The sequence below is a fragment of the Clarias gariepinus genome, chromosome 6 (assembly GCF_024256425.1).
Source record: "Clarias gariepinus isolate MV-2021 ecotype Netherlands chromosome 6, CGAR_prim_01v2, whole genome shotgun sequence".
In the NCBI taxonomy this organism is placed as follows: domain Eukaryota; kingdom Metazoa; phylum Chordata; class Actinopteri; order Siluriformes; family Clariidae; genus Clarias; species Clarias gariepinus.
This window is the reverse complement of record NC_071105.1, coordinates 35,115,535-35,259,713: the sequence shown is the minus strand read 5'-3', so window position 1 is coordinate 35,259,713 and position 144,179 is coordinate 35,115,535. Positions and strand designations below refer to the sequence as shown.

The following is a 144,179-nucleotide window of genomic DNA, read 5'->3' as shown; positions in this document are numbered from 1 at the left end:
TTTCACTATTAGGTTAAGGCATCTTAAGGCTGAACCATTAGAGATATCAAAAATAACTGATTTTTTTTTTAAATCTCATAAATCAGAAATATAATATAAATTAGTTTACATCACTTAGATTTTATTACATCATAAAATGTAAAAGCCAATCCTGTTCCAGTATGCAAATGTGACTCATTGATTACACTTAAACTTGCACAGCTTAAAACAATAAGAGATTTTTTTTTTTTTTTAATTAGATTCATCCACAGTGGTGTAAAATAAAACAACCTCTTTTATAATATGCTGCCATGGCATGACAATCCACTTAACACTTTTAATCAATACAAATAAATCCGTCTTATGTTGTGGTTTATTGTGTTTTACTGGTTGGGTAAATGTTCTGCGTTAAACACTGAAAGGAAATCTCCAAGGTCTACACTGAACAGTAACCCATCTATAACCGTTCATGCAGTTGTGGTTTTACATTTCAACACCGCTACACACAAACACACACAATCTCCGTTCATGTCTGGCACAGGTGTACGTTTACTCTTTTTCCTCTCCTTCAGCGTTAAACCTGTCGCAGCGTGATATGCCATGGTCAAGGTTACTCAACCTCCGTTTCCTGTTAACCTTTCTTGCTGAATCACTAAACCTCTGGAGGGTCTCTCATTCAATCTCTCGCTCCCTCCCTCCCTCTTCCCTAAGCTTTCAAACTAGACTTTTTTTTTTCCCGTCCAGTGTAACACTGACACAAACTTGGCCTTCCTTTTGGTTGGTCTATAAGTTCTATTACTTTATTCCTCCCATCCCAGAGAGCGTTATTATATCAGGGCTTTTTCTTTTTCTTTTTTATCCCCTCTCAGCCGAGTCATAGATAAACTGACCCTGCGTTAACTGTGACCATATTTCAAAGGTGTGTCCTTTTCTGTCCAGTTATTTTAGGACTCATCAAGGCCATGGTTTGTGCTCGGATGTGTGAACCCTTCCTAATGTTAAAAGCTTTAGGCCCCTTCTTTTTGGCAACTGGGCTGGGGTTGAGATGGGTTCTCTTCTCTGCTGCATCTCTGCTTTTTATCAGAAAAAAGAAATTTTCCAAAAAAAAGCCAATCATGACGTTTATTTTCCACACTTAACACAAGACTGCGTCCATGTCCCAGATGTGCACAATAAAAGGGGTCTCTGAATCTATTACAGGTTTACGCCCTCTAAAGGGAGAGAGCCTCTACTGTTTTAGAGTTGTACAGTCATAAGTAGGGACAAACTCATGAGCCTTTAAGGGGGCTACAGGAATTTGAATTTATGGAACTTCTAAAATGACTCTTTTCTACACCTATTGTACACTGTAAAAAAGTTATATCAAGTGAAATTATCTTCAACCTAGTCGGATTTATCGACAATTTTTTATATAAGATTACTAGAAACCAAATTTAAGATTTTTAAACCTATTTCTAGATTTCTTTTATTTTTATTTTTAAGCGTTAAAATTCTAAATAGTAAATTTCTTCTTCTGTTGGCAAGTAATATTGCTTAAAAAAATGTGTACTTTAAAAATAATGCTAGAAAATACTAGAAATAATCCTAAAAATCTTATATTTTGTTTGTAATAATCTTATATTGAGGAATTGTAGATAAATTTGACTGGATACGGTATAAAATACAACTATTTGCAGTGCAAGTTAAAATCCCAAATATAGTCAGTATTTATCTATGTTTGTTGGCAGAAAATTTTGCTAGTTTTCGGAATATATTTCTTGAAATTTCAAATCAAACAAAAAAGTTTTTAATAAATTTACTTAAAGTATATTTGACGTCATAAAGATCATCCAGCATAAAACCTGTGCTAAGCTTGTATGTGTACTGTAGACCCAATGGTCTGCTTTGGTGACCCCTTGAAGAGAGCAGCTGAAAGGCCACCACCACCACCTTCTTAGATTACTCATTACTCATTACAGCAGCGCTGATAGACCAGAGCCTTTAAAAAGTTAGCTAATCAATGTATAGGGCAGAACGGTTCCTTAGTGCTTTAGTACTGTCACCTCACATCACACCACCAGGGCTGGGGGTTTAAATCTTACCCATGTCCGTGAAGTTTGCATGCTCTTTATGTTTCCTCCAACATTCCAAAGACATGGATTATAGGGTAATTCATGTTTCTATATTGCCTGCACTGTATAATTGGATGTATAAGTGGGTGTGTCTGTGTCCTGTAACAACCTGGTACCCGTATCCAAGCTGTACCCTGCCTTGTGCCTCGAGTTTCCTGGGATAGGCTAGAAGCCCCTGAAGCCCTACATAGATTAAGTGGTGTAGATAGTCTATATCAAATTTATATACCGTTTATTATTTTTTTGCACAAATGGCCTCCTTGTTCCTTGCTACAACTGATATATGTTACAAAAAGGTACTTCACCCTTTGGAAAATTGAAAAGATGTGATACATGATTCGGACTGAATAGTAATTTGTTAAGTGCGTTTCTTCCTGCAGCCAAGTTGTGAGCTGGTAAGGTGACACAAAACATCTAAATAGACACATATTCTGTCCTATAAATAGCGGAATGGATTATACAGTAACACCAGAAACATGCTGGCGGAAAAGCATCTTGGGACAGTCTTGATCTCGTTTTACTGTACAGGGATGCATTACCTTTGGAAATCATATGTATCTGAGGTACTTACGCTATTAGCCCGTTGTAGCGCACATACACATGTCTTTCTCTTGCTCTCTCTCCTGTAGCACATTGACTTTTACTAGTCTCTTCTCTGTGGGACTCAGTAGTGGCTCCACTGGCCTCTGAATTAAAAGGTCTGAATTGATCTGCACCTGTAGAGAACGGGCCGATAATTGCGCCTGTGAACGATCTTCCCTACTTTTTTCTAGCGGGCTTCCTTGTCAGACCGTCTCCTGTCTGACTGGGTCCAAAAAGGTGTCCCACAGAAGCTTGATGGAGTCCATGCTGAGAGGGAGGAACACAGGAGAGCAGTCACTCTGCATGAAGGCAGACCTGATGCTCATCAGCAGCCAGAAAACTTCACACTCTCCAGCGAGGCACTAAGATATCCAGACGCACATTTGTGACCGAAATGCAAAGATTTTCACATTGTTTTAGAAAAAAAAAAAAAAACTGGGTAGTTGTAACTGAAAAACATATGAACAAAAGAATCAGAAAACACAACAGCAAACCTAAAAACAAAGGAGCAAAGCATCACACCCAAGTTTTAAACTTTAAAAACACACTAAAAATAAAAAATTAAAAACAAAACAGCAGTGTAAAGGACAAAAGCAAATCCAAGAAAATGCAAAATTACAGGAAAATAGCAAGAGCAAATATAAAAGCCAAACATTAAATCTAAAAACACAGCATCAAACATAAACACATCATAAAAACTACTACACACTATCAAAGGTAAAAAAAAATATTTTACAAAATGAAAAATTGACACGAAAATTTAACACGCCCTCAAAAGTAAAAAAAAAACAGCAGCAAAAGTTAAAACACCAAATACAGAAATACCATCAATTCTACTACTCACCATCAAACACAAAGTTAAAACTGAAAACACAACAAATATAATTTACACTGTCAAAAGTAAAAACAAAACAGCAAAACTAATACACCATTAAAAGTCAAAATATAACATTAAATCTACTACTCATTATCAAAACTCAAAACAGGAAAAAAAAATGTGAACACAAAAGCAAATCTAATGCACGACATCAAAAGTCAAAACATAAAAAATAAAACATAAAATTAAACATAAAATTGAAACAAACAAACAAAAAAACACAACAGCAAATTTAATACACATCAAAAGGTAAAAATACACAACTAAAAACACAACTTTAAAAAAATACAATTTTTGCAAAATCTAGATACAATACATTTGTTCATATGTCTTAAAGATTATGCTTTAGGTTGTGCTTTCTGGTTTGCTTTTATATTTTTGTTTGTTTTTTGTTTAGTATTTATAAACCATTGTACATTAAATAGCATGGCGAGCTCCAATCATTTTAGCCTTTCGGTAACTGAGTCATCTTGGAATCAAAGCTGCATGGGTTAAGGGTATATCTGTAAATTGTTAGCATCTGAAAAGTGACAGGGTAAAATGCTGAAAAATGAGGTTTTGAATGTTAACGACTGCTGAACTTCTTCACACGTTGTTTCCAATTGCATTAGTTTATTAAGCCATCAGAGAGACACAATAAACCCTCACACATAAATCCACCATCGTTTGCCCTGTGAAATTCCACAGAGGCCAAACTGGTGCCAAAAAAAAAAAAAAAAAAAAAACCCACATGCAAAGAGGCATTTCCACCTAGCGTCTGCTCTAGCCGAGCTCCTGGCACAGCGGGCCCCTGTACCTCTGGTGCCATTCATCTCTAATCATCATTTGATGACAGAAATCTGTGCGCTTCGCTTCAGCAGGAGCGGCAGCGCTGTTTCTTAGCAACGCTCTGGCGATATTCAAACAATTTCATTAAAGTGTGACACCTCTTAGCAGGTGGGTGCGTGCTGGGGGAGATAAACACAGAGCGCCAGATCCGCCAGCGCTATTTGCTAACATCACAATTGATAACATCAATTCGAGGATTGTGTTTACAAGGCCCCTGAAATTAACCGTGTGTGTAAGAGTCAGCTCAAAGAGTAAAAAAAGAAAAAGAAAAAAAGAAGGAGGAAAAAAAAAAAACCCCACCAGTACTTGCACCTTGAATGCAAGTTGGAAAAACACTCAGGTAGACGGCTGGAAATGAGGGAGAAACGCTCTATTCAAGTTTAAATACCTGCAAATTTTAGGGTTGAAATGGTTCTTAGGAAATTGGATGATTTCTAGTTTCTTTGCTTAGCTAAGCACATACAGAGTAAACACAAATATAAAGATCTCAATAAGCTTTTCTAATCCAGGTGTTTTTTTGTTGGGGTTTTTTTTCAGACAAGATGATCAACGATTTCGCTGGTGGAAAATAATTAACGGCGCACGACGAGTGGAAAACGCGTGACTCGGATCCCAGGTGCGGAACCTGTACGAGCTGGTGACTGATCAATCCGGATGTTTCCACCTGAAGCATCTAATATGTAACTGAATACCTAGAAAGAGCACACGTTTCAAAGGAGTGTCTAGGTAAAGTGTGACGAAAAAAAAAGGTATGTCAACCCAAAGACATACTGTACGCAGCTCTCTCTCGTATACAAGAGTTACTATATACTATAGTTGTCCGACCAGGCCTTCATATCCTGAATAAAGCCAACATGTTCAAAATATGTTATACCGCATCGACATATTATATGCGTTAAGGCATTAAACAGGTACTGCAGATCGACAAGCCAAGTTAGACAGGTAGGGTGTACTTATTTACAGCTGATCAGCCAGGTGTGTAAATTACTGACAAATCAGAACACTCTCTCAGGTCAGAGTCTCAAATTCATTCACCTGGACAGGTTTGAGTCACCAGTTTATCAAACGCCACGTTTTTCTGTTACGGTGTCAAAAGTATTGGTGCACTTTACCTCTAAAGTATATAACCACCACTGATATAGACCTTTAGACCCCAAAGAACAGTAGTGACAATCAGTACATTTGCATGCACGGGTTAAGTTTATAGCTTGAATAAGCCCTTTATAATTGAACTGCTGTCCTTGTCCCATATATAATCGATTTATCGATCGAAGTATGTCCGACTTGAGTACATTAAATGCCGATATGCCCCCTTTCAGCTTGTAAGTATTGTTTATTTAGGTGACCAAATCGACAAATTAGCAGCAAACTGGTAGAATGAGCGGTGAAAGTATGGACAACTTTACAGTGCTGTACATTTCATACATGCTGTAGGTTTCATGTTTTTTTTTATTACATTTTACATCCACAAATGAGATGCTTAATCACTTGTGTGTATACAGATGACCCCACTGTATTGTTAGCAGCTTCTTCCGCCATTATTCATTTTGTTCAACTTTTTGCACCGGGGCAGAAACTGCAGAGCATGTGCAGAGCACCCAGGCCGATTCCAGTGTCCAGTTGAAGTGTGACTTCATACTACGTTATCTTTGTGTAATATAGTCTGACTATGAGAATTAAGTTTATGTACAAATTAGGTTAAATGTTTACCTTTATTTTAAAACTCAGGTTCGAATTAACACAATGTTATGTTGTTGTTGGTCTTTAGGCTACTTCCGGCATCCGGTCCGCTCATACAAGCTTGGCACAGGTTTTACGTCGGATGTCCTTCCTGACGCAACCCTCCCATTTTACCCGGGCTTGGGACTGGCACTGCATCCAGTGGCTGGGGTTTGGGCACTGGCTGGGAATCGAACCCGGGCCTTTCACATGGCAGGAACAACACCTACCACTGAGCCATCAGTCCAACACAATGTTATGTAAATTTACTTAATATATAATATAATAGTGTTTATGGTGCAGGTACAAGTTTCAGGACTGTATGTGTGAGGGCTGGAGGTAGTCACTAAAAATAGATCACTAATTTTACACTATATTTAGAGAAAATTTTGAAGAGTAGCAGTACTTTTACTTGGTGTACAATTAATGGCTACATCTCATCTTTATTTGATATTTTTCTCTACATTACTATCAGTTTCTGAACACAGGACCCACTTGGCTGGTACTGTACTGTGGCATGTTGGTGTGTCACTAATGATGATCCAACACTAATAATATATCTGATCGGTGGTTTACCATTGATACGACTGCCAAACTGTTCACAGCATAGCATAACAGATGGGCGACAAAATGTCCGATTATGGTTAATGTACCTGATAAACTGCCAACTCAATGTATTACTTAACAATCATTTTTTTTCTAACCCATGTGTCATAATACGATTAGTCTTTCATTGATTAAAGATGTCTCTATTTTAAGTGTAGCCGCTCGCATAAAAGTGTAAACACACAGCACGAGAAGCATGTTTTAAGTAGGAGTAAGCTTACTTTGAATGTACAATAGCCTCTCAGAGATAAAAAAGCAGATACAGTCAGAGTTGTGAAGTGTGTGTATGTGTGTGTTGGATGTAATTGGCAGGCCTTGGTGTGGTAAACAGGTGGCTCATTGGAAAGCAGTCTCCGCTTGAGAAAAAAACGAGTGTCGCGCAGAAGCCGCCCGTCCTGTGCGTTCGCTTTACATGTGTGTGTTTGTGTGTTCTCTAACTAACAACAACAACAACAACAACAACCACCACCGCTGTTCCTCCTGCTCGCGTGCAGACTAGAATAGAACACGTCCTATGCTCCAGTGGGGCGAAGCCACAGACACATGCGCTGCTCTGAGCGGCACAGATTGCAAGGACAGGCTTCTCCACCTTGAACGAAAAAAAAACAAAAAAACAGTTGCTCCTGCCAACGAGGAAAGCAGAATTTTGCCATGCGTGCACACACACAAGAAAGAAAAATGGAGGCAACTCATTTTCTGGGTTGCTGCAAGCTTGGATGCTTAGAGGGCGGGAGCAGATGTCAACCTGTTGGAGACACTTGGCTGGGCAAAAGGAGTTTGGCTTCAGAAGTTTGTTTAAAAAAAAAGGAGCCGTAAGTCACAAGGCCAGATTCAGAGCCGGGTTATGAGTGAGTAGTACGGAGTTGTGCTCAGACCTCGAACATAATTACAGACTTAAGTGCTATTCTGAGAGTTCCACAAGTGGGGCAGAAACAGAGCGTGTCTCCGTTACGCTGGATTCTGACCTTACATTTACGGCATTCGGCAGACGCCCTCATCCAAAGGGCCTAAGTTTTTTATTTTATTATACATCTAAGCAATTAAGGGGTAAGGGCCCTGCTCAAGGGCCCAACAGTGGCAACATGGTGGTGGTTGGGTTTGAACCCCTAAGGGCCAGGGGTAGCTCAGTGGTTAAGGCATTGGATTACGGTTCGGAAGATCCCAGGTTCAAACCCCACAACCACCAAGTTGCCACTGTTGGGCCCTTGAGCAAGGCCCTTAACCCTCAACTGCTCAGATGTATAATGAGATAAAAATGTAAGTCGCTCTGGATAAGAGCGTCTGCTAAATGTAAACCTCAGGATCAGTAGTCCAACACCTTAACTGTTAAACCACCTGACCCCAAAATATCGATTCATTTACATTACACTTACGTCATTTGACAGACACCCTTATCGAGAGCGACTTACTTTATATATATATATTTATATATATATATATATCTTTCCAATTTAGTCATATCCAATTCCTTCCTATTACTAGGGGGCTCCACATTAAGGCTACTATGACCACTCGGTCAGGAGGGCTGCAGACTATCACGTGTTTCCTCCGAACCACGTGACATCCCCTACCGCATCTTAACGAACTGCTCATTCACGCATCATTCGGGGCGGTGTCAAATCATTTAAACTAAAGTTTCCTACCAAAGAGAATATCAAAGGAGACAGCATTTTAGCCTAAGATATGATTTATCAGAAGGAATGAAAATGATCCTTAAGGGCTTGGTTAGCTTAACTTTCCAACATGTTTTCCTTACAGCAAAGCAAAATGAAGGACAATGGTGGCTTGAGTGGTTCTGGCTCTAGATTGTTGAGGGATTCGAACCCTGGGTTCCCATTGATGGTCCCTTGGGCATGGCTCTTGGCTCTATGCCCATACAAAATCACTCTGACCGTTTCCAGGCCAAAGAAGAATAAACGAATGAATTGGGTCTTGGGCTAGCAACCCAGCCCTGTTAAAAAAAAGCATCATTCCTATAGAAACAACAGAACAACAACAAAAAAACTGATGATACATAAAATAAACACATTTTTTACAAAGACTGGAAGGTAAATTAAACCAAATTTGCAGCAGTGAGTAATGTGATAATTACAACTACAACTTTTCATGTAGCAACACCTTTCTTTGCATTAAAAAAAAAAAAAAAACTAATCTGCTTCTTTAGGGAGCATTTTTCATCCTTGAGATTCCAAGCTCAAAAAAAAAAAAATTCTTGCAAGACAAGATCTTGACAATCAGACAAGATAGACACTGTTGAAAAACCACATTAGTCTCGACACCTCTGCCAACCTTGGGAGGTGTTAACTATGCGCAGGTGATTTGGATATCCTGAACGGGAGCCCAGAATATCAGCTCCTTTCAAGCATGTGTGTAACCCAACTCTGAATACACCTAACTTTCATTGCGTAAATATTGACATAGCTTTCGACTCTGAATAAAAAATACTGGCTTCACTGCCAACTCTGTTATAAAAATACACACTCGCTGTAGTAATGTTTTTTTGAGAAGACCCCGGGTGACCCCTGGGTCAAAACTAAATTTAATTCATCTGTTCGATAAGACGTTTATTGCTCCAAAAAGCACAACTGCCTTGCTTTTTTCCTGCCAGCTGATAGGACTGACTCGGCAAGAAAGCCTGGTTAAATTGCAATCTGCATAGAGATATTTCCATAAGATTCATGTCAAGCCTATCACGCGGGTATTCAGTAGATCAAGGGGTACCAGGGCAATATCGGAATGTGTCCGTTCAATCGAAGTTTGTATATGGAAGAGATCTTATCAAAGGGTGCTTAGGCATGGAGTCGAAGCTGCTGAACAGTGCTGAATCGGAAAGTCGTATAACTCTTCTCTTGTGTGGGAAAGAGAAATAGATAAAGACGGCATAGATAGAGAGAGATCACAAGGGAGTTACGTTATATTTTTTTCCCCTTTCTCCACCTTCCTTCTTCTGAAAAACGAGTGATACGTGTAAGAGAGAGAGAGAGAGAGTGAAAGAGAGATTGAAAAGGAGATAAAGACAGGGGGAACAGAAGAGACAGAATTAAATAGTCATTACTGTCATACGTATTGATTGACTGCATAAGAGGAAAGAATAAACGGTTTAAACGGTGTCCTGAGGGGCGAGGCGAGGAGCGTCCGCAATTTCATACCATAAATGAAATATCTCCGAACAGGCGTGCCGGGGCATTTTAGCAGCCATTTCTGCTATTGCATTACATTAATCAAGGCACTTCCTGTCCACTCATCTGAAGCCAGTATGGTGCATTCAGGAGAGAGAGAAAGAGGGAGAGACCTTGTCTTAGAGACGAGGCCTGATTTATGACTACCTCTCTCCCAGGCTCGCTCTCCTCCAGCTGACTCACCCAAACAAATAATTGAATTGGTTCAAGTACATAAAGCATCCCAATGGCTTCTGTAACGGTGGCTAACTGGTTTAACTAAGACAAGAGCATGCACATTTGAGAGGTGATAAAATTCCTTCTGCAATTCGCTCTCTCTCTCACTCACCCGCTACTAACCACAAGGCTGTCTGCACTTCTCGCATGTCGCAAAAGCGCTGTTCTTGCATCATAGCTCTGGGGAAAAGAGAAAAACGAACGCACTTGGATGCGGAACGGCAAAGAAAATATGACGTCCGAAGCCTCAACCCACATTAAGGTTGGTAATGGATAAAGCCAGAAAAATGTTCCTTGTACACACACACTTATAAATTATTAAAGGTGTCTGACCTGTAAATTACATCCCATAACGTTCACGTATTTCGGATATATAGGGTGTATTGTATTGGATCATCCATCAGTCAAATAATCATACAGGATATACAGTAATATACTTCCTCACACTACCGCATTGTGAAAGTAATATAGCGGCGGAAGGGGGGAAAAATGTCTGAAATAACCTTTCAATGTGAAAGTTCATCCGTCTTGTGAATTTCTGATGTCTTTTTTTCATTTTGGATTCTTTCTTGTTTTGCTTCACATTCTTTCTTTCACAGACGGACTATACACCACACCAAAAGTTGTACCAAGCTTTAGGAATAATAATAATAAAAAAAAACAGACCCCAAATCTCTGACGGTCATTATATAAAATAGGGTGCGCAGACCTCAATAAACATCAGCTGTGTAAATTACAGAGTTGGTTTTCTGCAGTACTTTCTGGCACTCCCCAGCTTTGATGAAAACTTCAGGGTTAAAAAACTGCAAGATAACAAGAGACTTAAGAAAGGGTAGGCAGAAGGAGAAAGGGATACAGAGAGAGAGAGAGAAAGAGAGAGACTTGTTTTGACACTGAAATTAATTTACAAGTTTCTTTTCCTGGGAAAAAAAAAAAGAAGCAGAAGAAGAAGCTGACGAAAGGGAAGAGGGAATGAAAAGGAGCGAGATGAGAGAAGCGTTTGATATGTATCAGACGTCTGCAGTCTCTCAGGACTGTAGCTGGGACAATTACAGTACACCAGGTTGGACTCTGCCTCTGTTTCTGTAGGCAAGTGGCCGAAGTCTATCTCCAGTCAAAATATCCATGCGAGCTAACAAGCTTGTTCCACAGCGCTCGCAGCCTAGAAGAAAGACATCCAAAGCCTTGAGACACAAACGAATGCAGGCAGGGAGGGAGGGAGGGGAGAAAAAAAAAAGAAAAAGAAAAGAAAGAAAGAAAGCAGCTGAGGCCCCAAAACAAGGCCGGCGGAGTTCGGCGAAAGAAGCGATGTGAAAGACGTGGCTTGATCAAGGTGTGATGGAGAACAGAGTAGAAGAAATGACCCGAAGGCACGAAGGTTCTCTCATTCTCTTTTTGTCCCTTTGTCCCTCGGTAATGACCTGCTTCGAGTTGTTTAGCACCTTTTTTTCTCTTCAAGGCCTCGGTCATGTCGGCATGCCGTCCCTCACTGCATTCACTTGTTTTGTTTTTTTTATCCCCCAATCGCTGTTGTCTTCCACTGCCGGTGACCGGCACAATAGCCATCTAAACTCATTAAGTAAATTCTAAGAGGGCCATTAATGGAAGCCTTTTACTTCAGCTCCCCCGAAACCTCATGCTTAATTAGGTGAGCTCTTTTGACGGGGTGCAAAAACAAAAAAAGGGTGCTGCGACGCTCAAATGGCCTAGGTCCCACGAAGGGCCTCACGTCTCCGCAACAGCTAATGACTGAGTCTTTTTTCTTTTTTTGTGGAAGGAAGTGGGAGAGGAATGGGGGGGGGGGCAGCGTTAGAGTTCGAACCCCACGCAAAAAAGCCGCCACTCCGGAGGGGGGACGGGGGGACGTTGCTGTGCTCGTCCTTAACTGGCGACTCTCCGCTCTCACTAAACAATTATAGTCGGACAGACAGTACAGCGTCAAAATGCTATTTAAACCACTGTGCTTTTACATCGTTATTCATGACACAAATAGGCTTCTACCTTTATAATAACATGTCTGGAAGGTATCTTTACACCAGTACTAATGTGATAAATTTGCACTGATGCTGATTTCAGTACACTGTTATATAGTTACCCTATCCTAAACTTCCTAAATTACAATAAACTACCCCTGCATTAGCACTTTTCTTGTAACCTACACTAAACACGAGTACCTGTGAGGCCTACTAATTAGCAGCTTTACGTCTTTGCTTCTTGCTTTTACGGAGAAAAAGAAAAAGAAAAAAGACACCACAGCTTTTGTTTTAGTAAAGAGACACCCATTGTTTCATGATCAAATTAATCCACCAAAATCTATTGTGGTTATCACGATGAATATTTGTGCCATACAAGTCCATTATTTTGTTCTGACAATATGAACCCACATTGCTGTAACTGTCCCAAACATTGCGTGCACAATTTTACTAGCTTGTTTTCAAATACACTAGAGCTCATGCTGTATTTTTTTTTTTTTTTTTTCAAAATCCACAGTGACACTGATCTGGATCTGTGGCTGAAAGTGTCAAACACACAAACACACACATACTGAGACCTTAGACCAGTCAAACTTAGCCCCACATTGAGAGCTGACCCGAGAGAGCTCTTAAAACCAACTCTGTGTCTGTACAGTGTGTGTGTGTGTGTGTGTGTGTGCACACGCATACCGAGCTGGACTCACACAAAACGGAATAATCCTGTGAGATCACTGCCACAAAACCAAAACTGTAATCCCTCAAAACACACACACACACACACACACACACACACACACACACACGCCTGCTGGGTATAAACAGGTGCCAGGTGGCCCCTGTGGTCTGGATTTCCGCTCTTTCTCTCTCAGGTTAGTGGGGGTGAGCTGTTGTTGTAAGCTGCTATGCTACATTCAGGCATATCTAATACCTCGAAGTCCTTGTGTGTTTCTGTGTGTGTGTGTGTTTCTCTCTTTGCCTCAGAGACCTAGCTCTGGGTAATTACCAACAGGCGGGGAGCTCGATCTCCACTGTGCAGCTTTCAAATGCACATCAGGAAAATTTGGCCCCACACACACACATATACACACACGCACACACATACTGTATACTGGTATTCATGCTGTGTGGGTTATAAACAATGTGGTGCCTATAACATGTGCTCATTTTATTGTGATAATTTCAAATTGATTTGCATTTAAAAATTCCATTGTTGTTCGGTTTTTATTCAACGTCTACATTTCATACTCGCTTTCTGATTTACAAACCATAATAATAATAATAATATCATTTTAGCATTTCCTCTTAGGCTATTTTTAGGCCTCAGCTCAAATGCTGTACACTTAGAATTGATTTTGGATCTGTGTGTGTTCACTATCGTTAATCGAACATTGGATCTTTGCCAATTAATTGAAAAAAAGTAAGTAAAATCTGTTGCTTTTTTCATGCAGTCATGGAATAAACCACTGATTAATGGACCAGCAATTGGTGGACTGAGGATAAGTGAGCCAGAAGTAATATGGACCTGGAATTGGTTGAATAATGATCACTGGACCATTGATCTGACAGCCAGTATACCAGGGATCTGTGGAACCGAGGATTGATGGATCATGGACTGGTGGTCCTGGGATCAGGGGACCATAAACTGTCAGATCCAGTATGCAATGAACCAAGAACTGGTGTACCAGGGATTGGCAGACTAAGGATAAGTAGATGAGGAATAATGTGGATCTGGGATCGGCTGAATAATGATTTGTAGACCAGAGATCAGTGGGCAAAAGTTTGGTGAAGTAGAGGTCAGTGGATCAGGATTTGGCAGACAATGGATAAGTGTGGCAGGAATAACATGGACCTGGGATTGGTTGAATAATGATAATTAGACCAGTAGAGAAGTGAGTGCAATCAGAGTGGAATGGGTGGAGAAGAGTAGCAGAAGTGATCATTGACAGAGAGGTTTCAGCAAGAATGAAATGGAAAGTTTCCAGGATGGTAGTGAGACCAGCAATTTTTGTACGGTTTGGAGATGTTGCAGCTGACAAATAGACAAAATATTTGCTCACAGCCTTCACATGCATAAGAATTTGAGTAACATCTTATTCTTAATCCATAGGGTTTAATTTGATGTTGGTTATCCTTATTGCAGCTACTGTATAACAAACTACAACTCTTCTGGGAAGGCTTGAGATGAGGGTATAAGAAGGAGAATGTTAGAGCTGCTAGGCAGGAGGAAAGGAAAAAGGGTCAAGAGAAAGTTTATGAATGTGGTGAGGAAGGACATGCAAGAGGTTGGAATGACAAAGGAAGAAGTGGTAGACACAGTTAGATGGAGACAAATGGTCCGTTGTGGCAATGCCTAATGGAAGCAGCCAAAAGAACAAGACAACCAAAGATCAATGGAAAAGAGCGTGGTAAAGCAGAGATCACTGGAACATAGATATATACCATTGATCTGGGATTTCTGTAGAAAAGGGAATGGAGGACAAGGAATCGGAGGACTGTAAATTGGCAGATCCAGAACCCAGTGGATTAGAGATTAATGGGGCAGAGATTTGTGAACCAAAAGTTGGTCTACGAAACTATGGACTGAGGATTTTTGTTTAACACACTGGCTGATCAAAGATCACAGATCAATGGAGCAAGGTTTGGTGGTACTGGAAATAGGTAGACTAGAAATTTTTGGAGCCAGAATCAGTGGACTAGGGTTACTGGGCCAAGGAGTCAATCAATTTTGAAAATGGTAACCACAGGTGACTAGACCTTCCACACTGTTGGAAAGGATGACCACACATCCACCTAAATGGTGCATGTGTGATAACTATCCATTTTAAACTTCTTTTAAATAGCCAGTCTATCTGGGTATCCTCAGATCACCTCAAAGTTCAAACGACCCAGTGTTACACAAATAGCAGTGGGTCCAACCTTACTGCTTCTGTTGGCTCTGATTTAAGACTGTGTATGCTGCAATAGTGCTCGAGCTACTGAGCCATCATAACCTGTCTCTTCTTATTCATTTTAACCTACAGGCCAACCACTCACCACTCTCTATCATAGTCCGTCTGTGTGTCAGGATGTACATGTGTGTGTATGTGTGTGTGTGTGTGTGGCAGCCCTACTACCATTTATTACCCCACTCCACTCCTGAAACTCTGTTTGCAATTTAAGGCCACAAATTAGAAGCGTAAGTCATCTGTTTTCTATAATCCTCTGTCGGAGAGTGCACACTTGGGCCTGCTCAGGAGCAAAAAACAAGAGAGAGAGAGAGAGAGAGAGAGAGAGACTTAGAAGAGCATTGGATTTATATGTGTTTTGGGTTGCTCTTGCATTAATGGAGTGAACCATTTGGGACTGGTCCTAGCAGGTCCAACATTGTGTCCACTTTAACAACTTTAGTATGTAAGATGGTTTTAACTTACTATAGGTCATGTTTAGTGACTTGTAGTTGTAAAAAAAAATGTTATTGGTCTCATATTATTTGATTAAAAATAAAATATTCATAGTTGATCTTCTAAACAGAATGGTTTCGCCAAACATAGAACTGGCTGATTGGAGAGACATGAATGAATTTAGGATGCTGGTTAGATGGACCTACAAAGTATGGATTCAGAGTCCTACCAGAGTCTAAATCAAATTAGACAAAACATACATATAGTATTCATTAATTTATTAGTTTGTTTTTTTATTGAAAAACATTTTTATTTTTGATTTATACTGTACACATTCACATGCATAGAAACTTAAATAATTCTTTTGACTGTCTAGCGACAATGTCAATTGTTAAAAGCGCTTTACAAATAAAATAAAATTGAATTGAATTGGCAAGCACAAAAAGTATCAGTCAAACCTTCGGACAAAACAATAATGGACTTTTTTTATTAACTATGACATTAGGTAAGTAAATAACAAAACAACAAAAACAGTCAATTATTTTACACCATAAATACACAGGTCAGCTGTTCTGGAACAGTTCTTGCAAGAACAGTATTGTGTCAAGTGCATTTGCAAAACCCATCAAGCACCATGATGAAACTATCTCTCAAGCAAGACCAAAACCTAGCCCTAATGCAGAGTTCAATTAGAGCCACCAGCCTCAAGAATCACCAATTAATGAACAGCACCTCAGATTAGAGGCGTTCAGAAGGATTTACAGAGCAGAAGTAACAGACACGTCTCAATATCAACTGTTTAAAGGAGATTACTGCATATTTTGGATAAACAACTTCAATTAGGTGATTAAGTGGCCGATCTTCACATGCAAACTACAAACCATGAGCGTTCCCCTAATGTTGAACTTCGTATGTAAGATTATTCAGCTTCACGTGTCCTCCGTTCACATAGTCGACCTGGACCGAACCAGGAGAATAAACAAGCTAAATGTGTCCTTTTATTCACGTTGGTTATAAAACCTCACATAGACAACTCTCTCTGTCTCTTTTGCTTGCCTTTTCTCTCTCTCTCTCTTCCTCATGTGTGTGATATACACAGATTAAGCTTTGGTAAAACCCCACAGAGTGAGATTTAGGTGAGTTGTCAGTGAATAGAGAGAGAGTAAGCGAGAAAGAGAGAGAAAGAACATTATCCCTCTGCAGGAGTCCTTGTCTGTGTCGTATTTTATATCAGCCTGCTGCCAACACGGCTGTCAATACCACACAGGAATAGGAATAAAGGGCAGATTATTCAGCAGGAGAATAAAATACATTCATTTTCACCAACATTTCACCCAAACGTTCGGCAAAGGCGTTGCATGACGGCTCCCGTCGGTGCATAAATACCTGCATCAGCTGAAACTGCTGAAAGGGTTTTTACACCTTCTACCTTGCGTTCCTTCTCATGAATATTGTACGGAAATTCATTTTAGCTCTGTTTCTTTTCACAAAGACATTTGCAGATAATCCCTTAACCAACCGTTATCCTAAACTTCACTCAAACCCCTAATTGGGCCAGGGGTAGCTCAGTGGTTAAGGCATTGGACGGTTCAGAAGATCCCAGATTCAAACCCCACAACCACCAAGTTGCCACTGTTGGGCCCTTGAGCAAGGCCCTTAACCCTCAACTGCTCAGATGTGTAATGAGATAAAAAAATATATAAAATGTTAGTCGCTCTGGATAAGAGCGTCTGCCAAATGCCTTAATGTAAATGTATATGTAATTGTATATCTCTGATCCCTACCTCTATCCTTAACCCCAAAAACAAACATTAGCACTAACCCTTATCCCTAAATTTTAGCCATAACCATGAACCTTATCACTCTAAACATCCAAAGCCATAAACCCAAAGTCGATACTAAACTCTAACAACCATATAAAACCTTATTCCTAAATACTAGAACATTTTGTCTTACCCGTAACACACTCCTGTTTCACTCCTCCTCCAAATGTGCCGTTTTACTATTTATGTAAGCTCATTCTAAGCCACACCCCTCCAGAGCATATGAGAGCTCCAGAGGTGGTTGTTCTCTTATGAGGTCACAGTAGGGAAAGAAAAGAATTGGATTGTTGAAGCCCTAATGAATACAAAAAAAGGGAAGAAAAAAAAAAAGTTAGACATGTTTTTTTTCCCAGGGTTTTTTTTTTGTGCACGCTCACTGGAGACCCATCGAAATGTCGAAAATGATGAATTTTTCATAATAGGTTCCCTTTAACACATAAATCCTTGTTACTATGTACAATTCAAAATAGAGTTTTCAGGACTTACTTGGAAACAGATTTTGTGTGTTTTTATTTATGCACGTGTATACATTACGTATATAAAAAATCCTGGATTCATGTGAACGAGTATGAAATGCAATAAAAATAAAAATAAAATGCTAAAGCCCCATGTACAGCAGTAAACGCTCAGTGTTTTTAAATATAGTATCCGAATAATACCATAAACCCTGATCATATCAGAGCATGCCAGGTTCATATATGCCGTGTATCATGAGGCATCGTGCGAAATTCCAGAAGCGCAGTGTTTATTTTGGGTTGATGAGGGTGTTAAAGGGTCCATTGGTTTGCCAGCAAGTCTCCAGCTTTTGCCAACGTGAAACAGAAACTTGCACAAATCCCAGGCAGGGGAACGAGCAGCGCCATGACACGCTTCCTTGCCGTGCACCCAACCGAATCCAAATATTCCCTTCTCCAGCGTTCTTCTGCTCATTTATGTTGGAAACGGCACGCTGCGTTGCACTTTGCAGCAATAGGCGTCGTTTTCTGATATATGTGCCCGTGCTGATCTCTCAGTAGGACATGAGGGAGTATCTAGTTGCATTATATCACGGTCTCCAAAGCAAAACTCCAAACAACACTATAAGTCATGCTCAAATGAAGAAGACTAATAAAGTAAGTGGAGGGGAAAATCTGGAACATGATAACAGAAGCGTAGACTGCTTAACTATGATACAAGTCGTTTCTTTGGTATTATAGCACCTGACCAATGTCTCAGGGTGTTTCTATAAAATTCATGCCAACTCAATTTAATTTTTTTTTCATTGTAGTTTACGTTGATGTGCTCAAGTAGTTTTAGCAGATGATTTTAGGGTGCAAAATATAATATAATATTTAAATATTTTATTGCAGATACAATAAAAAAAATTCTTTAGTGAGTGGTTTTATTTTATAATTTATTAAAAATGCATTTAAGTTCAGCAAATTATATTTGAATCAAAATATTAATTACTACTGCTAATAATAATAATAATAATAATAATAATAATAATAATTAATGTTGCTGCTAAATTATTTATTGGTTGTTTGAGTTATAAAGTGCTTATACTCTATAATATATTACATTTTTATAATTCCTCTCAAACTCACTCATTTCTTATTCTCTACACAGGGTTGCGTTAGGCCTGGAGCCTATCCCAGGGGACTCGGGGCACAAGATGGGGTACACCCTGGACGGGGTGCCAATCCGTCGCAGGTCACATAAGCACACACACTCGCACACTACTTGCAATTTGGGAGCGCCACTGAGAATATTTCTCATATCTTTGGAATGTGGGAGGAAAGCCGAGTACCCAGAGGAAACACACGACACACTGGGAGAACATGCAATCTCCACACACAAAAGACCACGAACCATCAACCCTCAACGTACTGAATAAAATGAAATTAATATATATAAAAAAAAAATTTTTTAAATCAACAAACCTCTGATTTGGAGGATCGCTCACTTAAAATTTGTATCAGTTATTGATTCCTAAAAGAAAAAAAGGCTTTTGGACCTTATAATACAGTGCAATGCGCTGACAGTACTGTATAAATAGTTTATTTAGTCATGAATGTAATCTTCAAAACCAGACAGAAACTTTTGAACTAATCCGGAGAACATAGTACATTATTATAAACTGGTTCTCATTATAGCAGGTTCCTCGAGCTGATCGTACAAGTCACCTTCCTTTACAAGACAGGGGTCCTGGGAGCTCACCGTATGTGTATGTGTGTGTGTGTGTGTGTGTGTGTGTGAGCTTGGTTTCTTAACCGGTGTGTGACCATGGCAAAGTTGGTGGCGCCTACATGCATGCCGACAGCTTTATGGCCTTAGGGCCACTGCAAGAGGAAAAGAGGTTTCTGGGAAAAAAGATGTTTTGGATTGTAGCCCAGATAGGCAGGTACACTGCGTCTTGGCTTGGACTTGTAGTACTGCTCACATCTACTAAATATATGACCAAAGCTTAATTACTACGGCTCAAGTAAAAACAACAACAGCCTCCTAACCAGACTAACTGATTGTCCAGCTTTATTTGTACACTTGAGAAATTAAAGATACATTTACGCATCTCATGGCAGGAAAGACAGTCCTGGTGATTTAAAATCATACAAGCTGTACAGTAAAATTTGTAAACGTTTAACGTCTTTGAACTGAGAATTTAAACTCATTAATGATCTAATCTTAAATGATTTTGTGTGTGTGTGTGTGTGTGTGTGTGTATTATGTTCATCAAGTGTGTGTACATTGTGGATAATTTACACATGGTACACTATTTATACAACTTACCAAAGGTGTTTATTTTTCTATGCAGGCATGTCCTGAACGGTTTTATTCCTTATGCAACACAGGAAATTGCCAAAGATTCCAGTTTGGTGCCAAAGTTTTGATCTGGTTATAGTTACATACAAAAAAAAAAACATTTAAGTAATGTAGCTCGGCGTGTTTGTGAAAAACACCAAGCCTTCCTCATGTATTAAAGTCACTTAAAAGTTACAAACTGGAACCTCCTTCTATTGTAAATAAATAAATCACACATTTATAGATATAGTGGTACCTCAGCATACAAATTTAATTCGTTCCGGAAGCAAGTTCTTAATGCAAAATTTTGTATTGTAAAACGCATCTTACCATAGGAAATGGCGTAAATGCCAATAATCAATTCCAGCCACCCAAATATATTACCAATATTACCATTTTCCAACACTGATCATATTTTTGCAATTAAAAACAATCAAAACTTTCATAAAAAGACATGTAAATCAAATATAAAATAAATAGACATTTAACCTTAATTAACCTTAATTTATGATTAAAACCTGCTTTAAAAGCGAAACTGAAAGTGACTCCCTTTTCTTCTTGCTGCTGTGTTTGCTAACATTCTTGGCGCGATGGTTCAATGTCTTCACTAAATCTGAAAAAAAAACAAAAACCATCTAAACTCACTTAACTCGGCTTTTTACTAATGCAAACAGGTTTTGAACAGCTCCTGAACTTACACGCAATTTTTCCGTTCGGGTGATTTTAATCCGAGGCAAAGATTTTTTTAATCTGGGCATTTGTATGCCTAGGTACTATTGCCACTCACTCACTCATCTTCTATACCACTTTATTCTGTATTCAGGGTCGTGGGAACCTGGAGCCTATCCCAGAAGGGTTAGGGCATGAGGCAGGGTACACCCTGGACAGGGTGCCAATCCATCGCAGGGCACACACACCCAGACACACAATTTGGGCAATTTGGGAATGCCAGTTAGCCGAACCTACATATATTTGGACTGTGGGAGGTAACCGGAGTCATTCCACCATCAAGCATGGAGAGAACATGCAAACTCCATTCACATAGAGATGGGAATCGAGCCTGGCGGAGAATTGAACCCAGACCCTGGAGGTGCAAGGTGACAGTGCTAACCACTACACCACCGTGCGGTCCTAGGTACTATTGTAAAATTTTAATACTTATTTTTTATATATATAAAAACAGTAACAAGGCACTAATTTAAACACATCAGAAGCAGGAATTGCATAAATGGACTATTCAAAGAACCTTAGATCCCTTTTTTCCAGGTACTTAATAAATAAATAGAAACAGTCTCATAAGCCCACACCTGGGTTCTAAAACAGCTTCCAGGCTAGGTGAAAAGTACCAAGCTTTTGAGCAAACCTAAATTTCTGAAATCTGAAATAAATAAGAAGGTGCTCCAAACTTTTGGTGAGCTTTTAATAAATTATGCCGTTTTACCTCGTATAACTAATGGAGATTAATCAGGCAGACGTTTAAAGGAAATCTGATGTAAATGAAAGGTCCTTAACACCCCTGAAAAGCATAAGCCGGAAAAGTGGAGGACAAAGATTCTATTTTTTTTATTTAAAAAAAGTCTTTTCTTCCTATGATGAACTTTTAGCGTTCGTACCTCTTACATCAGAATCAAACAGGAGATAAACACTTCACATCGGCATTTTCAGAACAATAGAGACATCAGGGGCCATTTGCCTCGACAGCAGCGATAGTGATCAAACCGAGCTGCGGAGAAATGCAGGCAGGCTTTTTTACTGGAGAGCGGAGAACAGGTGACAGTTTATAGACTCGTAATCTGCATTTCAAAGGCCTTTCAGAAACGCAGCTCTTCACGAGAGCTCTTTAGCTTCTGCGCTCTTTCATACAGCCGACTGCTGATGATATACCTCTCGCGCTGCCTCTTTCTCTGTTATGTAATCATTTACAAGGTGTCTGCGGGTGTATAGGTGGAGAAGAAGAGCTTCTTCCCTTTCATCTCATCTTTCTCACTCACACTTAAACACGCTTTTCCTGCCCGGCTGTCATGTTCCGGTCCTCCTCCCCTTTCCACGGTGCAGGATTCGGGCTGTCATGTCGGCTCCCATGCCATTTTGTTCTCGCTGACACATAACTGTGCCTGCAGGGGAATCAGTTTAGTCAGGAGCTTCTACCTGAAAATGAAGAGAAAATCATTTGGTAGATTTCGGGAAATACGTTAGGATTCTCTGTTCTGCTTTTTGCCCTAAATTCATTTAGATTACGGACAGAAAGTTAGAAGAGCCGCAATTTTAGGACTCATGCAATTGCTAAAACAAGGGTTCCTAACACTGGTCCTTGAGTACCCTTTGCTCCGCACATTTTAGTGTGTCTCTATGCTAACACACCCATTTTAACTAGGGGTACGATTAGGGGTAGGGAACACGTGGTCTACTGTAAATATTTGCTTTAACATTGAGAGATCATTGGGAATTTAAGTATTGATCATGCTACAGGAATTCCTAGCCAGGATTCCAAAAGCAGATTTGTCTTTGCAAATACCGCTAACATGAAAGCCCTGGTGGCAAAAGGAAGAATAAAAATAAAAATTTTACAAAATCCTAGCGTATGCTGCAGATTCCACCATGCAAACCATCAATCCAGTGAACAGCACATTCTACCCAGTGCTTTTACCAACCAGCGCTCATTGCCCCATTCCCTTGTTTTCTTATCACCCACAAAGCCGAATTGATGATAACCAGGAGCAAATGTGTATCATTCACCACTGCCAAACTTTCTCATTTATTAAGTTCATTTTACCACCAGGGGAATTTTCTTTGTTTTTGGATACCCCAGCCAACCTCTTGTGTCAGGCTGTTCAACCTCATTAGTTAACCCAGCATGCTGTATTAGTGGCAGTTTGAACGGATTCAGTGATGCCACTACATGTCATGAAGGACCCCTTGCTAGAAGAATAACCCTAGAATAATCCTTGTAAGTTTATAAATGAAATATTTACAGGGGAAAAGGGTTCTTTTGATGGTTGAGGTTTGCAACTTTCTTGAAGTAGCTTTTCCAGAATGGGTAACCCTCTGTTGTAGGGTTCACATGAAATATTTAAGGGCCAAAAGGATTCCTTGGGGGTCCTTCTTTGGATGGTTGAGAACTTTTAGCTTCTTGAGGATAGTTTTCCTGTAATGGCCAAGCACTGTTGTAGGCTTCTACATAAAAAATTAAGCATGTATATGGGCTTCCTCAAGGGTTGCCAACCTTTCCTGAAAATTTTGCCCTTTGTTATAGGGGTCTTTATAATTCATTTATTGGGAAAAGGAACCCTCAGGTAATCTTTGGATGGTGAAGGAGCTTAACTTCCAGAAAAGAAAAAAAAAGCAGTGGGTAGCACAGTCATCTTGTATCTCCAGGGTTTGAATCTTATTCTGGTCTGTGGAAATTGAGTTTGCATGTTCCTCTTTCTGAAAGTGGTGGGTATCCCTTCACAGTCTAAAGATGTATGTTGTAAACTAATTGTCTTTCCTAAATGGCTGGTATTTTTTAAGTGTGTGTGCTAGTGTCCTGCAGTGGGTGTCCCCAGAGTTCCATGGGATAGGATCAAAACCTCTTAGTGACCATACATAGGATAGGCAGATAGGTGAATGGATAGGTTCAAGTGTTTCTTGGGTGGTTAAAAAATAACTATCCAGACAAATTGATGATGACCATATCTAGTGGTCCCTTACTCACTCGCTTACCGTCCATACTACTTTAGCCTGTATACAGGGTGGTGAGTGCCTGGAGCTTATCCAAGTACTGTAGACTTAGGGCATGAGGCAGGGTGCCAATCCATTGCAGGGTCAAGCATATCTTCATTATGCATATTGTGTACTAGACATGGTCTCTGGTCTGATGTGGTTACATGGAACATCTGCATAATGATGGATATTTTCCATTTGTTTTACTATGTTTTAACCTTTTTCCCCCAACCACCACAAATCAAACCTGAGTACTCCTCCCACCTAATTAAGCTATGCCTTCACTTTAAACAGAGTCCCACCATGTCAACAGCCAGGAGTATATATACATATATATGTGCAAGTATGTGTGTGTGGGTGGGTGTGTGTGTTGAGCCATAGCCGTCAGCTTCCTGGCCTGGGCTACCTCTGTGGAGCTTAATTCTGTCCAAGGGAAACAGATTTAGTCAGGGCTTTTGCAACCATGCGGTACAGCAGTTTTATGCATTGGGAACATATGTAAACATTATCTATTACTGCGCTAAGGGAGGAAGGGTGGACTTTGATGCATTTTATAGCAGTGGCTGTTTTCTCTAGAGAGGGGAATGGTGAGAGCACACGAAGACATGATTATGGGGAATGCCAGTATACCTGTATATACTCAACTTTTGTTTTAGAATATTAGTCTTAATATTAACACACAGTATGTTTCTTTTCCTCAGCATACTTTTTAATTCTTAATGGACCTTTTCCTGACTTAAAAGGAATCAAAATACCTATTAGCATCTTTTCCCAGACAAACTCGTAGCCTACTTGTGTTTTTAACCGTAACTGAAGAACAGTCTGAGGTTTATGTTGGACTCTGAACCTAATTAGAATTTTAGCCACCTGAGCTTTGTAATGTAAACCGTCCCACCTGTTACAAGCGGCAGTGAAAGTATAGTGCAGTAATTGGTGATATGGCTTAGCTGATGTGGTTAAACATTTCCTGGAGACGGTGGAATTGTATGAATTTGGATTCAACAGGTTATGGCAGGTTAGCTAACATTTCTTATGGCCTGAAAAAATCTTCCTGAGATAAACATTAAATTGAGTACACATGACGCAAATTTACACCTAAATGCCAAACTAACTAGAAAAGTAAAAGTACAGTTCTACATATTCACTGCCTTCTCTTCTTTCCCATATTCCCACCTTTTTTAGTGTTAGGTATGCTCTAGAGTGACAGCAATAACATGGCACATGGGAATACTCTTTACGGGGCACATCTAAAATGTTGCAAACTGATGTTTTCAATTAGGACTGGGGCCTCCCATCCTCAGCAGTCTAAAACAAGCATGAGGCCCTTCTAAAGTACGGCAGAGAAACCCTAATGAGTTGTCAGCAGGCCGTTACTCAGGTGTTATATGAGGGAGGACAGTTTACAAGGCCAAGCGTGTGGAATATGAAGAGGTGGGATTCAAGAAACCAAAGCAGTTCTTAAACCAACACCCAGGAATGTAGGGCAGTCACAGAAACTGGTGGGGAAAAGACAAGTTGGACTATACTATGGCATGCTATGCCAAGTTGCCAAGTTGGTGTTTAATTGCAAGGCTTGAAATTGCGCTACACTTTTAGAAAAGGTTCAACCACCAAGCACATCAAATGGTTCTTGCCTTGGAGAAGGAATGCATAAAGGTTGAATGTTTGGATCCTTTTTTTTCAAGTTGTAAAAACTCTTCATTTTTTTGTAAAAGTCTTAATTTTCACCTTTATAGTCTTAATTTTTACCTTTATGTTTATAAAGGGGATGCACAAAAAAATAAAAACACTTTCTGGAGGAGCCTTTCTATACCAAAACCTGCAAGCGTAAGCATACCTTTTAAACTTTTAAATGCTCCAAATACACTTGCTCCAGGATCCCCTGAAGAACCATTTTCGGAATAGAAGGAGGAAGTATAGTCTGCTACAGTGATTCCCTCCCAAGGTTCTGCTATACTCTTGCATTAGGACACAAATTTTAACTGAAGATAATTACAAGGATGTTATTGTGTCAATGTAACCAATGGGATGTCCTAGAAGCAGGGTTGGGAACCACTCATTTGTTAGAATACACTAAATTATGTGAACAGTGCCTCTCAAATGATTATCTAGGGACTGCCAGGGATTCGTAAGGCATAACCAAGATGTTCCAAGATGAATTTCCTATTGAGTTCTTTTTGATCTGTAACTTAAATCACATGAGTTCAGTTTAAATGTCCAGGAATTAAAAACAAGTAACATGGACCTAATGTGGTCTGGTGGTGTAAAGTTCAGGAATAAAACTATTTATTACCAATAAATAGGGAAGATATTATGAGTATACCAATTATGTTTAGTGGATTTTATTTGACAAGTAAATCAGTCCCCAATCCCCCCCCCCCCCCAAACTGTGTGGAGGTGTGTACTTAAAGGACATTTTTACTTAAACTGTAACACACACACACACACACACACACACATTGTTTTTATCCTAGTAGAGAACAGCAGCTGTTTTGAACTCTATCCGGACATCCCTTTCTTTTTGTCTTCCTCCCTTTCTCTTTCTTTCAGTTTTCGTAAACACAGGAAGTCCACATTACGTATAAATCAAACCTTGGTGAGCGAGATAGAGCGAGAAGACGGTATGTACAGTGTTGCCACTCTTTTGGCCTTTTCCAATAAACATGTTAGTGTGACTTCGGGCTTTAAAAATAAAGAACTGTGCTTTTCATTGTGGCCAAGCATAAAAAGTCTCAGTTGGAAGGTTTTTGGTGCTTGCTCAAGATTGGGAACAAATGCTTAGTTTATTGTTTTTAGATGAATTAATATTCAGATCCTGTACTTGGTTGAATCTATAAAATTAGCCGTATTCTCGGGTGCAGTATAGAGAAAATTCCAAGGGCCTTAAGAATGCTATGGCAATTGAAAAGGGCTGGCTTCAAGGTTGGTGCCCAGTATGTTAGGTTATCGAGGGGTCTCTCTCTCTATGGAGAATTTCTAGTGGCACCCCTGGCCATACTAGTCAACATTTACCATTGTATTCATCAACATTAGAGCTTTCATCAATGTTAGCCAGCTAGCTTGTTCTAGCTGTTGTCCACTGTTGTTGCTTTAATTCAATTTCAGTCTAAAATACTATGTGTTTGCTTTACGTTCACTATAGTACTAATAGCCACTCTAGGTTATAGCTTTAAAATGCAGATGATGTAGATTTTTATGAGCTTAACATGCTCTGTCAGAGAAAACAAAACTCTTTCTTGTGACCCATCTATGCCTGCAGGGACAGCCTACACGGGCCGATCTTGAAGAAAAGCCAATGCAGCACAAACTGCCAAAAAGGTCAATGCTGGGGTTAGGGTTAGGGTTAGGGTTAGCATACCCCTTAAGCTCTTGTGGAGTCATGCCCTAAGGAGCCAGATCCCAACAAAGTTACTGTATATGTATTACAATTTTCATACACACAGTTCATTAATAAATGTCCTTATAGCTGTGCATGGGACTGAAAAGTCAATCCATTGCAGGGCACCACAAACACACTCATAACCAGTCCATCCATAGATATGTTGATGATGGAGACCATAAAGGAAACCCTCAGAGACACAGGTAGAACATGCAAAACTACGCTCAAACAGTAAACTATGCTCAGGATCAAGACTGAGACCATGAAGATGGCATTATGGCCCTCCGTGTATATCATTTTAACATTGTTACCTGGTCAGCGAAAAAAATCATCTAGAATTTTATTTGATAGTTATCCTTTTAGCCTTTACAATTTAAATATTCAATTCTATATGCATCGTTATATGAATACTTGGATAGGTTGCTAAACCGTGAGTTATGTTAAAAAGTGAAACTATAGTCGGAAACTGTGACCCCAATCAGACTCAAATACCACCAACAGAGAGATGGAAAGAAAGAAAGTCAGGAAGCTCCAAAAAATGAAACTCATCCGACATTGATGGGATACCTCCCATCATGCTTCCTTAGATTTTTCATCCCTTCTCCTCCCTTTTCAGTCTTATCACTCCGTGTGTGCATGTGTCTGACAGGTCTGCTCAGGTGTTGTTAATCCCGGGGTTTAATTCTGTTGTGCGCCTGGCAGGAGGTCCCCTCCTTCTGCTGTAGGATCAGCCCTGATCCTGTCGCTTTCTTTCTAACTCTGATCCCCTCCCTTTCTCCCTCCCTCCCTCCCTGCAGCCCCCTCTCTGCTAACTGTTAACAAAGCCCAAATCCACCATTTTGATTCTCTTTCATAAGACGATCAGTTAGAAATAAATGTGTCTATGATATCTCCTGCAAAAAAAATTTTTTTTAAATGAGTTGTGAGTAATACCGGCAATAGAATGCTATCAGAAGATTACTTTTAAATGGCAAGCCAGTGCTTTTGTGTGGGTTAAACTGGGCAAAAGTTGAGCACAGATAAAGGTCCTTTGCTTAAACAGGAACTGCAAAGATGCTCAGTATAAGCTTCTCTTGCTTCCTGCTTAAAGAGAGAAGTATAGCTTGCTTGGATGGGAGTGCCTGTGAGAGCATCGACCTATAAAATGCATATAATTTTTGCTTTTGTTTTTATTAGGCACTAGGTGTGAGCACAGGTCCTAAGAACTTTATCATTCATACATACTTAAAATACCTTATTTATACCAATGTATATATATGTTTTTTTTTTGTGCCAGTAGGCATTTCACTTGTACTATACTGTAGCTCTCTCAGAGACCTCTCTGACTTTTACCCTTACCAGCCTTAGACAAACTAAAATCAATCAACTTGTACAGCATTTTAGTTTCAGTAGAGCTTTGGGGCTACAATACAACATTATTCCCCTGATTTGCCCCTTTGCAGCCAATTGAAATTGGATGTACAAATCTGGGGCTCCCCAGGAGCAGAGGTTTGCAGATCTGTTGGTATGAGCAGAGGAAATGACATGACCTTAAGGGTTCTGATCTTGATCCAGAATTATGCTGATATTTCAGAGCATATGGTAATGGCAGCTTAGCACTGTTGGCTTGCACCTTCAGGGTTGCGGGGTCGAATCTCCCTCTGATCTGTGTGCATGGAGTTTCCAAAGACATGTGGTGTATGCTGATTGGCATTTCCATATTGCCATACTGTACTATTGGGTGTGTAAGTGGTTAGGGCTTGTTTCCCGGTGATGGGTTGTAGTCCCCTGCCTTGTGCAATGAGATCCCTGGAATAGGCTCCAGGCCCTTACGATGAATGATATAAAACAAAAAGAGATCGGTTGATGGAATGCAAAAAAGCCTCATCATAGACCAAATGCTAACATCCATCAACTACCTTAAGTTGTCCACTGTAATCTTTTGCAGCCTTCTCTATTTTTCAGTCACTGATATCTTAAAAGTCAAGATGGCAAAAGAAGGCAAACAGCACCATTTCTTTCCCTCCCCCCTCAATCCGTCCTCACTATTGCCATTTGAGCTAGTGACATTGTGTATCCGTATGGACTGCATTTGGGAATAAAGACAAAACTCAGCCAGCCTGTACTCAGCTCTTCTCAGGTTTATGGTGCATGCTTGCAAATGAGCTCATCAAGATCGTATGCAGCCGTGTGTCCAAACACCAGGATTGGCTCAAGACTGAAACCCAAATCACAACCAAGAACTTTCTTACTTGTATAGCTCAACTTCATACTTTGTGAAATTGGTACTTTTCCCTTTTTCCAGATTGACTTAACATCATCAGATCTTTGTAGTTGGATCATTGTTAGGTGGATTTTTGTTCTTCATAAATAGAAGACGAACAAAAAGTCCAAACAAGAACAATCAACACCACAAACCAAAGTGCTAGCACAACATGGCATAGAAACAAATCCTTGAAATGGGCAAAATCATGAACTTAAATAATGATGCTAATCAGGGGAAATCCAACACAAGTGTGAGTGATTATGAAGTCACATTGCTGTGAGTCATGTGACTGCTGAGGCTGATGGGAAATTGAGTTCACCATGGTTACCGGCGCTGACTTTAACATTTTCACGATCAAATTTAGCAAGAAACGACAAAAACAAAATGTGATGTTTGGGGTGAGAAACATAAAATGAATTATAAAACAAAAAGGACAGAACATGTGAACTAACAAGGAGACCTAATGTGGAAATCATTGGCCATGGACAACATTGTCAAAGAGACAAAATTAATAAATTCTTCTTTAAATCTTCCAGATCAAATCAAATCCAATGGTCTCAGATCATCTCTCTTTCTCGGCTCTAGAGTGTGACTGCTATGTTCAGACTTTTCCAAGTGAGCAGCTGACGATGCATAAGGGGTTCAATTCAAAAATTCTAAATACTGAATAAATGGGAAAACCTTAGGGTGAGGCTCACCTCAAGAACACTAAAGCAGAGTTGTTTCTTGGCGAGACTAGCATTATCATACATCTTGTAAACTCCCAGAACATCGACATCAGAAAGAATTAGGCAAAGGACAACCCAGTGGCCATGTATTAAGTCAGCTATCATGCCACTGACTTCCATAAAGAAGCGACATCGCTCCCCTGGGCGCTCAAGGCCATCTCTGTGCAAACAAATTCCCAAGTCAGGGCTCAGTCAAGGGAATTGGTCAAAATAAGGGCCATGGAAATGGACATGAAGCGTGACATCGCAGAAGCAGAGACGACAGACGTTTCTACCTATCCCGTCCTCTGCATTACTTTGTTCCAAAGCACTGCTTCGGTAAATGAATGCTGTGCCCTCGTGTGACACGTTCGGATACCTCTGACGCGACCTTAATGCGATGAGCTTCTGTGCAGTGGTGCGGCCCCTGCGCTTTGCACCTCCACACCCAAAGAACCGTAACACACATTACTTAAGATGCTCTTACACTCTCGCAGCTGACTTAATGACTTCTGGTAGGCCGGGGAAGCCACAAAGGTTCTTGCTTAGAGTTCTGCTTTGATTTTAGACGGAAGAATGGTCCATCTTGTATTTCAGTCATCTGTTAGGTAAAGTGTGTAAACATTTGGGGAGGGTGCTTTCCCAGGAAAATAATCAACGGCAGGTCGCATGACATGTGACGCATTAAGGGTGACCTATTATGCTAATTTTACTTTGTAGTCATTTTTTTGTTTACAAACAAAAAAAGGTGAAAAGATCTCCCTGTGCGTTTTCCTTTTTTGTTTCCTATTTGAATTGGCTCGGGTTTTAAACAAGTCAACTACGAGGGTGAGTCAAAAATTATCCACACTCTTTTTATGTTGAAACCTCTCTTGGCCGATCCTGTCTTATATCAGAGTGTTTTCTGTTCAAGGTTACTGTCTCCCCAGTCGCTACAGTGCAGGTGTGAACGAAAATTGTGCAGCCTAAGCAAAAATTTATGCACCACTTATGTTTTGCATGGAAGAAGAGCAGTGTGCAGTGATTTGTTTTGGGTTCTCCTGGTCTGGGTTGCACTGAATCTGGAGTCTACCCCAGGAGCACTGGGTATGAATCTGGACATCACACTCACACACACATGAACACACACACACACACACACACACACATACTGTACACATTCCCACACTCTAGTTCATACTAGACACAACCTGGTCATACACTGGAATGTTTGCGAAGTGGAAGAAAACTGAAAACTCCTTTCTGGAGGGTTTTTCCTAACATTGTTCGACTTGATTAAAAAATATTACAGCATATAAATGATTTCTCAAGTGTTTTGCATAATATGTGTGTGTTTGTGTCCATGTGTGTGTGAGAAAGAGAGATAATGGCACTGTGGGAGGAAATCCAAGGGTGAGTTGGGGGGAGAAAGTGGGGTGAGTGACAGGGACAGGCGCTCAAAAGACACACACACACACACACACACACACACACACACACACACACACACACGGGGCCCAGACAGAAACTACGGAGAAATACAGAGAAAAGGAGGGAAAGAGACGCCGGCAGTCTGCCATCAGATGACATCACACACACCACAACTCTGGGTCCCCCGATTCTGGCTCGGTATGTAAACACTCTCATTGGCTCAAATCTGATTCCCGCCCTCCGGAACGTCTTCTGCCCCTCCTCCTGCATGCCACGCCCCTTTCTTAGTGGAGCATTTCACATGGTGTGATTTTGTGTGACTGTTCATTCAGAAATAAGAAAATTATTCTTATCATTTATCCATAAAATTCATAGTCTGTCTATCTATCTATCTATCTATCTATCTATGGGTGAATGCAAAAGAGTTTGCACCCTATCCCATGGTTGTATGTCTATTTTTACAGTATATTTTTTTTTTACAAATTGGAACAGTTTGGAGGGTATACAAACTTTTGCAAGCTTTCTTTCTCTTACAAAATGCAACGATTCTGAGCAGCGGCTCTCAGACTGAGGTCATGTTCACACTGAAGAGAAGGAAAAAAATGAAGGAAATGCTGAAACTTGAACTTCTGCACCTGTCAGGCTTACTGTATGTGTGTGTGTGTGTGTGTGTGTTTGTGTGTGTGTGTGGGTTGGGTGATGAGTACAGTATCTGTACCTGTGCACCTGTTCCTTTCCATCAGGTTACGGAGCTCTGCCAAGAGAACCAGGTGTGTTAATGCCATAACATCCTGTCTCGATGGACACACACACACACACACACACACACACATACTGAGTGAGGCTGAGAGATAACACCATCTCTCTCTCACACACACATGCACACACACCTAAATCCAGACAAAAACAGACAGACAGCACACATACTTGCACATGGACACACATGTATATACAGACACACACACACACACACACACACACGTATATACACACACACATACTGTATATGGATGTATGGAAGGGGTGGAAGTAGTTCACAGGCTCAGTTTAGTGTGTGTGTGTGTGTGTGTGTGTGTGTGTGTGTGTAAGAGGTGGCAGTAGTACACAGGCTCAGATTCAATCATGTGTGTTTGGGTGTGTGTATGTATACGCATGCGCATACATGTGCATGTGTGTGTGTGTGTTCACATGTGTGTATATGCTTGTGTGTGTGTGTGCGTGTTTGTTTGTGTGTATTCATGTGTGTATACAGTGTGTGTGTCTGTTTCTCTGTGTGTATATGCGTGTGTGTGTGTGTGTGTGTGTGTTTGTGTGTATGGGAGAGGTGGTAGACGTCCACAGATTTAGTTTTGTGTGGTGTGTGTGCATGTGTGTGTGTGTGTGTGTATTTGTGTATGGGTGTGTGTGTGTTAATTTACAGGCACAGTTCTGTGTGTGTGTGTGTGTGTGTGTGTGTGTATGTGTTTGTTTTTGTATGCATGGGTGTGTGTGTGTGTATTTATATCTGCGTGTGTATGCCTGTGTGTGTGTGTGTGTGTGTGTGTATGTATGCATGTGTGTATATATATCTGTGTGTGTGTATGTGTTTGTGTCTGTATGCAATGCATGTGTGTATTCATATCTGTGTGTGTGTGTGTGTGTGTATTTATATCTGTGTGTGAGTGTGTGTGTGTGTGTGTGCGCGCATGTATGTGTGTGTGTGTGAGAGAGAGAGGGAGCGAGAGAGAGAGAGAGAGAGCGTCCACATGCATGGCCTGTCCCTCTTTTCAGCCTTCAGGTTTGCACTGATTTTGGTGAAGCGAGCTGAACTGTAAATCGGCGTGATTACGCGTCTCCCTCTTTCCTCTCTCTCTCTCTCTCTCTCTCTGGCGGCTCCCAATCAGACGGGCCGCTGACAATATGGCCTGATGAATCAAACATCTCCGGCATTAGTTCCACCTACAGCCCATTTTTCCCATAAGGCCCGGCGGCGCACCGAGCTGGCCTTTTCTCAGACCTGCGGTGATGTGCAAACACCTGCTGATGCAGCTGTGTGTAACGAGGGTTCGATTTAGAGATTTTCATAAGAAGTATATCAGAAACAGAGAAACGGGAAAGTGCTGTCGGCTGTTCGATTCCGACTGGGCATCTTCTTCATAAGATGAGATGTTTATTTATGTTTCATGGAAGGAGACGTCAGTGTCAACACTTTGATCCTTGAAAAGTGACGGAGAATTCTTTCGCCAACAACAAGAGATACACACACTCTTATACACACTCTTACATATTCGTCTCATTCTTATATATACTGTATTTTTATATGTTCAGTGCCATGAAAAAGTATTTGCTGGTTTCCTGATTTTTTTTCTGCATATTTGTGACACTTTAATTGTTCCCAGATAATCTAACAAATTTTAATAATGCACAAGTTTAATCCAAGTAAATACTAAGTGAAAATCTGGTTAATCACGGGTTATTCATGATTTCGCGAGGGGGCCATTACTTTTGTACATAACGTTAAACAGGTTTCAACAGCTTTTTTTTCTGTAATAAATTAAATTGTAATTTAAAAAGTGCATTTTGTATTTACTTGGTTTATCTTCGTGTAACATTAACTTACTTATGTTGCATGGGTCATTTCCCACATGTACTATTTTTTAGATAATTGCAATTGCAACTACTGTACATGCCTGTTAAATTACTATGCTTACTACTGGATGTTAGAAATTATCTATCCATCTGAATGTTGACCGGCGGTTGTACCACGGCCAGAAAAATGGAAATAAATACAATGGTTCACATTGGCCTCCATGGTTCCTAAATAGATGGATAAATGAAGAGATCTATCTATCTATCTATCTATCTATCTATCTATCTATCTATCTATCTATCTAACTACACTTTACGCCACTTGCACATTAGAGAAACTTGGCTGGGAGATATTGCCACATCCCCCATACAGTCCTGATTTCCACATGTTTTGGCCATTAAAGGAGTTCCTGGGAGGCCAGTGTAGCCGAGGATTATATATAGAAATAAAGGGTGTTGTTACTCTCAAGGCTACGTCCTGTTATTCTGCACAATCAAAAGTTTGACTTAAACGTCTTATATCTTCCGCAGTAATGCGAATGCTATAAGATAACAACAATCTTGGTCTTTGATTGCTGGATTTGGAAAATACTGAAAGCTGATTGGCTGTTGAAGTATTCCTAAATAAGTGTTTTGTTTTTTTTTCTAAGAGGGTAGAGTAGTCCTAGATCTTTAAAGGTATAAAGCAGCTGATTGTTTACCATGTGCAGTTTTTGACTCCGCCCCTGTCTATTGATTCATTGGTCCATTCTCTGATGCTTACTCCTTGTTCAGTAGTGTGTTTATGCTCCAGCTGTAAAGTATCGTAATTTTTGTGCATGTCCTGCTTCCTGTGTTTTCAGGTTACTTCCTGGTTTTTGACCCTGTGTTTGCATTCGTGCTCACGGATTATCCTGGTTTCTTGTTGTCTGCCTGTGTTTTGGCCCCTGACGATGATGATGATTGGATTCCCTTCAATAAAACACCACGCTGATTTTACACCCTTTATACGATTGTGTATAAATTGTGTTGTCCAGACAAATGCATATGCACTAATGACTTGAACAAATGCATATGCACTCTCCAGTTTGGTCACGCCCATCATCCTTTTTAGATCTCTCCATCTCTCCATCTCTCTCTCTCCCTCCGAGGATCAGCAGTCTCTCTGGACAATAGACTCAGCAGTGGTCCCCTGATTGCTTCCTTTCACATGGTAATGCACATCTCTGCTCCTCTCCATGCGCTTTCTTAACTCCCCACAAATTACAGTTTACCAGCCACATAGGAAATAAAGAGGGAAAAAAATCTACTGCTGCATATCTCTATCTCTCTTTCTCCATCGCTCTCTCTCTCTTTTTAAAGAACACTGACATGTTGATGCAGCGCTAAGTGCAGTTTGCCAGGCCTCTGATCATCCCTTAATTGTAGCAGTCAATTGTAGCCAAACGCTCTCTTCAAGCCCCTTCTCTCTTACAACAAGTATCGCGATCAAAGGAGGAATCAGCTCGCTTCAATTCGGACTGTTTAAGAACCAGCCACATGAAGAGAGAGAGAGAGAGAGAGAGAGAGATAGGGAGGGATGCTGACGTGATGACGGAGTTTGTTGTTCTACGTTTAATCCGAAATTATGTATCTTGCTCTCCCTCGCTCTCTCTCTCTCTCTTTTTTTCTTGTCAAACTACAAAACAGATGTTGCTGCTCTTGATTTCGTATATTTTATTCCAAATTGCTGTCTGAACCAGGATCAGGATCTGAATCTGATTAGTAACATTAATGCTCTCGTTCTAACATGTCATCATTTCTATTTATACACCGTACACGGGGATTTGTACGTCAAACGAACTATTAACGCATTTATTAATGCCAATTAGAATAATCAATATTATTGTTGATATTATGATGTTTTCTGTGAAGAGATGTTGATGAAATTTACGACAAGTAACATCTACAGTATGTTAATGGGTTTTTATTGTTGTTGTTTTTTAACATCGACAAGCTGCTGTTTCACCAACATTCCACAAGGTTGGCCGTAAACGGACAAAAAGTCCATTCCACATGTCAGTCTCGTAATAATAAACTGATTTTAACTGATCTTGGATAAGAGGAATAAAAGACAATGATGACTTCAGAGTGGTAACATGAACTTTTGAGCCGGAACTTTGGGTTGTCAGATCTTTGCAGCAACGATAATAAGGCAATAACGTTAGAGACATTGACACACTATTGGTTATGGGGTAAGTAAGAATGACGTTCCTTAAGTTAAAACGACATTATGTGGTGGTTAGCACTGTCACCTTGCACCTTCAGGGTCCAGGTTCGATTCCCAGTCTGGTTCAATTCCCGTCTCAGTGTGCATGGAGTTTGCATGTTCTCCCCGTGCCTGGAGGGTTTACTCCAGGTACTCCAGTTTCCTCCCACAGTCCAAAGACATGCAGATTAAGCTAATCGGCGTCCCCAAATTGCCTGTAGTGTGTTGATGAGTGTGTGTATGGATTGGCACCCTGTTCAGAGTGTACCCCGCCTCATGCCCTAAGTCTCCTGGGACAGGCTCCAGGACCCCCACGACCCTGAATACAGGATAAAGTTGTATAGACGATGATTAAGTGAGTAAGTGAGTAGAACGACTTCAATAAAATGACATTGGACTAACGTTGACTACATGGCATTGGGCTACGATTGAATTGAAAAGGAATGCACTAGTTACTGCAACGTAATGTAGCTAAGGAAAAAGCACTTCATCTTCATCTTCTATACCACTTATCCTGTTCCAGTGTCACAGAGGTCTGGAGTCTATCCTATGAGACTTATACTTAGACAATACTTCAAAGGGCCTTCAAAAGCATTAAGCTTTTTCATCTTATCATTGTAATACATCATTGCAATGCTCATATTGCTAGTGCTAATATTTGTCTAATTTTGCCTTGACGAAAATGCCAATCAACTGTTTGGCTACAACAAGTGAGGCTAATAAATGATTAGGAGCAAGAAATAGACGCCACATGGTTTTGTGGTTGGCACTGTAGCCTCACCCCTCCAGGTTAAGGGTTTGAGTCCCTACCTCTGGCCTAGAGAGTGTGTGTAGTTTTCATGTTCTCCTCATGCTTGAAGGGTTTCCTCCAGAAATTTTCTTCCGCAGTAAAAAAAAAAAAACATGCATTAGGTTAACTGGCATAACCCAAATTACCCTTAGGATGTAAATGACTATGTATGCATGAGTGACCCTAAAATGGATTGTCACCCTTCCGAGGTGTACCCTGCCTCGTGTCTGAAGTCTTCTTTAATAGGCCCCGAGGCTTACCCTGACCCTAAATAGTATAAACGATATAGAAAATAAATGGATGAATGCTAAACAATTGTGATTATGAATCCATCAAAGTAGCAGCATAAATGGTGCACACATCAAAGGATGATGTTGTTTTGAGGAAGGTCTTTGGGGCTCAACGTTACCCCAGCATCGTTTCCTTAAAGTCATTCAAATTTTTGGGGTGGATGACGTCTCATCCTAATTACAACTACATCACAACGTCAGCCAGCGTTCTTGTTCCTGCTGCGTCCTGTTCTGCCTTCTCTGCTTTTTCTATTGCCTGAAACTCTGAGAGCTGGTTCATTAGACGTCAGTGTACTTGTCTTAGTGTTTATTTTATTTGTAATACGGCGGTTACAGAGCTAGAGAAATCAGCAGTTGACACTATGAACCGGATCCGCCTGTCGTCTTAAAATAGAAACATCCAGAAGATGTGATTCCAGTGATGGTGAAAATCTGCATTCCTCCCGAATAGAACGCTAGCACGTTGTACAAACTGTCACTACAGAAGACGTCCTGTGTGCGCAAGTGTGTGAGAAGCAGCATGAACAAAAAAAAAGGGAAATGAATTAAAGTATTTATTGTGGATAAATTTTTTTATGCTTTTTGTTTTTTTATCAGCACAGTAAGGTGATCAGATTCGTAGCCGCAGAAAACCGTTTAAATGTGCAAATATTGTGAAGAAGGCCATACATCCGTGATTGACGATCTCGGCCGAGGTGATTTGGAGCCTACTGCAGACCTTCATGTGAACATTTAGCAAGTGGAACACCTGATCCTTGAAAATCCACATATATTTTGTCGCCAACTTGCGGAAGAGACGCATTTATCAGTGGGAACTGTACCCTCGATCATTCACTAACACCACTTGTACATTACAGGAACCTGGCTGGGAGTTATCGCCACATCTCATGTACAGTCCTGACCGCCACGCCATCTGTACACGTGGGCCATTAAAGGAGTTCCTGGAAGGCCAAGGTGCCTAGAAGCCCTCAAAATCAAAGAAAGAAAGACAAAAAGAGCTAAATAATAATAATATATATATATATATAACAGTCTTATAAATATATAAATAATGCAAAGAATGAATAATCAGTGACACAAATAAAAAGTCAGATTAAACAAACAAGACACATTGAGCAATTTGTGTTTTTATTGCAACTTACATAAAAAACATCATGTTTGTATCATGACAACTGGACAACATTTTTCCTCACCCCTGCAAACATCTTTATATGACAATTAAATAATTTCCAAAAAATGGAAATAATTCTGCACCTTCCAGTTATTAGTGGGTTTATAAAACAAAACCAAAAAGGTCCAAGTATATGTTTTATTAAAAATGTAATTCAATTATTACTTTTCATTCATTTCTGTGTGTGTGTGTGTGTGAAGTTTAGAAGGACAACAAATATTCCAGTGCTTAACTGATTATTTATCAAAATTTATTTCAAAATCTGAAAAAAAAGTCATCTAAATGTGAAGACACATGAAGAGAAAGAGAGATATGTAAAGATAATAACAGAGAGAGAGAGAGAGAGAGAGAGAGAGAGAGTGGGATTCAGTCAAAATTAATTGGGTTTTGTGCTGCTATTTGTGTGAATTTGCTTCAAAAATCTGGAACATTAAACACATGATCAACCAAAAAATAAAACATTAAAAAAAAACTTTTTTTTGCATCTCAGAGGATTTGTCCACTTTAAACAGAAAGCGAGAGAGAGAGAGAGAGAGAGAGAGAGCACATATTAGAAGTTGTTTCCCTTCAATAACAAGCAGGTCCTTCCTCCTGACATTACTGACCTGATAAAATAGCTACATTTATACGTATGTGTGTGTGTGTGTGCTAAATGCATTAACTGCACACTCCCAAGCAATCTCTGACGTGGTTTAGATTCCTTGGGCGCGGCAGAAGCCGAGTGTGTCCAACGTAAAAACGTTTGAGAGAGCCTTTACAGAGCTCACACACTCTTTGAGATCAGACGTCCGCCGCGTTCTCTAATCGTCCGCCGCGTCTTTCCTTTCCATTTGTTGTGTGTTTGTGTATGTGTGTGTGGGTGCGTGCACAAATCCTGGCAAGCTAAACATGACAGACTTGGTTGTGGTGAGAATAGCACATTCCGTGCTGAGCCTCAGAACACACACACACACACACACACACACGCACAAACACACATACACAGAAACCTCCTCATGGATCTCCTCATTAAAAAGATCCAGCGTGTCATTCATGACATCAGTGATGCTTTAACGGATCAGGCCTTACTACACGCGGCACACGACGGCGCACGTCTCCGAGACGTGAACGAGGCCCTGGTGTTGTTGTTTTTTTGGCTTGTAAGCGGCGATGTAAATGCGCAGGCACAGGTGATAATTATGCAAATGGAATCGGCACTTATAGTCCTCGTGCTGTTCTGGACCAGGCGCTATGTAATGATACCTCACATTAGCTGCCCACGCTGTGAGGAAACAGACTGAGGATGACAAAAAAAAAAAAGGAATCAAACCTGAAAGGGTCGAGTCGAGCTGATCACGTGGGATTGCTCCTTAATGCTTTTACGAGCTGCATTTTTAATTCTTAGTACAACACGGCGAGGGCGTGATGGTCCCGTGATGCTTGACGTCACGTTTGCATATTTACATTCAGATTTTTTTGGTATGTTTTACACATAAATGGTTTAAGATTAAACATGGTTCAAGGACAACACTTTTTAACTTTTAACACTTTTTATTTCATTTATTCATTATTTCTAAAATAACTATATATATTCAAACAAACAAATATATTCTCCTATTTTTTGTTTCTGCTTTACTCATTTTTTTCTAAAAAAGATTTTTTTCTTAAAGTTCTTCCTATCATTTTTTTCCAGAATGTTTTCTTGCTTACATACAGTATGTGTTTAAATGTGTACATTTATAATATGTAAATTGTGTCCATTTTCTTGGATTTTTTTTCTTTTTAATTGGATTTCTCTTTTTTTTTAAAATTAAATCAATAAAAGGGTTTTTAAAACATGAAAATGTTTTGGAATTTTTGGGATTATTTTTTAGCTTGACAAATAATAACATGAAACACATCTTTAGGATTGTTTTCTTTAATCTATCTATCTATCTATCTATCTATCTATCTCTTTGTAAATTAACATCAAACATGTACCCTTTACCCTTTATTTTTTTAGTTAGTAATTTATAAACATAATTTACTTTATTCTTTTTGGCATCAATTTTTATGTTTTTCTACTTTTTCTTTCAGCAGGAAAATACCATGTGTTTTGAGACTTTCTTTATTTCTTTTCTTTTTTATATATATATTCTCAAAAATGCTACCAGGCATAGATCTGACATTTTCTGATATTTCACTTATTGACATATATTTTACTTTTTCTCTTATCAGTTTTGAATATTTAAATGAATAAAAAAAATTGGGGATAATCTTTTATAATTATTATTTTAATTTTTATTCTTTTTAATTTTTATTAAACTTATTGAAATAATTTTTTTTTCAGATATATTGTAAAATAGTAATAGTAATAATAATAATAATGATAAAATCTTTATTATTTTACATCATGCTTCAAGAATATTGTGAGCTGGAAATAGTTCATGTGTAACTCAAGCTATACTGACGTTCTGTGTCAGTCTAAAAGACATGTTTTTATGTCATGCATTAGGTTTATCTTCATACGGCACTCAGAAACATATCGACTCTCATATGACTCCAACATTTTAGCTAAAAATGCCTGATGATAATAATCAGTAATGTGGCTGAGTGACTCGTAAACACCTGGAAGGAGGAGTTCACATGAGTCAGACTATGAAGAATGTGTGTGTATATGTCTGTGTGTGTCAGAGAGAGGGTGTGTTCCATGGGGGTGTGTGACAGAAAGAGGAGAGCAAACACTCAAAGGATGTTCTCATGGACAGGAAATAACTCTCTCTCTCTCTCTCTACCACCTGTGTGCTCGGCTCCATCCCTGCTGCAGATGTGAGATTTTCTGGAACTTTCTCATCGCTCTCAGCTCCTGGAGCTGAACACAAACACACACACACACACACATGGTTCAACCTTTGTCTTATAAAACACTCTGCACAAACATGCCGGCTCATCACCGTACTCTTTGCTGCTCCTTTTGCTTTTTCTTGCACACACAAGAAACAGCAAAAGGAGCAGCCTCACACACACACTTGTGTGTGTGTTTTTTTTTTTTTTAATCTTCAAGTCGTTATGTCTTGTGAAAGTATTTATGGAACCCTCTGCCTTTAGGCACGGCTAAATCATGACTAAATCTTCTGTATAATATAATCTAACAGAACTCGGATTAAATTGTGCTTTTATTTAATATAACTTAGACTTATTCTTCCTTGTTTCATTTACTTTTAATTTAAAGTAGTGCATACCTTTTTCATCAAGAAGAAACTCTTCGTACATTATGAGCGGAATTTCATAGTGTACCTTTAATCAGCGGTCCTTAAGGTTTGCGATTCTTTAGAAAGGTCTCCAGGTAAAAGATGTGCTGAATATCTCTGCTTAAATTTGGAGAGGTTACGTCATATGTCACTTTTATTTTGCTATTTTAGAATTGTTTTCACTGCAGTTAAAAATAATTTTATAATTTTATTCATTCATAAATAAAGATAAGAATTCATCTCCTCACTGTGATGCTCATAAAATAAATATTATATAAGTATAGGTATTTATCATAGGTATTTATGGAACACTCATCGCTTAGGCATGGCTATGATTAAAGCATTCTGTATAATAATATCATCTAACATGAATTATGCTTTTATTTTATATAACTTATATTTTTATTTCTATGTAGAATTAAAGGACAAGTAGTTTTAAAGTAGCTATATACTGTATATACACTCGCAGTATTTATAGGCATTTACATCGTTTGATGTCTTTTGATCTTTTGATGTCTTGATCATTCGAATTTGTATAAATATTTTAAATAATTAGCTACATTTCTATTATTAGCCTCTTTTTTGCATTACTTTACATACAGTGCATGAATGCATGAGTGCATGAATTGCACCTTATGTCTAAACGCGTTATGAAAACATGCACACACGCGCGCGCGCAAACACACACACATAGATGAGGGGGCGTCCTGTTTTCGCAGTGACATTAACGGACGCATTAACCCGGAGGTTGCAGCACGGGCTGGCCGCTTGGACTCTGAGCGCGCACGCTCTCTCTCTCTCTCTCTCACACACACACACACACACACACACGAAGCATGAGACAGATTAACTGGATAGATGTACTGAAAAGAAAAAAGAAAGCACAGTATTGTTGTTATGCACGCATCATGCAATTCCTCTCTAAAGTCTGCAAGCTTCATAAGTAGGCCTTACACCCCTGAGGTTAGTTAGTAGCCTTAATAAACAAAACACTCATAATAATAATAATAATAAACTAATACACACCCAGGTCACATGCCTCCTCACGCGCAGTGTCGCTCTTCCTTAACTCCACGTGCTGTGCCGTGCCGTGCCGTGCGCGCGCGCTCGGCTCAGCTCTGATTGGCTTCGAAAGGAAGCGCGGACCCGATTGCGCGCTCCCGCAGCCCTGATTGATGATTTAATTATCCATAAACCGGATCGGTAGGTATAGCCAATCACGTCCCTCTCAAGGTGGGGCAACGCCCCCCCCCCCCCCCCGCTCCACACACACACCCTTAGCCCCTTTTTACCCCCCCCCCCCTTTCCACTCCATCCAACCATCACCACATCCTCCTACTCCCTCTCCTCCTCCTCCTTTTACCCCCTCTCCACGCCCCTGGCTCACGCGCACAGAAGGACAGGGCACTTTTTTTTTTTTTTACATAAATTATAAATAAAATAAACATTTTAGTAAGCACTAATAAAATCAATGCACGAAAGTTTCTTGTTAGAGGATATGACTGAAGAGTATTGCAAATATAAAGTGCAATAAAACGTACAAAATAATCACATCTGTCACACCTGGAATGTACCTGCGCGTGATAAAAAAAAAAAAAACAGCTCCTTCAGTTTGAAGAAAAATTAAAGTCTAAAGTTGTAGTTATTTTTGAATTAGACGCGGTGTTCGAAAAAATAAAACTTTATACTGCTTTTAACAGTTAAAGAAGAAAAACTCAGCTAGAAAAAAAGTCGAGAAGTCCTGTTCATAAAAAGAGTATATAATTATTACTAATAATATTGTTGTTATAGCTATAAAAAAAAGAATGACCTACCACAATCCACTGCATTCCTGTGTCATGGTGCAAATCACGCTTCAAGACAAAAAAAACTTAAAGATCACATTTAATTATTATTTAGGTCTATTTAATAATAATAATAATAATAATAATAATAATAATAATGTAGCTTTTTTATTGCGACGCGCAAGTCGGAAACGCAGATTAACCACAAATCCTGTCGCGCATGAAGGCAGCACAAGACTAACAGGCTCCGTCCCAAACCGCATCCTAATCTACCCTACTAAACAGCTTTAAACCCAGTCAGTGGGGGGAACAAAAAAATCTAATCTTCAGTAAACTTTAAGTGCGATTTGGGACGTGGCCAAATTTACTCACCCGACCAAGACCAAAAAAAACAACATCCAACTAGTCGTTTAATCCTGATTATATATATATAAAAAAAAAAAATCAAGATTAAGAAACCAAACAAGTCATGAGCCATTATAAGTCATTATAAAAGTTCCGATTTAACACTAAGTCACGTTTGAGAAATGTGACTGAAAAAAAGAACAAGGGAGAAGAGGGGGAAATAAAAAAGCACCAAACTTGTGACGCTTCCCATGAGATAGATGCGCACTCCTCCATTATCCCTCCGTGTGAAGATAGGTGGCGTGTGGCGTGTGTCTCAGCCTCTTTCAGCCTCTCTCCCCCTCTCTCCGCTGTAGTAGTGCAGAAAAGACAAGAGAGAGAGAGAGAGAGCGAGAGAGAGAGAGAGAGAGAGAGAAATGGCATTAGAAGAGGCGGAACGCGTCAGTCCGTGCGCAGGTTGCTTTCCTGGAGTGGCTGAAAGGGATCAGTCCCAAACCTGAGCGCCAGGAATAACGGTCCTTCCTTCCCGAGCACTTTTTTTCTTTACTCCCCCCTCTTTTTCCCCCCGTTGCTATCGGTTCGCTTAAGGATCCGCTTCGATTCCACAAACCGGCACGGACACCATACAAACCTTAAGACGCGGAAGGTAGGTGACACTTCTTATACATCTCTCTATCCATCCTTTCATTCTTACTTACTTACTTACTTCAGTACTGCGCGTTTGTTTGGTTTTAATCACTTTCTGTTACAATATTTTTTTTCTATAATTTTATCGCGTATAATTTTTTTTTGTATTTCTACGGGACACTTTACCTTTTAAACTCACCTGCACAGGTAAAAAAACAACAACAAAAAATAAACTAAACTGAACACCTTTAGGACAATCATATATTTATATCACTCTGATATATCTATATTTGTTATGTTTTTGTTTTTTGTAAATATATATATATGTATTCCTCTTTCATGTGGGCATGTTGTGTTTTATTTAACTGAAAAGTAACAATTTAAATCAATGCTGATTATTCATTAAGTAGCTAAGTGTTACAATTTGTCTGGTTGGATTAAATATTTGAATAATTTCCTGGGTAGCAATTGTTTTCTTGAGGGATTGTTATTAAAAATAATCATTAAACAACAGGCGCATAGAGTAGTAATATTATACCAGTGACAACACACTCCTGGTGTCTTGTTTTCTCATGCCATGCGTGGCTAGTTTTGACCATAGTGTCATCTCTTATTCCTTTCTTTCTTGTATATGTATGTATAATATATTTGAAACTTAAGTGCAAACAAATACTGATAGACTGATAGACAATAACTCCTGATTAATCCAAGACAAGATGATGTTTTACATATTTACATCATTCACTGAAAGCATACAAACCTAAGAGTTGAACAGACGCGCACACATAATAATATTGTTTTATTATTATAGTGATAATTATAATATTATTATAATAATTATTATTAATCATAATAATACATTTTGCAAATAACGCACTTTTTAAATGAATTTGCGCACAACCTAAAACTGCGCAATTTTGATTAACGAACCTTGTGACACTATGAAATACTTTTAAAAAAGATTTCATTTTAAATATTTGCATGTAATTAAAATAATTTCGAGATCATCCCCAAACTCTTTACTTATTTTAATTTTGCTTCTTATATGAAATGCTTTTTTATCTTTCATTTTTAAAATTTATAATAATTCTATTCCGTGTTTAGGAAAAGCGCCTATTATTTTTTAATCCTAATGATCTGTGGTTGTGCTGCATGTGGGAACGCGCTCTCCTTTGACCCCCCTACAGGATAAAGTGCAACAGTTAGTGAGGATATTTGAAACACGGCCGCTTTTTGGAGACAAACAAGTCATTATGGTTAAGCGTCTCTTTCTGTTATAACTCTTTTTTCTTTCACATTGGGACTTACATTGTTGTTGTTGCTGTTTCCCACGTCTCTCTCTCTCTCTTTCTCTCTCGCTCTCTCCAACGTCCCGGTCCACGGTTCTTTCTTTTTTTTCCCCCGCATTTTAATCCGACGTAGAATAAAACGTCCGTACATTTTTTTTAAATATATGCATATACATAAAAAAAACGCCAGCACACACTCTCACTCTCACACACACGCACTGTTTCTCTGTGTGTGTGTTTGCTCGCTTTAGATCCTCCAGCCTGCCTGCCGCCCCGTGCGCATTGAAGGGAAGGAAGGAGAGTCGCGTCCATGCGATCCGCTGTCTGATCCACACACACACACACACACACACACTCTTACACACGCACACGCACTCTCCCTCACACACACACATACACGCCCGTCGATGAGGCAGCAGCAGGAGCAGCAGATCATGGCGGATGGCCCCCGGTGCAAGCGACGGAAGCAAGCCAACCCGAGGAGGAAAAACGGTAAGAGGAAAAAAAAAAAAGAAGCTGGGCAAGTTAAGTGTGAAATGAATCAGGGTTGTGTACAAGCAGAGAGAAAGAAAGAGAAAGAAAGAAGTCCGGGAGAGAATGAGTGCGCTGTTGTTATTGTTATTGTTATTAATTGTACAATGTATCGATTTGTTTCGAATTTCCCCACAATGTTTCTATTTGTATCAGTCTGTTTCTGAGAAGTGCACGCGCGTTTCGTTCTGTTGGTGTTTCAGTGTGTGAGGTTGATGCGTGTTTGTGGGAGTGTACTCAGTTCAGGAGGAAACTTTGGCACTCTTCACGTCTCTCGCTTTATTTCCCTTTAGACTAAAAAAGCACCGTTATTCGCCTTACGCGCGCGCTCCCGGTTTCAGTCACAGCGCACTCGAGATCAAACGCGTGCTTGATCCAAAAACACCCCTTTTGCATCCTGTACAGGCCTATCCATAGTGCACTTTGCATTTATTATTATTATTATTATTATTATTATTATTTACCTCAGGATCAATAAACAAATATATTGCGCAATTTACTTGTCTTGTGTGTGTTAGATGACTTCATGATCTTTGCTCCGTTGGTGCACTCCGGTGTCAGTGTTAGTGCATGTGTTTGGATGGTAGGGTATAGTGTTAGTGCCCTTTTGTAGTGTAGTGCGTGCGCGGGCGAAATGGCTGGAGCTGGAGCTCTCTCTGTCTCTCTCTCTTACACACACACACAAACACCGGCACAAAAACGGACACACGCGTGCGTACACACGCAAACACACAGACGCACGGATCGGTCTGGGACGTTTGACATTTGCAGGATTTCAAAGTGCAAAAAGATTAGTTTTTTTGCAGTTTCAATTTAGCACGTGCATGTGTGCATATGTGTGTTTTAAGGTGTTTAGACAGAGATACACTCATTTGCTGAGTGTTGAAGAGTGTTTGGGTGCGTGCATGTGTGTGTGAGAAAGAGAGATAGAGTGCATCTCTTTAAGAAAAAAATTCTTATATCTAAATTCCTTAAACATTTGCAAATGCAAATACACACACACACACACACACACACTACAGAGACATGACATGGAAAAAAATTCCCATGGCGTTCCTGGATATTGTAGTTATTGCATTTTGGGATTATAATTCCAGCACCGTAGAATAGAGAGCTACACAGTGGTGTTTTTAAAAGCTTGCATCGGAGGCTTGTGTTGTGTCGAAGGCGCTTGAGATCCGTAAGGATGCCCTAAGCAGAAACAAAAGTCCATGCGCGTGCTTTCGCTGATATCACTCTTTCTATAATGTTTAACACATGCTATAATACACTCGAAACAAGTTTTCTTTTATTTCTCTCAATGCTTTGGACAGACGCAAGCAACCGTAGAGAAGATCCAGGTTTATATCGTTGACTGTCTTTTGCTTGAAGAAGATGCATGATAAACACACACACACACACACACAAACACAGTGTCATTTTGGCGTAAATGAAGGCGTGACAGTTAAATCATCCATGCAGCCTCATGTTAAAGCAAAGGAAAACACACACACACACACACACACAAACACACGACTCCCTATTGAGCTTTCATGCTTTAAAGCTATGTTACGGCTTATGAGACGTGATATGTTAGTGTAGCTTTTTCACAAGAAGCTTGTTAAGTGTGTGTGTTAAAACGACGTCCTCCGTTGGGAATTGCTTTGCTTTACCGGAACGTAGAAACATCTCCACTTTGGTCTGATGGAAGTCATCAGAGTGAAAAGAAGAAAAAAATTCCCAGCCCTGAATTAACACAAACAGGTTTACGAGGCCAACTCCAGCTGGACACAAATAAACATCAAGAGTTAATCTAATCCAACACTTTTTTTTTCTTCTTTTTATTATTGTGCAGGGTAGAGTGCTGGCAGATGTGTGTGTGTGTGTGTGTGTGTGTGTGTGTGTGTGTGTGTGTGCGTGAGCCCAGAACTGGACACAGTGGTACACAAAAACGTGAGCGGAAACGGTTCGAGCATTTCGACGGCTGTGTGTTTGGGCACTGCTGAAGGGACAGGACCGGGGTACAGCGTTGTTTTATAAGCACGTCCTCATATCGTTAGATCTGTAATTTGTCTCAGTTTTAAAGGCTTGTTGAGATGATTAGAAGTTTCCTTGGTTTGTACAAAATTCCCAAAGATGGACAGTGTACGGGAAATCTGATTTCCCGGACAGTAACACGCTCGATTTGTACGCTTTGTAGCCTGCTGGTGAGGAAGTGTCCAGTCTGATGAAGAAGACTGTCTCTGCTAAGAGTCTCGGGTCAGAGTCAGGACTGTGGTGTCAGATCACAGCTGCCATACATCTCTCTCTCTCTTTCTCTCTCTCTCTCTCTCTCTTTCCAGCTGTTCCAAGCCAGCTGTGAGCATTCATTTGCTTTGCTTTGTATACGCATGCACGTGTTTAGACATTTCTATCTCCGTCCTGGAGCGGCATTCGAAACGCCGCCTTCGTTGCTTTCGCAGATTTCTAGCGTCTCCTCCTGACAAATAACCTAAACGCGCAGTGACAGCGTAAATCCACTTTGGAACCGCGTGTGGATATTACAAGTTATGAGATTGGACGCGATTTCAATTGCGCGCGTCAGGGAAACCCTGGTAATGTGACGGAAACAGGAGGAACGCGGAAAAGCATACGCAGCGACGGAACGGTCCGCGCGCTCAACTTCCCTCCGTGGACTTGAACACGTCCCGGTCCGTTTCCTGTAACACAAAGCCCTATTCATTATCAGTCAATGAACAGAACACACTCCTGCTAAGATGTATCGATTCTAGATTCTATCGTTTTATAAGGGGAGGAGAAAACCAAACCAAAAAACCCCAAAGTGGCAGCGTCTCCAGTGTCGGAGTCCCAAAGTAAATGGAAATCGAGATTGAAGGCGGGGTTCTGTTTTGTTTTGTTTTTTTCTTTTGTTTTTTTTTTCTCTATTTTTTGAGCAATTCTTTCTTCCAGCCCGAACAATAGCAGGTCCCATTCTTTCCCGTCCCCATCCTCGTCCCCAGCCTAAACGGTCTCTATTATCCTCTTTAAAGGTGCTTTCTCTTTTCCCATCACCTCTGCACTCATTCTCACATCTCTCCATCCGGGACGGAGGGCGGAGGTCTGCCGCACTCCCACACAGCTGACTGTCAGAGCCAATGCGTTTCATTTACATGTTTATAACACAGCGGTGGCAGGGACGACGCGGACGCTCCTGCTTAGAAACTGCTCACACCACTGTCTCACTACACTCCTACACACCCTTTCTCTCTCTCTCTCTCTCTTTATCACTCTCTGTCTTTTTTCATTTATTTATTTATTTATTCTTTTTTCATTTGCTATGCATCCCTCACACGGTGCAGGAGCTCGGCACTGCGCATCGACGTTTAGAGGCGGATTATTTTGTTAAGCGAGTGAAATAATTACAGCCGATCGAACGTGCCAAGGAGGAATAATCACGCGAAGAGCGCAGGATAACATAGCGGGGCTCGGAACTCGGAGCTCGTAGCATGACATACGGGTCAAATGATTTTTTTTTTTTTTTTTCTAAGAGCAACCCACAATCCAATCTTCATGTATTTTATTATTATTATTATTAATATTATTTTTATTATATTTTTAATTTCATTTATTTTTGCATTAATTGTTTTTTTTGTTAAGAATAAAACAATTGACTGAGAAATCAATAATGGGATTCAGTGAAAAAGAAATCGTATGAAATATGAGAGTGATTCTAAGAAAAAAATAATTTAATTATATAATTATAATACGAATAAAAAAACTGTTATTAATACGATTATTATTGTTATTTTCATTAATTTAAAATGAAGAATTAATCATTTTTTGACATCGAGATGAAACGTTTAATTGTATTGACAAAAATACACGCACGCAAATGTAAATTCATTTGTTCTCAATCAGATTTTTTTTTCATTTTCATTAACAAGTCGTAAAAAATAACAAGCATTCCAAAGATTCCTGATTCTATTTTCTAGAGAAACCAGATCTTATTTATTATTATTATTATTTTTATTATTAATTTTTTTAAATTGAAAATTATCGAAAGCTCTCAGACATTCCGAGCTGAATAAAAGAAGGACAAACAGGAAAACTTAAAAAATACAGAAGAAAAATCCACAGGTTTCAAGGAAGTGAGGTGTCAGTATAACTGTAATGGGACGTGACAATGTTTGACGCCTTCGCGTGAACTGAAACAAACGAAGCACTCGTTCATGTAACCTTTTTACTTATTTATGTCCTTTTTATTTTTTTTAATTCATCAGAAAAAAAATTATTTATCTCTGGAAAGATGTTCAGTCCTGATAGTGTGTGTGTGTGTAGAATCATGTTGTGTGTGTGTGTGTGTGTTGGGGGGGGTGAGGGGTGGTGGTGGACACACAGAGCAGGCAGTGTCAGCTAGCCCTGGACTCGGCACCGCGCAGAACGCCTTAGGTATGATTTCACTTTCGCTCACATCAGTCGTGACCCGAATGCCTTTCATATCTGATCCGCCGCGTCTCTGCCGGTAAACATCCCCCGGGGGCGGAACAAAGAAAAGCAGCCTCTCTTCTTCTTAATCACAACGCGGCCTCTCAGCGCCGGCGCTCTGAATTTACATTCAAAAAAAAAAAAAAAAAAAGAGAGAAGGAGAAGGCCCACATGAAAAGCGAGAGGGGGGGGGGAGGAAGAAGAGCAGAGGAAGAATAAAAAAAAGTGTGTGAGACAGAGAGAGAAAGAAAGACAAGGAAAGAGAAGTAAGGGTGGGCGGTGAGAGCAAAATAACTAAGGTGTTTGTGTGTGTTTGCGGGGCCTCCCCTGGTTACCAGCCTTATATAGGCCTTACTTTACACACACCACACACACACACACACACTGATAGTGTTACAAGATGCCATGCTTTTACTATTCATGGCTACTCACGCCTAGAGTTCTACATGTTAGTGTGTGTGTGTGTGTGTGCGAGATTGTGTCTCTCCACAGGTGACAAACTTTTAGAGTTATTCAAGGTGTATGTATATTTATATGCTTTCAGTCACGTGACATAAATTCCATCCGTCAGAAGTGTTTTTTGGATAAAGGAGGAAAAAAAAAAAAAAAAAGGGATTAGCATCACACCTAAACTCCCCCTCCTCCCGGTCGGGATTTCAGCGGCTTTATTCCGCCGAACACCTTCGGACACCGAGAGGGAATGTCAAGGAGAAAGAGAGTTTGCTGAAGGAGCCTTTGTTCGATGTACAAAGCTGAAGGGTTTACTAGGTAGAGGGATGTTAACACACACACACACACACATACACACACACACATACGGAGGAGTTCCTTCTCTCTGCCTGTTCTCCTCCGGTATCAGACCATGGAGGTGGTTTTATATATATTCTCTGATGAAGAGAGAGAGAGAGAGAGAGAGCAGACTAGAGCTTTCTCCTGGATTTGTGGATGATTACAGAATCGAATCCTGCTCTTTATTCCTAGATTTTCTCCTCCATTCAGAATCCCTCTCTCTCATTTATATAAAGAAAATTAAATGCTTTTCATCATTTTCACCTAAAATCTGCACCAAAAAAAGGGACAGAAATAAAAGACTAAAGCAAAAGTTCGGTACTCAATCCAAATCAAGTCATCCATTTATACCATCCTTAACCAAGGGACTTTGGACTTTAGCTCCGCCCACTCGTCCTGTATCGACTCGTAACATCAGAGGTCAGTTTTAAACAAAACCCTAAGTATAAGCATTCACGCTCATATAGTGAAAATCCTCAGTGCTAGGGCGAAAGCGAAAGTATTGGCACCCCCGTGTTACATCCAGAGCGTCGGTTCGACAGGATGATAAGCCAGTGTCCGTTCGGTATTGTTTGTCTGTTTGTTTGTTTTTTTCGAACGTGTTTAAGGCTTGTAGGCTTATAAGGAGAAATCTTGAACGGATGATTTGCTGGTCCTTTAAGACCTGCGTTCCCACTCCAGGCCAGATAGATCTTCTGAGTCTTTTTAGTCTTGTAGGTCAAGTCTCATGCTGCTTTTGAGTCATATCAGAAATACCAGAATTAGATCATCGAGGTGAACACCAGCACCATATCAGATTGAAAAAAAAAAAAAAAAAGTTTGAATGTGACGTTTCATATTTTCAGCTGTTGGAATGATAAAAAAAAAAAAGGATTCCTATGGATGAACCTCAAAGTATGGGTTTTAAGTCCTGTAGTGCATAGGCTCATAGTTTTAGGATAAAATGTAGCGTTTAGCTGGTTGTTGTCTTTCAGCTGCTCCAGTCAAGGGGTCACCATAACAGACCATCCGAACCGCACACAACTTGGCACAGGTCTTACGCCAGATGCCCTTCCTGACGCAACCCTCCGATTTTAGCCGGGCTTGCACCCAGCACTGCATCGAACCCAGGTCTTCCACATGGCAGGCAAGCAAGCGACCTACCACTAAACCACCAGCGCCAAGGCCTCAGCTAGCAATATAGTTGTATAATGTGAGTAACACCCTGCCTAGGCAAAGGGTTGTCCTTCTCAACAGATCTTCAAAGGCATCTTTTAAAAGGCCATAGATATTTAAATTGGACTATACTTGGGACCTGACGGCTCCGTAGTCTTCTCACCTGGAATACTTAAGGCTTGGGTTTGACTCAGAGCCGATGCCTCTGGAAGTCAAAATCCACTGGATGCGTCTTTCGCACCCTTACTACTGGTCCATAGTTTGGATAGGGAGGGCAAAACCTGTGCCATGTTAAACATGTGGATCATTCTGTACTCTGAGACAGTACAATTCACCATCCGAATAGCCAAAATAACCTTAATGATGGGTTCGATCTGAAAAGAAGAAAACTAAAACATTAGTCGTTGTGCTGTATATTATGTATATTTACCCAAAAACGATGGGGGTTTATTTATTTATCGCAGGTCCTACAGGAGCAATGCCTGAATTCCATGCTCTGAACTTTTTTTTTTCGGTATCCTCCTTCAGAATGCACAACATGAAAGCATTAGATCTCTTAGAAGTCATAGATCTGTGGTCTTGGTGGAGACGCAAGTGTCAGTCGGGTCACGGAGCTATTTCTCGGAGAGAGTCCTAGATTCCTGTTAAGCATTTTAAGTCGAAAACGTTGAACCTAATGTGTTCTGTTGGTGGAAGGTCCTAGTAGAAGCTCCAGTAAATAAGTGTAGTCTTGTACTGAGTGGGTCACACGTTTGAAAAAGCCCTGGGGCTCTTCTCACATACAGACACACACACACACACACACACAAAGACATATATTCATTCATTTTCTATACCGATTATCCTCTACAGGGTCACGCGGGTGGCCTGGATCCTATCCCAACCACACCCTGGACAGCGTGCCAATCCATCGCAGATTACACATGCACACACTATGGGCAAAGACAGACCTGAGACGGGATTGGAACCCTTAAACCTGTAGGTGCATGACCACAGTGCAAACCACTACGCCAACATTCTGTCTATACACACACACACACATTGCATATTATATATTTGATTTGTCACCTTGCAAAAGTAGTGTGTGTGTGTGTGTGTGTGTGAGAGAGCATGCAAGTGTGTGGTCAGGTTTGAGAGCGGTACTTTAAACGGGTGCCGAATGAGTGAGTGTCAGAGAGGAAGTGACAAGTGTTTGTGTTCGTGTATATGTGTGTGCGCGCGCTGTGTTGTGTCCCACCGTCGCCTAGCTCTTGAGATTTGACACTTCATATCAACCCTGCGGTACGGTGATGTTTGCCTGAACCACATCACACGCTATTAGAGTCTCTCTCTCTCTCTCTCTCTCTCTTACACACACATACCGAATTGAAACGTCACTGGACTGGCAAATAATTGCATGCGTTTTGGCACTTTCATTTACGTGCGTACCCTGCCACGCTAAGCCGACATGTTTTATGCATTCGGCGAAGGGAAAAAAAATAAAAATTTGAGAAAGAAAAAGGGAAAAAGCACATTTCCAAATCTCACGCCTCATTTCAGTGCCTCTGCGCTGGAAAACCAGGTATTTCGTTGGTTCGTTCTTGTTGGTGTGTACTCAGCCTGGGCATCGTAACGTCTATCCCGGGATCGGATTGTAAGGCGGGAAGGAAAGAAAGACAGAAAGAAAAAAGAAATAAATAAATAAAATAAAACAAACGCATTCTCAAGTGTCAGCTTTCCCATTTGCGGGAAGGCTGGTGTGTGACAGTTCGTGTGTGTGTGTGTGTGTGCGTTTCTCAGGTGTAAAAACACTTGAGTCTTAATTCGTACGCGCAGAGGTGTTTCTCAGGTTTGTGATGTATAAATTAGCATGAACGCCGGAGCACGCTGATGGTCATGTTCTCCCTGGGTGGAGTCTCTCAAATGCAGCTGACAACACTGTGTGGAAAATGCTGAACTGATGATAGAGAGTGAGAGAAAAGAGAAAGAGAGAGAAAGAGAGAGAGATTTGTTCAGGAAATAAGTACGTCATTTGTTTATTTTAAGCATCCTTTACCAGGTATGCAGTGACAGAAAGAGGACAGGGAGAAAGTGAAGGAGGCAGACAGAGAGAGTCTGAGAGACAGAGAAATAGAGGGATATATAATAGAAAGGGCAAGGAGGAGAGAGAGAGAGAAAGAATTGGAGAAAGAGAGGTAGAGTGAGGCAGAGAGCAGGAGAGACTGACAGATCAATTGATAGAGAGAGAGAGAATAAGGAAGAAAGAAATTAAAGAAGGATTGTGAAAGAAAGACAGACCGATAGATAGATAGATAGATAGATAGTGTTTGACAGGGAGAGAAATGGTGAAGAAAGAGAAAATAAGAAGGAGAAGAAGAGTGAAAAGAAAAAGACAGACCAATCAATTGATAGATAGATAGATAGATAGATAGATAGATTGAGAAGGTGAGAGAGGGAGAGAGTGTGTGTCCTAAACCACTTAGTTCCCTACCTAGTGGACTACTTTGCCAGAGTTTGTATTTGAAAACAACCGTGAAATCCGCATTCCTGAAATCCCACAAACGCAGGACGACATCATCAGATCAGGCCGCAGGTATATCCAAACGCAGAATACCCACAATGCACTTGGGCGTTTAAGGGAACAGTAAATAGGGCACAACATTTACTTCTACTGCAAATTCAGCTGTGTGATTAATTCTGTTTTAAACGTGATCGCAATTATTAGGGCTTGATGAATTAATTCGACAGACTCGAGGGTGATTATTTTTTATACACCCTGACTGATTAATACCGACTTAAGCCAGGTTTATTTTTTTGTGTAAAAACGTGAAGGAATGTCGGATTATAGCGCGATTTAAAACCGATAAACGTGCAATAGAATTATTTCGCTCTTAAATTGTCTGAGTGATTCTGATTTTTAATATTCATTTCTCGGCATTATTCTGCACCGCTTTTGGTTAATATAATCACTGTGTGTGTGAGTGTGTGTGTGTGTGTGTATGTTTCTGTGCTAGTATTAGTAACAGGAACCTTTTAGATTGAGACGTGAACTCGGCTCAGGTGGCTTTTGGTACTAATTGCGGTGTTAAACACTGAGAAATATTATTTTCCGCGTCCATGCTAAGCTGCTTTCGCTCGCGCTCTCTCTCTCTCTCTCTCTCTTTCTCTCTCCATCGTTCTTACACTGCATGTGCAAAGATGTCACCCGTATTTAGAAAAAAAAAAGAGTGTTGAAAGCAGTTCTCGGTTTGATCCGCTGAGCACATTTTAGCAAGTCCAGAACACACACACACACACACACACACGAGCATGCAGTGCAGACACCGAGCTAGATTCGATGTATGTTTGATTGTCAGGTTAAGGAATACTAGCAAAGTCACACAGAACCATCAAAAACAGATTAGAAGATCCAGTGAAACGTGGAGCTTCACATCCTAAACGCGAGCCTGCTACAGCACGAGCATCTCCGCCTATTTATACATGTTTAATCAATAGTTTGCTTGAGAAATTATATTTAGGGTTAGAGATTGGAAACTGTGTAAAACTATCACATCATCAAAAAGGTATGTTTGCAGATTCGTTGAAGTTCTTTCTTACTCAAGAGTCCTTAGGAGGTCTTTCGGTTGTCTTATGAAGAATTTAGGAAATGGGGTGAGCATTTTAAGAATTTCATTCTGTACTTAAAAACCTCCGACCAAGATCTTTAGTCTTGTAGACGACATCCTCAGTTGGTGTTGTTTCAAAGCTGTCCCCCAAAGTTGTACTTTTGATGATGTCCCCAATAGGTCCGAGGACATCCCAATTAGGCCTCCAGTCCCGAAGACATTCCCAAAAGGTCGCTAGTCCTGTACAAGTCCCCAATAGGTTTCTAGAGGTGAAGACATCCCTGATCGGTCTCTAATCTGAAGATGTCCCCAGTAGGTGTCTATTCTTGACGACATCTACATTTGGTCTGTAGTCCTGGAGATGTATAGTCCCTAATATGTCTAATTCCGAAGATGCTATGTGCCCAGGTAATTCTGAAGACATCCCTGATGGTTCTCTATCTTGAAAATGTCCCCAACAGACATTCCCAATAGATGTCTGGGTTGGAAGACATGTCCGATAGGCCTGTGGTCCTGAGGACATCTACAGTATTAACTTTTTCCAAAAGTATAGACATTGCCTGAGACACTGCTCTGGAAGTTTTGACCAAACGCTGGTACGCTCAGCTTATCCTCAAGGCAAAATATTGTGGAAATTATGTGCCTTAAAGAAGACCCAACCAAAAGAGAACAACAGCTAGCGTGTGTTTTGCGTGCGTTGCCCTCATATGTTGTGGTAATGTCTTGTGACTATGCGCCGACGTCCCCGTCACCCCGACACATCACACCGCTGTCATGCGCAAATGTCAAACAAACGCGGCCTCAGGTAGCGCCGGCCTAATCACACCGACAGCCTGTCCTTAGCCTTTCCCAGACACACACATCAGTATACACACCATGAATTGCTGCGATTCAGCAGAGTATATAACAACTGTATGTACAATGTGCGGGTGTGAAAAGGCGTGCGTCTTCAGTCCTTCAGTCCGTTTAACGTCTCTCGCTCTGTCAGAGAGGAGGCGGCGTACTTTCTCAGGATCCGTCTGACGTCTCATTCAGATGTTCCTACCTCTCACCTTTTCGTGCACAGTTTCAGTTCCATGATGTGCTGAAGGTTTGACGTGTTCCTGTGTCACCTTAACTCGCTGTCCTTTGATCTCACTCATAAACAGGACACGCAGACGTGGATGTGTCCTTTTTTTTTTCTTTTTTGGCACCATTCTTTTCGAAACTGAACCGGAAATCCCACAAGAGTAACACTCTCCAACATACCCAAACCATCCTGTCTGGCACAAACAACCATTAGAGATGACGTCCCCTCCCACTCTCGAGCTGTCCTCTGGAGGATGTCATGCTCCGTCCTACCAGCACGTGATTGGCTGAGAAGGTGTACAGGTGTTCCTGTTAAGGCGGAGCACTAGATGTAAACTATGTAAGTTGTCGCATCTTGATTCACTTCTACACTACGGGGCTGTAATGGTATAATAATAAAAAAAAACCCCGACACAACAGCATCATTCCTCGCTGTCACGACGATTCAAACACGTTTACCATCATCGCCGTGACCGTTCCTGTCATTTCTCGACTTGCTCGGAGCGGCACTTGATTCAGAACCTTGAGGGTTTTTTTTTTGCTTTTCTGAATCCACGCTTTAAAAAGCTCCCCTGCAGAAGTCAGACAGATGTCTCTCCCTCTCACTTTGCTCTGTGTGGCAGGTGTGAGTCTTGCGTTCGCTCCGAAAACGAGCCCCCTGTTTCCCTCCTGCCTGTTCTCTCTCTCTCTCTCTCTCTCTCTCTCTCTCTCTGTCTCGGCTGCCGCTGATTGTTTCTTTTACCTTTGTAATTTCTTGCCACAACATCTAGCGATCGGCGGTAAACTGGCAATCACTGAATCTTAAATGTTATTACTGTTCGTAATTAGTGATGCCTCTCTGCCTCCTCCTCCTCCTCCTTCCCTCTCTCTCTCTCTCATTCTCTTTCTCTCGGTGTGAGTGGAGGAAGGAGGGGAAAAAAAAGACTATGTCGGAGTAATTAAAGTAATGAAATATTCATTTCTACCTTTTCCAGCAGTGGCACAAATGAGGCAGGCGGCGTTAATGTGTGCCACGCTCTGCGTTTTTATTGTAATGGCAGCCGGGCTCGTCTGCAATTAGCCCAGACGCGCTGACAGAGTCGCTATAGCGAGACACGCAGCGAGAGGGGACCCCGACCATCACACATCACAACCTCCCTGTCTCTTTAACCTTCTGCATGCTTCTAGGAGTGTCTGCTTGTATGTGTGTGTGTGTGTGTGCTCGCGCCGCCTCCGACGAGGTTACCTTTTCCCGGCGGTGCAAAATCGACTTGACATAACTGTTCATCAGTCTGGGGACTCTTCCCCCGAGGTATTTGCATCAAATCAACGCAGTCAAGCTTCAAGCCAGAATTGGCAGGCCAAAACCTGACAGGAGAGAAAGACAGAGCGGGAGAGAATGAAAGAGAGAGAGGGAGAGGGAGGGGCACTCAGAGAGCATGTGTAGAGGGGTGAAACAGAAAGAGAGAGGGAGAGAGAGCGTGTGAGATTCTAGAGAGAGCCGGGTCACAGGGCTAATAGGCGTAACGTTAGGACAGTTCTTTCATCTTTCTCTCGCTTGAAATAGCCTTTCGTTCCTGCTCGTAGTTATTAAGGCGCAGTGTGTATGTGTGTGTGTGCGTGTATGAGTGTGTGAGCTCCTGTGGAGGTTGTAAGCTTAAACAGAAAAGCGTCTATGTAGGTGAAAGTTAGTCAGTAGGCCAAGAGTACTTGTTTGTTTCTACGCGAGTGTGTGACGTGGGATAATGAGATGCGTATATGTTGTGTAGCGGAAAAAGAGTCACTCAAGAGTCAGGTTGTTCTTGTGGTCTGCTCACAACTGCGCTTCAAGTATCGGTGCGAATCGCGGAATCAGGGACTTCGGAGCGGACGTCGCAGGCGGCCTTGGGGTAGTCCGAAAGTTTTAGATGTGGTGGGATTTTCATACTGAGGCGTGGAGCGCCGCGGAGGGGAGAGCGCACACGGAGAATATTTCCTTGTAAGTTATTCCGATTAGAGATCGACTGTTTACGTGCATTTAACCAGGATATATCTCGCACAAGGTGGTTGGGAACTTGAAGAATCTGAATTCTTTTCCGATAAATCCCGCCTTCTGTGTTCCAAGAATTCATTCTCATACATGATTGGTTCAAAGGCGAGCCAATCAGTGTTTCAGTGAAGACAGCTGTTCTGACGTGAGTTTACCGATCAGTAATGGAAGCTGGAAACTCATCATGTCAACTAAGCAGATGAGAGCAGAAAGAATATATTTATTCTTATAACTGTCCCAGATCGAGTGTTTACATGGTTAATATTTTCCTACTGAACGTGTTTACGCATGCGTTTACATCACCATGATCGAAAATTCATTCCAATTGGGTCGGATCGGGTCGGAACGTTCCATCTACACTGTATTCTGATGATCGCTCCTGAACCGAACACATCCTCAACTAATTGACCAACTACATTTCCTTCCGTAGAAGGAAAAAAATCGCCTACCTTTTTTTTCTCCTATTAGATGCCGTAAGATCAGAGAAGCATTTCTGTAAAGTATTCCACTCTGGGCGAAGCTTACCGTAGCTTAAAGTGCCGAAACTTTTCCGGGCTGCTCCAATTCTGTCTCGCGAGCATTCATCCAGTTCATTGTGAAGCGTTCGGAAATCCTTTAAGAGCAGAGCGGAGGAGAGCGAAGCTGCTTAACTCGGGGGTTTCATTAACCCCGGCACTCGAACCGCCTCTCTTCTTTGCTCTTTCTCTCGAACAAACATCGGAGAAGTCTGCTCAAATACTCTGAAGATCTTTCATCCTCGCATTCAGACACTGTATTAGGTCCCTCATCGTCTTTGTCCGCTTTCAAAGGTGCGGCAGCGAGTTAACGGTCTGGGATGGTGTTAGAGCCGGAGAAAGCTGTGAGCAGGAGGTCACCCCTGGAGAATGCAGAAGCTAATACTGGTTATGAATGTTATGTAAATGATTTCAGGTCCCGCTTGAAACGTTAGAGCTGATGTGATGTGATTGATATGAGGAACTCACTTTAGGGAACATTAGAAGGATAGAAGGAGGTGGTATAAGGGGAATAAAACGCAGGGCCGCATCATCGTGAGACAATCCATTCACAGCTAAACAAAATCCAAGGCCGTTCGTATGACCAGGAACCTCAACCCATTCGATCGTTCCCCATGGTTTTGTTTATTTCACCGGAAAAACCTCGCTGCTCGAGCTGGAACTCCAAGGCATCTACGGAGCGGCATGGCAATTACAGCGTTAACCGAATTAAACAATTTGCAAACAGATGAAGTCAGTCAATCCTTTTTTTTTTTTTTTTTTTTTTTTTTACAAAACAATTACGAAATTACAGTAGATAAAAACTGTTCTCTGTCACTATTTATGCAATCAACATAACGAAGAAACAAAACAATTTAATGTGGGGAAAAAAAAGACGAAGAAAAAAAAAACGCCGTCCTTCATCTGCATTATAATTACTTCTTTTTCACATCTACACGCCGGTTAATTAAAATTGTGATTAAATGCGTCTGCACTGCCTAAGATGTCTTCTCCTAAACAGGTGGTACGGAATTTAAAAGTAAAGCGAGAGCGAGAGAAAAACGTAATTAGCATTGGAAATGGAGAAATTGCCTGCAAGAATCAGTGTTAATTTCAGCCTCTGATGAGGTAATTTATAAAACGCGCCACCGCCGAGGCTCCGAGAACGCGCGGTTTGCCATCCGGACGCGACGCCCCTTCCCTCAGCAGGCACGCACAAAGTGTTTGCAAAATACTCAAGCTGTCCTAGAGCTCGGCGCTGCTCACTTTGATGATTGAAAAAAAAAAAATGCAGAAAAGATATTTTGGGGTGTTTCTTTTTTTTAAGGTCCGAAACTTTTTTATGTGCTTAAGAAGAATTTCTGTTTTTTAATGTAATGTGGAAAGTATACATCTGAGTCCCACTGAGTGGAAAAAGAGGGACTGATGAGTGTGTGTTGGTGAAAGAGAGAGAGAGAGAGAGAGATTGTTATACATATCATTAATAGGAAAAAAAAACTTGTGTGTTTATTATTAATTATTATCATTTGATTTATTTGTTATATTTATTTTTTATGTCCTTTGTTTCGTCAGATTATTTTTTGTAATTACTCACACACTTATTTTTATTTTACATTTATTTGCTTCCTTTTATATTATCTTTTGTCAGTTATTTATTTATTTATTAAACATTTTATTTATATAATTATTGGTTTGCTTGTTTTTTATTGTTTATTATATTAATTAATGCATTTATTGTGTTATATTTAATTTGTTAATATTCATTTATTTTACTTTTTTAATAAAAAAAAATATTTGCTTGCTGACCTGCTTGAATATTAATTAGTCATTTATTTCTTCTTTGATATTTTTCCTCTCTATACTGTATATTTTTTTATTTATTATTTACACTTGTATTTGGTTATTGTTTATGTTATTAATTTACTTATTGGTATATTTTACTTTTTTGTGTGTGTGTAGGTGTGTGTGTGTAATAATAAGTCTATATCACAAGTGCACAATCTCGGTACCGAAATCTGAGCATGTTACAGGATCAAAACCCCAACCTTAGTATCAGACATCCGATCCGATCCGATCCGTCTCCCTGCACTCTCACCCCCTTGATGCATTTGAATCCGTGTACTAGACATGGGCGACGTGGACGTCGAAATATTACATTATATTACATCAGAATATTTCGCTCTGAACGGCAGCATCACAACATGCAACAAAAACCGTCGTCTATTTAAAGAAAAAGGGGAAGGAAAGATAAACAAAGGGGGACTTAAGACGTGATCTAGTCTGCGGCCTGCAGGGAAACTTTGTTGCAGGGAAATGCTGTACGGGTGACAACAACCACATTACTCATCGTTTATTGTAATAAGTGTATTGCTGTGGTCACATGACCCATGGGATTTACCGCCATCCGGAACCTAAAAATAGAACGCATCATGCAGTTCACACTCATATCCGGGGCATTTTGCTTGAAACTTGGCAACCTCAGAGAATGTTTGATTACGGTATCAGGACTTCAGTATCAATAGATTATTGTTGGAGAAGGATTCTTTCGGTTCTACGGCTTTCTTACCTGGTCTGGAAGTGTGTGTTTCTGGTTATTGTGTGTGCACCTTTTGTCTTCGCTCAGGTTAAGAGGCTGAAAAAGCTGATCATAAAACGAGGAGTGAGTGAGAGAGAGAGAGAAAGAGAGAGAGAGAGAGAGAGAGAGAGAGACACTGATGGCTCTTCCTCCCAACATTCACCATCTTAATTACACAAGTGCTCATCATCAGCTCAGACTGATTACAGGAGAGCAAGGGAGTGTGTGTGTGTGTGTGTGTGTGTGTGTGTGTGAGAGAGAGAGAGAGAGAGAGAGAGAGTCACTTGCAGTGATCATTATTGCTAGCGGCAGGGTTTCGCCAGGCTAGTTATACATTAGCTGTCATTGACTATGAAACAGCAGAGGTGCTTTTGCTAATCTTATTATAACGTGGCGCTAGTAACTGCTGGACGGCTGAATTAAACCTTCAAAAAATTAATAAATAAAAAAATGGAATGGGGGGGAGATTTGTTTCATTTGTAAACACGAGCACGGTTGATAAATTGAGCTCAGCTTGGGTGATGAAACGTCCTTGTTTTTTTTTTTTCTCTCTCTCTTCATTATTTCTTTGGATATTTGCGTAGGGGTCTGAAACTGCCCCATTCACCCCTCGCCCCCTACTGTGACTCAGCCTGCCGCAGGTTATACAGCCGTGTGACAAATCCGAGGTGTTTTTTTTTTTTTTTTCTTGCAGAACGAAGTGAGACTCAAACACACACACACACTTTTTATCTTGCTCTATTATGATTTAACTTCAGTCCTTTTTGGAGTCACTCGACTGCCCGGGTCATGCTCTACCTGACAAGAGTTTGTTCACTGTGAGTGTGTCTCAAAACTGTTACGCACACACACACACGGGCTGAAAGAAAGAGAGTAATGTACACTGTAACTGAACTGCATGTTGCCCACTCGAGTGTAGAGAAGAAGATTGAAAGCGTTTTTCTTTTCCTTTTTTCCTCTTTTTTTATCTTCAAATCCGAACCTGAAGCGACCTCTCTCTTCGGTCTGTTTCAGCTAGCCGCTAAACAGCTAAATCGGTGAAAACATAAAGAGTAAATCAGAGCAATATTAAGATCCAACCTGCACCAGGGTTAAAAGCCATGCAGACTTCAAAGAAATATTTGTCACTAGGTTTTCTGTCAATGTTAAAAGGACTTTCATTTATTAGCTACACTTTTTAGTACCATTGAGACAATTACAGTCACTTGCGATGAAAAAAAAAACAAGAGATTGTTACTGAGAAGTTTTCCTAGGCAATGGAACTGGAGACTCCTTCCAAAAAAAAATGCCAGATGTTTTTTCGCAGAAAATGTATCAACTATTAGACATCTCTTCAATCATTAGTGTCTAGAATACAAGCTGTTACCATGGAAACGCTAGCCAAGGCTGCCGGCTAATCGGCTTTGTGACCGGTTCATGTAACCTAGCATACTTCAGTTGAGTGTCTGAGCGTGAAATGTTAGCTACAGGTGTGTTATTGTGTCATCTGAAACGTTCCTGAAATCGCCCGGCCTAGATTACTCTGCGTAAAAACGTACACATACATATAACGCTCAATCCTTTCTCCGGAGCCAACTCGTTAGCGTGAGGGATCGAGCGACAACCCCGCTGACATCACTTCAGCTCCGCAGAGTGTGCGAGTGAGTGAGTGAGTGCGTGTGTGAGAGGCTGCAGAGCGGTGGGAATGGGCGAAGTATGTGCGGATTTCACAGGTAACCAGATTACGTGGGCACGTAATTGATCCATTTGGGGGAAAAATGGCTGCGGCGCGGAGAGGCCTCGGCTTTCGAGATGGACTTTATAAAACAGGCGTTCGTAAATTCTACCAAATCAATATGTCAATTTTATTACATCTCCAGGCCAGATGGGTTTTAGAGGAGCACCATCAGTCAGAGCGAGCACACGGGCGTCTCTGTGAGTGCCCACGTGTGTATACGTGTGTGTAAGTGGCTGCATGTTTATGCTCTCTCCTAGACAAAAGGTCCTAGGTGGCCATTTTGTTTGATGTCATCATCTGATTATGTGAAGGAGATCTTTTGGCCTTGACACTGTGGTGTTTGGAGATATAGTACTATTTAAAGGGGGGGGAAAGCCTGGACAGAGAGACAGAGAGACAGACAGAGGGACTTTATTCTTATCTAAGGCAGAACAAAACATTAAAACGTATTATACTAATATTGTCATAAATTGGTATTTTCAAAAATCCTAACCACCTTTATTCTGTCAATAATAAAAAAAATAGATGAATAAATTAGCTTTTTTGAATAAAATATATTAATAATAAAAAATAAATTATTTGCAAAAGAATTCTATGTATAATTATTTTTAAAATTGTATTATTTTTTGACTTTATTATTATTATTGTTTTATTTATACTAAGATGGTTGGATATTAAAACTTTTTTTCAGTAATTATAAATGTTCTTTATTTCATTACATTTTCTACTTTATATTTTCTTTTTTATTCCACTATTGTTCTTCATTCTCATACTCTAGAAGTCACGTAATATTTCATCTCACATCTAAGATTTAAACAATATGCACATTTTTGCTCGCTAACAATAAATATTTACATAATTTATTAAAAGATATATATATTTTTTAATTATTACATACAATAAGATCTAAGAAGATAAAACATTCTGATGCGTATTAATATTGGATAACAGCTACGTGGTATAAATAGAATCTAGCTGTTGCAGGCCAACAGATAAACTTAGGCAAATTGTTTTATCATCAGTGAAGATGTTTTCATGAATTTCCGCTATGAATGTACGCGTTAATTCTGTTTTCAAGTCGTGAGAACGTGTCCTTGCTAATTGCTAACGTGAAACTGGTGTTCTATAAATTTGTCCTACCTATCATTCTGTCCCACCCAAACTTTTTGGACCTGTGCATACCAAAAAATATGTCAAGTTTCTCTGCATTAGCGCCCCGCCTATAAATCCGTGCTACTACTGGCATGAACTTGTAGGTTGATGCTTAGTATTGAAAGCTTGTTTTAATCATTTGTATGATTGTATTGTACATTTTATTTGATGCGCGCGGTCAGTTTAGCATTCGCCTTGTGAATTGACAGGTAATGTTAAAATGTGTCAGAAAGCGCTACCACTGTTAAAATCATAAAGATTACATAAAGATTACATAAAGATTACATTCTGGTCTTAGTAACAACAAAAATCACAATGTGTGTCAGAAAACGGGATCGTGTTAAAACTAAATTGTGTGTTTTTGCAGGGCTACCATCATTCTGAACTATAGGTAGGAAATGTTGATAAAGTAGCACAGATTGATATAACTGTACGTTTTTTGCTACCGGTAGGAAATTCTGACACAGTAGGAGAAAAAAAAACAAAAAAACAATAGAACACCTGACATGAAACATTGCCATTTGGTTACGCATTTAAAGTTTGTATTTATTTTTTTTAAAGAAAGAAATTTGATGTTTATTAAATTCCAGAGACAATAAAGAATCGCGCGGAAACAAAGCGACTCATGTTTTTATTTCAAACCGCAGCTCTAACCCAAGTTCTGTTTAATTACCTGGGCTGCACTCTAATGCAAATCAATTATGCAAGAAGAAGAAAAAAAAAAAACAGACACAAACGATGAGACGTATAACACTCAGGGTTGTTTTTCTTCGTCCTGAGGAATTAAAACAGGAAATGGGAAGAAACCGAATCCCGTCGTGGATAACTGAGCAGGTATGCGGCCTGGCGTGTGAGTGAAAGAGTGAGAGATAGACGGAGAAAAGGGTGCAAAAATGAAGAGAAAAATACAGTGTAATTACGAGGTTGTCAAACAGAGCTCAGTATTATACTGGTTCATCTGGCAGTAAATAATAAGAAGTTGGTGATGCTTGCGTTTTTTAATTCCGCTCGCGGTTTTGTCCTGCTCACTGAATGGCATCTGCTATCAATGCCGAACAGGTGTTTGTGTGTGTGGCGTGCAGGGTTGTTTTTGTTCCGGCCCGGGCTCCTCTCTCTCTCTCTCTCTCTCTCTCTCTCACACACACACACACACACACACACACACACACACACCCGGCAGGCTGATTAAGGAGCCTGTAGCTGTTTTACACAGAGAACGGATGACTGCTCGGCTAGAACGCAATTACATCAGCACACAAAGTCTCTTCACACACACACACACACACACACACGCAGAGACACATGTACCCAGACACACAAACACACATGGATCAGTAGCAACGCTGCACAAGTAATAACCTCTTTCTCTCATTCACAACTGAAACCAAGCAACTGAAGGTGTGTGTGTGTGTGTGTGTGTTGATAAGCCTCCAGATTTCAACAATGAGGAGCTCGGTTACTGTCTCACTCTTTCACACTCGTTCACACACTTTCACACCGTCGGAGGTCTCACACTCCGGACACATGGAGAGGCCGAGCGAAACGGTCACTCGCTTCTGTCAAAACTCCTCTGACAGTGTGATGGCACACTGCCTGATAATGAGACACCCTGTGTGTGTGTGTGTGTGTGTGTGTGTGTAGCAGCAGGACTGCTTTACAGGATCCAGGGCCTCAATTATGTGGCAGTTATGACTAAGTATTATACGTAGTTCAGTAACTTATTAATCTAATTAAGTAGTTATAATGAGTTTAAAAAAAAAAACTAAACTGAATAAATAAATAAACAAACAAACAAATAAATAAAATGTTTTAGTAGAATTTTAGTAATGAATTTTACAGTATTTTATGCTAAAACAACTTCAAAATAATAATAATAATAATAGGCACATTTAAAACAACAAATTAATATTATTTTATAGTTTTACAAATAGATTTGTGTCATAATTCATCTTCTTGTTCTTATATAAACATAAAAATAAACAGCCTGGATGATATATTTTTCTTTCTTTCATTCTTCAAACCACCTTTTGTGCTAGTTCCCCTCTCTCTCTCTCTCTCTCTCTCTCTCTCTCTGTGAGATGTCTATCAGACCCCGTCACTCCGCTGAGATCTTATCACTAGCCAATCTCCAGAATAGGACACACACAACATGCTGTAACGCTGCCAGAGTGGACGTCTATAGTCTCGACTCGAGCTGTTGCTGATAAACACCCGACTGAAAGAGCAGTTATTCTTAGTATACGGCTTCGTCTTCTTCATCTTCTTGATGCTTATGTGTCTCTTTTGCACTTTCCTCCCAGTGGACTATGAAGTCTTGAACAACTGAGAAGTCCCAGGTGGTGCTGGTGGTGGTGGTGGTGGGGTAGGGTGGGGTGGGGGGGTTGGGCGGGTAGTTCGGTTGTTTCTGGGTGAGAGGGGGGCGAGGGGGGGGGGTAAGAGGGGGTGGTACAGGACACCTTTTGATAACCTCTCAGGTTCGACGCTGACGGTTACCAACTTCTGCTTTTTGTCTTGTGCAGGAGAAGAACACAAACATCGTGTTTATTCGAAAAAGAATGTTTCTGCCATGTGTGATGAGTGAGGCCAAGGCTGTGGGAAGGTGTGTGTGTGTGTGTGTGTGTGTGTGTGTGTATTTCACATAGCGGTGTAATTACTGTGTATCTGAAAGGGAGGACGTAATCTGGCGTCTGATTAGAGAACACGGAAAGGAAAAGGGAGAGAACTTTAACTCATGCACGCACAACACACACACACACACACACACACACACACACTTACATTAGTTTTATCTTTCTGAGGTTCTGCCATGTTTTTACTTACTAGGCCTCATTTATATTTCACTACAAAGTCTCTCTTTCGGTCTCTCTTTTTCAGTTTCAGCAGTCTCTCTTTTTTAGGTTTTATTTCTATAGTCTCACTTTTGCTTTTTACTTCTTTACTCGTTTTGTTGTTTCGTCTTTTATTAGTCTGTTTTTTTACTTGTTTAGTTTCTCCTTCACTTTCTATTCGTTTGCTCTTTCCTTCAGTCTCTCTTTTGCAGTTTTCATTCATCTCGTCCTCTTTTACGTTTTTTCACTCTTTCTGTTTTCACTTTTTACGTCTTATTTAGACTCCTTTATGCTCTTATAATTCTGCTGTTTTAGTCTCTTTGAGTCTCTTTTAATTTTTACCTGTTTAATTTGCCCTTAAATTTAAGTTGACCTTTTTTTTACCCCTCTCATTTTACTCATTTAGTATCTCCATTGGTCTCTCTTTTCAGTTTTCATTCATATCGTCTCTCCTTTAGTCTATCCTACGTTTCAGTCTCTTACCTCTTTTAGTCTCACTTTTAGTTTTTACTTCTTTTACTCTCTTAATTGTATTCATTAAGTCACTCATTAAGCCTTTTTTGTTTGTTTTTATCCAGGTATTCTTTAGCATTCAAGTCTTCAGTCTTTCTTGTAGTTTTTATTAGTTCAGTCTCATTTCTAGTCTCTCTGATTTTTCTTGAATTCTTTTTACTGTTCACATAGTTAGTTTTAGCTTTCCTTCTCTCTGTCCCTCTTTTGTTCTCTCTTTATTCACCCTCTGTGTTGGTTATTACGGTTAATAAAGGTTTTTTTTTTTTTTCCCAATAAGCCTTTATTAGAAAAAAAATCTGGTTTCTTCTTTTTCTTCTTCTACATCATATGTCTTAGTTGCTAAGAACCCCCTAATGTAGTATTTGACCCATAGCGCTACAGTAACGTCTTGTTCGATACGACACACGACCACTGAACGATCAAATCGCAACTAAACACATGGACTCGGAGTAACTGGTGTATATGTTTCAGGGGGATCAGAGGAAAGCGGAAAGAGTAAAGAAGGTGAAATTTGAGATGCGTATCTGTGTGTGTGTGTGTGTGTGTGTGTTGTACAGGGCTCAGGGTGGAGATTTCTGTTGACCTCAAATCTGGGTTAAATGCAAATGGAGAGGTTGAGTAGCAGACAGCGATAATTACCATCTTCCATCTGCGCGGCGGAGCAGAAGCTAGCGACTGAGAGATTTCTCCACTCTCTCTCCACTACAGAACTACACTAATTACTGTTTGGATTCAATATGGCATTTTAGGAATCAGTGGTATTGGCGTGTTTGGCTACTCCTCAGTCAAAGCCATTTTAAAAATAGTAGGGGGAAAAAAATAAAACATAAATCTCGCCTTTAGATAACCTTTTGTCATGTTGGTTTGTGTGTTTTTTCTAGCTCTCTGATAGAATTGTGTATCTTGTAAATGTCATCTTTGGGTGATATCTTCCTCTAGAAGCTTTAACAAAGGATTTTGAAAGATAAGACTGGACACAAAATTAATCAATACCATCTCTCTCTCTCTCTCTCTCTCCCTCCATCTCTGGTGCTGTGTGGCTGTGCTTCATGTCTCTGCGCTGTTGCTGTTGCGTCTCGAAGCAGGTAAGCCCAGTCTGATATTATCAGTCCGAATATAGCAGCACACACACACACACACACACACACACACACATTTATCACATGTCAAAGCGACTCCACACAGACCTTACAGTGAACCTAGCACTTAAGCCACACGCTGAGCGACAAAGTTAGCTCACGTTTAAAGCATCAGTGGAGAAGAAACACCAAAACACAACACGTAAAAGAAAGAAGAAGCCAAACAACATTGTATGTATTGCTGATCTTTTCCTCAAATCATGTGCAGTTTACCTTACGGCGGCCATTCTTACCTGATGCTAACCTGCCTTGTCACATTTTAGCATTAATATGGATGGTAAACTACAACCTTACACCTAGTCTTTCAGTTCTCTCACGTGTTAGCTAGCATGCTAATCACTCTGACTACACAAATTACAAAGGCGATGGGTTTTAGCGCTCACTCTGCTGTAACATTAGTACTGTATGTTGAGGAGAAAGTCAAGTTTTTCAAGTGAAATAAAGCTCAAATAAAAAAACATAGTTAAACAAAGACGGTACAGTGAGGAAGTAGTTTCTGTGATGCTAATACAGCTAAAAAGTTGTATCTGCCTCCTCAAACTTTCACTTATTTCTTCAGTAATTTCAGGAAATCTTGGCAGAAAATTACAGCATAACTTAACGTAATTTTTTTTTTTTGTTAATTGTATCATTTTACTTGTTAGACGCATAATTTTTTGCAACATTCAACCACTTGTTATCTACATTAGCCTCGCAGCTATGTAAGCTACAAATTCTTCACTCAGGTTGGAGTGGAAAAGTATAGACTCTTAAATTCACCTCACAGGGCTGTGATTGAAAGCTTCTCAATCTTTTTATTTAGTAAGGCTAAATTATTTATTAATTACATAAATTTATTTTCAAAAAACATTATTTATTTACAGATAAATCACAGCAGCTAATCTTTCGATTCTCTTACATGTTAGCTAGCATGCTAATAACTATACAAATTAGCTTCGATTACAGTGATTGTATTAGCGCTTACTCAGAAGAAAGAAAAGATTTTTTCACAAATATTAAGTAAAACTAAATAAAAAAAACAGACTGAAATACTGTAGCAAAGTAGTTGCTAAAATAGCTAACAAGTAATAGCCTTTTTCTTTGTGTTTTCACTTATTTTGTCATTAATGTCTGAAAATCTTGAGAGAAACTGACAGCGTAACATAATGCAATCTTTAATTTTAAATGATATTGATTTTACTTCTTAGCCACATTATTTTAACATGAATTCAGCCACCAGTTAGCTACATTAGCCTTGCACTAACGCTATATTGTTTAACTGATACAATGATACAAATTGCTCATTTTCCCCCGTTTACTGCTTTCTAACCAATGCTCTAGCTCCTTAATCACACTCTGACCACTACCTCATGTGAATATGATAAAATATTTCTGAAATATGAATTTACCGTCTGACATTGCGCTCGATTTCAGAGCACGCTAATAATGCTCTGCTAATTGCTATTTATCAGAGCTTCTTTCCAGCCTTCTGTACTTCCTCTCCTTTATCTGTTAGCACTAAATAATGTCTGCGAATAAGAAGCTTTTCAGCCTGTATGTGCAAGAGCCTCTCAGCTTTTCAGCCATCAAACTTTAAACGGGGCCCGCTTTTTAGGTTTTTTTTTTTTTTTTGGGGAAAAAAAAAAACATTTAAAAAATTTAGATGCAAATTATCCTACATTATTCATGCCCTCAGCGCTCCTGGTAGATTTAAACATTTCCGAGGCCACCTTGATTCGAGTAATTACCTAGGCCCGGGCCGCTCTGTCATGAATAAGGTATTTCCTACAAGCGCGGGCAGCGCCTGATGAGCTTTTAAAGTGGCTTTACACTCGACTTGTGTATTGCTTCTCCTGCATGAGCGACTCCGACATGCGCGCCAATCCGTCTCAGGTGGCGAATTCTGGCAGAGCGCATGACTGAATGACAGCGAAAGAGCTCGAGACGAGGCCTCTTTTCTCTCCTCTCTCGCTCTCTCTTTGTAGCTCACCATGTCTCACACGCTCCTTTATCCCTTTTAGTCATCTTCTCTTATCCTGACGATACATTATGCCCGGGACGTCTCGCTCATCTCTTTGGATCTCAGTTCCTTAATTCGACTCATGAACTTCCTGTTTGTGCCCGAAAGCCAAAAAATGCAGCGCTCCCCAGGAATAAGCGATAAAACCGATAAATCTGCGTCTTCTTGTATTTCTTTTGGGACAGCGAAGGCCTGAATGTCTGCAAAGTGAGAGAGAGAGACAGCGGGCGACGGAGACAGACAGAGAGAGCTTTCTTTTTAATTGCTCTACATGGATTGTCACTGCAAGTATGTTGTCTGTATCCAAGTGCTCTCAAATTATTGACTGCCACCTATACGCATTGACATTTAGGATCAATTTTAATTTGCTTTGGGTTTCAGTTGTCTGATCTGGAGATGAGCCATTAGTGAGAGTGAGATTAGAACCGACTTTTGGCTAAACTGTGATGAAGCGGATGCTTAAAACGTTGTGGCGTAAACATTTTTTAAGTATTTACGCCATGATACATTCGGGGGAAAAAACAGAGCGTTCCCAGACGCTTCGCAGCACGAAGATTGTTAAACGGTCGAGCGAGCATCAAATCGAACACTCCCTCTCTATAACAGTTAAACGCTTATAGTTACAAAGAAAGCTAATGGAGCTAAAATGCATATAATCTCATGGTGCACGTCTTAAACATTTCTGCCTTTTGCGAAACTTTTTTAACTTTTGGTCGTACACGTTAATCACAATTGCGATAATCGCTAATATTTACCAGACGCACATTTCCTGCTCAGGTAAAAGGTTTAGCGTGCATACACTGTTTTCTTTGTGTAAACTCTGACCTCCACATATCAATTTTATAATTCAATAAAAAAATAAATTTAATTGATTTTAATTAAAAAAGTAATTTAAGCCCCGCCCCTTCATACACTCGAATCAGCTGTGCACATGAAGCGTTTATGAAATGCTAGCGAACATACGACAGCTCATTGTATCGAAAGTGTTTTGGAACAACGGCGAGGTGTTTTGCGCCAGAGCTTTCCGTGAAAATTAAGATGACGGAGTGGATCGTAAGCATGATATGGAGATATGTATATTGTAATCTATTCCTAATAATTAAAGTGAGATACTTTTCTCATAATAATGACTGAAGGGGATTTCTTTTTTTATCTTCGCATGACACTAATGTGCGTTCATACATTCAATAAATAAATAACTAAATAAATCCAAAAAATAAATCAATTTGCAACTAATAGTGATGATTTGTATCTGTTATCATGAAGACTGCCTTGTGCTCATCCTAGGACTCACGATTATCCATGATCTGTTCATAATGAACTAATGATCTTTTTGATATAGACACTGTAGTACCGCATGATTTTGTTTCATCTGCTTTACTTTTAAAGCGCTGTAGAAGTAAAATAAAAATGATTAGAATATAATTATTCAAAAACTGTTCATTTAAAAAATATAATATTGTTTTTTTTTTTTTGTCCTGCAAATGATTGGCCAAGGTGCGAAACTGCTTAGAAATAAATATTTTCCGATTGAGGAAGCAGCTTTTCAGGCTGTAAGAAAACGAAGCAGAAGGAGGAGGAGGAGGAGGAGGAAAAAATAAATAAAATAAAATAGTTGACACTGCGGCTCGATCATCTTTACTACCCGGTGGAAGAATTAATATTTAAACATTCTAATAATGCAGGCTGCCTTGCATGCACTTTTAAGCAAAGCAACAATATTTTTCACCTGGGGTAACACAATGATTTTTCTCCCCGCTGAGCGTAATTTCCCTTTCTAATGCGCCCGTGAGGCTTCCAGTCTACGGCAGCGGCGGCTCTCCGAAAACACACACACTCGCGTTCTTTATCATTTCCTTCCACACATATACACACAAACGAAATATAAAAAAAAAAGAAAAGAAAAAACAAATTCATAGAGGTAAATATATTGAAATGAATGTCTCTGTCCATGAGGAAAGAATAGTTCAGGCCAGAGGATGCTTTTTCCTTTCTTTTTTACTTATTTATTTTTTCCCCCTGAACTTTTTCTCTCTTGAGACGAGTGTAATGATTCGCAAAAAATGTTAGCGTACACATTATATATATAGCTTTTTTTCTTGCTCTTATCTAAGAAACAGCTTTGAAAAGCAACAGGAGGCTTAAAGTTCTTATATAAAACTCGTTCCTGGGAACGCCTCCTCGTTCTCGTGCATCCTAATGACATCTGTCTGCACCCTTTCGAACAGGTGTTTATGACGCGCCCCTCCAAGACACACACTCACATGCTCAGTCACTCACTCACTCGAGGACCAGACATGAAAAATCGAGCCAGGAGCACCCCTGCTGAGCGATCTTTGCAGGAGAGATATCGTAGGTCTGGGTGCCGTCAAAAGAAAACGCATTGCGGACGCCCGCAGCCGTCCTAATTGATCATGAAAATGAATTGCTGGCTTGCGTGGGCAAATTGAACCGTATAAATATGAGTGATGCTCATTTCCTCTTCCTCCATTTGTTTATGTGCTGCTGGAGAGTCAGTAGCCATGAGAGGCAGGGTATGTGGTGTGCATTTGTGAAACAATGTAATCGGGCTCACCATCGCACCGCTTTCCAACATCCCTTTCCAAACCCCAAAATTTGGTTCTAGACTGGAGGTCAGGCCAAGCCAGGGTGGTGTCTTCTTGTTGCCCTGTTCAAGTTATTTGCATGGCTGTTATTGACATAAGACGCGACCGGTGTGAGAAAGGCTTGGAAATAATGTAATCAGTTAATTGATTGTATTGCCAATTGCCGTAGTCTAGACAAGAGCAACACTGCCAATGTCAATACCGAAACGTCAAAAGTTTATTAATAAAATTAATGAGTTAATGAAAATTTTCAATGGTTTTGGCACTGAGGCACTGTAGCCTCGCACCCCAATGATTCAGGGTTCGATTTCTGTCTCGGGTCTGTAAGCGTGGAGTTGGCAGGTTCTCCCCGTGCTTGTTGGGTTTCCTCCCTCAGTCCAAAGACTTGTAGATTAGTTTAGTTGGCATTTCCAAATTAATTGGGATCCAACATAATTGGCGCCCTAATTCATCTGGGATAAACTCGAGGTCCCCGTGACCTCGTACACACAAGATAAGCAGAATAGACAATGAGTGAACCAAAGCTTCAAAATTTCATTCTGGAACCTAGAACCAGTCATGTCAGGAGACGTGGGTGAGGGACAGTGATTGTCATGACAACAACTTAAAGTCGTCGTTTTTATGACCGTGGTTACAGTCAGCAAATCATTGAATCTGTGATTTGGTGAAACATTTCACAGATCAACAATAAAAATCATTCTTTCGACTTATCAATGCCGGAAATAGCGTGATAACTACATCTTTAGCGTGATATATTATCCCTCGCGTGACTTTCCTCTCTCCTCTGACGATCCCTCTCTCAACTCGACAGTGACTTCAGTGAGCGCTCCCTCACCTCAACGCTTCCTAAAAGCTCCACTTTAACTTGTTTTCTCCATCCTCTTTACCCCGACGGATTGAAATCCAGCAGCTGTTCCTCTTCATCTGAAGGTGCGAGAGACAGCGAGCGTTACTTAGCGCTTTAGCCTGTTAGCTTAGTGCGGTGAAAGGGGCAGGGTGGTGTGTGTCTGCGCTCCTCTGGTCTTTGAAAAGAGATCGCTCATGTGAGAGACGCTCTGACACGGCAAGGGCAACAGCCCGGAGCTCATTTCTGCCCTGTGGGGTGTAATACGCACAGGGGCCTCTGGCTACACACACACACACACACACACACAAATACACGCGCACACTTGGACACCAAGGTGAAACCCGAGAAGATTTATAACGAGAAGGTAACAGTTTAAGGCCACTGAGCAGACAAGAAATAAAACTTCGCACACCGACGCAGGGCAGGAGGAGGCTGGCTGGAGGTCTGATCCAACCTGAGAGATACTGACATAATTCTTATTCACTCTCAACCCCATTTAAAAAACGCAATAAGGTTTTTATGTTTTTTTTTAACAAAAGGTTTTTATATTCTTAAACTTTTTATTCTTATTCAAGATTCACTTTACAAAAGAGACTTACGTGCAATTAACGATGCTTCTTCGTCTGTTTGTTGGGGTCGAGTTTTTACTTTAATTATTTATTTTTTTTTAATTAAATTAAAGCTGATGACATTTCATCACCACACTCTTTGGTTTGTCCCGTATTTCATTTGGATCCTAGGCCTCACCTGGTCTTGTCATTGGTCTGCTCTCCTAATGTGTGCACCTGTTCTGACTTCAGCTTGTAATCAAGTTTGTCTATTTATACCCTGCTAATTCAGTGTCTCGTTGCAAAGTCCAATGCGTCTTTTTTGTCCGATTTCACTCGCGATCCTGACTTTGATCACGCATCGTCCCGGTTGATTTTTATTTTCCGCCTACCTGTCCTTTAACCCACACTACACACACTGATTAGATCCTAGAAGTTCCTAATATATCACAGCTCGATCTGTAGGCTTTATGCTAAATCATCCCGCTGCCACTTGTGTCTGTGTGTGTGTGTGTGTGTGTGAGCTGAAACTGGAGTGGACTGTAGAGAATGCGGTCTAGACGGAGGGGGATTTACGCCGGGTTTTAGCCCAGATGTCATTCACCTATTAGATAAAACTCATATCTAATTTAAGACTCAGACAACTGACAGCAGCAGTCCTGTCATGAAGGAATCCCACACAAGTGTCCACACACACACACACACACACACACATAAGCAGGCACAGCACTATTAGCCGCCAGCACCTATCTGAAGATGAACCCTTTGAGATAAGGCTTTCTTTTGCCCTTGACTGGGTTAGAATGTGTGTGTGTGTGTGTGTGTGAGAGAGAGAGAGAGTATAACCGTAGTGTTCTAGTATGCGTGGGTTCATTTTTCCACAAACAGTACCAGCAGTAGGTCATCATTGTGTACAGAAAAAGTACAGATAAACAAAAAAAACTAAGCGACATTAAGGGTGCGGGAAGAGATTTTGGCAGCGGGTTTGAAACTCAAACGCAAACCTGCCACGCCCACAAATCAGTCCAAGCGCAAGTAACGATGCCCCCGGTCCACCATCATGGTTTCATGTCAGATGACGTATTTCCGGAATCAGGAGGATTTACAATTTCAAAAATAATTACAACCAAATACTTTTGACCGTTTTTTGTTAAAGACGAGAACGTTGATGCAGAAGTCGCGCGCTATTTTCGTTTAGGCGTTCGCACGGACACCCTCGCGTGGTCCTCATCAGCGGGACTCAGCGCTCGGTCTCTGTTACAGCTGTAACAACATGCAGGCGCATTCTCGCTCACCTTTAGCACGGGTCACACACACCGAGCTAATCCTGACTGAGTCAATTCTTATCACATGACCACCAAAAGTCTGAGTCAGAGATCACACACACACACACACACACACACACACTATGACTTACAATCCTACAGCATTACACTCCTTTTGATTTCACAGCTCACTCATGGTTAGTTCTGGGTGTGTGTGTGTGTGTGTGTGTGTGTGAGACGAAGGAGAACCCAGGAGTTCTGCATGACAAAAGCCGCATCTGTCCTTCTGCCATTGTCCCGTGTCCGTGTCCTCCTCTGTCCCAGCTGTCGTATTAACAGGGCAAGAAGACTGAGCCTAGATCAGCACACTGCTCCGATATCTAATCCTTTTTTTCAGCCATACACACACTCTCACAGACACACACACACACACACACAGAGAGCCATGTAGACACAATTAGACTGCTACCTCTTTGTCTCACTCAGCACATACTTGTACAGCCCTCCCTTTCCGTCACTCTCATATGACCAACACTGTCCACACACACACACACACACACACACACTAAAACCCATCCATAGCAGAAAAAAAGGGATTTCCAGCTGTCCACATCCAACAAACTAAATAGATGCTACATCTGTAATCCAGCTGTGCAGTCAGCTTTCCTAGATCTGTACTGCACACTCGATTACTCGAACCATCATATGAACCTTTTGAGTCTGGTTTGCACCAACACACACACACACACACTTGAGCAAGTACACAATCCTCCATTCCACGAGGCCTGTTCAAGCACTGTGCGTGTGTGTGTTGGTGTTGAAGGAATATTTTGGCTAAAGCGAATTTTTCCTTCCAACAAACATCATCGATCAGCCACAACACGTCTGGTTTTATAGCCGGGCGACTTGGATAGATATAGTGAGGACAATCTCAAGTGAGACGTGTTATGCAAATACAAGCCCCAGTCGGGTTATATTACTATAATGTTGCCATAGAAACGACGTCAACAGAAGTCATCGAGAGCTACTGATGTAGAAAAAAGGAATCAGAACTTTTCGACCAATCGGAGGACATCATCGCTCTGCTTCATAATATAATCTAGAGTACTTTCGCCATCCTTCATTCTATCCTCGGTTTGTTTACACTGCATGGACGTAGGCTTTGAAGGTCCATATACAGTACACGCGCACGTGTGTGTTTGCATGACGTGAAAATGGCAGCTGTCCCTCTGTCCATTGACCTTGATAATTGTGACGGTAATTACAATAAGTGGTCGTTATTCTTCAAGGTGCAGCACGTCATTATAGAAATCGATGCGTGTCACTAGCAATTCGATCATATTCCGACAAACAGAACCCCCCACCCCCATCCCCACCCCCCTCCCCGCCTTCTGCATACACCCAACCACCCCCACATATAGCGCTAATGAAACCCTGTTATTGTGATTGGATTCTCCACTGTCCTCTGCACTAATCAATATTAACAGCGTAAGACAGAGAGATAGTAAAGTTGAAGCGCAGCCGCGTGGCCGGTTTCGCCGCCCGCCGTGCCTCGTCTTGTTTTTTAGTAGCTGGAAGTTCAGTCATCCTTCAACTGCTTTTAAACAGAAGCACTTTTTAAAGAGTGCTCCACCTGTGCGTGTTTGTTTACCAGCGTCCCGGATGCGCGCGTCTCTGAGGATAGCGTACACACGCGTGCACATACAGTATAGGTCTCAGGGGCTTCGGGTCTCTGAGGTGTCTTAAAAAAAAAAGAAAAAGAAAGAAAGAAAGAAAAAAAAAGGCACCTGTGCTATGTCGTAACTGTCGAGCGGGCGCTTCTGTTCTCCCGGCCTTGGCCGTGTTTTGATTTTAATAATAAAGACAGGACACTTATTTGGCGCTTGGTTTGATCTATGTGGCAGTTCGGCAACGGGGTCTGCCTGGACGGACGTGTTTTAAGCCAAATTACTTTATTCCTTGGTGTCAGGAAAGTGAGAGAAATAGCACCACAGGGGGCCAAGAAAGGATTTGTGAAGTTACAGTTTTCTAATGATTCCGACATAGGATGTTTGTTCTGTTTTGTTTTTCTCTCCAGAACTAAGCAAAACTATTCACATCAACATGCCTAGTATCTGGCTTGTGTCTCGGTTCTGCTGCTTCTGTTGGCTCACGCGTTAACTTGTTGAAGAAATAGTACAACGTGAGACCTTTTAAAGAAAAGTTCCTAAGACCTAAATTTATCATCTTACATTACGCGCAGGACGTAACAAACCCGCGACGGCATCCCTGCGGTTTATGCGCTACGTAGCGTTTCGGGCGATACCTTCGCGGCATTGTTGTAGTACTTCAATATTGTGGTTTGTGTTAATTCACAGCTAAGGTCAACCCCAACAAGACACGAATACATGGCATTAAGATGCCCCTACCTCCTCCCCACTCCTCCCCCTGCGCTGGCAGTGCCAGTTAAAACTGCCTCCAAACCTGCAATTACTGCGCTGACCTTAATTGTTGCCGGGCAGGAAAATGTGTAATTAGCGGCCGTTAGGCAGACTGGCACACCTGCATCAGTGCGACGGCGTAAAAGACGCACGCATGGTGCCTGTCAGACTGAGAGAGAGAGAGAGAGAGAGAGAGAGAAGTAACAGGGTGATGAGGGGAGGGGAGGGGAGGGGACGGGAGGAGAAGAAGAGCCATTCTTCGAAACATTTCTTTAGGGCTTAATGCAGGCTCTGTGCGCTGAAATGGGCATTTACGCAGCCGCACAATAGGGACTACATTACCCCAACAGTGCTCCTATTATACCAGCTCATACCTTCTGCCCTACACACACACACACACACACACACGCTCTCTTGCTAGTGCACGCTCCCGCTCTGCACGTATTGTTAGCTTAGAATGGCAGCGCCGCGTCTCTCTCATTATTCACAGTATTAATACGGCAATGACTAGGTAATCACACCACACTGCATGTCAAAGGAGGACGGTGATGTTTGACATCCAAGCAACACACACACACACACACACACACACACACAAATCTGCACAGCTAGGAGAAATTGATTTTGTAATATGGATGGATGGGGCTCTATTTAGCCAGACTGAATCTACTCTCTCTCTCTCACACACACACACACACACACACACACAAGGATGCACGTGTACCTACCTGATAACCTGGCATGCTTAGATCAGTCTTTACAATAGGCAACACTCTGTTGTTTTTTCTGGACAGAGGAGGGGAAAAAAAAAGAGCAGCCAGAGACGCACGCGCTCACGTCCAGGCCTCACGTGTCACTTAAGTGCAGAATCTGACATTTTTCAGTTGCCGTCATGTGTGTTTTTTCCTTCCTTATACACCTCGGGGCTTTCTCAAGTTGAACAAACCGCCGAGGCAAGGAGGGATGGATGAAGGGAGGGAGGGAGAGAGGGAGGGAGGGATGAGGATGTGTGAAACAGGAAAAAAGAAGGGCGTCAGCCTCACCTGTCAGAACAGGGCTTCGTTTGATGGCTTCACTCGTCCACTCGACTCTTACAGCTGTTACAGCTGTTCATGTAATTGACAGTTGCTGCGTACGGAGCTCACTGAGCCGACATGCTTGTAGGTTTAAACGTCTGCCCTCTCTCTCTCTTACACACACACACACACACACACACACAGTCTTCCCAGTTTACAGGCCTCATTCTAACCTTTTTTTTTTTTTTTTGGATTAACTGTGCATTAATTATAAATGGATCTCTAAAACAGTCCGGACCGAGACCTTGTCCAGGTTGCCAGGTTTGTACCATATTAATCCCCAGGCTTTTTTTTTTTCCTTCTTAAAGCTCTATCCTGTTTTCCTGCCTGACGTGCTGTCATATCAGAAGGCAGAGACACACCGACAGGGAAGAAGGGAAGAAAAAAAATCAATTGGCAATTAAACGCTGCACCTTTCGAGGATGACAAAAGACGTTTGGGTGTCGCATGGGGGAAGAGAGTGTGTGTGTGAGAGAGAGAGTGTGTGTGTGTGTGGGGGGGGGTCTATCTAACGAAGCCCTAATGACTATTCATAAGCGATTCTCAGCCCTCCCTTGCCGCTCCAGCCGAGTGGAGAGATGATGTGCCCCGCAGTCCCCTTCTGCCTGTCACTTCCTCTCACCTCGGCTGGGCTCCTGACATCACCGCGCATTACCCAGTGGCCCCTGGGGCAGCGCTCAGGTCACACAGTCCTGCTCACACATCTGGCCCACTATAGGTGCCACCGCAGGACAAAAACAATGGAACCACTAAAGTGTAAATATGTGAAATTGACAACGGTTGATACCTTTTTTTTCTCTCTCGTTCTTTCTGTTTCTCTTTCTGCTCTTTTTTAGCAATTGTACTCTTGGTTTCTCAAAGGAGCTGCTTAGCCCGTGTGTGTGTATGTGTGTGTGTCCGTATATGTGGGGGTGTATTTATGACCACGGGCTGAACAGGCAGTCAATAGGTAGATACTCAGTGATAGAGAGATGCTCTAAATCTACATGGCAGAAGGGGTTCAGACACACGGATGGAGCGATGGAATAAAAGACTCCTCCGTGACCTTTTTTCTTCCCCGGTGGCTACTTAATGGATGAACTACATTGAAAGCATTTATCCATGGTCTGAAAGGGAAAAAAAAAAGAAAGAAAAGAAAGACCATAGAAATTCATGCTAACCTCGATTCTGAACCGTGATAGCAACGATTTCATGTGTAGCTATGTTGTATTACATCGTGTTAGCTTATTTAATTAAAGGCTTATGTAGGCTTATGCAGCAGGTTTTTTTTTTTTTTCCTTCACGTGTCAGGATGGCTACGTATCCGTTTTCTGTGCAAACACATCATTATCGGGGCTGTATCTGCGCAGCTCCACTCACCTTATCTAAGGTAAACACTGCAACAGGCTCATTAGGGGCAACTTTCCAGGCAGTGTTTACACAGAGAGAAGCCAAGCAGAACCCGGCTTAATTTTACCTCACGAGGGTTTCGGAGTTCGCGTCAGAGCTGCAGGCAAGCCGCTTTTTTCCTGTTTAATTGGGCAGTGTTTTAACAGCGGAGGGACCTTTCCGTGGGGGTACGCATCATCTCCGCGAACTCCCCTTTCGACCTTCTGAGAGGTGTTTGTATGCTAGCAATTGCTAGCTTGGTTTGTTTTAGCTTACCTTTCAATCCGTTCCGGAGGCGAGTACTTGAGGTGAAATTTCGTATTGCGAGACGCATTTTCCCATCAAAAATAATGTAAATGCGGATAATCCGTTCCAGCTACACAAAAATATTACCAATATTACCAATTTCACGCACTGTAATCATGTTTTTGCATATCAAAAACAATGTAAATGAAGTAAAATATGAAATGAACAGACATTAAACTTCACTTAACCCTAATTTATGATTCCTCTTGGCATCGGCTGCTTTAAAACCCCAACTTAAAGCGCCTCCCTTTTCTTCTTGCTAGCGGCATTGCTAACATTCCTGAGACCCATGGTGTTATGTCTTTACTAAAGAGCAAAAAAAAAAAAAAAAAAAACATGGTGCATTCGCATGTTGCAGAACCACTGTAGATTTTTTTTGTTCATCTTTGGTAGGTAAGTAACACAGATGACTAGGTAGCTAAGAAGATAGCACGTTAGCACAGGAAGTTCCAGCACTTCTGCTAATGTTTAGATATTTTTCTTGCTGAGTCAGGCTAGTTCAGTTGTTTGCTAAATGTATTCAGTGAGGAATGAAATATGTTGAATGTGTGTAGCCGGCTGGTTAAGTGATTTGTCAAATCGAGGCTAACAGATCTTTCAGTCATGTAGTGCACACACACACACACACACACACACACACACAGAGTGCTTACAAGGTGGGTGTGGATTCTGGCCAAAATAATAATTACGCTTATTAATCTCCATCGATCAACCACTTAGTGCAGGAATCAGATGGAGATATAATGAAGCAACTTCTCAGCTTTTTCTTTCTCTCTTTTTTGATAGCATCCATCACTCCTCTATCTATCTATCTATCTATCTATCTATTTAGGACTTTAATAAATGGAAAGGATGCCTTCAAAAAATTAAAAGTATTCAAAAAAATATATATACAATCCAAAGCAATTTTTTTTTAAAATCTGTATCTTTATTTTTTTTGGTAGAACACTATTGTTTGAAAAGCCTCAATGTTTTTGTACTGGCTCAATAATACAATCACAAAATGCATAAAAATCTATTACGGACTTTGTGTAATATTGCAGCTAGTCAAGTCCAACGCCCAGTATTCTGAACTCTCCTAAAAGAAAAGCCTTCGAGACTCCCACCAGGTCGGCTTTTAAATCAAGGGAAACTCGAAAGAATGAAATAGTTTCAGTCCAGCTTTGATTCCTCCCCGGGGTCGGGATTAATTCTGAGCCTTTTATTTGTCAGCCGGCCCTATAAATCGCTTTCTGAATCCTTAAAAGTCCTGCCCTTGTTTCCTCTCTTTCTCTCCGTCGCGAGGTGTCAGCGCTGTCAGTCGAGCCCATACACTGAGAAAAAGAATCTCAGGATGAGAGCGGGGTTAGCGCGAGGCTAACGGCCCCTGATCCGCTAATAGAGGGACGGAAAAGGTGACGATCGCTACTTACTCAAGTGGTTACTGTGTCTGCCCTTGCCCCTTGTACTTCCCTTTTCTGTAGTCCGTGTCAGACCAGGGACTTCATAGACTGGTTATGTGTGTGTGTGTGTGTGTGTGTGTGCATTTTAACAATGTCCTGTTCTTTATCGGGGTGGAATAGTGCTTTGGCAGAGCAAGTCTCTAGAGCAATTTCAACCTCTTAAGTTCTTGCTGGGTTTCACTACAGCCAAGTTTGATAAGAAGAGGGAACGTTTAAAGAAAGAAGCCGTTGGTCCACAGGGCAGTATAGTGACAGACAGGAAGAAAATATAAAAATACTAATTCTATGAAATTTATGGAAAATTGAATAAGCAAAACAAACTAACTGACTAAAACGTAAATAACTGGATAGATTAGAACATAAACAGATAGATAGATATGTATTAAAATGGTGAGTAAATAAAAAAAAGACAAATTCCTGAATAAATATTGTAGTAAAGGATGAGCACACAATTAATTAAATAAATAAAGTGTAATTTGGGCTATAAGTCTCTCGTGTATTTCTTTCCGTCACTCACATTTCATGCATCTCATAAAAAATATATAAGACATGACGGAAACGAGGTCACTTTCTAAATCGCACCAGGCAGCAAAGCTGGGCTTCCCCAGTTAATTTATTAATTTTACCTTCTTTTTTTAAAAAAAAAAAAAAACAGATTTAGCCTGGTATGAGTACTATTTTTGATAATAAAGACCTCAGGAGATGTGTGTGTGTGATCATGTCTCAAAGCCTTCTTACTGTACTTCGTACTGTATTGAAATCTTATCATGGGGAATTTTTTTTCCAATAATTTGGAATATTATGGTAATTACGCTGAGTTACGATATGCTACGAGCAAGAGCTACTGTGAATACTGTGAAGTCATGGAAAAGAAAAAGAATAATAAATAAATAAATAAATCTTAGAAAAATAAGTCTCTCGTAATGAAGTCTGAGGCTGTACCCTTTCCACCTCTGATAATGATGATGATGATGAGCGTCTATCAACGATATCTTTAATTACAGACCCAGATTTTCAAGCCGCTATGCTGAAATATTCATAACGCTGACTGTATTTATGAGCTCTGCTCCTGTACTGTAACAGTGGACTTACTTACCCCCTCTCAACCTTTCCCTATTGACCCCCCCCCCCCCCCCCCCCCCACACACACACCCTTCCTTTCCCCGTCCCTCAGGGGTAGATCGTCTGTCTTTGTGCAGGACGAGGAGGTTAACGTTTCACGTTGGCTTTTCCGCAGTTCGCTTTGTGCATGGAGAGCTATGAAGAGGTACGTTCTCTCTCTCTCTCTCTCTCACTCGTGCACGCTTGTGAGCGACCGAGCGCGTGCGATTACGAGTGTTTCGAGAGAGAAAGAGAGAGCAGTGCACTTGAGGAGTGCGTTCAAGAGAGCGCCGCATCTGAGACACAGCCTCTCGCGTGGTGCTCGAGGGCTATCTTGGTGTCTCCGGCGCTGATAAACCAGCGAACCATTGTGTTCAGCAGGGTGTCATCGCCGGGCTCTGTGTCTCAGTGTGTAGTTTCTTCTTCTTCTTTTTTTTTTTTGCCTTTTAAAAATGTCTGCCATTGTCCTTCCTTTGGAGAAAAAAAAGCAAGAGAGAATCAAGAATCAAGAAAGAAGAGGAAGAGGCAGAAGCAAAGGAGGCTCTTGTCATGGGAGTGTAATTAGAAATCATGCACCAATCTCTCTTCACCCCCAACACACACACACACCTTCTCTCTCTCTCCCTCTCTCTCTCACTCGCTCAGTCGTTCTCGACAGCTGATAAAAAGCTAGTTAGTCTTAATGAATGCGGGTTTGAATAGGATGCAAAGCGCAAGAGAAAGGAAGCCACCGTCGGCCCAGGCGTCTTGATGCGAACGCTCAACTGCATGAGCTTATTTGCTTCGTCCCCAATTACGCGTCAAAGGAATTCCTGAGAATACAAAATAAACAGGCTATAAAGGACATCAGAGCTGAGAAGGAGGTTTATCAAATTGCGCTAATCTCATTTGTAAGGTCCTGCATTGCGGTTTCTGACTAGCGTCGGTCACGTATGGATAAATATGACGGCTCTCGACCTTGTGTGGCCAGGAGGAGGAATCAGATCAAGTGACTACATGATGGGAAAGAGGAAACTGATAGAGAGAGAGAGAGAGAGAGAGAGAGAGAGAGCCCACAGTGACCACTATTTACAGTCACCCACTACACACACACACACACACACCACATACCATGACCGCCTCAGTGACACACCTTTTCATATCGACTTTCCATCCGGATTTGTTACACATTTGTTTATGACAAAGAATATCAGCAAAGTGCAGGTCTGGAATCGAGAGCTATGTAAAGAGTAAAGTCCTAGCCGGGAGTAACAAGCGCCATTACATGACATTGATCGTACGGTTAGGGGTTGAACCTTTTCCGTAACGAACCACGATTCACGAAAATTCCTCCAAGTTTCACGATCGAAATTTAGAAAGAAAGGTACAACCCTTTAACCCGACCCCTGGTGAACTTTCAAGTCCATGATGGTTCGCAGCATTAAAATAAAATGCGAGCAGCACAGCGAAGTTAAAAAGTTCAAAAAGATGTATCTCAGGTCCTACCTCCTGTGTAATTGCTGCCTATGAGAAGAACTTTGGCGCTGTTTTTAGATGCTAAGTTGACTTTGTGTGTTGCAGCTCCTCTATAGTCGTTATTATTTTTATGCTATGTATTAGGAAACTTCCACGGCTGATTACGCAATGGTTAGGGTCCTGAACCGGTGAAAACGGGGAAGGTTGCTGAAAAAGTTTACCAGTTTCCTAAACTAGCGCACATACCATATTGGTTAAAAAAAAAAAAAAAGAAAAGAAAAGGAAAGAAAGGGTGGGGAGGTGGTACCAGATATAAACCAAGAAGAACGAGGTAGAAATAAATGAACCCTTGAAAAAAGTCAGCTTCCACCTGCGAGGGTTAACCCCTAATCCCCAGGTGTTTCTGCTACCACCTTTTTACCGTTCCAGACTGCGAGAAACAGCCCAAGCCCACACTGAGCGCGTGTGAGTGACGCTGGAATTAGCAAAGGCCTGGTAAAAAAGGTACCCGCTGCTGTGAGGCCCCTGCTAAACCTCCTCCCTTGGGAGCCATGAAGTTTTTTAACACTTTGGGAGGAAGTTAGGAGGACATGCCAGGCTGCGTGGGAGGCAGCAGAGGCTCTAGGGTCACGGTTCGAGTGTGTGCGTACGCGTGCGCGAGGTTGCGACTCTGATGCAACGTTGCTGGCATGCGTGAGCTCCGTGGGCCGGGCCCGCTTGGCTGACGAGATCCCAGCAGGCTTTGCTCCCTCGCTTCGATTTGCTTCGGCGTAGGCAGAAGCTGTGGAAACACAATCGGCACTCAAAAACCACACACACACACACAAGTATAAAAGTGAAGATGGAGGACTGGAGCCAGGTGGGGGCTCCTGCAGTGGTGGTTTGGATGGCTTTTTGATATTTTTTGAAAAATAAGAGACCAAAGGTAAAGAAAGAAGGACTTTACCAGTACAATTCACACCATTAAAACCCTTTTGTACCCTGAACCGAACAGTAAAAGGTAAACGAATGTGACCTCTAATTACAGCATTGCTCTCTTTTTCACCTTTCTCTTGTTCTAATATTCCTTCCTTGCTTTTTTTAACCTCGCACCAAAGGTCATTGCATTCATTACACTTACAGTCGTGCACACTCTTTGTGAGGTTTATCAGAAATCATTACCTCGATGTATGATTTTTAAAATATGTTTAGATGTTTTATATGCTGGGGGGCGCAGGAGGGAAGAGGGGTCACAACTTGAATAATCGCATGTGCATGTGAGTGGTCGTAATCCGTCTGGCACAAGATGTAGACTCTGAGGCTCGGGTCAACGGAGTTACAAAGGGTTCTTCCCTTGCTTTCATTTTCATCACATGTAGCGTTTTGCCAAAAAATTTAAATAGGTGTAAAAATGTAATGCTTCTCTCCATATTATTATTAAAAAAGAAAAACAGAAAAGAAAATGCTTCACAGCTTATGTATAGTCATGAAGCAAGAAATTAAAAGGAGGTTTTTCTTTTTTTTTTCTTTGAAGGAACAATAGGTTCCTCTTGTGTTTTTCACCTGAAAATAAAAACACTGAATGTCCATGAGGTCATTTTATGAACAGTAAGACATTTGGGCAGTTCTTCTGTTATGAGAACATTAAATCAGTGAAGATCTACTCAACCATTTGGTGCTTGGACCCTTAAACAGATATTTTTTCTCTAATGTACTTGGACTCCTAGCAGGAAATATGTTCTTTTCATATACACTTATGGATACAATACCACCATAGACACTTATCTTTATAGTAATAATAATACGAAAAAGAAATCTTGACGGCTACAAAATAACAGTCTTTTTTTAGGAGGGGTAGGGTGGGGTTGAAGTATTCTTCTCTTTTTATCTCCACTTGAACTGTCTCAATTATTCAAGAAACTCCTATACCCAGCCTACTCCCACTTTAGTCGCCCTCCTTCTAAGGCCGCTGTTAAGACCGAAATGGCTTTATCATGCCAAAGTAAAAGTATGCATACATTATTTAGTTAAACCTGAGAAAATCAGGTTTCTCCTTTCCTTGGGACTCGGCGTCAGCGTGGGATGCTGCTTGAATTTCAGAAGTGTGGACAGTTTCTCCTGAACTCACACGGGAGAGGATAGACATAAATAAATAAATAAATAAATAAAGATACCGGCGTTGTTAAATGGTTGGTATAGCTTCCTGTTGAAGTGTCACTTTGTTGATTTGACTTCGCTTGGGATAACGTTTGCTTAATGTAAATATTAAAATGTCTTGTGAGGTTCACCACAAACACGCTAGGTAAAGGCAAAGGTGATTTCAAGCACCTGAGGTTGTTGACTTCTTTTGCACTAGGGAATAAGCATGCGCTTGCACACAAACACACACAGACACACGCACGCACGGCATGTAGTTTATGGCTCATCCTTATCTCTCACATACAGCTTCTGCTTTGACAACTGTATGTCCGTCTCTCTCTCTCTCTCTCTCTCTCTCTATCTCTTTCTCACTCTCTCCTTAACTCACGCTAATATGCCATTCCTAATCAAATAAAGCAGCGCCTTTTAAACAAATCACTAAATTTGCTTTTTGTTAAAGCCACTTGGCAATATCCTGCATCCTTTTTTTCCCCTCTTCAGCTCTCTATGAACATCCTTGCACCACACCTAATTTAATTAAACAAAGCCAATCTAGTATGACAGATTTTTTATTTGAAAAAGTTTGTTCAATACCAAGCAAGAGTGGTTCTTCCTTGCGTTTTTTTTTTAAAACCAAAATCCGATGCCAGTTTCCTCACCATATCTTTTTTTAACATGATTCCTGGAAGAGTGCAAGGTTTTCTTCAGTGGATCTTCTGGAAATTTGTCCAAATCAGCTATTAAATCTGCTTTCATACCAGGAATGACTTGCCACCCAAAATCTTGTGAGTTCAAGAATAAAACTGTTTGATTCGTTCTGACAAAACGCTGCACTCATAGCTATTTGTCCCACGCTGATAGAGAACCCCTTTCCCTACCCCACTTTTTTTTACTGGGAAAACAGGAGCTGCGAAGCTTCAGAGAGACGTCAGGAACTTGTTTATCTACTATAGGTGTGACAGAATTAATAAGCAGGACCTGAGCTCGACACAGATGTGGCTCTGTGCGCGGTGTTGATTAAGAAGGCGGACGGTGTGACACGGTGGAACATGCAGAACATCGCAGCAGCTGTGCGTCGTCACCCCTTTTGTGTACGACATACGTGCACACGAGACAACGAACCCAGGGTCTCTGACCCAGCTTTTGTTCCACTCTGACTTCCTGTATCTTGCGAGAGCAAGAACGACAGTAGGGCCGTCTTATGACAGCGAGAGCTTCCTTAGCTTCCTTCTCTTCCTCTCTTACGGATGATTAGCTCTTATCTCTGTGTGGATTCGACTCGAGCTGAGCCACAGCTGAGTCAGGTGGAGTCCACAGGAAACGGAATCTCTCTGTGTCCCGCAGGACTGGGTGTATTCCTGGCAACCTGATTAGCAGGGACGCTAGTTGAACACGGCGCTCCCTAATGCTAACCTTTTTTACTAGCCTTGCCTGTTTAGGTGTGATGTTTTCTCCACTTTCAGGTTAGCGGACGATTTCGGGTTGTTTTTAATGAATAAATGAAATAAGCTCTAAAAATAAGGAGGAAGATGTTTAAACGAAAAGGAACTTCAGTATCTAAAGCTTTACTAATGAAGAGGTATGCACCTTTTTACACATTCAACGGGAAAAAGTCCGCCTTTGTCTGTCTAATGGTCCTTTGGCACCTTGAGTTCAGGAGAAGCCAATTTGTAACAGTGACAGTGTGTGTGAGTGTGTGTGTGTGGTTAGCGCAGCGCTAAAGCTACACTGGTTTGCTTCAAGGTGTAAAAGCCTGATTAGTTCCTCTCTGCGGCGCCGCGGCCGGGAGGATGTCACCAGACAAAAACACCCACGCGCCTTTCATCCCCACACACACCTTAGACACACTGACGGAGATAAGCACCTCAATAAAAAAAAATAAAAAAATAAAAGCTGGGGCAACATACACACATATAGACAGAGAAATATGCAGTCTCACATAGTGATAAAAAGCTTTTTATAAATAAAAACATTTAGCTACATCTCTCTCTCTCTCTCTTTATTTATACTCGCTCTTTCTAAAGGTTTCCTTCGCTTTATTCTTTACTCTTTTCTGATATTCCCCAGGTAGGTCTTTCATTCCGCTCAGGTCTTGCATCCTGACGCTGCCCTCTGCCCCTGTGTCTAAATCAAAACCTTTTTTTCTTTCTTTTTCTTTTTTTAAAAGACAAGGCCCAAGCGCCCCTTCTTCTTCCTCCTTGTCCTCTTATCCGAGTGTTGTACTCCCGCCGTCTTTGTGACTCTCGGCGCCTGTTTGGTTTAACCGAATCAACAAACAGCTGAAAGGAAAAGGAGGAAGGAGGGAGAGCGAGAGAGAGAGAGATGGGAAGGGTGCAGCTCCAAATGCCTTCCACTTCCTGTCCAGATTATGAGATAGGTGACACGCCAATATTTCACCTCCTGTATTTGGTTTAGTGTCTCCCCTGTGACTTACAATCACAAAGAGGGAGGGAAGGAGAGAAGGAGAGACAACATGGACAGATGGAGGACAGGAAAAAAAGAGGAAAAATAAGGAGAAAGCGAAAAAAAATGTTTTTCCTTTTATTATTCTTATCTAGCATAAATATTTACCTTGCCAAGTTGGCATGCTAATAAATTTGCTTAAAGCATTAAAATGTTTCCTATGTTAACTATATACTGATTTTTACAATTAAACTTAGCTAGGTAAACATTTAGCTAACAAAATCCCTTCCTTGTTGTTTAGCTTAGCTTGTGTTGTTTATCCTAAAATTGGATTTATCATATAGGCTGAATATAGTATTGTAATGCTAGCATGCTAGCAAACTTAGACATTTAAACAAGTTAGTCAGAAAGCAAATATTAGTAATGTTATTATTTAAGTTAGTCAGAAAGCAAATATTAGTAATGTAATTATTTAAGCTCAACTAAAAAGACTAGCAAGTTAAGTAGTGCTTAGGAAAATAACATCCTTGTATATATATTTTTTGCCATGTTCTCAAATAGCTTTTGCTATAATAATAATAATAATAATAATAATGAACAATAGTTAGGTTACATGCTATATAAATCAGTAATTTTAGCTGCATGAGATTAGCATAGTTAATTATGCTAAACTACAGTATTATGCTGAGCCATTAAACCCAGTAGCTCAACAATGCTGGCTAACGCCTTGCTAGCAAACATGGCTAGTTCTATAACTTCAGCAAAGGTGCTCATGTTAACAAGAGATGTGTAATAATAATAATAATAATAATAATAATAGTGTTAAACCGACTAAGTAGCTGAGATTAGCAAGTGTAAACAGTGCTACTTAGCATAAACAGGAGACAACTGACAGAAATGTGATGTTTTCCTTAGCTAAATTTTTGAAGATAAATGTATAATATAATAAAATTAATAATAAAATGAGCTGTGATGTCACTTCTTCAATACTTGTGCAACTGATCTTTTTATTTATGGCTATTAATAATCCTAGCCCCTTAGCCAAGCTCAACCAAAGGTGCTATCCACGAATAGATCTCTGAATCTGAGGCTACCCGAGCCCCGGTCTCCCTCTTTAGCCTTCCAGTAATTATCTGTTTTGAGTTTGCTAATAGCCAGAGGAAGGGCGTTTCGGCAGGATTAAAAAGCCTTCTGTATCTCGCTTTCAAAGCGATGAAGGGGCATAGTGGACGTGGAGAGGGAGATATGCGTTTCCCTCTGCACCGACCCTGGAGACAATAAGCCATGCTTCCATATCAGGTATGCACTTAAAAGGGGCCGTTAGGAGCGTGCCGTCTCGAGGAAAAGCAGCGCCAAGATGAAAGACTTTTGTTAAAACTTGGGCTCGGAGCAGGTTTCCTGTGGACTATTGCAGTTCCTAATGTACCCGACCCACGTTGTCCAGTCTTCCTCTTCTTCTCTCTCTTTCCTCTCATCCTGTCTTTACGGGTGGGGTGGGGTGGGGTGGGGGGAGTAAACCCTTCTAGCCGCCTAGATTAAATAGAGAGATGGCGACAGGAAGAAGGCGGGAGAGAAAAACAAAGGGCGGTCAGGGTGAGGGATGCTGGGAGTTTTATCAGGTTGGCGATGGAAAATGCCACTTTGTCTGACTCCCAGTTTCTCCTAAAAAAAAAAAAAAAAGTCCAAACAGCCTTCTTCTCCCCTTCTCCCTTTCTCTCATCCTACTCCCCCCCCCCATAATGTTCTTCTTCCTCCTGCGATGACACAGTCTTCTGTCCTTTTCGCAGGGGCACTGGTTTGGTAATTAAGGAAGAGAAAAAGCTTTCATTATTGTCTTGCTTATCTTTTCTGGAAGGAGAAGCACGAAAATCCCCCAACAAAGAGAAGCGTGTAAGATGATTACGCTACAGTCCCAGAACCAAAATATTGAGAAGTGTGTGTGGGGGGAGCATTGCGCTGCACTTATAGAGTGTGGTAGAGGATTATGGGAGAACTCTGCTAGGTTACTGATCGAGGCAATTACTAGAAGGACTTATAGCTTGACCTTAAGTTCTGTTGTATATTTGACGATTAGCCCTCTATTTCCAGCCAGCATGGTGGTTAAAAGTTTCCTATTTCGCAAAATATACAATATAAAAAATATATTCTTTCTATTTTGAAAAAAAAATTTATCAGGTGCAGATCTGCATTTGTATATACCATTGCAGAAGGGTCTGTATCGCCACGTAGACAATTTAGTTGGACAAGACTTCAGGCTTGAAGCAAAAATTAGGCACATGCCAAGGAACAATTTCTCCCCCTCCCCACTACCTTGCTGGCCAGCACTTATTTTATTTTTGTTCTCCATTCTCAGGTACGCTTGCGTATTTTCACTGTGCAATACAGCAACTGGCAGTATGCACCTACTGGTTTGTAATGCTCTTGCATACCTCCCTATTTTTTTTTAGAGATTGCTGTGTAGGTCAGAGGGTGAGATTGAAGCTACATGCACACAGATGTTTTGGGGGAGATCGACGATGAAGTTGATTTTAAACAGCAATCTTCTTTTGTTCTCAGGTACGATTGGCTCCCATAGTTGATTTGATCCATGCCCGGGACCCATTCTCAAGCCCACCTTTTCATGGGTTCGAGCATGGCTCTTAAGCACGCAACAATTTTTTTTTATTGATCAAAATGACCCAGACTTTGGGGCCAAGTGTTCTTGAAAAAGATCCCAGGTCCTAATGCCCTAAAACAACATAGTTCCTCAAATATGTTGGAGAAAATGCACATCAAAGCTCACCAGTGAGAAGCGCATTGTTTACATCCCATGTCCTTTCCCCATCAGTGAATTTTATTTGTGTTAAAAAGCAATGCCCCTTGTATTGCAGTAGCAAGAAGTCAGAGAACTGTTACAGATAAAACTTAGATTCCATTTAGGAAATAATAATAAAAACATGCCAGCCTCTTGTGAATAGGTTAGCATGGCGTGCTCAGAGTTAAATAGAGAGATACAGCGCAAATCGTTCTTGCTTTTGATCACCCGCTGCAAAGGTTTGGCTCAGTCAGGACCATCGGGCCATCCAGCTCTCAGGAGACATGGTGACCCGTGGAATTCTCTGGCTGCTAATCGGTGTGATGGCTCGCAGGCATAGATACCTCAGCGTGCATGTGTGTGTGTGTGTGTGTTTGTACTCCTGCTGAGCTCTGCTATAAGGGAGTCCATAATGACAATAATGTGTTTAACTTGTAAACTAGTCTGAGACGGATTACTGGTGTCCACGAGAAGTGCGCGGAGGCGACGATTCAACTGTTCACCTTTTTCCCTCAACATCTGTCCTCGTAATGACCTGTCCTCTCTCTTGTCTCTCGCTCTTTCTCTCCCTCTCTCGTGTGTGCTACCTCAGGCGTCTTCTCACCGAGTCTTCATTGCATTTCCCAATTAGAGTCGGACTCATTATTAGTTTATTAGCAGTGGCAGGGGCTCAGCGAAAATGTGTTTGCTGATATTCACTTGTTAATGACCAAATTCAAACCCTATTGAACGTATTCACAGCTGTGAGAGGTGGGCTAATAATAGCTTCCCAAAAACAAAAGATGAAGGAAATGGCATTATAGGGGCATAACAATGGAGGCCCATTGGAGCTCTAATGGCATGCCCTTTCATTTAGAAATTGTTTCCTTTTTTCCCCTCCGAGCTGCTGCAGGTTTTTCTTCTTCTTTCCCTTCTTTTTTTTTTTTTTGCTAAAGCCTCTCACTCAGCAGATGAAATTTCTACCAGGTCAGGAGAATGGGTGTTTTTGTAAATCAAGCGCCCTGGAAGGTATCATTACCTAAGGGAAATACCTCTCCTCACCTTGCTGCGACACACACACACACACACACACACACTGCTTAATCAATTCCCTGTCACGTGACCACTTTTATTCTGCATTAGCATGGTCTTAACAAGGCAGGTAAATTGTTCATTAGGGTGTAGGTAAGGAGGTGTGTGTGGGGGATTCTGGGAGTGGAGCAGGGGGGACAGGAAAAGTGAGAAGAACAAACAAGTCGAGGCATTTGTTCACAGTGTAATCTACACATCAATTATCCTGCTGCGCTAATTAGCACCTAGCCATACCCCAGGTACCCGCCGCTCACACACGCTCCAGCTTTCATGCCCTTGATCAAATAAGAAGCAGATTGACGGAAATATAGGGAGAGTAAACCCATGGGCTGGTGGAGGGAAGGTAAGAAAAAAAGACCTTAGATCAAAATTTCCTTTTCTACATCCTGAAATCCGGTGTGCAATCCCACCAGAGCTCGAAGTGAAAGGGAAGGAATCTACTCAATTATGTAAGGGGACATGCATAAATATCATAGATTGTGTACTCACGAAGAAAATCGGCGTGTTAATTTTGTGCCAACGCCTTTGCGAGTGCTTGGAAAGTTCGTACATTTCATGGGTTTATGTGTATAATTCATGAGTTTATGTGTCTCAACCAGGCTTCAAAAATGGTCCGATTCCATAAATTACTTCATTGTCTGTGAAAAAAAAGGGCCCAAATGTGCCGTAAATTTGAGAGGAGTCGCTCTTTCAGAATGGCGAGATGGATATGAGGGTCTTTGTCATGCTAACGGCGTCTGTTGTGCAATAAACGTATAGGGGGCCGTTTTGTTTAACTGGCCTGCCTGAAGATTAAGCTTTAGAAAGGTGCGTTTAGCATGTGAAAGACCAGCAGGAGGTTCCCCCTTAGTATGCCGTGTCTTTGGGGTGTAGGGTGGGGAGGGGGCGCTGTCTCAGGTCGTCAGCACTGAGCTGGAAACCGCAGATCTTCTCTGTGAGAGAGAGAGGTGGCTCTTCGCAGCAGCGGCTAATTAAATATGTGGTGTGTGTGTATGTGTTTGTGAAGCAGGCAGTGAAAAGGTAGGTGATACAGACAAGGGGGAGGAAGAAAAAAAAGCACAAATGATGCAGACAAAACTGCTCCGTTTGTGTTTACACGCACCTGCTTCATGCATTAGTAATAAGACTATAAGAACTTGCGTCTGCCTGGTGCGCTGAGGTTTGCTCTCTTAGCACGCATCTTCACAAGATTCTCTCTGGTATGTCGGCAAGGCGTCAGCATGGTGTGTGTGTGTGTGAAGGTGAGGTGATAAGATGCTGGTATGAATGGCTTGACGTTTTTGAAGGAAACAAGAGGCTGTGGTTGATTGTTGGAGATGAGCAAGGTGTAGAAATGGTGCTCAAGGTAAGGAATGGTTTGATGGATTTTAGGATATATATGTGCAACCATAATTTAGGTTGGCAAAGTGACATTTGGTGATGGATCAAATAAAAAAAAATTGGTAAAAGTAAGGCAGTAGGGCATCACTAATCATTAAGCTAATTTGATTTATTTTGGGTAAACATTTCAGAGGTATACAGGGTTTGGGACATCCATTTGGGTTGAGTTCAGGGAAGTCTTTAGCTTGGTTAGATAGATGTTATGCATGTTAGTACAGTATCTATCCAACACCACTGTGGCTTTTTAGTCAGCGCTGTTGCCTTGAAACTCCAAGGTTGATCTTGCTTCTGCTCTGTCTTGGTTGCACATTCGATCATCATGCTTCATGCTTCAGGTTTTATCCCAAAGACATTCACAGTAGGTTGATTGGTGCTTTCAAAGTGCCCATAGTGTGTGTGATTGGGTGTCCCACCATTATGGCCTAGTGTAAGTTCCCTGGAATAGGAGCCAGACCCCTTGAGACACAAGACAAGGTAAGTGGTATAGATATTATAACACTGGAGTTTAGTAATGTATGTAATAGATAATAGCTTGGGATAAAGGTGTATTGGTCTGGTAGAGGTGTGATAGCTGATTATGATGAATAAATGTTCTTTTGTGCACATAATAATTACAGCATTGATGGGGTATAAGGTGAGGGATTTGGTGCTCTGGTTTGTTGATGGTATTGTTGGAGGAACGAAGGGTAAAATTTTTTTAGCAAGGCTCACGTAACAACTAAGACAAGGAAGGGTTAAAAATTGTGTTGGATTGTTTGTGGTAGTCGTAGGTTGCTAGGTAAGTGTATGCTGATCTGCTGATGGTGAATAGAATTATAAATGGGTTACCATGTTTCACGAAAGAGGTTTGGTTCTTAAGACAATTAGGAGGTTAGGGTTCGGAGTATACACATTATGGAGGCGAAGCTGAAGCCTGCATAACCTTTATGTCTACAGCATGGGCTCATTGGGGAGTGTTACAGTGTCAGGTGCGATTGGCTTGGAGTGGGAGATCTCTGGGGCTCCTGGATTCACCAGGGCCTCATTTGCTGATTGGAGAGTGGAGGTAGCAGGATGAAAAGGGCCCGTTTCCTGCTGCTTGTTTGATACCTGGTGGGGAAGCTATTCAGGTGACAAAGATCCAGCCTAGTAGGGGGGGAACAGATGTGCTTTACTCCCTCATTAGCATTTGAATGAGTTGCTCAGATTGGACTGGCCAGGGGGGCTGAGCCCCTCACCTGGATAGTCCCCCTCTGATCTTTACACCATCTGCGGACTTCTGCCCCCCATCCTCACATCGAGTTTTCCCCCAGCACATGCACACACACACACACACACACACACACACACTGATCTGACCCTCTTTAAACCCCCATTCCCCACCCCTCCTGACCCCCCGGCTTCAGCACTGGCAGAGTTTTATGACACTAATCGACCTTCGTCAGCCTGGAGCACAGATGCTATTTGGAAAATGTGCCTTCACACCGATTTTGGTCCTCTCATTGTGCTCAATAACGTATCGGGAACATTCGGCTCGACAAACGAGTCCCCTAGACCACGACCTGGTTTCACTAGAACTTGGAAGATGTCCAAAATGCCATTGTTACCAGCCAACCCCTGTGCAAGTTCTTACGTTAATTCTTGGCTGCCACTTTTAAAAAAACACATATGCATATAGATATGCACAAAAAATGTGTCTTTAATACTTTACAGCATAAAGTTGATGAATTAAACTTTCTTTGGTTCTGCCAGAAAGTGTTTCAGGGCCACGTGTTAGTGATCAGATCATAAATAACCTCCCACCATCACCAAGCAAATTTAATGGTCTTTTCCGAAGTCTGTTTTTTTTTCTGCATTTGTTCACGTCGACACTCTCGTTTTCCACTTCACAGCTAGGCCATGGAGTTCGGCGAGAGAGAAAGAGGGGGAAAAAACAAACACGTGAGGACACACATTTTGTTTTTACATGCCTCCGTGTTTTGATTGGTCAGGAGTCAGTGACAGACTGATAATGTTGATCTTCAGGTGCTCGCTCAGTGTTCCTTAGATAAATGTTGCAGCCTTTCAAAAGGTTGTTCTGAGCCGTTCACGGTGGAATGCGCCGCAACCTTGACCAGCTCGACATGTTATTTTCACCCTCCCTTATCTCAGAGTCTGCCCGATAGTTTAGGCGGCTTGTTTAAAAAAAAAAAAAAAAAGGTACTCAAAAGTTGTGTGGGAAACAACAAATGGGCTTTTGATTTCGACATTAAAAGGAATATCATTTTCATACTCGAGCTGCAGAAGGGCTGAAACCACCTTACGCGAGCGCACTCGCTTCCTTTTGTCCGCCGTTTATATCAGATCGGAGCAGTAGTGTATATAGATTTATTAACGCTTTTAATCAGCTTTGGGAGAAAAACAACCAAAAAAACATGCTTTCATACTAATTTGCTTACATTTCAACAATTAAAAAAAATATGTTTAGTGCCTAATTTATTTTTATGGATTCATTTTTATTAAAATGGGGCATACAGGCCTTGAGCAAAAAAAAATTAAAAAATAAATAAAAATGCTTATTTCTACTCGGAACATCGTCGCTGTGGCGCGCCAAAAAAGCACATTCATTTTAGTGACAGAACAAGCTGCTGCAAAACTCCGTTTTATATTCAGGCCCTGCCAAGTATTAACAGGTCAGCTTATTACTCATTTCAGTGCTGAACGTATTATTGTATTTATGATGGGAATATTTGCATGTGTCTCTGCAGTGAGAAGCGGTGTAGTTAAGAGGTGATTTTGTGGTCCTGTTTTTGTCACGTGGGGTGAAACTCTTTTCGGGGGGGCCTGCCACAGCCAAGATGATGGGGAAAAAAAGAAGATATGCTTAATTGGTAAAAACATAGCCATGAATAAGAAAATACATTCAAATAATAAAAAAAAGCATAATTTTCTGTATTGTTCCACTCTGTCCTAATGTTCTCTGCGATAAAAGATTTTAAATTATTATTATTTTTTTAAATAAAATTATGGCTGATTAAAAAAAAAAAGAAGAAAAAACTATCCACGGTGTGTGTGCACTAGAGCAAAAGAAGGAAAGAGATAGGAGAGAGAAAGAGAGATCTGAGTAGATCAGCTCTCTCTTATTAAATAGGCCTGCTCGCTGATAAGACCCGACTGTACTTTATCAATCCGGCGCCCGCTGCACCACGCATCAAACCAACAACAGCTCATACTGACCCTGTCAGCGCATTCCACTACCTGGGAGTATGTGTGTGTGAGTGTGTGTGTATGTGTGAGGAGGATAGGAATAGAGAGATTGTCTCTGTGCCAGTGGGTAAAAGAGCATTGGTAGGGGAGGTGCGAGAGGCGTGGACCCATGGCACTTGGCCATGCTATGCTATCGCTCTGTTAGATGGTGGTGGTAGTGCTAGGGGGGGTATGGGGAGGTTGTGTTCGTTGGATGGTACTAAGATTGGCAGCAATCTCCTACGAAACACACTCATAAAAAAATCCATTAGATTTCTTTTAACAAACAAAGTATTCAAATATGGCTATTTACTGGGTAGTACTGGATAATAATAATATAATAATAATAATAATAATATGTGAAACCATTTCTTACATAACTATTTCTATATTAAATTAAAAGACAATCCATTTCTGTCACATCTGTTTGTGTTTTTTTTTTTCTCCCCCCTCCATACATGCTTCTGCACTTTTATTCCAAGCACTCTTACATAACCTAATATCACTTTAATCACTTTCCATGTAATTACCGGTTAATACGCCTTTATATTTGGAAATCTGAATCACCACCAAAGATCATTTCTCTCCCTCACGTTTTTTATTTTGACCTCGCTCCTCGTGTCCTTGATTAAACTTTTCATTTCGTACGCCTAAAACACTACGTTCATTAGCACTCGGCGCTCTCTGATCCGGAGTCGGTGACGATTTATCGCGGCTCAGGCCTAATCGCAGCTGAGCACTTTTTTTTCCCCCCGTTTTTTTTCCTCCTTGGAGTTGTAAATATTTGATGGGCGACCTGATTCAGACGAGTCAAGCACCATTTCACACTCCCTTTCATGCGCGGTGCTGCCAGATCTGCCTGCCTTGCTCGCACGCTCCACAATGAGAACAGATTTAGGTGGGAAGACATCAACAACCCAGATACAAGGAACACCAGGGACCAGGTGTCTCTGCACTCGTCGCTCGATTCGGTCCCGGCATCTTTTCTATTTATACACGTTTATGGAATAAACAAGGCCCGGGAAGAAGAGAGAAAAAAAAGAAAGAAAGAAAATTATGAAGTATCCTGAGCGTTCGCTTCGAAATGGCTGAAGCATAAAAGAGCTTTTCAGACACGGGAAAATAACAAGTGTGTGTCTTTGTGCGATGAAAGTAGCGGCTTTCCGACAGTTCAGACTGAGAGCTTCTTTTTTTTTTCCCCTCTTTTAAACCCTGCTAAAGGTTTTGTGTGTATTTGGTTAGTTACAGCAATTACGGCCAGTAAGTGACAGCCAAAAGCACGCGAGAGAGAGAGAGAGAGAGAGAGAGAGAGCAGACTGCTTCCCTGTGCAAGACTCCTCTGTCGAACATCTGCTCAGAGATTTGCATATTAATTAACCCATATTAACTCTAATTATTCTGGGAAATTATCAAATAAATTAAATTTTCTAATTTTAACCTTTCCTTTGCTTGACGGATGTCAGCACAGGAGGAAACCCGGAAAAAAACCTACGCTCACCTGGGCAACTATTTTACTCTTTCTTCATTTTTTTTCCTTTCTTTCTTGTTTCTGCTCTTCTATTTTATTTTTTTTTTGCTGTTGGTCCTGGGGGCAGCCAAGGGAGCTTTTGTGTGTGCGTGTGTGTCTCTCTGTCTTTCTCTCTCTGTGTTTTTTTGGCTCCCGTGTCTGGGAGGTGGGGGACGCTGGGCCAGGAGCATGTGTGTGTGTGAGTGAGTACAGATGGCGAACTCGGGCAGGACGACGAGAGGAGGAGAGTCAGGACACCGAGCCGAGCAGCCGAGCAAAGCTTCAAGCTTTCTGTCTTTTTTTTTTTCCATTTCCAGCCTGTTGCTTTAGCCTCGGCAAATAAACGGGACTTTAATTCAATTAGGGTCCGGCTACCGTGGCTGGCTGCCTCACGGTAGAAATGATTGAACATAACAACCCCCTTGCTGACACACAAGGGCTCTGAAGCACTCCGGAGTCCGTTAGGTTTGCTTTACACTTCGCTGGGTTTTTCTCCGACCATGGGGCAGTTTCGATCTTTTGTTCGGTTTTCACCAAGAATCTCACCAAGAATCTGCCACCAAAATTCTTTTCTTTAAAGATGTAATTTTTTAATCGTTATAAGACACTAGGTTTTGGGGGAAAAAATTGCCTTGAAATAAAAAGTCTTTAGTTAAACGTCTTAAGACTAACAGCAAAACAAATATTCATGAGTCTCCCCATTCAGCTGTAGACCGTTGTGAAAGGAAATGACGACAGTTTGCTCTCATTGCCTACCCCAATACCCAACATTAACGTCCACCTTAATGTTTTTACACCCCCATTGCCATTGGCACACACACTCACACTCACACATATGCAGAGACCCCCCACTACCACAACTACCCCTGAGCCATTCAGGTGATCTGTGTGTATGAGACAGGCAGGAGAGGGCATAGTTATCCTCCAATAGGGTTACCATCCTCACCTATTACCCCTGCTGACACACAGCAGCTGGTCCAGGAGGCAAAACATCCAGGAATAGCTCCATCCACCTCAGGGGAGCTCTGATCTCCTGCTCTGCCATAACCAGAGGCCATTGTCTGGGCACGGGTGCAGGCCTTCCCCTGGATCTGGATCTACTCTGTGTGGTTGAAAGGAACCATGCCCCCAGGTTGGACTGCGGTTAAGGAGAGTGTAGGGATGGAGACACTAAGTGCAACACAGGAGTCTAAAAGAGCATTGTTTGGGACGAGATGCTTGCAGAGGAGCAGCGTGAACGGTATGCAAGATGTCTGCTTGGATTAAATAGTCTTCTATAATGACAAAGTTTCTCGGGCGCTGAATAAATATTCGCATTGTGTGTTTCGGCAGATTTATTAAAGCTAACAGGTAAGAAACAGGCAAGTCTTTTTTTTTTTTGTAAATCAATTTCCTGTACTTGGTTTAGGTCCAGATTGCTTCATTTGACTTAAATTTATGGATTGTATTCTTACCATTCATAATTTGTGTGTGTCTTGATACGGAGAAAAAAGAGCAATGGCACACTTCTGAGAGTCAAATACTTGGACAAAAGGCACGATTCCCTCCACTTTCAGCTTTAAATGATTTTATGAACCCTAATAATGGTGCTGAATTGCGACAATCTCCAACCCCAACCCCCTACAGGTCTGTTCAAAAGAGCCTAAACAATGCGGTTTGTTTGTTTATTTATTTATTTATTACTATTGTTACTTTTCCCTCACCTTTAAGCGGCGCTAGCCGTTTGTGGAGGCGCTAGTCATCATAATCGATACCAAACGCACAATACATGTCATTAGCGTCTGCCCTGTGTACCGTCTAACTGACAGGCCAATATGAGCGCCCGTGAATAGGTTACGATGGGGAGCGCTAAGCCTAGCATTAACTGAGACTGGGGCAATTAAGGGTGTCATTTTAATTATCTGTACCATTCGAGTGCGAGATGTTCCTTTTATTTACTTGAGATCAAAAGCAGGAGAGAAAAGCCGGCGAGACGTAACAGGTAGCATCAGACGGAGAATGGCAGGCGTAATTGCCTTTGTTGCGGCTGACACTTGGACGAGGCAGAACCAAATAGAGCTTGTCATCTGAGGAGAACTTAGCCGAGAAGTAAACATTATCATTTCTTTGTCTCTCGCGCGCTAGCAACACAAAAGATTGATTAGCAGAGAGGTGAGGAACAGAAATAATGGCCGTGGTGACATTAGCAGGTTGGAATTATTGTGTTGAAGTGCACAATGCCAGACGAGGAATGGCTGTCTGTCAGAGATGCCATTTAAACAATACACACAGTCTCGAGTAAAAAAAAAAAATAAAAAAAAAATTGTTCCTCGCTCCTTGTCTGAATTAGCAAAGTTCTGCCCTCCCCCGCCATTATTGTTCATTCTTTTCAAAAAACGTCCAAGTAACTAAGTCGCTGGCAGATTTTAACTTCTGCTCAATATGACACTCCTTTTTTTCTTTTTTTCTCCCCTCTCTGGCTATCTTCCTCTCTCTCTCTCTCTCTGTCACTTTCTGTCCGTCTCAGTTTTTATGACTCATTGGCTAAGACACATTTAAGATGTTTACTCTGATGCTTAGGCTTACAGCTCACACTGTTATGCTAATACTCAATGATTGGACCCTTTTTCACTGGGATACAGAAAGTAAAAAAAAAAATTAAGCACTTACACATGATAACTAATTTACAGCCAATGAGTAAAGCCGTTATAACAACAACAACAACAAAAGCAATGATGTTGTTTGGAAACTTGTAAAAAGCTGGGTTTTCCTGTTTTAAATTGTTGTTTAAAATATTTATATCGTTGTATATTAAGCTTAATAATTGCACAGTATATATTTGATCTTGGATTTGCTTTTGGTGCTGCCACACTGGCACTGTGGTTCAAGTCCCCCCTCTGCTTTGTGTGTCTGGAGTTTGCATGTTCTCCCATGCCTGGTGGGTTCTCTTCCAGGTGCTCCTGTTTCCTTTCAGAGTCCAAAGTCATAAAGATTATCTAAATTGGCATTTCCGAATTGCTTGTGATGCATGAGTGAGCGTGTGTATGTGCTTGTGCCCCGGGATGGATTGGCACACCGTTCAGATTGTACCCTACCTAGTACCTCAAGTCACCCGGGATATGTTCAAGTCCCTGTACAGGATAATCGTTATAGAAAATGAGCAAATGAGGTTTGTTTTTTATTTTAAATGGTGGCGCCATGGTTGAATGTTTCATTACCATCACCATTGCCCTGTAATACCTTTGGGACAACCTGTGGGTGCGAGTAGCCAAGATCTGTTGTTGTCTGTCTATGGTGGGGAACAGCGGTAGTCAGGTTTAGTCGTTTGAGCATGGAATTTGACTAACTAAGTCCTTTGACTGACCTTGCGGCAAAAGTTTCTTTCATTACTTGCAAAAGATTTCCCCATATTTGTCTCGCCGTCTGTTTTTGCGCACACTCCATACCAAAGGTCGAGCAAGCATTCGGAGTCCACCCAGCCCTCTGAAACCTGCCCTGCTCCGTCTGTAGTGGGGAAACAGAAAAAGAAAGAGTTTTTTTAAACCTGTCCAGCCTTAGATAATTTCATTCAGCCATCTTCTGGCTCGCATTTCTTTTACTTCAGCTTGTGGATCAGTGTTTGAGGGATGGTGAGGATGGGAGTGTGTATGGAGTGGGGGGTGGGAGGGCTTCCCAGGCCTCCAGTTCTTTTGTGTTGCGCCCTAACCTCATGCAAACCACAAACCCCTACAAAGCAAAAAAAAAAAAAAAAAAAAAAACCCTACTGCCTGACTGCTGCCAGGCAAGGAAAGGGTTAAAACCTGAATTTGGAATGGGTGGGGGTGGAGGGAGGCATTGGGGGGCTACGGGGTAACATAGAGGGAAAACAGGGCAAAAAATAGGACATTATCAATCGCGCCTAAGGTATATCTGGACCACACATTAAGTTTTGAATGTCTCACTTTCCTTTCTCCTTGTCCATTCTTCCCTAACACCCCCCCTCTCTTCTTTTGTCTTCTTTTTTTTTCCCTTCTACCCCCCTCTCTATCAGTTAGGGCATTACCCAGTCTGAACTTGCCTAAACCCTTGTGGTCACACCTCTTGAAAAGGTTTTGTTTCCTCCGTCAATTGGTATTCAGCCCAGGTCAGCGGATGCCTCTGGCCTCGTCTCCGTCGCCGTTTTCATTTTAATTTGCACCTGTTGTGCAGTTGTTCGGAAGGCAAGTGCGGGCCGGCGGATTAGCCAAAGATCATGTTATGAACAGATATGCGCGGTGTAATCTTTTCTGTCCACAGGGGAACGGTAAAAAAGCCTGTGCTTTTCACAATCCAACACCCCCCCCCCCCCCTTTTTTAAAAACCCCTTCCTTCTTTTTTTTCCCCTTCACTTTTCACATCCGTGAGAGTTTTACTCAGAGGGCTGTCGGATATGTGACGAAAAAGTCAAGTCTGAGAAGGGAAAAAAAAAAGTTAGCGACATAATTATTTTCTTCTTTTTTTCATTCAGTGGTTGGCATCAAGCCTCATGCTTTTCTCTGCAAACTGATTTGCTTTATCGAGCAACTGCAGAGCGCAGGGCCAGTTTAGAAAACTCGCTGCTCTGTCATTGTTTTTCTCTTTTGTCGGTTCCCATGATGTCATGGCTTCACGGCCGATTGTGTTGCAAAGACGAGCCTTGCTTTCCGTCTCGAATGTCTACTGAATATCATAGTTTGTTTGTGTGTGTGTGTGTGCGTGCGCGCTCACTCTTTTGTTTTAAATGCAGGCCGGTGGATGAACAAGAAGTACATTTTTTTCATATTTTAACCTCCATGCGTTTTAAGATTCAGGCATTTGGACATTTTTGCCTTTTCCTGAAAAGAGGAAAGCCCTCAGGACGTGCGTTTGTCACTCACTTGTCACCGACCTATCGTATATTTTGAGATCCTTTCAGAGATTCTTTCATTGTAAGGAAGGCATGGGGGAAAGTGATAAAGTGGAAGAAAAGCACCTCCACCTGAACATCAAAAATTCAGCGTCGCAGAACGCTCTCGGAAATCAGAATTCTTTCCAAATCAAACAAAAAAATAACTGATAATAATAATTAGCTTATTAAATACTAATAAAACGAAGCGATATACTAATGATAAAGTATTTACGTCTGATGGAATGTGAATGCGAGGAACGTGTGAAAGGTGCAGCTCTCTGGAATCTCAGGCTATTTTGGCACATTCAAATAGCAGCTGCTTGCTTACACATACATAACTCCATACACACACACACACGCTCATGTTATGTTTCACTACATGTACATGACTAATTTCAGATTTTCGACTCAAACTCTATCCTTGGTCTTACAGTGCTCAACTACGAGAACGTCGTGGAGACCGGATCCGAGACGGATGAAGAGGATAAGCTGTTGGTGTCCGAGGAGGACGCCCTACTGAACGGCGCCGCCAGTCCAGCCAGCCTGGCCAATCACGAGCCGTCGACACCGCTGTCGCCGAGACTGGGCCACGCCCTCATGTCGAAAGTGGACGACGAGGAGGATGAAATGCGGGACAGTGGTGTGGAGCACGTATGGAACGACAGCGACATGCTGAGAAGCTCCGTTGACGGTACAGGTACAATTCTCTCTTTCCACTTTTTAAAAAGGTTTTTTTTTTATGAAGCATAACTGTTCTGATTTTTGTAGTGCCAGGTATTGAGATTACATTACATCGGAAGATAAAAAACGCTTAAATGTGTCATTTTTAGGCAGCGTGAATAGGGCTCGCACATCGTAGAACGTTTAGTTAAAATACAGTACGATAGTGGCGACGGTGACGCAAAATAAAAAAAAAAACCATTTTTAGGAGCCGCATTAGAGAATATATCATTATTTTCTCAAGCTAGCATTTAAAAAAAATAGCTCCAACACTTTATATAAAATTTATTTTAGACGTAAAATTGTTACTATTGTCCTAAAAGCTGTTTTTATTCTCAAGGTGATTGTTAATTTTCTGTTTCTTAATTCGCCTGTCGATCCTTAGCGGATCGCTATCATATACTTAGATATAAAGAACGCAAAATATTTTAGAGCTAATTATAGAATTTTATTAGGATCTTGTAAAGTAAATCACAAGTAGTAATGTTAAAAATATATAATAATAATAATAAATTAAACTCAAGTTTTTCATTTATGTACCTTTGCATAGACTTATATGTAGTTCTCCCTCCAAGTTTTATAGAAGAATGCACTTTTTATAGCTAGTAGTATAATTTTATTAGTAATAGTAAATGACGAGTTAGTAACATTAAAAACAAACAAAAAAGTTTTAAAGTTTTGCACCTTTGAAGAGAATTATAGGTAGTTCTCCTTCCAAGTTTTGTGACCGTGTTTAAGCGAGTTTATATCCAGAAAGTGTTTTTCTGCAGAAAATTTGAATGGCATGTCTTGACTGGGAGCGATGCCTAGAATTATAGAAAAAAAAAAAAAAGGTTTGTACCAAGAACTTACCTCCTAATTAGCACCAGAGCTAACCATTTTTCTTTAAACGTACGATCAGACTCAGCGAGTGTGAGATATTCGGAGTTCCCTGACACTCTCATTTGTAATTAGCGCCACATTAGGACGAGGGAGACCCGGCAAACTTTGTACATTTTTTTTTCCTTTTCTTTCTTTCTTTTTTTTTTTTCTGCAAGCGTCATTGGCGACCGAGCGCCAGTCATGGATGCTTGAGAGATAAATACTTTTAATTAGGGGGAGAGGGTAATCATTAAAGGAAGCCAGGCTGCTGCAGCAAAAAAAAAAAAAAAAAAAAAGGAAAAAAAAGTCGTTAACAATCTTAAATGAAATTTTTATTTTTATGATAGCCATTTACATGTATAATAAGAGTCAATGATTCTTGGAAGCATGTGACAGAAACGGAGTGTGGCGAGAGCCCGTGGAAGACAGCCCCATTTAAATGAGCCGGGCTCGGCTATTCATTTCTGCTAATGAACTAGCTGCGCGCGGGCCAGGCAGAGAGGGAGCGTTCAGGAGTCTAAAAATTTAATACGCTCCAAATAATACGGCCATTTACAGAGGAGGAGCTCGCCGTACCGCCGTTATTAACGTTATTAACTCCGAATTCCCTTCAGGAGACGATCCGTGATCATTATTCGCAATATTCCTGCACCGCACTTTTTTTCCCCCCGTAGTTTGGAGAACAGGGTTCCGTTTTTCCAACTGTAATTTCTTTTTCTTTTTTTTTTTTTTTTTTCCAAAGGTTGTAAATCATGAAAGATAAACAAGTGCCTGTTTCAGAGTATTGGTTAATTTGATAAAAGCTCTCGGAGCCGTGGTGTCTGAGATTCAGCCGTGTTGCAACTCGGCTCGGAGATAGTGTGTGTGTGTGAGTGTGTGTGTTGTGATAAAACCTGAGCACAAGGCAAGGGAGAAGTTCATTAGCTTTGGGTGAAAGACGCAATCCCTCCCTCTTGCTTAAATTCACCGCCACTTTCACTCTTTCCAGCTTTTTTTTTTCCCCTCCACTCTTTCGGTGCCTTCATGTCTGCAGTGGAACCTCAGCACATAGCTCGAGTTTGAGATAAGACTTGTCTCCTCTCTCTCTCTCTCTCTCTCTTTCTCTGTGCATCTCTTTCCATCTGTACACTTCATGTCTGTCGTTTTCTTCTTCCTTTTCAATCTATCTGTTTCTCTCTCTCTCTCTTTCAATCTCGGTTTGTTTCTTTATCTTTCTGTCTCCCTCTACGTTTGGGATTTCTCTTTCTCTCAGTCCTCTCTGTCTCTCTCCATGTTTGTGTCTCACAGTGTGTGAGGCAGACAGAGAGACAAGACAAAGAAAGAGAGACACAAATATACAAAGACATAGACAGAGAGAGACTCGGACACCAAACAGAGAGACACAGAAATGGAGAGAGAGGTAGAGAGACTCGCCCACCTACTGAGACAAACCGACAGAAAGCAAAAGAGTTGAGAAGACAGACAAAGATAAAGAAACAGACTGAGAGAGATGAAGAGAAAGAAGATAGGATGTAGAGTCTCACTCTCTAGTTAATGTTCCATGTTTGTGTCTCTCCATGGTGGTGTCTCTCATTCTCTCTGTTGGTTTGTGTGTCTCTCTTTCTCATTGCCTATTCATGAGTGTTTGTCCATTTTTTCAATCTGTCTCTACCTGTCTGCGTGTCTCTCTACAAATCTTATCTTCCGCTTTCTCTACCTGTCTTTCTGTTTGTCTCTTTTTGTCCCTCTTCCTCTCTCTTGTTCTTTCTCCATCTATCTTTCCATCTCTCGTAATCAGTCTATCTGTCTTTGTCTCTCGCTCTGTCAATTTATGTTGTGTGTTCTCTCTCTCTCTCTCTCTCTCTTTCTCTCTCTCTCTCCTTGCTAACCGATTCAGCCGCTGCAGCCGTCCTTGACATTCCTCCATCCCACAATGCACTTCACACGGTGTGCTGGAAAGTGTGACATCATTATCTCAGCCGCCCGCTTTTGTAAATATATCACCTGCTTTCTTTCTTTTTTTCTGTCTCTCTTTTTTTCGCCTTCTCTCTCTTCACCTTCTCTTGCTTTTCTTTCCGGGCTAGCCCGAGGATTTCTTTTCTTTTTCTTCCTTTCTTTTTTTTTTCTTCGACGAAGGAGAATAACAAAAGCGCAAAAGGGAACGGTGTGTTTTCGCAGAGCGGGGTTCCAGCGCTTAACTCGGCCGTAAAGAAGGGGAATGTTTTGAAAAGAAACACGCCGTGTGCTGTTAGGTAGGGAGTGAGAAATACGGGGCTGAGAAATAGCGGCCGACACCGCCGGGGTCACGGAGGGAAGCCGAACACTGGCCTCTTCCTCCTTCTTTTTCTTTCTCTTCTGACCTGATGGATCAGAGCTGATTTATTCCATTCAGACACAGGAGCCAGACACACAGGTCTCTCTCTCTCTTACACACACACACACACACACACTGACAACTCTAAAGCTTTCTGCCCAGATAAACAGGAGACCTGTGTGTGTGTGTGTGTGTGCGTGTGTGTGAGCGCGCAGGAGCAGTATAACATAGACCACGTCTTCCTCCTACTGGAGGGCAGCTCCATGACCTCTCTTCCCTTCAACTCCTCACATTCTGCATTTTTTACATGTAGTTTAAAGCTTTTTCAATAACTTCCAAATGACGTTCAAGTCAAACCCGGACTCTTGATTGAGCCGAATAACAGAACACAGTTATAAGAGTAAGAAAAAAAAACCTTACTTGATTTCTCTATATAATCCCCTCCTACACTCATGCACTTATCCCAGCGTTTGACTAGTGCTTGGAGACCATGAAGGTAAAAAGTTTTCTAAGTACGCCAAAGCCATAATCGGGCTTAATGTGCCTGCTTCACATCTGGAACCCTGGCCTCCCAGGAACTCCTGAAGTGACCCATTTCTTTAAAGAATAAAAAAGTCTCAGTTTGGCTTGAACGCCATTCACAATATTGTTCCTCTTCTCTTACCCTTCAGATCAAATTACAGATTTTTTTCTGAGTGCAGGTCATGTGGCACGATCCCAACTCACCTTTATCAATCTAAATTAAAGCCTTAATAGCATGGTTATGAATGCAAAAACAAAGGCCTTTGTGGGGTTAACTGTACGACTGTGCGACTGCTTGATATATTGACTTTAACATCTGTACTGACATCTGTACCATAATGTACATCATAAACATTATGATTCTTTTTATGTAGTTTTTAAAAAAAGTATTGTTTCGGTAATGAAAATACGACTACGCCATATGTCTTCAGAGCGAATTAATAAACTGCACATGACCCTAACCTGCGTAGGTGGACGATTGTAGCGGGTCGGAGGTGATTCCCGGCACTGTTGTGCTGTGATGTCATCAACATGAGATGCAAACACAACAAATCTTTTATTTTTTTTTCTTTAAATATGAGAGAGTGTGTGAGGTTTTTCTTTATCCCTTCGTTACAGTAACATCTCTCTCTTTCTCTGCCTCTGTCTCTCTCTATCTACGTTTCATTGTGTCTCTAGCTCTTTAAAAACTGCACTTTTTTTTTTTATTACAACTGTATTAAAACACAATCTTACAGGAAACCTTTTTTTGTCTGGATTTGGCATCACTTTTCTTAAAACGATCCATTCATGCAAATGAAACGCTCCTGCTTCCTCAGTCCTCTATGTATCAGGTTTGTGAATGGAAAAACAAAGAACAAGCAGTATTTTTATGCTGAGCGCTATGCGTAACGGTCACACGAGAGTCCGGGGGAGGCGCGGCAATATTTATTACAGCCTCCGTCTTCTCGGAAATACCTTGATTTAATTTCTAAAGCCAGACCGGAAGGACCAAGGAAGGACTCCCTAAGTTAATTGTCTCCGGGACTCTCACAATACGCTCTTGTCCTCTACCCCCACCAAGGAAAAAAAAAAACCCGAGCTGGGTTTATTCGCATCCGTGGCTGTCTAATTTATGTCCGTCCGTCCTACCTGAGGTCCGACATGGCATGCATTAAAGAGATTGTCGTGTATGAAGTCGTGTAGCACACAGGTGGACCTGTTTCATGCATCGTCTCTTTCCGAGCAGAGAAAGCAACAGGGCATTGTTTTTTTTTCTTTTCCTTTCTAATGTCAGACCCTTGACATCCTCTTTGTCTTCTCTCTACAGATGAACTAAAGGACGACTTTGACATGGTGCCTGACGCCGCGCTACAGCCCATCGGGAACGGTACAGGTGAGTCTCACGTATTTCTGATGTCATCTGAAACCCAGCCCACTTTTCCAGGAGTCACATGACTTTCACATATTTTTGATAGCTGTGTTAAAGACACTTTTTTATGTTTTTTTGTTTGTTTTTGTGTATGTTTTCACGTGATTAAACCCTCACATGATTCACTTACACATGATTCATTCGCTTCCACGTGATTTTTTCCCCCCAAATGATTCATTCATTCATTTTAATTTATTTACAGATATTGTACAAACATGATTCATTTGTTTTGCCATGTATTTGTTTAAAAAAAATTTTTTTTTTACATTTATTCCTTTTAATCGAACATCGTTTATGTTCACTTGCAATGTCAGTGCATGCTTTTTTTTTTTTACCTCTTTTAACGTGTTAGTTTCACAATTATTTTTCCCTCTCAGATTTGATTTTCTCACATAAATAAATAATTGTTCTTGAATATTACATGTCCGCATATTACATGTAAAATCCCTGTGCTGAAATATGAAATCTGTACTATTTTCCTGTTATGTCCCGCCTTCCATTTTCAATCAAACCCGACACCCACAATCCTCTCTGAACGTTATCTCTCGCCTCCTTCGCATCACAGAGGCGCTCTGATTGGCCGTGGCGCCGGCCGAGTGATTGAACGTTAGTTTAAAAAAAAAATAAAATACAGTGAATTCTTCTGCACGTCTCAAACTCTGCCAGCGCTAACCACAGCTCTGGCTCCGGACACAACCGGGAAAGTCTTCAGTGTAGAAATGGAATTTTAATAAAGGTTTCCATTTATGATCTTAGCCTTGTGGAAAGCAGAGCAGCGCGCTGGGGCTGTTTTTGGAAACCCACTCACGGATTACAATTGATTTGGCTTCTGAACCCTGAAACCGAACAGTTCGTAGAAGGTGAGGAGGGAAAGTTGAACAGAAAGTGTTAGGTAGCTCTCGAACCTAGGACAGCAACCAATACTAAAAAAGTGATAAAGTATTGGAGGGATGGAGCTATTCAGTGAAGCATCATGATTCATTTGTGTCCGAATTCATGTATTCCAAAAGCGATATTTTTTTTATTTAGATACATAAACATTTGAGCTGGTAAAAACGTTGCTATTCATCTGTAATCCTAAATTTATTTAGAATTTAAACTAAATAATAATAATAAAAAAAGTTAAATCAGGATAAAATCGTGATACCTACAGAATCGCAAAACAAATCGAATCGACACCTAAGTATCGTGCTAATATCGTATCGGCTGCCCCCCCCCGGTGAACAAATACTGTATAATTCCAGTTCAAAAATAGAATTTGTCCATAAACCCAATTTGTTCAGATTATGTCCTCTTCAAAAGTGGAGTCATTTATTCAGCTCATCCACGGTGAGACGGAAATCACACAAGCAAGGCTTAGGTGCGTTATTGTGTGTGTGTGTGCGTGTGTGTGTGTGTTTATTTTAATTACACGGCGCACGCCACAGCGTAGGGTTCCTTCCTGATAACGAAGGCTACGTTTTATACACTCCAGTTCCTCGGATCTGAAGAGGGAGCGCAAAAGGTCCACTGGCACTTTGACATTTTCGAGACATTTTTGACATCGACACAGTCCACTACCTTGACCTTTCAGCAAATTAGACCATAAAATGTTTACTGTCTGACAAATCTCAGTACACAGTTTACCTTTCACTCCGGCATGGCCTAATTAAAAAGGTGGCTAATAAAATCTCCCAGCGCTCTGTCACCTTCTCCGTAGAATTCCGCCTAATTGACAGATGAGACGGCTCGAGGAGACACGGACGCTAATCTCTTTACAAATATAATGAATAATGGAGCGAGCCGAAGGAAACTTGGCAGTTTTCAGCTGCAGTATTTAGGTGCCAACAAAGACATGTCTGAATATATATATATATATATATATATATATATATATATATAGTTATTGTAGGAGTGTTTTTTTCCCCCTTTCTCCATTTTATTTAACATTCCATTTAATCACATGGCAGAATTTAGGATGCCTGGAAAAAGCACGCCCTGATGAAACATCCCGTCCGTATCTCTGTATCGTAACTTCCTGTAATTCGAAGCGTAATTTTTCTGAAGCTGTCTCGTTAGGAGTTTGATTAGAGAAATCAGAAGTAATGCACGGCTTGTAGCAAACATCATTTCCTCCCCGAGCTTCCCTCATCGCGCGGCACCTAATACATTTAAAGCCAAGGAGGGGAGAAAAACGAAAAAAAGTGCAGGGGTTTATCGTTAAAAGCCTTTTTCCACAATTCAGATGGCATTCCTGCTAGATTAAGCCACATTTCTTATTTTAGTGGCCATTAGTTGACAAGATAAGGCCGTAATTTAGACGTATCCCTCGCAACTAGTACTTTAATGTTGGTTTGTTTTGTTTGTTTGGTTTGTTTTTTTTCCCAGCAGGTTTATTACATCTACTACATGTTACCAGAGCTCTGCGTTTTTTTCTTCCACTCATTCCGACTGTCCTTCACTCTGTCTATTTCTTTATATAGTGAAGAGAATGGACTGCACAGCAGAGTTTGAGGAGTTCTTCGCTAAAAGGAAGATGGCCGACAGCGAGAGCCATGTGGTTAGCATAGCCGAGTACCTTCAGCGCACCGACACGGCCATCATCTACCCCGAGGCTCCGGAAGAGATAGCCCGTCTGGGCACACCCGAGGGCCCCGGGCATGAAGAGAACGGTAAGGACGCGTCACCCCTGCATACCCAAGTGTTTACCTTCTGAGAGAAGTGCAGCTGTTAGGGCGCTGAAATCAGATCCCTGTCCTCAGGGAGAGTGCGGGCGAATTGCGCCAGCCTGGACACACTCACATACCTCACTCATGAGGAAAGAGGGACGAATTAGACATGGAAAAGACCACCAGTTAGACGAATTGGCACGATACTCAAGACTGGAGTCATTCATGGGGTCAAAATTGAGACTATTGCGCTATAACAGCCTAAATATACTGTACAAGGTGCAATAATAGTGCTACATGATATGAAGGTTTAAAATGGGTATCACAATGTTATCCTGCTTACAGTTCAATAGGTAATAGGACATATTATTTAGTTACTTGCAACCTTCACATTTGATAAGTTTATATTTTTGCATCTTCATCAAAGGTTTTTCTAATGAAATGCATACATGGTTGTTATTATTTTTGAAATATTATTAATACAAATTCTAATTATAAGTATATTTAAAATCTTTTATTTACAGATTGTTTCTCTACCTCTCATTTTTTAGACAATGTGCGATGCTGAGCAAACCATGTGTTCAAGTGTATAGGCTCATGCAATAGTGTGTGTACATATTTGAGTGTGTGTGTGTGTGTGTGTAGGGTTACTAGTGCCAGGCCTGACGATGGCACTCAGTATAGCAGATTGTAGAGATACCTCCCATACCAGTCTGGGCATAGCTCCAATTAGCTGCCATTGATTTGCTGACCTTTTGGCCCACTGCCCCTTCCCATCCTTCCTCCCTCCTTCACTTACACACTCTCTCTCTCTCTCTCTCTCTCTCTCTCTCACTCACTCTTTCCCTCGTTCTCTCTCTCCGGCACAGACCTGCCACCTGGAACTCCAGATGCTTTCGCCCAACTGTTGACCTGCCCCTACTGTGACCGGGGTTACAAGCGCTTGACTTCCCTGAAGGAGCACATCAAGTACCGTCACGAGAAAAACGAGGAGAACTTCGCCTGCCCTCTGTGCAACTACTCCTTTGCTTACCGCACTCAGCTGGAGAGACATATGGCCACGCACAAGCCTGGACGAGATCAGGTGAGCGTCACATGTCCTGCCCTCCCTCCCTTACTGTATTTCGCTCATGTGCTCTCTCTTTCTCTCTCTCTCTCACTCTCACTCTCCTTCCTCTACCAGCAATGCTCTTCTATCTTGCACCCTCTCAATTTGCTAGGCTTTCATCAACTCTCTCTATCTCATTCTCACGCGCTCCCTGCTACACATATACGCAGCCCTTGACTTTATTCCTAATGCGCTGTATTCCCATGAAGAAAAGAGATCATTTTGATTGGCGATCGTTATTAATTTTTCATGGCATTTTGAAGATGCAGATCTTTTACTGGTAATAGCCTTATTAGAGGCCTAAATGGCTTTTTGATGGCCTGCTCATATGATTCCGCGGTCTTATGTTCACGATCGAATGATTGTTTTAATTTCCAATTTAGAAATTTCATCTGCACTTTAAATTTACTCTCATTTTTTTGTTAATGTTCTTTAAAAGTCAGCCCGTTGGCCAATTAGATGGCGTAATTCTTCGTTTTCTGGAAATACAAACATCGGCTTTAATGGCAGGTAGAGTAAAATTATTCGTCCAATTATTCGTTGTACAAGCGAGTCGTTCCCCCGGTTCCGCGGCAAACGATCTCCAGATGAAGCGGTGCATCGAAATCCTCAGTTTAATTGTTTGCTATTCGGCTCGTGCGGCACGTCGCCGTTGTCTTTCATCTGCACGAGATAATGTTCCAGCTCTAACGGAGTGATTTAATACAATGTGGCAACACTGGCAGCTTGTTCACCTGCCTTCCCCAGTCTGCTCGAAACACGAGATGGCCCATTCTCCTCGTGTACCCTGCTAATCCACAAATTACTTCCTATTTATTGTTGTTGTTTTTTTTTTTTTTGCGTACTTCCTTCGCATAGAAAGACTTTCCTGTTAAATGGCCCCATAGTCCCACTTCATTTTTGTTTTATTATGCAAAAATCCGATAGTATTAAAAACAGTGCTGGCCAAAAGCACTGCCTCGATTGCCGCCTGCTTTTCAGGGTTTCTACACCCTCTGATTTCCTGTTTAGTCATTTTATGGCCGCTCCTCCCCACTGCCACCTCGCATTTCTATATTAATCACAAACAAGTACGCTGTTCATGACTAACTCAAGAAACAACGCGAGTCACATGAGTCACACTGGGTTAGAGCGTTCGGAGGGTTTTCCCCAATTTTCTCCACTAATTTACAGTAAAAATGCTAACCAGCCTTGCCAAATCATACAGTAACAGAGGAGTTACTCGCTGTCAGCCGATCATTTGCAAATACCCATTCAGGTTCTCTACCCACGACATGACTAACACGTCACATGGGGCTGAAAAAAGCCCCCTTATTCTGCACTGCCATCCACAATTAAATCAAAAGGATTGTGTTAATGGTGGCATGGCTAAACCCTACCTCCATCCTCATGGGGTGTTTTCATAGGAGGAAAAATCATTGGGGGTAGTGGTGGTGGTTAGTACTGGTGGTGTTCAGGGGGGTAAAGCAGCTGTTGCTGTTTGTTTATGCAACTCAGCAACATACGAGCGAGTAGTGGGGTACCTCCCTGGCGCAGAGCCGCTTGGCTCCCCGCTTGATCTCGGAAGGTTGCTGCTGTTTGAACAATCCTCCCTGTGTCCTGCCTTTACGCCATCTGTCTCCTGTCGGAATGCGAGCCCAGTTGTCAGAGCAGATCATGGGCGGCTCCTCTCGCCACCGCTTGCATACCCTTTGTGTTCTCCCAGCCATTTAACATATTCACCTCCCACTCAGAATTAATTGTGCACGCCTGGTGCGCCACCGCTTCCCCACACTTACACGCCGTATTGTTGTTGTTGTTATCGTCGTTATATTTAGAGGTTTTTTTTTTCCCTCTCCTTCCGTGTGCTTTGAATTGCAAATCGGTGCTGCACCGATGTTTTATCTTTTGATCGAAAGACCTACGTGCTGTACTCACGTGTTTATTAAAGGGTTTAAATGTCCTGGAAATTCACTTTCAATTATCAAACCGTAACATTTACTCGAGCCCACCTTTTTTGAATAATTAACTTTATTTCCAGGTACATTGAGAGAAGGCTTCGTTAAATATGCAGGATCTCGTCCGAGTGATTATCCCAAATTAATTAAAGTGGAATAGATTGCCTTCTCTAATGAGGGAGAAACTCTTTAAAAAAAAAAAAAAAGGAGCCTTTTATTTATTTCTCGGTGCTGCCAGATTATAAAGCCGTTCTTCGCTGGCATGCGAGTCAGGAAATTAAAAGGTATGTAGTTCTCTATTATCATGGCCACACTCGTGCTGGCTCAGTGAAGCTGCAAGAAAAGCAAGATGCTGCATTACAACATGAGCCATTTGGCATGTTGAGCTACGCGCCGATTGTGGTTATGTACCAAACTCTTTCTCTGTTCTGTTTGTGAGGAGCTCATGTAAATACCCTCTCTTCCTCAGCACCAACTGCTGAACCAGGGAGCTGGCAACCGCAAGTTCAAATGCACAGAATGTGGCAAGGCCTTCAAATACAAGCACCATCTGAAGGAGCACCTGCGGATCCACAGTGGTGGGTAGCAATGGGCCCATGGTGCTCTCTTTGAATATTCATTACCTCCAGTTAAGACTGTTCTGTACTTCAGAAGATGTACAAAAATCAATCTCTGTTGTTTTTATCTTAGCTCGCTTACAAAGGATGAATTGTGTTGTTTTGTTGGCTTTGGCCCATCTCACTCAAAAGGGAACAGTTTAATCAGAATGCCAGATGCTTTACTTTGTTAATCATTATATAAAGCAGTTATATTTGATTTTTCTTTTTTAGCCCAGTATTGATTGTCATTAGATTTTGTTCTAGGAAGAATGCATTATTCATAAGCATTGCAGCACTTCTGGACTATAACCACAATATATAGTTGGCAGATTCTAATGTGTTTTCTTTCTACCTTTCAGGGGAAAAACCTTATGAATGCCCAAACTGTAAGAAGCGCTTCTCTCACTCTGGGTCCTACAGTTCTCACATCAGTAGTAAGAAGTGCATTGGCCTGATAACCGTTAATGGCAGGATGAGGAACAACTTGAAACCCGGTTCATCTCCAACCTCCGCCTCATCCTCTCCGACCAACACTGCCATCAGCCAGCTAAGACACAAGCTGGAAAATGGCAAACCCCTTGGCCTCCACGAGCAGTCCAATCACCTCAACATTAAATCTGAACCACTGGACATCAATGATTATAAGCTGATGATGGCCTCACATGGCTATGGTACTCCAGGCCCATTTCTGAATGGTGGGCTAAGTGGAAGGAGCCCAATAAGTGCCCCCAACTCCCAGAGCCCCCTCCAGCACTTAGGAATGAACATGGAAGGACAAATGCTGGGTTATCCATCTTCCTTAGGGAACAACCTGAGCGAGGTGCAGAAGGTGCTTCAGATTGTAGACAACACGGTATGCCGGCAGAAGATGGACTGCAAGCCAGAGGAACTTTCCAAACTAAAGGCTTACATGAAGGAGCTGGGCTCCCAAATCGAGGAGAAGAAGCCAGGGCTGGCATCACCCGGGGGCCCCCAGACAGGTCTTCCAGTTATCAGCCACAATGGCGCAACTAAGAGCATTATTGACTACACACTCGAGAAGGTCAATGAAGCAAAAGCTTGCCTCCAGAGCTTGACCACAGACTCTAAGAGACAAATTAGCAATATCAAGAAAGAAAAGTTGAATCATACGATAGATTTAGGTACAGAGGAGAAGATGCACGAGAACAACTTAATGTTTACACCTTTTGCTTGCCAGTATTGCAAAGAAACGTTTCCAGGTCCCATTCCACTGCATCAGCATGAGAGGTACCTGTGTAAGATGAATGAAGAAATAAAAGCTGTACTGCAGCCCAATGAAAACATGACGCCTAACAAGCAGGGCATATTCTCAGAGAAGCACGCCCATTTGTTCTCCCCAATCATCTCCGAGAAGGGCATTACTAGCCCAATTAACCCTTATAAGGACCACATGTCAGTGCTCAAAGCATACTTTGCCATGAACACAGAGCCCAACTCAGAGGAACTACTGAAGATCTCGATAGCAGTCGGCCTTCCTCAGGAATTTGTGAAAGAGTGGTTTGAGCAGAGAAAGGTATACCAATATGCCAATTCCCGAACACCTCCTTTAGATAGAAACAATATGGAGATCGGTCTGCCTGCGACTAACCACATGCCCAATAAGGACTCCATGAACGCTCGTTCCCCTCTATCTTTGGTTAAACCTATGGACCGAATGACATCACCCGCCATCCCCGAGCTACATAACAACAACTGTGACATCCCCCTCAGGCTTTCTAAAACACCCCACTTCCCTGGCCCCAGGCAACTTAGTGACAAGTTGGACCACTCCAGGAGCAACACGCCATCTCCTCTGAACCTTTCCTCTGCCTCCTCCAAGAACTCCCACAGCAGCTCTTACACACCTAACAGCTTCACGTCTGAGGACCTGCAGGCAGAGCCACTCGACCTCTCACTACCAAAGCTAATGAAAGAACCCAAACATGTGCTTTCTATCAAGAGCCGGCCCAAACCCAGCAGTGTCCCCTTAGACCATAATCCTATTATGTCACCCAGGGAACACCTGGAGGAGCCACTCAATCTCGCATACCTGTCGAAGAAAGAGTTTGGGAGCCCCAATGGTAACCTGGAGAAAAGCACTAGCCCCATGTTTGGCATCAACCCTTTCTCGGCCAAACCTCTGTACACTTCCTTACCCCCTCAAAGTGCATTCCCTCCACCCACTTTTATGCCTCCAGTTCAGGCCAGTCTCCCAGGTCTCCGTCCGTACCCCACGCTCGACCAGATGGGCTTCCTGCCTCATATGGCCTACACCTACGCAGCAGGGGCTGCCAGCTTCGCTGAGATGCAGCAGCGGAGAAAGTACCAGAGGAAGCCAGGATTCCAGGTAAACAATTCTTGAGTTCCTGTATCTCTTTTTTTCTCCCCTGTTTAATGCCTGCGTGTCTGTAGTGCGCTCTGGATCTTTCTGCTGCTAATTAAAAGGTACTTAGAGTGAAAGAGAAGAGCTCACCTGCCGCTGCCTTCATCAGCGGAAGAGCGCAGTGTGGGATAAATGTTGGAGTGGCAGATAGAGTGAGATAGAATAGACAAACAGCTGCACAGTGGCCTGTAGCACTGCTAGCTCCTGTAGCATGCGTCATTAGCATTAGCACCGAATGGCAGTTTTAGCGCGCACGACGAGGGAGGGCTTGTGTTACCAGACTCCAGTGTCTAGCGTCTGAGTGGATGAGGGCAGGAAGCATCGTCGTGCCAGATGCTCCAAGCACTCCTCGCTGTGTCAAGCTGCATCTGTGCCTATGTGTGTGCGAGTACACCTCTTTAAGTCATCCACCCCCACGTTTCTTCTCTCAGGTGCGAGGACTCAAGTAACAGGCACAAAAGTGAGAGTTAATGACTTACAATGAACTCTCAAAGTCTCTCAACGACCCTGGCTTAGTGTTCACTTCACAAGCAGACTTATTCCCCTCCTCTGCCACTTCTCCCATCTTTTTGTATCTCTGTTTCCCCCCCGTTCTCTCTTTCCTTTTGTACCTCTAAAGGGAGAGAAGCTAAAATGAGTTTGAACATGTGGATTAATAATGCACGCTCGCCGTGTTCATTACAGCACAGCGCTGAAGGCTGTTTAACATAGAGGGAACAGTTCTGATAAAAAAGTATTAATAATGTTTCCTATTCTAAGTTATTAAATTAGATTTTAAAAATACAGCTACGGGCATTTAGCTCAAATTGATTGCAGAATGATAGCAGGGCTCTCTTAAAAAGCCCGGCGTAGCCATGTCTGAGAATCATTGTCAGACCGGAGCAAGTACTCTTAATGAGGGCAACGGCGCTACACAATTTTGGTCATTTAGTGCACCTCTTGATTTAATCATTACCGCTGGAAATTAGAAGACTGTGGCAATATGCCCTGCCAAGGCTTTTCTCTTATTATTATGACCCTCTAATGCAATAATACTTTTTCCCCCTCATTAATTGAAGTTTTAGCCTATCGGGGTAATCTTCTCTGTAAAGAAAGAGCAGATAAATATAGCATTAACACTCTTTCATGTATAAAATTAAACCAAATTTGAATGCAAATCTACGGAGAAAGGTGATATTAAGCATATGCGGAGAACGAGAGAGAGCTCATTTGTAATATCCGGCCTTTTTATGCATTTTCTAGTCACAAACATTTTAATGTTTAATTTAGAAGATGGGCTCTAGCACAAACCTAGGCTGCGTAATGAATTCACGACAGAGATTTTTCAGTTTCGTTAATAAAAAATAAATAAATCATGCACGGAAATAATAAAAGTGGTTCACATTGCTTTTTTGTTTGGTTGTTCGTTAGATATTTAAAAAGACTCATATAAAGGCAGCGTTATCATCACGAGATAGATGTTCTAAATGGCGTATCTGTTTGCTTCACAGGGGGAGTTGCTTGACGGTACGCCAGACTATCTGTCCAGCCTGGATGACATGACAGACTCAGACGCCTGTCTGTCCCGGAAGAAGATTAAGAAAACAGAAAGTGGTATGTACGCGTGTGACCTTTGCGACAAAACATTCCAGAAGAGCAGTTCCCTCCTAAGACACAAATATGAGCACACAGGTACATACTGTTCCAGACACTTATTTTACCCCATGCTTATTTATTTTACTTCCTGTTTGTCTAATTACCCCCCACACCCTCCTGTTTTTTTCCCTTAGTAGTCCTTTGTTTTTTTTTTTGTTTTTTTGTTTTTTTCACTCTTTTTTCCCCTGCTTATTTTTCGTTTTCGAATTCGGTTTTATTAATTTTTTTTTTTTTAGTTTTTTTTTTTTAGTTGGATGTGAATGGAAAACTAACTAATTTCTTTCCTGTTGACAGGGTGAGAGGAGCTCTAGTTGGGGAAAATAATACAAGATTAGTAAACAGTCAGATTTTTATTATTTCTGTTCTTATTCGTTCGATTAACCCAGTTCAAGTCTACTTATAATATTTGCATAACTCTCTCCTTTGGCATTTCACCAGATATCATCAAGCAGACCTGACCTTTAACCTTTATCTGCGATACTCATAGCCTTTTCAATTAGCTCGATTGCATATTATACATCAGAGTGACGGGGTTTATATAAATATATATATATATATATATATAAAAAAGCATGAGGCTTCTATTTTTCTAGGCCTCTATTCTTTCACTCGATTGCATCACGCCATACTGGTTGGGGAATCTGCTGGCAGGAATACCGTCTCCCTCTTTCTCGGAGTTGTACGACATGTTGGTCTGCAGCGTTCCTGTGCTATTTGTGGTCAGCGATTGGCCAGATGTGTGCGTTCAAGTGCGCCACTTCACGAGCGCTATCTTGGGTCCGGTGAAATGCCAAAGAAGAGCGTGTGTGTGATCCGTGTCAAACATACGGCCTGAATGTGCTCAGTTAGTCTAAATCCAAGTGTTTAGAACAGAGGAAGGTTTGGGAGGACACATATACACTCAGGCCTGTCCTTGGTTTCTCTTCATTTTGGTTAATTTAGTTGCATCTTTCAGAGTACGATGTCATAAAATCTCACCCCATCAATAGCCAGCCTTCTGTGTTGCCATTGCATTCAATAGCATTTCAAATTTCCTGTCACATAAGAAAGAAAGAAAAAAGAAAAAGAAAAAAACACTAAACGGTTTGCTCTACCGATCTGCGTCTCCATGTGCGCCGCAGAGCCGCCGTAGGAGACTGCAGTTCAATTTCAGCTTTTATTTGTTTGTTCCTTTGCAGCGGTCGACGTGTTTGTTTGGTTTTTTCGCCGGTTTATTTATGTTGCATTTCTGGCAGCTACTCTTCTGCTGGAAAAAAAAAAACCCAAAGTGTGTGTGTTTCCGCTCTCTCATGCTTCACCTCTAGGAGGGAATTTCAGAAAGTAAACTTACAAACACTCGCACTGATCGTGCTGGTGTGTCTGTGCATGTGTGTGTGTGTGTGTGTGTGAGTGAGTGACTGAGACACCGTAGAATTGAAACCAGAGTAGACAAACATGCAAGCACCTATAAAGTTACATTTCTTCCATTTTCCCATTACAGTCATTTGATTTCACCCTCTATCACGTCATTTTTGAGTACTACGTTTTGTTTAGAGTGTCGGCGGTACAAACTTGGACTCAAAGCATCGTCTTGTCGTTGTGTGTCTCCGCAGGTAAAAGGCCGCACCAGTGCCAGATCTGCAAGAAGGCGTTCAAGCACAAGCACCACCTGATCGAGCACTCGCGCCTGCACTCGGGCGAGAAGCCGTACCAGTGCGACAAGTGCGGCAAACGCTTCTCACACTCAGGCTCGTATTCGCAACACATGAACCACCGATACTCTTACTGCAAACGGGAGGCCGAGGAACGTGAGGCGGCTGAGAGAGAGGCACGCGATAAGGGGCGCATGGAACCCAGCGATCTCCTCATGAACCGGGCCTTCCTTCAGGGCCTGACGTCTCCCGGATACCCTGAGCACCAGGAGCGCGATCCCATCCTGCGCGACGGCATCAACGGCAGCACCAAAGAGCCCGACGGGACCTACGGCAAGCTGGGGCGCAGGGAGGACGATTTCGAGGAGGAGGAAGAGGAAGAGAGCGAGAACAAGAGCGTAGACACGGACCTTGACACGGCGCGGGATTACGAGGACAACGGCGAGCACTCGATGGACGACAGCTCGATGGACGGAAAAACCAAATCGGACCACGAGGACATCCCTGAGGACGGCGTCTAGTAAAGACTACTGTGTTGTGCTCTATAAGCTTCCCCTCCATGTATTTTCAATTTTCGGGTGACACTTTTTTTTATGGCCACCCGAACAGACGGACTCGACCGAGCTTCTGGATTTGAGCCAGACTGATCAAAAAAAGGAAAAAAAATAAAGGAGGAATCCAGTCAGGGAGGGGAGGGGGAAACGGGTGAGAAGCTGCATTATGCAAAAATGAAACAAATTAAATATGTTTTTTTTTTTCCTTTAAATGTACAGTATTAAGGCCTAAAAACTATTTGTGGTGCTACCATCTTAAAAGAAAACCCTGTGTTCCATAGTATTTATAGCACAAAACGAGTAACTTGTACAAAAAAAAAAATTTTAATTGCACTCCGCTTCTATAATCACTACAAAAATAATAAAAAAAAGTATTGCCTATGTATATTTATAGTGTTAAAGAAAAAAAAAAGAAGAGGCTGCGGCGTGTTTGCTGCAGGTTGTCAGTATTATGAATTCTCTCGCTCCCACTGTGCCCTTTGCCGTTCTTCACCCCGGTGTTTACTCAGCTAGCCACATGTTTTTAGGCCTCCGCAATTTTTTTTTACTCGAAGTGAAGGAACTTAAATCGATACCGGGTCGGGGGTTTTGAAGTCTTAAACAGACTGCGTAGAGCAAGTGAAACGGTCCAGAGTGGAGACAGATGAAGGAAGAAGGCAGTGATGAAGGAGAAAGCCTTTGTAAAGTTGTTTTCTTTTTGTATTAGAGAAGATTAAAGAGGAAAAAAAAAAAAAAGAAAAACAAAGCCTTATATGCAAACCTTTTAATCTGTGTGTTTTCTACAAGTGCCATCCTTGTACAGTGTTAAAGGAGGACGGACGTCGTGTTGCTCTCGGCAGCATCAGCGTTCACACGAAGACTTCTCCTCTTCCTCCTCCTCAGTATTAGCAGAGTAGGCACTCGTTCTTTAGTTTACATCACGTTTGTGCAATTCTTTCTTTTTTCGTTTGTTTTTAAATCAGTATTACGCCAAAACAGTTCTCTTCACCACCACCACCAAGAACAACAACAACAACAAAAAAAAACGATTCATTTTATTATGTCAGTTTAAATAACATTTTATTTATGTGGCCCATTTTGTATTTCCTAATTTTATTTATTTCATACTGTAGTGTACAGTATTATAGTTCTTCAATATATAGATATATTTTAGTAAAAATGAAAACATGAAGATCACTTGGGCAAATTTTACGTAAAGAGAGCATTTATTGTGTTTTGAGACATTAATTGTGAAATGCGAATTTTCAGCTTCTTTCCTTTTTCTTGTTTTTTTTTTTTTTTCCTTTTAATTTTTTCCAAATTTGGGAACTTTTGATACGATATTGTGAAACACTGTATTTTCGACTGAGGAAAAAAAAATATTCCACTTTCTTCATCTTGTTTTTCTTTTTTTTAATGGAAAAAAATTAAGATGGACTGTTAAAATAAATACAATGTATTATAGCATATGAGAGAAAAAAAAAGAATCTTTCCTGAAATGTCTTTGTAAAAGTATTATTGAATTTTTAATTTGTAATTCCTCTTGGAAATGACCATGCTCGAATAAACGTAGCCAAATAAAAAAAAAATAATAAAAAAAACATGACAGAATCTTTATTGCTTTACTGTGTTCACCAAATATTCGTTAATTGTGTTTTATTTCGTCTTGAAAATCTACACGAGAAAATAATCTTCATAGAACATTAAGTGTTACATTATTAATAATTTTTTTATTTATAAAAATTATTTATATATATATATATATATATATATATATATATTTATTACATCTAAAAGTACAAAAATTTAAGGAAATTTGGAGTGTTGTATATTTGAAAATTTCCTCCTAGAATCGTGGGATGGATATTTTGTGCACAGTTACAGTAGGTAACCTAATTAGATTTAAATAGATCTTTAAAAAAAAAAAACACACACAAAGAAAAACGCAAAGAATGAAAAAATAATAAAAGACAAATTGTAAAAGAAAGAATAAAAGTGATGCAGACATGAATCGTGAGAAAGAACCCGAACTGTCCAGTGATACACCCTGGAAGCTCTCTTTTACCTGATCTCAGTCCACATATCTGTTTCTCTCTCTCTCACACACACACACACACACACACACACACACAAGATGCTCAGAGATATATGAGGAAGCGGAGGTGCTTATTTTAATCACAAGTGCACCGTTTTCCAAGCTGCGATGTCACAGTTTTCATCGAGCCCAGCCTTGGTTTATGTTTTTTATTAAGACGCCGAGAGCTCCAGTTTCTCTCTCTCTCTCTCTCTTTCTCTGTTTGTAGAAGTGCCAGCCAGAGTGACATCATGCAGCCATTGTTTTTTTGGAGCTCTCTGGAATTTCCATTTGTGCCTCTTGGTTTTATAACGCGCTCGCAGACAATGCAGCATTAACTCCATGCTGAGTGTGAGATCCAGCCTGATGGAATGTCTTCATGCTTCCTGATGTAATGAAGGCGACTGTGGCCCTTGTACACAGCTGTCCCAGGTAAGGCAACATCTGCCACGGGTCACGGTTTGAACGTCTTTCGAAAGGTCTAAAATTTTGGGGTTCCAAAAGTTATCTTGTGGTGTGTGTGTGTGTGTGTGTGTGTCTGTGAGAGAGAGAGAGAGAACTGGCCAGTTTTGTGGTATGTTTGGAGTTGTTCTCTTCTGATGATTCACTGCCTGCAGCCCAGCAAGATTTACACATTTTCTTTAAGACACACACGCACACACACACAAACTCGAACCCACACACACACCTTAGGAGGACCTTTCACATAAGTGGAACTAAGAAAGAACAAGAGAAATGAAATAAAGCGAACTATTCCAACACTTGTAGGGACCTTTAGCTGGTCCCCATTAGGAAAACACACACTTTATGCTTATGAGAATCTTACTGCAGAAACATCCTCTTAAAGTATTATTTTCAGGTTTTCACTAAGAAAGCATGCAAGTAAGATGTTTTTCCTTATGGGGACCAGCCAAAGGTCCCCATAATTCCATTTAAAAAAAAAAATAAAAAATTATCTTTGTGGGGATATTTAACAAATTCCCATGCACATAGATAAAGGAACATGCACGTGCGCGCGCGCACACACACACACACACACACACACACACACACCTTAGAAGGACCTTCCACATAAGAGCACTTACAAAAAAAAAAGTGAAATAAAATAAAGAGAACTATTTCAACACTTATGGGGACCTTTAGCTGGTCTCCATTAGGAAAACTTTGTTCACACACACACACACACACACACACACACACACACACACTATGCTTGTAAGGATCTTACTGCAATGGTGTCCTCTTAAAATACAATTTTCAGGTTTTTATTAAGAAAGCATGCAAGTAAGAGGTTTTTCCTTATGGGGACCAGCCAAAGGTCCCCATAATGTCATTCTGTAAATAAAAAAAAAAAAAACTTTCATCCTTGTGGGGATATTTAACCACAGCAAGATAAACAAATTCCAATGGACATAGGAACATGCACACACACACACATTCCATGTTATCCTTGTGAGGACCTTTCGTTGACAACTGTTCACTCTTCTTTGTGGAGGTATTTAATTACACAGAGATGAACCAATTTCCGTACACATGGACATAAAACACTCGACTTAACTATTAAGGCAGCTAATTAATGCGGTGATTTTTCCTAAATTTATGCATTAGACTGAAGTTTTTAAGTAAGAAAGAAAGAAAGAAAGAAAGGTATTTTTTCTTTTGGGGACCGGCACAATGTCCACGCAAATTTTAAAATGTAAGCCATTACAATCTTTGAAGGAACATTTGGTCTCCACCAAGAAATAAAAACATACTTACATACACACACACACACACACAAAATCGCATGCTTCCACACACCCCCACACCCCCCTCGGTAAAGGGTGACCTAATGTTTCTATTGGCCCGGCTGTGTGTTCTCTGACATGTCGACTGGGGAACATGGCTCTTGGTGTGCTCCTTAAATCTTCCTGTGTAAAAACAACCATCAATCTGCCTCACCGCTAGACCACAATCGAATCAGTACCACACAGGGCCGATGAAGTCTTTACCTACGGCCTACATCGAGGAATTTACCTCAATCATATTGCATCGCTAAATGCGCTGTAAAACATTACGACACTGTTGAAGCACTCAAGATGTGTAGTTAGGCATTTATCTGGGTTGTTTAAACATAGAGTAGCATCTCAGACACACACACACACACACACACACAGCACCGCTCTAAGACTTCGCTGCTTGATTTAAAGGAATGTTGCGGCATTTTTTTTTGCCATGTATAAACGGCATGTAATACAAAGAGTTTTAGACATTCTTAAGAACGCAACCTTCAAAACCTGAAAGTAAATCAAAACTCCAAATCAAACGTTAAACACTGGCAGCATGGTGACCTAGTGGTTAATAGCTTCACCCTTGACCTCTGGTCCTGTGTGTGTGGATTTTGCCTGGTTCATTGTGCTTGGTGGGTTTCCTCCGGGTACTCTGGTTTCCTCCCACAGTCCAAAGACATATGTAGGCAGATAAGCATCTCCGAATTGTCCTTAGCGTATGATTGGCTGTATGTAAGTGTGACGAGTTAACTCTTTATTTCTTGCATATACATTACTGCACAGTGAACTTCTTGAACCGCAGATCAGTAACCCCAAGCCATAACCCAATAAGCCTCCACTGCGCCCATTTTGTGCCTCATCAAGGGTGCACCTCGCGTTGCTTCAGGCCCCCTGCCACCCTACACAGCATCACTGGCATAGAGACGAGATGCTTTCAGAGCTGCTCTTATAGAAAATGATTCCTTATCTTCCGACCAATCAGAAACATGAATCCAGCAGTGGTGGAGCTTAAACAACTTGCCACGATCATCACACGCTATAATAAGTGTAGATAATGAAGAAATTAAGTTTCCCTAAACGAAATAATTCGGAATTGCACTTGATGAAGAGCACTTTCCTCCCCGTGCCCTACATGATGCCGTGCCCCAGTTCAGCCGAGTCAGGCGTCCAGCTCTGTCCGGGTCTTTTGACCTCGTTAAATTATTTACACACTCCATATGCTGGTTCTGGAATTCTGCAGCCAGGGGAAGGACAGTGCGTGTGAGTGTGTGTGTGTGTATACAACATGTACTCAGATTTGGCACATTTAGAGACAGTTCAATGTCAGACACTTGGAGTGAGGGAGCGGCAAAAAAAAGAGGGGAAAGAGAGACACATAGAGAGAGAGAGAGAGAGAGAGAGATGACCAGCAGGGATTAGCCAATCGGTGTGTTAGAAGAGAGGCCAGCTGTTGCTCTGGCTGGAGGAGAGAGAGAGAGACCCTCGGAGCAGGTGGTCACTCGCAGTGCCAGCAGAACAACCCAGCATACACAACAAATCAGAACACACACAAACCTGTCCTACTGGGACGCTGATAGACCCTGTAGAGAAGACGTCGGCAAGTCTGCCTTAGTATGTGTGTGAGAGAGGGAGGGAAAAAGATAGAGGGAGAGTCTTAATAATCGCAGAATCCGGCTTTTCTTTTTTGCTGAGAGTAGCACTGTTGGTAAAGTCTGCAACACACACACACACACACCGACTAAGGCTTATGAAGGTCAGAGACACTGACTGGGACAAATCACTGGCCAAAATGCTACTCACATGATCCAACACTCCATCCTTCAATAAGAAGATACAGTACAAAAACAATTCTGTGAACAATAACTAATCAACCAGCGTCCTCATGACTCATGACTCAGAAGCGAGACCTCAAAATTACTTCGATTTCAGCACAGCTTCATGATCCGGTACTGCAAACAAAAATGGACAACTTTCTGTTCATTTTCATTCATCAACAAGCCAACCATCCAACTGAGAACATTGACATGTTTAGTCAGCGTTGTTCATTTTACAAAATAATATGTTCAAACTGTGATTGATGTCGAGACATACTGGTACATAAAGTACAACTTGTGTAAAAGTAGAACTGGTATGTTGATTTGATGTCACTTGCTGAACTCGGTGTTGAGGAGACCTTGATGGAACTCTGCCTTGATGGGTGTTTTTGCTTGTTATTTACCTAGACAGGATGGGATTTCCAAGTTACATCAAAGGATTACATCAAACACAGCACCACTGAAAATATAGTCAGTAAGCTGAGATTTTTCAAGTATATTTGGATTACTGGTTGCTACAGTATGCACCAAAAATGCGACTTACACGTAACACATCACCACCAACATGATTGATTCTTGATTGATCTTTTGTGCACATCATAATTCATCCCAATCCATTACTTCTAATGTGGACTTACAGAATAAAAAAATGGAGTTTGAGACTTCCTCATCATTGTGTGGTAGCATTGTCACCCCGAACCTCCTTGGGTGGGAGTTCGAATCTCGCTCCTGATCTGTATGCATGGAGTTTTCATGTTCTCCCCATGCTTGGTGGATTTCCTCAGGGTACTCTGTTTTTTTCTCTTACAGTTCCAAAAAAAACTTTATGCCAGATTGGTGTTTCCAATTCCAATTGGTGTTGGAATATGTATGTTTGTACCCTCTGATGGGTTTGTACTTAATTCAGGATGTACCCTGGCTTGTGCATAAGCTCCAGGCTCCTTCCACCACCCTACATGAGATAAGTGGTATAAAAAGCAAATAGATATACGTTCATTTACATTTTTATTTCAAAATGCATGCTTGGAAAAACCAAACTTCACTCCAAACTTCATGAGAATGAGTAGCCAAAGTGTGTAGTTCCTTGAATGACCACTGGTTCCAAAATGAGTCCCATGTTAACATGTGCAACTTTACAAAAGAGTTATAAAGCCTACTACAAAATACAAATACATAGCTAGATTTTTTATTTTGTGACAACTGTTTGGGGGTGATTTTTATTTAATTTTTTTAGTTAATCATACATTAAACTTATGCATAATTGAGGCATGGATGATTGTGGTGTCAAACTGCTAGCTGACTGCCGTGCATCACTTAAGCTAACCAGGTAACTGGATTGTAGTTGAACAGATCGCAGAAAATGCAAGATTTGACATGGGACAGCATGTAGGGTATGAATGTCGGAGTTCAATCAAATGAGAATTCACATTAGCCACCTTAGCATTTTAGCTAACCTCAAGTTAAGCTGGCGCGCTTGTTGAAACTGAAGGTAAGTAGGCATGTTCCAAGCAACAGCCAGCCTCCTTCTGTTCCATCCATTTACTTATTTATGGATAAACCCCACAGTTTAGACGGAGTCATCTAAACTCGGAGCTCCCACAGTTCACTCAGGTCACGGGGATCCTGAAGTCTATCCCAGGAGTAGGGATGGGAATTTGAAAAGATTTTTACGATTCCAATTCCATTTTCGATTCGGCTTAACGATTCGATTCTTTATCGATTCGGCTTAACGATTCTCATTTGGAAGAAAAGGGACAACAAATTGTTGATTAGCATCACCAATGAAAAAAATTATTAAATAATAAAATAAATATTCTTCTGTAAAATAAAAAAAAAATACAACAAATTATTTTGTGGCAATTCTACAAGAATGTCCAACATTTTTTGGTGAAATACAACCAGACTTTTGAGCGTTTGTTCCGCTTAGGCGCCATGCTTACTATTGACTGAGCGTAAGATACGCAACGTGCATAAGTTACGCAATGTGCGTGATGATGTCATTCGTGCCCACTGGAATCGTTACTGGAATTCCGAGGAATTGAAACACTTGGAACCGGTTCTCAACAAGAACCGGTTTTCGATTCCCATCCCTACCCAGGAGACTTAGGCCATAAACGGATACACCCTGGATTGGGTGCCAATGCATTGCAGGGCACACACACACACACACATACACGCTCATTCCGTGTTCATCTGATTTGGACCCGTGCATGTTTGCCTACTTTTGATTACCTTTGATTATCTTTACCACCCTGTGATTTGAGTTGTGCTACCATTCATGGATAAAACATTCACAGAATTTCCCACACTGGTGTCTTGTTTCTAATTAACACGTTACACTTTGCCATCACAATTGCCAACAACCTGTGTACTCAAATTTCCTAATCGAATTTTTGATTTTTTTTTTTATTAATTAATTTTTTTTTTATACAATCATGTGCTGGTTAGAAACCGGGTGTTGATGCAAAGGAAAAAGTGAGAGACAGAAAGGAAACAGGAGGGTTGTGTTAAAAAAAAAACACAGGAGCTCAACTACACCTGCTGTGTGTCATTTCATATCGTCTAATATATTCTGAGCTTAATCTGCGATTAGTCTTCCAGTACATCATTGCCTTATTAGCCTCATTTCTCCAGGTGAGCTCAGTGAGAACCCGGTTTTCTCTTTTGACAAGGACGACAGTGATAATAGCAGGTGTGGAGTCGAAGATAATCTCATTACACGATGCAAGTAGTTCAACGTAAATGCTAAAAATAAAGATTTCCACTCCGTGCTCTGCTTTTGTTAGCTAATAAGGTCATACTCACCTTGTCTCATCACCTACAAGCTCTATCGCACCCTCCCTCTCTCCTTTACACACACACATGCACAGAAATTAAATGTGTTTTAATTTTGGCATAACATTTACCGTAGCTAGGTGATTATATGTTTAGCTAGTATGTGTTTTTTTTTTCTTTATATGCACAAACACAGATTTGAATGCGCAGTAGCGTGTAGGTGTACGTGTGTGTGTGTGTGGGTGTGAGTGCGAGTGTGTAAGTGTGAGTGCACCGGAGCTGAAGGCTGATTAGAATGCCTGATCATGACTATGACTGTAGGGCCCCAGCTGGGGAGCAGGAACATCAGTCATTATGCGTTTCCAGGGGAGTGTAATTGTGAGCGCTCAGCAGTGTGTCAGTGGAGGTATAATCATATCTGCTTACATTAGCGGTCAGTTATCCTGACACGCATTCCCTCCCCCTTTTCCATGCCACCGGGACGCTCAGGTCTCATTACCTCAGCTAACAGGGATACACTGACACCACGACACACACCCCACACATTCCTCCACTCGCGTACACTCTCCCGCGATGTACTTTCTCCTGTACATCATAATGCGCATAACCAGCTCTCAAGTACAAGCTCATGACGGTGTATATGCACACGTGTAGCATCAGACTTCAAGTTTAGGCTCCAAAGCGGGGAAACTTTTGCCTGTTTCCCTGAAGAGTTTGTCTTGTGTAAAGATGAGAGATGGTTTAACAAATGATGAATGCCAGACTCTTGCTAGCTAAAGCTGACTTTACATCATAGTAAATAAAAACACACAGACGTTAATTGTTAAAAGTTTATAACCTCTACTTCACATTAATGTAAAGAAAAAAAATCACATTCCTTTCACTTATACAACTCAGCAGTGCTGGGATTAGAACTTACAACATCCTGATCCACGTTGAAAAATATTTACTGTTTCTTTAACAATTTAACCCAGGCCTTAGAGCCTCCCTTACTTTCACTCTTCCTTCAAATGTGCCATTTTAGTGTCTATGTAAATGAGTTACTGCTGACCCACGCCCCTGCAGAGAAAAGCATAACTGACACAGGGTAGAAAGACACACACACACGTGTACATACACTAACACTCAAAAGTTTGAGATCACTTTCTAACTCCAAATACACAATAATCTTCTTTGAGCCTCTTGCAGCTGGAGGTCTAGAGAGAGCTGATTGGCCGAGCTCTGTCAGAGGGGAGGAATGAGAGGTACTTCGTGCTGCCACATTAATCACGGCTCTACAGCCAATCAGGGCTTCTGTGAGCTCACGCATGCGGAAGGAGCGGATAGCGTTATCCTACCAAAGTGTGTTACGCCATCCAAAGATGCGTGAGTGAGCAGTTAAAAAAAATCCGGTCACGTTGTTCGGACGAAACACGTGATAGTCTTTGGCCCCTTCCGACTGAGTGATAGTAGTAGCCTTAATATGGGAGCCCCCTAGTGACGGGGTGGAATTGGACACGACTAAATTAGGGAGAAAATCGGGGAAAAATAAATAATAAATAAAATAATAATAATAAAATCTCCTTTAAACAGTTGATATTGAGATGTACATAAAAACATAAAAAGTGACAAAAAGTTAATTTTGCAATGTTAAATGTCAGAGAAACAAAATATGTGGCACCATCAATATATAAGGAATAAATAAATAAAAGGAAAATCAACAACTGGGTGGTGTAACGTAGTCATGCAGCCTGGCGTGAGTTACTGTTACCACCTCTGATTCTACATCACATTGTTTAAGAGCTAACCATTTAATACATTTATTGAAGGCCTAAATACATTTAGTTATCATGGAATGTCTTAAATCCAGACTGCTTAAGGTTTCTTCAGTCTGACTTAAGGAACACTTTAATTCGTAGTTGGCCTGACAAAAATTAACCCTTTAGAGTATTGAACAGGGATTCTTGCCAGTTCTCTTGCACATATATATATATATATATATATATATATATATATATATATATATATATATATATATATATGTGTATGTGTGTGTGTGTGTGTGTGAGATTATGCACGGAGGCAGTTTCTCAGGTTTTAATGGACTTAACACTGTTGCTACTCCCATTCAAAGAACAGATAATTACCGCAGAAGGAAGCATTGTGCAGAACTCGAACCTTTCCCAAGGACAGAAACCTATGTAATTTTTCCCCCGCAGCTCTCTATATATAATTTTTTTTTTTTTTTTTTTTTTGTAAGGCGAGCATTCACACGTAGCCTGTAGGGATTAGGCCTAATGACAGAACTTAATTATATTAAGTGTAATTTTTAAAAACAGTTCACGAACCGCAAATTATACTTAAGATCACTCCTTAATGCTCTTAACGGTAATTACAGGTCTTAACATTGTATAAGAAATGAAGGAGCTGAACAATAAACAGAGCTATGGTATGAGAAACAATCCATGCATATAAACGGAGCTCTTTTATTACACTGTACAAGCCTAAGCTTTGGATCTTCTATTATCTGCTTCGTTTCACAGTGCTGCTCGTTCATAGTGCTTTATGTGATGGACGAGCTACATAATCTATGATTAATAATAAATTGATGAATTATTGTTGCTTTTTAAGAAAGAGAAACAAGATTTTTAGTCATCATGGAAGGAGTCTCCAGTGTCAGTGTTTAAAACCTTCATGTAATCTTCAGGATGGAGAAATTTCTAATTTCTTGACATGAGTTTTTTTTCCCCTGCTAATAAATTTAAGAGAAGGAGAGAGAAATACGAAGGCGATGGTGATGGAACAACTGTTTATAGCTGCTATAATATACATAATAGCAGGTATTAAAGGGATCCAGAAGATTAAATTTAATTTTAAACTGATACACAATGGTATAAGAGGAGAAAACATATCAGAAAGGGCTGTTATTGGAAAATAATTAGAAATCAAAATCACACTACTCCATCATGAATCATTTTCCTATACTGTAGCTGCATTGCATTTTATTCCTTATATATTGTGTACATACATTTTTTTTTTACTTTACATATTTTATTCATTATTTTAGTCTCCATGCATACCGAACAAGCCGATTGTAAGGGAATATTTTCAGTCAAATAAACACACTCCTCGCACTACAGAAGCAATTACAGGTTTATATAAATAGATACAGATATAAAGTTATTTGAAGTTGAAGTGCCACTGCACTGACAGCACGGGCATAGCCTGGAAGAGTGTGTATTTTGGTACAGAGAAAGAAAGCGTGCGTGTCTGCGTGTGTCTGAGAGCAGTGTCCAGCCCCAGGCATAAACCACTACCCCATCACAGAATCACATTAGCGATCTCATTAAGCTCCAAAACTGCAAATAATGTTTTAATGTCTTATGTTGTGCATGCAAAAAAAAAAAAGGGGAAAAAAAAGCTACTAATAACACCTTCAGTGAAGCCTCGTGCACGACTCTCTTGCTTTACGTAAGGCCCGCATACTATAAATGTTCAGGATTTAAGTATGTAGGTCCTTGACCTAATATCACATGTGTTGTATTAATAGACCTGCCATAAAAGTCTCTCTTAGACTAATTCGTGTGATACCGATTTTAAATCCAGCAGTTACGTCTTTGTGTGCTTTTTCCCTGACCATAATTAGAATACTATCTCTCTCCTAATGATCAGCACTAAGGGTCAGCCCTCGCCAAGCCAAAGGACTCTTGACTGCTCATTTTCAGACAAAAAAAAAAAAAGCAGCACAAGTGTCTATGGCAATTGTTCATTTCTTTGCGTTCAAACATTAATCTAAGCGAATTCTACTTTCCTGCTTTCTTTAATTCCTTATCAAAGACTTGGTATTCAGACTTGTTCATTCACAACCACTCCGGTTATTCAAAGAGCGGTAAAATAGCATCGAAAAAGTGTGAAATGTTCTCGGAGAGGGGAAAAAGAAAAGGTTTAAAGGCTCAATTACTAACTTATCCGCTAGTATAATTATATGCATAGTTTATGTACAGGCCTTTTTTTTTTTTTTTTTTAAAGGAGAGCTATGGAAATTCACCCAGTAATTGCTTGGTCAAGTTCTTTATAAAAGCCAAGAATAGTGTGGCGCTGCAAAACGCACTCTTTCCTCCTCCTCAGTAATCTCACTCACTCATCATCTATACCGCTTTATTCTGTATACAGGGTCGCAGGTTGCCTGGAGCCTATCCCAGAAGACTGCGAGGCAGGGTACACCCTGGACAGGGTGCCAATGCATTGCACGTGCACACACGTTCGCACACAACGAGCAATTCGGGAACGCCAATAAGCATAAGCTAAATGTCTTTGGACTGTGGGAGGAAACCTGGAGTACCCAAAGGAAACCCACCAAGCATGGGGCAGACATGCAAACTTCATGCACACTGACCCTGAGGCGGGAATCAAACCCGGACCCTGGAGGTGCAAGAAGTCTGGAAGCAGGTATAAAATAATATGAGGTTAACTTTGCGAAATTAACCCGGGGTTTAGGCATGAGCTGACCAGAGTTGAGCTGAGAACTTCTTCTGAAGGCTCTTATACAGTACAGCCTATGGTTACACTAAACAGCACGTGTTTAACAAATATTATTATTAAATTAATTGATGATTGCAACGTTATTGATGTATTTCTTTTCATTCAATATTTTTGATTCCCATGGTTTTTAATTCCCTCCTGTGATTTAGGCTTTGCTACCATGTATGGATAAAACATTCACACTGGTGTTTTGTCTCTACTTAATTTGATAAAAAAAAAAAAAAAGAAATATTAATCTCTAACTTTATGGGTATGACCTCTCTTACCGTTGAGATTCAATTAAAATCGAGGCTTTAGTTATAAAAATCTAGAGCAAAGTTGATCAACTGGCCCTGTTTCCCTGTGATGTAGAAGAACCGATTGTATGAAACAAAACGACCATGCTTCATCTTTATTTTATTATTATTATTATTATTTTAAAACATAGCTATGAAGGCTTCTGTAGCAGATCCTGTCTTGCGGCCAGTCATGAGTTTATGTAAATTATTTAACTGAAGGCAGCTCATCAAGTAAGGAAAGAGTTTTTAAAGACTTTTATAGATCTCTGGTCTGGATTAAGGACGTGATGTCTTGAAGCAAAAATATGATGAAATGCGTTACTAGTGCGTAAAGTTTTTAATAAAAATAATGGACGAGTAATAGCGAAATAAATATTCTAAAAGTCACAAGCAAGTGAAGTACAAGCGGTGTTCAAGTCAATGAGGGTAAAAACTCCCTTTATTTCTTTATATAATCCCCTGAAACACTAATGCGTTGATCCAAGCGATTTACCAGTGCTTCGATACCATCAAGATAGAAGGTTTTCTCAGTACACCAGTCTATAATAAATATTAAGTTATTACATTAATATATGATCGGACTGCCTGCTTCACATCCGAAACGTTGGCCTCCCAGGAACTCCTTTAATGGCTTAAACATTTTGAAATGGCTTGGAGCGAGGTGGTACCCCCCACCCCCCACCCCCATTGCAACAGCTCCCAGTAAAGTCCCTGTAATGTGCAAATGGTGTTGGTGAATGACTGCGTGTACAGTTCTTTTCTGAAGGTTGGCAACTTTACAGTACTGTGCTTGAAGTCTTCAGTAATTGTGCACAGGTTTTACGCCTTTATTCATTTCATTACAAATCCTGGTTTGACTTAAATGCCCCTGTAGATATGCAAAAAACAAAAAAAAAAAAAAAAAAAAAATGCAAGAATTATTGTCCAAGACATAAGAACATGTGATAACCATGTTCCACAATTTGATTAAGTACTAACAACAATAGATAAAAAGACTGTGCTAACAAACAAACCATTGAACTTAGAAATGGAGGAGGAAAAAGACATGGAACACTAAGACTAAGCAGCTGATCCTTTGCTGGGAACTGAGAGGGGTATTATGTGAGAAGAATAGTTATGACAAAAACAAAACATGTTTATTCTTCGTTTCAAGTCTCTGTCTGTTCAGAGTCCAATTGTGTTAGTCAACACTATTAATGTGGAGCACTGACAACTTTGAAAGGAAACCACTTGAAATTGTTGTCATTTACAAGCATTAATAGTAAAGAATAAAAAGGTGATCGCTGGCATTATGACATCATCTTAGTGGCTCATCCACACTTTTGTAACAAAAAAGGGATTTCATTTTGTAGCTAGGCCTTCTTTAAAAAAAAGATTAAAAAAAACAAACAAACCCTGATCTGGTGTGTGTGTGTGTGTGTGTGTGTGTTGTGATGTGTACTAAACACTCATTAAATGTCTTAAAAATTAGAAGAAAAAGTAAAAAAAAAATGGTAAAATAGAAATACTACTACTACTACTACTAATATATATATATATTTTTTTTTCCCTAGCTGCTTTAAATCTGACAGACTTTAGATAGTATTTACACATGACCATCCTCAGACTTCCTGCTGTGATGCATTTCAAATCTTGGCATGCCCAGCCTCGCTTGCCTTTTATGATCATCAAGGTAGGGCGCCTTAGATCTGGCCAATGTCAAATACTTTCATTTCTGAATCTTTTAATCATAGTATTTTTCTTATGGGTGAAATGTTGATTTTTGCATAAACACGGTGTATCTATCTATTTATTTATTTATTTCCTTAGTTAGTTACTCACTTTTATCCTTGTATGTAGAATATGGGGTGTCCTCGGTCAACGTGTGGATCATGATCAGTAATGATTAATGCAGAAATACATAGGAAAAGAGTTGGAAAGCTAGTCTTTCAGTCTGTCACATATCCGTGCATACAGCTACCTATTCCTGTGGGGTCACAGACCACCCTCTGTTCGCTCACTGGTAATCATCTTCAAAAAAAAAAAAAAAACTTGCAAGTGTGTGTGGGCGTTATGTTCACTTCATTAAAAACAGAGTTTGGAGCCTGCAAGATGAACCGATACAGTTGACCACATAAAACCCACCCTGAAGGAACCAAGAAAAGTTCTGGAAATGTTTTAGATGTTCATAGAAACAAGAGACATACAAAACAGAGAGATCTGAGATTGTTTTTGTCGACGTTTCAGATATGTTTGGACGATCACCTAGCAATCAACTATCTGAAAGTTATTAGATTAATATAAATATGTGATTTGAATTAGAGCAGGAACTTGCTCTTTTAGAAGATTAACCAACATCTTCTGACCAAAGGAGTCAAGAATTCAACAGTCCCAGGAGAGAAGACGTTTGAAACAGTTCCATTAAATCGCCCACTGAACTACAGATTATTCCAGTTTAAAAAGTCGCTATAGACAGACATAGACAGACTATTTAAGGACTCACTGAAAACACAATTAGTAAATGAATAAACCTTTTAAATTATTAGCACCCTTTAGACGTTTTATGAAGACAAAGTAATATTATTTACAATTACAGGTTCACATGTTTTTGAAGGATTCCCTCAAAGGCAGGATACTCCAGGACAACTGGACTGGATACCAACTAAACTGATTTGTGGAAGGAATGAAGGATTTTGAAGGAAGTGAATGAATTTGAGGATGAAATCTCTTCTCATTGTTCTTTCTAACCTTCACCCATCACTGTTGATCTAGACTAACAGTTCCAGGCATGACTTCCTAGCTGGAAGTGACCAACAGGGTCAGGCTAAAGTTGATGCCATGATGGCTTAGTCACTGGTTACTCTGTCTTTCCTTTGACTCCATCACATTGACTCACACGGGTGTGCCCTGAGGCGGTCTCTTTTTAAAGGACAGTCAGTTCGAAACCTTGTTAGCTGAAGGCTTGGATTCAGAAGTTGTTACATCAGTGATCTTAAGGACATGCGGTGAAACATGACTAGAGCTTGCAGATGACTGACTGGGATGCATTTATTATTATCAGGAGTAAGATGTAAATTTAGTCAGACCATTATAAGGTATATGTAAATTTCGGAGATGAGTTAAAACTGGAGAATGTGGAGGAAACTTACTGTACTGCATAACTCTAATCAGGCAATAAGCCAATTACAAGGTTAAAGCAGGACTTGTGGAGTTTTGTCAAATCCACACTACCCCCTGAAACAGGAACTGAACATATCTATGTAGTGATGTCATGTCTGTAGTTTTTCTAAAAAAATATCACACTCAGCGAAAAGTGCTATCTGCCATTGTCGGCGTGCATAGGCTGACAGAGTTCAATGATTGGTTAATTTTTCTATGATTGACAGGAAGAATAAACAGTATGCCAAACCACCCACCCAGAGATCATGGTCAATTTCGTCTCAATGGACATAGTGTATCATTGGGTGTGTGCCCCTGTGCCCATCAATGGGTTAGCCAATTTTCCTACAAATGTCATGAAAAGGTATAGCTCTTCATTTATGTTAATTAGACTCTCAGAAAAGAAAAAAAAAGAAAAGTTCCTTAATGGTTCCTTGGACGGTTAAGGATTCGAGCTTTCTTAATGACTTCTACTTGGACCCTTTCCTAATAGTTCTTGTTAATTTCATATAAAACAAGAGCATAAAGCAGAGATAGATAGAGAGTGCAATGAGCAGTAAGAACCAAGACTGTGCCACGCTGCTAATTTGCACACACTTTCTTGTCTCTGGGTTTAGTAACAGTAAGGAGCGAAGACTCAGAGGAACGCTGTATTCCTGTCAGAGGTGGGAGCAGTCGAAACCTCTGTGCCCGGTTTCTCTCCCCCCCGCTTCCCCTAGAGCCTGTATGCAAATGTAAGGTATGCAAAGATCTCTGGCTTTTATTTAAGAAATATGCCCTGCGGCATCTCTTGGCTGCAAGCTCTGTTTTACCGCGAAATAAATAGTTGTTAAAGGGATCACATGAGTTTGTATCTTGGAAGATGAAAAGCTAATTGACATGAATAATTTATGGTGATGCAAGATTTTATATAAATCAAATAGGAGAGAGAGAGAGAGAGAGAGAGAGAGAATGAATTAAGGCCAAGTTCAAACATCTTATATTAGGGGCGACCTCAGAATATTCATAAGAAATGATTTCCTCTGGATTACTAGGAGTCTTTAATCTTATTGTTCCTAGTGTCCTGAGGTCAATGAACTACAATTACCATCTGACACCAGAAGGGATCTCGGAGGTATTATACAGCCATTAATGATTCAGCTCTTGGCTTGAGGAACCAGACAGGATAATGTAGAGTCATATACAATAGGCTGGTACCTATATGAAAAAAAAATAATTGATGTGGCGTAAAGCCAGCTCTCGGGGAACCTGCGCAAACACATTGATTATGTCTTTAAAGGGGTTCAAGTGGCACAGGCTTTAAACTCGAGCCTAGTTGTACCTGTTCAAACACATTGATTTAGCCTCATATCATTGGTTTTCTTACAAGAAAACGTAGACAAAAATCATTCGCAGGGCAGTCGATAAGCTCCTGGGTGCGTTTCGTACTGTACTCACACCATCTGAGATTTAAAGTAAAAAAAATAATAATAATATCATGCACTTAAAATCCAGCGTGTCAGGTTTATTAATGGTGTCGTTAGTTAATCATTTTTGGTGGATTTGGATAAATATTTGGATTGTTCTACTGGAAGGGCCAACCATAACTAGCCAGATTTTCATTTTAAAATATCCCACATGTTTTTTCCTTAAATGATCATCTTTTACTTTACGCTAAACCAACTTTGAGTGTTTGTTGGCAAAAAAGAGATTACCCCCTTCTGGTTAAACGTCCTAGCTACTTCAGGCTTTTATACGAGTCAAACTGCGACTCTTTATTTCTCTATATAATCTCCTGTTACACTAATGCACTTATCCCAGCGTTTCACTAGTGCTTGTAAGTGTAGAAAGTTCTCTCAGTACATCAGAGCCTTAATCGGACTGCCTGCCTTACGTTTAAAGTGCTGGTTTTCCAGGAACTTACAGCCCCTAACATGTGGAAATGGCTTGCGGATGGATGTACAACTCCCAGCCGAGTTCCTGTAATGTGGCGTTGGAGAACGATTGGGTGTCCATCATGTGGACATGTGTCCAGCAAGTTGGTGACAAGTTATCAGTCGGATCTTTAAGCACTCCAAAACACCTCCGCTGATTTGTAATTCACTCATCACAGTTTTCACTCATCACATGTTCTGCTTTGACTTGCCCCTAGTATGTCTGGTTAGGTGAAACACCTCATTCAAGCATTCGTTTTAGATGGTTTGCTGGTACATAGGTGGCCACTTCCTGTAGATTTGGTGACTTTGAAATGCTACAATATTTTGCAAACAGTTTACATTTTCTACCTTACCTTGTATGTGCGTCTTCTTTTTAATGGCTAATGAAATTGAGCCTCTGTGTAGCTCAGATTTTTACCCCCAGTGAAACACAATTGACCACTAAAGAGTTCCTCATTTAAGAGAACATTCAGGTGAATGTCAAAAAAGTTAAATATTACTTTTTTTAATTGCTTTGTCCTGTCTAAATGTCTAAACGCTTAAAAGAGAATTTATAGTATACTGTAACTTTAGTGGCTAATTCATTAAAATTGGCTCCTTTTGACTGAATTGCACCTTCTCGAAGTCCACAAAGTGTCAGAATTATACGCACCTCCGGCTGCAAATGGGAGCTGCCATTAAACCGATGATCTATGGGAGGAAATGTCGTTTCAGTGTGTATTGTTCAGGGCGAGTGTTCCCCTTTAATGAAAGGAGGGTATTCTTCTTTAGCCGTAATTGGACAGACAAAGAAAGCTCTCATGCTGGTGAACTTTTGACAGGGCCATTCCTGGGCTCCTGTGGGCTCGGCCTGGCCACTGTGCAGTGGGTGAATTCTTCGCATTGCTGAATGAGGCTGCAATCACATTTGTCTCTGAGCACGTCTTTGTTATGGTCCTCCCATGGGCTGCCCTTCTCACCTCTCCCCCAACACTTCATCATTTCACTTTCACCCGTAGCTCACCTTGTATTTCTTTGTGCTACCATGCTCTGGGAAAGCACAAAACTCTTTTTCACGTACCGTGTTTATTATGTAACGTCGCACTAATAAGACATTGTTGCGTTGCCGTGATCCGGGGTGAAGTTTACAGGATTAGCTCCATCCAGCCAGGGTTACAATTGTTAGCCGTGTTGCCCCTGCACGTCCCGAGAGGGCTTTGTGTATTGTATGGGGGGTGGGGGGCTGGGGGGGGGTAGGTTAGGGGCAGATTGTTAGCGTACTCATTTGCGCATTTGCTGAAGTGGGCGTTCAGGGAATCCTCACTATTTAGCCTGACGTATTTCAAAGAGACCCGAAGAAGAGGAGGGGAAAAATAAAGCAGCCTATGGGCCAAGCGGCTGTCCCTTGTTGACCAGCACCAGTGTGTTAGACTGAAAGCTATAATGGGCTAGAGAGAGCGAGTGAGAGAGAAAGAGAGAGAGAGAGAGAGAGAGAGTCGCTTGGGGTTTGGGCTAGGCACTTCCAGTAGTTAAAACTTTTTCTGGACTTGGCGACCATTAGAGATTGAAAAAGTATTAACTCTGACATAATTAATTATTCCATTTTTTTTTTTTTTTAAGAATGTTCAGTTCAAATCTTATGAAACTGAATATTTTCAGAGTTGACAGGTCCGTAATATTAGGTTGTTTGAAACAGAGATTCCCAGGATGTTCATTAAAACACCACAAAAACCTCTATAATGCATCTTTATTGAACTGTGGTCTGTCTCTGTGATCTGATTGCAAAGACTCCTCCTGTTGCAAAAAATGCATGATTATTACATTGTTAGCGCTGCAATAAAAACACACACAAACAAGAAAAAAAAGTATTTGCTTTTTTTTTTTTTTTGTCGGAGTTGATCTGTATCAGTTTTTTTTTCTTTTCTTCCCCCTATTTATTCGAGCTCGCCTCAGATAACTGCTTGAATAGCTTCCCATTTAGCATGCCGCTTTCCGCAAATATGATTGCGTATCTTTTGATGTGGCCGTGGGTTAAGTGATTGTGATTGTGTGTGACATGAGAAAGGC

The 144,179-nt window shown here is 41.0% G+C and overlaps 1 protein-coding gene across 5 annotated transcripts; it reads left to right on the top strand.

The window, feature by feature from the left end:
- Positions 1-44,262: 44,262 nt before the first annotated feature.
- On the top strand, positions 44,263-125,437 carry zeb2b (zinc finger E-box binding homeobox 2b). Of its 5 annotated transcripts, none has more exons than XM_053497766.1 (10): positions 44,263-44,527; positions 46,049-46,289; positions 106,001-106,264; positions 111,273-111,338; positions 113,837-114,025; positions 114,892-115,106; positions 117,537-117,645; positions 118,026-120,013; positions 121,540-121,642; positions 123,277-125,437. In XM_053497766.1, exons 2-10 carry the CDS (start codon positions 46,205-46,207, stop codon positions 123,834-123,836), a joined length of 3,579 nt encoding a protein of 1,192 aa, XP_053353741.1. In that variant the 5' UTR covers positions 44,263-44,527; positions 46,049-46,204; the 3' UTR covers positions 123,837-125,437. The 5 variants fall into 5 exon arrangements, with proteins under 5 accessions (XP_053353741.1, XP_053353737.1, XP_053353738.1 ...); XM_053497762.1 differs by having other exon boundaries at positions 121,540-121,720; XM_053497763.1 differs by having other exon boundaries at positions 105,998-106,258; positions 121,540-121,720.
- The last annotated feature ends 18,742 nt before the right edge of the window (positions 125,438-144,179 follow it).

Bases quoted from the DNA above. Each gene is read 5' to 3' on its own strand.
- zeb2b (XM_053497761.1), top strand. From the start codon at position 46,205: ATGAGGCAGCAGCAGGAGCAGCAGATCATGGCGGATGGCCCCCGGTGC. The intron at 115,107-117,536 runs GTGAGCGTCACA...TCTCTTCCTCAG, and splicing joins ACAAGCCTGGACGAGATCAG to CACCAACTGCTGAACCAGGG. The intron at 117,646-118,025 runs GTGGGTAGCAAT...TCTACCTTTCAG, and splicing joins GCACCTGCGGATCCACAGTG to GGGAAAAACCTTATGAATGC.